At 39.7% G+C, this 144,179-nt stretch overlaps 1 protein-coding gene across 5 annotated transcripts; it reads left to right on the top strand.

Annotated features, from left to right (window-relative positions):
- The first annotated feature begins 56,338 nt into the window (after positions 1-56,338).
- Positions 56,339-139,250, top strand: SPATS2L (spermatogenesis associated serine rich 2 like). Of its 5 annotated transcripts, XM_084288919.1 has the most exons (13): positions 56,339-56,449; positions 69,283-69,411; positions 100,240-100,301; positions 110,949-111,057; positions 113,752-113,801; positions 115,788-116,028; positions 118,545-118,745; positions 120,890-121,025; positions 129,369-129,427; positions 133,746-133,855; positions 134,384-134,486; positions 136,721-136,941; positions 137,822-139,250. In XM_084288919.1, exons 3-13 carry the CDS (start codon positions 100,263-100,265, stop codon positions 138,218-138,220), a joined length of 1,668 nt encoding a protein of 555 aa, XP_084145045.1. In that variant the 5' UTR covers positions 56,339-56,449; positions 69,283-69,411; positions 100,240-100,262; the 3' UTR covers positions 138,221-139,250. The 5 variants fall into 5 exon arrangements, with proteins under 5 accessions (XP_084145045.1, XP_084145044.1, XP_084145048.1 ...); XM_084288918.1 differs by lacking the exon at positions 69,283-69,411 and having other exon boundaries at positions 56,363-56,449; XM_084288920.1 differs by lacking the exons at positions 56,339-56,449; positions 69,283-69,411 and adding an exon at positions 56,853-56,978.
- The last annotated feature ends 4,929 nt before the right edge of the window (positions 139,251-144,179 follow it).

Raw genomic sequence — 144,179 nt, 5'->3', positions numbered from 1 at the left:
ATGAAAAGTGAGAAAGACGTGAAGACTCATCTTAATAAAAAGTTTTCATGCTCCTTTTCCCTGATTCTTGATCAAATCCTTTTCAGAATGTCTATTTAGCTAAAATTCCTATTTCCTTGTAATAACGTATTATAAATTTTCTAAAATTCCTACACTAGGGAGGAGAGTAGGCTTGAATGATGACAGTTTCCTGTTCTTTCTGCTTATGTGGAAGAACTGTATCTATTGCTCCGAGTCCATATATCCGCCAACAGTGTACAAATGTTTAAGGAATCCTCTTTAGAATTGCTTGTTATGCACCACTACTGCCCTACCCTCCAAACCTCACAAGTGTAGGAAATGAAGTGTACTACATTAAATGTTAGTAAGGGTTATGATGGACTTGTACATTTCCATAGTAAGCCAGAGAGCAAGTTCAAGAGGCAGGCCCTGAGAAAAAGCTCAACATGTTTCCAGCAAGTATGGAACACATGGCACCTCTTTAAAATCCCTTCTCAGAGAAGAAAGATACTTAAAATAGACTTCTTTTCTGTAACACCATATGTAAGCTATTATCAGTCAAAACTTTTCCAAACTCATTGTTCAACATTCTATTAAGGGAACCTTCTCAAGCAGCAGGGAGCCCCTACATCATGAAATGCAGAGGAAATGTGCTTAAAACAAGGAAGAAATCCTCCATTTTAAAACCCAGAGGATTTAGATGTGCAAGTAATTTTCTTATGATTATGTATTCTATATCTCTATTAATGTCTCTTAAAATGTAAAATCGTGCAATATGAAGAAGAGCTCTCTTGTTCTGGCTTATTCTTGAAGGCTTTACTGACCCTAATAACATAGACACACATCTTATTACTAAGCCCAAAGCAACCTCTGTTCAGTATGAAGGCATCCAGTTTATGAAGCTGTAATCCTCCTGTCTGATGCTGTTTCTCTACATAGGATAAGCAAGCAGAACAGAAAAAGCTAGGCTGTCCATTGGCACTACCTCGTGGCCACTGCTGCTCAGTCTGAAGAGCAGTTCCGGCTTAGCAAGCAGTTTTGGTCATGGGACAGAGCAGGTAATGGCAGCTGCGTTGCCAGCTGCATCATGAGGAGCTGGGGATCTTCAAAGGAATCTTCAAGCCTCTATATTGCTGCTGCATTTTTTTTTTTCTTCATGGCTGTGGTAAGATTTATTTCTATCTTTTGAAGTTACCAGAAGCAGTCTATTTTGGCAAGACCATTTCCTGAAAGGGTGTTCTCATCACCTCCTTAAAATTTCTAGGACTCTGGGTGAATACTGGAATTTAGATGTATATCGCATGGCACTTCGTGCATGAATAATGCTTAATGCTTTTTGCTAGGGATGCCTTCTCTCAATAGTGTGGGTTTAATGTCCTGTATTTATTCTTCAGTATAATCTCTATCCATGTTATTATACAGAAAATCAAAAACAACAGGACAGGATTTCTCTGCACCCAAAGAGTATGTGGTCAGACCCTCAGTCTCTACAGGGCTGGAATGTGCTGGGAAATAGTGTGGCATTTCACCACACTTCTTGGGACAGGAACACTTATAAATACTGAGTTCAGCTTCTGGCTGTGAGCCCTGAAATTGGACCTTACATTTGAATGCTGAATGAGTGTGCTTAAGCAGTGTAGATGCCTAAAATCCTTTTTTTTTTTTTTTTTTTTTTTTTCTCTCTTTTCATTTAGCTTTAAGTGCCAAGCTTCCTTAAGTGCTCTTGAAAATCTAAATGGCTTTATATGTCTAAGCTGCTAGTCTTTGACTAGAGGTAGAAGGGACTTGTGCTGCTGTACTCAAGACTCCTGGGCTTGGTCGTTCAATGTTGTTATATGAGACCTCATGGTTTAGCTCCTGTGAAGTGGCAAATGGCTTTTTTCTCTTTTTTTTTTTTTTTTAAATGTTGATGTATTGAGTATTGATATGTCAGTTGTCGGTGCTTTGAAATTGTTTGGTTGGGGTGTTAGGTTCATTAGTTTGGTTTTGTAAATACTGCTTTAGCTTTAAAATTTCACACAACTTTTCAGGATGTATTTTCTATAACTGCTCAGCAGGCAATGACAAATCATTTAATCTGTGTAATAGTGAACTGAGAGCTGAAGAAAATTCCACACTGTGCTTATGGAATTTAATCAGTTGCAAATGTAGAAGTAAACTTACTGTTGTGAAGAATTGGGGCTTAAAGCCCCCACCCCCTAAGTTAATAATATTTCATTACTTTGGGAAACAACCAAAATAACAAATTTGGTCAGTGGAGAGAACCTACCTCCAGAAAGCTGAAATGGGGAAATGAATTGAGGAAGTTACATGACTGGGCAGTAGCCCAGTTAAAACTTGGATCAATTTCACAAATCAGAAAGTAGCTTTTTTTCCACAGAGCTGAGTCTCTGCAAAGAAGAGCAGTGATGTATTGGGAGAACCTGTTTTCTCTCAAATCTTGCTAGTCTTCTGAATATTCCAGGGCATATTTTATTGTGTTGCAGATTTTACTGAGTCCCTGCAGGTTTTCACTAAATTAGTATACCTTCCTGTAGGAGATTTTTTCCCTTTCTGATCTCTGTTGTAAGTACTTAAACAAAACAAAGGTTAGTAACGGAAGCTCAAGCCTGATGGCGGAGCACATGATGGAGGTGAGCTACAATGGGGAAACTACATGCACATCTTGAATACAGTTATGATCATCCTATTTGTAGGGATTGTGCTCTAGACATCAGAACATGTTAGGCTGGCTGGCATGGCTGTGGCATCTTCTGGAAGCCTGGATACCTTCTGTCATGTGTAAAGAGATGCTGTGTGGGCATGTTTTAGTGTTAGTGCTGGAACTTTTGTGCAAGGAGCAGCTGTAGCATGGATCTGTGCTAAGTAATTTGGTGAGCATATTCCCAGAGCTAATCATTTTGGTCTCAGAGATGTTCAAAACTCTGAGAAGATGCTCAGAGTCTTGAGCTGGAACTGGGAGTTGTCATCTGAATAATCACTTCTAGTTCATCATACTGCCAAAAGCTAGATCCCCCAGCCTTATAGGACTACTAGTAACGAGTTGTTTTCCTATTAATCCTAATAGGAGATTGTTCCAGACCTTTAGCAGGTGTCTAACTTGAGCCTAAATCTTGTTTGGCTGCTCTCTCTGTATCACTGCACAAACAGTGTTTTACTGCTTGCTGCACTATGACAATAGTGCACGTACGAATCTGTTGTCTTGAGATATATTTGTACGTACTCATGGGGGTACAGATGGTTGTGGGTCATGGTGTGAGTAGGTTGGGTATAATTGGGACACTCATGTTTGATGTGCACTAAAGAGTAGTTCCAAAAATCAAGCTCCTGACTTTTTTTTTGGATAACTATAGCAAAAGTAATATGTTCAGACCAATTAGCCAGTTTCAGACAAAGAAAGTATCCCAACTTTGTTGACATAGGTGACTTTTTTTCCCCGCAAAAACCACATAGTTTCCTTTGCATAGTTTCCATAGGCTGTGTATTTTGGAGCCTACAAACATTTTTGAAAGCAGGAAATAACTTGCTTGTTGAGCTTTTTTTTTTTTTTTTTTCCCCAACTAAAGCCTGTATCTTGCTGCAACACTTTATAAAGGCACAAGTGGTAATGGTGATCAGTTTTTGATGTTTCAGTCTCTGTACCTTTTTTTTTCTCATCTGAAACATTTAGGATCTCTACTAAACCTGCAGATACCAGGAAGAGGAATGAACAGAATAGGAACTGTTTCTGAAGTGGAATTGGAACTTAGGTATGAGTGGTATCTTGACCCAACAGAAGCCTCTCAGTAGCTTCCATTCCAGTTTTATCTGCATACAGTATTTTGAAAGACACTGCACGTGAACTTGGAATTATTTTAAACATTCATATTGCAAAGATAAAACAAATACCAAGGGAAAAAGAAAAAAAGTATGTTGTCTTTTTTAAAGTTGGGTTCCTTAGAAGAAGACGTGCAGTTTAATTATTTCATAGTAAGAAATCTTCAAAACCAAAGTTCAGTCAGATATCTTTGTCTTCAGTCTTTAAGAGTTACATGTTTACAAATGCCTCTGCTTTTATTACCCCCTCACCTTGCAATATTTGTGACGCTACCGTCTCTTTCTTAAGGAATTTGTGCTGTACTCGCTTTGTCTTTACGGCTGATTTTCTAATAACCTCTAATCAGGAGTAAAATTAGTTCTCAAGAGCTCCTTTCAATTTGCCATGCTGGATTGTCAAAATTCCTACAAATATACAAGAATTATAGATGAATTTTGAGTGTTTGTGTTCACTAACATGTAAACCCTTTGGTTGCTTAGCTCCTTGAATATCTTTAGATTTATGATTGACTCATCCCTGTATTCAGTCACGTGGCCAAGTGCCCAGAAGTTTGTCATTTGGCAGAATGAGCGGTTTGCAGTACTGCTCCAATACTATGTGCTTGTCTGCACGCATGTGCCTAGAAACATGTACAAAGCTAGCTGTTTGAAAACTTCTTTGTAAGATACATCGTATTTTAAGGACAGTGTCCTGTTTAATGTGCCACTTCTACTCACGACCACCTCTTGCTCTGGATTTTGGAATATTTGGATTCTGGAGCTCTGGAGTATTTGGGCTGTAACTCTAACCATCATGCAAGTGTACTCTTAGTTTGCATGGAAACCATAAATGCTTCCATAACCATAAATTTAGAAATAAAAACTATAAAAATATCATGGTTTGAGTTGCATAGCTGATGTTTGCTGTCTTATTCATCATATTTTTAATTTGCAGAAAAATGGAGATGTTCAGATTGCTTATGCTCATTCATCTCTGGTTCAACCTTTGTTATTGCTGTTATTGTTGCCCTTTTTTCTTCTAGACATTCTTTTTCCCCACAGTGTTTCAGCAAACTGTGCTCAGACAGAGTTAGGTTTCCTCTAAGGAATGAGAAAACATCCAAAACTGGACCTACATTCACACTGTCAGTGTGACATTCAATTTATAGCAATACGTGGCTATTAATGAGATGAGAGAATAGACAAGACAAAAACAATGCATTCCCTTTTTCCAATCCCTTGATAAAGGCATGAAGGCAGTACATCCCATCCATCACGGTTGTCCCATAATTTCTAGGCCAGGCCTACACGCTGTAAATGCTGAAGATTTTGTGGCAAAGGGTCACAGCTATTTTTATTCATGTAATCCTCAAGATAGTCAGGGCTTTCTCTCATCTTTACCTCTTCTACTCTAGAGTGGTTCTGAGGTTGGATTGAGGTACATTGCTGCCCAGCTACGGGCTGCACATCTGGCAATGGTTGAATGGAACACTTCTCGGGACCTGACTTTGAGCATAAGCTGCATCAGTCCAGATCTCAAAATATGCTGGTAACTTTTAAGTAGAAAATGTCCAGAGATCACTTGACTCTCTTTGCAAGAGGTGTCACCAATGAGGAATTGGTTTGCAGTTCCTGTTGATGTGAAAGCTAGAAATATCAGTATAACTCAAGAATAGCCTTCCAGATTAAAAATTTATTTCCAAGTGTACACATTTTTCTGTGCTTCAAAGGAAGCTGTTACTAGATTTTTATATGCACTAAATATTTATAGCAATTTTTCTGCTCATAAAAAAAAAAATAAGAGGCTGACAGCAATGGCCAAGAAGTGCATAATACAGACTGCTCGTCCAAACACATTCCTTTCTAGAAGTCTCTTTCTAGAGCCTATATGAATGGATAAAAGCATGTTAGAGGTTACCAGCACCCTAAGCTTTCTCCAAAAGACCTTAAACTGTGATTCTACCATCAGGACTATTCATTGGAGTTGTCCACAGTGGGAGTGGGAATGTAGATCCAACTATGTAGACATTTTTCTTGCTTCTTAGAAGAGATCTGGAGTAAGAGTGAGAGATTCTTATCTTAAAAGCAAAACAGACAAAAAAAAAAAAGTCTAAAAAAATAAAAAGTCTAAATAGCACCTACTCTGAAGTGATTGGTTTGGGATTGCTATTAAGGCTAATTCTTGTTATTAAAATCAATGTCTGAAGTCCTGTTCAGTGTGTGACAGGGAATAATCCCCTAGGTGAGGATTGAGTCAGAAGTTTGGTTGTGAGTAGACAAGATCTGTGCTGGGATGAATCTGCCCACGATGCTCTTTCTCTTGCAGAGTTATGATGAAGGTAGTGACGGCAGCTGTGCAATCAGCAAATTTGTTTCCACTTCTCATCTGTCTGAATGTATTTCCATGGATAAGCAGTAATGTCTGTACAGTACAAATGAAATGTATTACCAGTAAGCACATGGTAGGAATAATTTTAAGATAATGAGAGCAAACAAAAAGTTCTGCTCAGGCCCTTAGGAGTATGTCTTGTGTTTCTTCCTTCCCTTTCCATTCCTACCCCTCCACAATTTCAGTCTAAAGAACCATCATTCCATGATGGTTTCCTTCATAAATGGTCTTACTCATTTGTAAGAGCTTTCTCTTCATTCGTTTTCAGACATAACCCTTGGATCATCACAAGAGCTGTGTGTATTTATCACTGTGGCATCTGAAAGTATGTAAATGACTTGCAGATGCTCTACTAGTCTGTAACCAAACTTGGCTGTGTCAGTTTAACATACACATGACAAAACCACATTGGCTCTGAACAGGATTCAGCATAATAAGCTCTCCAGGTTTTCCTTCTACATAAACACTTTTATGTCTTTATTAATTAGAAACAGGAGCCTGTTCCTTTCAAAGTTCATGTGATAGCAATCAGGCCAAAGAATGAGGTATATATAGTATATTAACAGTTTTATGATAATGCAGTTATATTTTTGGGGAAATGTGCGTGTTCATGTATGTATATACATATATATGTATAAACATACATACCCAGCAAAACTTCCTGGAATACTTAATATGGTACATTTACAGGTAATGTATTTTGGTATATATTTCATGCAGCATATCATTGACCTTAAACTTAAGTAAATATTTTCTTACCCTTATGTCCTGAATATCTTTCAGCGTGAAGAGGTCTTAAAACTACATTATGAATTGGCAACAGCATTGTGGTTTACTGAAAGAAAAATATGAGGAAAAATGTTATTAATTATATAAATATCCAGGCAAAAAAAAATCCTTCAGGTTGGCTGTATGTTAGGAGTATGTATCAGTAACTTTTATTGCATAGCACTACTTCATAATATGGCAGTATTTGAACATGAAATACTTAGAATAGCTGTGTCCAATTCCAGAATTTTTAACGCTGAGCAAACGGAGAATAATGTCATTATTGATCATTTATTGACAGATAAACTGGCAGAAGTAAATGAGAACATGGTTTGGTTACCGCAGTCCAATTATTTATCAAGAATTTATTGTTTAAAATTTATTGTTTAAAAATTGTTCATCTGTTGTGACAATCAGCAAACAAATGATTTGCAAAGTTTTCTTTGATCATAAATGACCTGTAACTTTCTGTGTACTGATATCACACAGATTTTAGACTTGTAGGTGGCACAGAAGCTAGGGAAGAGAGTGGAGAGAAGGCAGGTGGTCATGAAGAAATCCCTGTTGCATAAAAGGTGGTGCTTAAAAGTTGTAGTGAAGATGGAGTAATGAACAAGCAGAGATCTCCTCATTAGCAGACCCATCTCTTGGGCCTGTAGAGTTACTGGAGAATAGTGGGAAATTCATAGTAATGTCGATAAAAGCTAATTAAAGCTAATTAAAAGCTAATTAAAGAAGCGAGAAATGATGGACACTAGTTGATTGAGAAATGATGAACACTAATAACTGCTTCATTAATAAGATTTTGGCCTGGCTTTGTAGATGTAGTTGAATGTTTCCTTTTAATAACTTATCAAGATCAGTTTCAGAGTCCTGATTACACTCCATCTCCTGTTTATACCCCTGGAATCCCAGCTCAGTGGACACAAATCCTGCTGCATTTGTCCTGCTTTGTGAATGGTGCAGTAACAATTATCCTAGTTAAACTTTTCCATTTAATTTTTGAATGACATTGTACCTGAAAGGATGGTGTGGGGTTTTTTTTAGTACCCCCCTCCCTCCCTCAGAAGATACATAAAATTCAAGCTCTTTTGTTCTTTGGGAATCTTATGTCATTCCTTGTACTTTGTAATTCACCTCCATTCTTCTTCAGGAAGATGTTAAAATAATTGTTTGAAGTAGATGCTTCAGTACACCCCTGGGAACTTCTTTCAGAATCTTAATATACCCCGCTGTGCCCATCACTGATGTGAAAACGGATGATTCTGTTAGGTACGTGCTTTTCTCTTGATTACAATCACATAAATGAAAAAGCTAGGTATAAAGACAGCAAGTTCTTAACTAGTTATTATTTGTCTGTCTTCCCTTTCCTCTTTAGAAAGTATTTCAAGTGTATTTGGAAACTAGGACCTTGATTTTCTTTCCTTTTTTGGACTGTATAATTAGGAAATGCTAGCTGTGTTATCACAACTCAATTAGGGTTTACTTAGTCTGGACTGTGGCATGTATGTAACAGAAATGCTTGAAAGTTGTGAGCAAGTTCTAAGGCCGCTGCCCTAGTTCAGTAGATTCTCAATTCAGTTTCTGTTCCTTCCCTTGAAATTGTATGGGTCCTTGGATAAAATTGTTGCAATTTTATGTCCCACCTTCGTCCAAACAGTAAGGGCTGACCACTCTGCTTTTCATCCAATGCTTTGTGTGTGTGTGTACTTAGCTCCAAGCAACAGAGCACTTCAGTATCAATAAAGCCATGTTTATGCTTAAGTGCTAAGATTATGTAACTGTGTTGGTACAGCACCTAGCAGATGAAAACCAGAGTATCATTTGCAACATCTAAGCATTGTGGTGATGCAAATAATGATGGTACAGTTTAACATATAACAGAGATTACGTGTAGTCTGGCTGTGAAGTCTGTTTGAGATAATTATTTGCATAACAGATCAGAAAGAATTTCAATTAGCTACAACATATAAATGAACAAATATGACACTTTGACAAAGAAAGGTTAATTTAGGAGATGAAATTGTGGGGTGGATGTTGGTTGTAATTTCTGGAGGAAGCAAAAAGGTCAGTACTTCCAGACTTTGTACATTAGGATATTTAGCTTGAGATACATTATTTTGCTATTAAGACTTTTTTTTTTTTTTTTTTTTTTTAATAAAAGTTTGTTCTTCAAAAGCTCTTACATTGAGGTTAAAAAAAATTAGTGATGTTAGTTCCAAAAGTCATGCTAGACAAAAATCATTTGGCAGGAAGCATTATATATTGTGTTGAGACAAATGTAACTGTTGTAAAATGTCATTTTTTTCATCTTGAAATATATCAAGTTTTTTTCCTACTCATCTTCTAGCTATCTGCTCCACTGCTGTTTAAATATACATCCATCCGTGCAAACTACAAATATAAGCATTTCTTAAAAGTCACTGGTTAAAATGGAGCAACGGCTGCATTTTTCTTTTGATGATTCTGCTTGCTATTTGTCCCTGGCACCCAGCAAGAACTGGATAGAGAAGTTTGTGTGTCTGTTTCAGTGAGCATAGTAAAGTCTGTGTGTTGAGAGACTTTTTAAAATTCTACCTTCAAAGAAGGGGCCAAAGAAATTGTGTTGTGTAAACAGAACCTGGAATAGCATGTGTCCTTTTCCATCCATACTGTTTTTCTTAAATTGAAATATTCATGGTGTTTTTTTAGTCTTGTCACTTGAACAATGGAAAATGAACCTGAATTTTCTGAACTTAAACAAAGTGTTGTTTACTACTTCCTTGACATTTACAGTGAGAGTAGTATCATCATTGCCTTGGGGCTGAAGCTGGAATACAGTTAAGGCTCAGGCACAACTGAGTCACTGTACTAGCTTAACGACTGCCGATGAAATTGGATACAGAAACCAGGTTAAAAATGTATGTCTGAAAATCAGTATAAGCAGCATTAAATGCCTTATTTTTTTGTTCGTTGAACTGCTCTTATCCAGTTTTGACTCCTACTGCCCTTCAGTGTGCTTGGTCATACCAGTTGTGGCAGTAACAGGGTTTCATTAGCTACTTCCTTGACCTGTCTCTTTGCTGGACTCTTTCTCTGTAATGCTGATACGTGGTATGTCGGAAAAAAAAGTTATACCAGAGTGTTGTAATGCAAGACTGACAGATTACTTGCTCTTGAGCTAGCAGTGCACGTTGCTAGTGTTAGGTGCTCATGATATAATCTCACTTACAGCTGTCATATGTGGGCTTCAGTCTTGGTTTGATTGCCTCTTGCTGTAAGGCTTTCAAGGAGTCTGTTCACCTCTCTCTCCTTGCTTCATTTCTTTTTGTTTAGTCAGACTGAAAGTCCTTGCTTAGGCTTTGTGTCTTCTTGATACAGGTAGCAGCTGTGTTAGCAATGCAACTCCATGGTACCATGGCACCATGGTGACACTGCTGTTTTGGATCTGACTGGCTTATTCAAAAGCATCTTTGGACAGACTCGCCAAAAAGTACTTATGGACATCCACATAACCTTGTGAATTATTCTCCCTTGGTAACTGTGGTTTGGATTCTGTGGAGAAGGTTTCTGCTATGACTTGGCCCCCCAAAGTGCTTCTCTTCTCTGATGCCAGACACCACTAAGGTAATTTAAAATGTATTTTAGTGCAGGATAGTCTTTTATATTATTTGGTGTTAATTTTGGTACCTGGAGAAAAAATCCCTGTAGTCTAACTCACTTTGCAATTTTGCATCTCCTTTCATCCCAGTTAACAAATGCTTTGAGTATGTTTTTGTTATTACAAAATATATTAGTTTACCTGAAAGCCAGTGTATGTTCCATCCCACGTATGGTGCTATAATTCGATCCTGTGGTGCTAGTAACTGAAACAGTTTGTGGAAGCATGGATATCTGGATTTACAGGTGAGGTTTTTGCATTCAAGTTTAATCAGACTGATTTTTTTTATCTGATTGCATTTGTAATGGTCTAGCCATGCATCAGATAGCAGAGAAGGTTAATGTCCTATTATTTATTTTTATAGTGATGGGCAATTTCAAAGGAAAACAGGGCTGATTTCCTGTGTTTCCCCATACAAGCTATTAAAAAAAATTAAAAAAAAAAAAAAAATTCTTATATAATTAGATACCTTAGCTCAGTTTTCAGATAAGCAATGAAAATAACAACAAAAAATCCCCCCCCCCCCTTTTTTTTTTTTCTTGAAGCTTCTCACATAACAGTATAGATAAATGAAAGGAAATTAATATTTTGGTAAAACAGCAAAGGACACTAAATATTGTTCAAGTGTCAGTTGAGCTACAGTTGTCAAGTGCATTGGCAGCTGTCTACCTGTGCTCTGTCTTCCCTACACCTGCATCAAAGCGTAGTCTCTAATTCTACAAAGCATCTGTTTCATGAGATGTTCTTACAGGAATTTAATTAGCATAGGAGTTTGCAATATATCTGAATATATCCGTTTGCAATATATCTGAATATATCCGTTTTGGACTCAGCATGTCTTTGGGAGAGGAAAGCTAACTGATGTTTGATTGAAAAGGGTCTAATGGAAACATGTCACAGCTCACATCATTTCTCAGGCTGGGTTAAATTTTGGTGAAAAAAGCCTTTTTGTTTTCTTTAGAGACCTGCATTGCTGTGTCTCCAGTTCCATCTCATTAAGTACAGAACAGATTCTGCATAAACAGTGTCATATCTGAACCTTTGCACTCACGACTGCCCTGACAAGGGGTTGCAAATTAGCAAAATAACCTTTACCAAGCTTTTCATAAAATGCAGCTGTTTTTCTCTTGCTTGCAGAACTTTTATTTTTCTAAAACACATGTTCCTCTGTTAAAATTACATACCTTTGTAAGATCCCACATTTATGGAACACAATTCTAGTTGCACTGACAATGATACCAACTGTCATGCTAGCAACAAGCTCTTCTGTTAGTGAGACACACACGTCTTAATACAGGCAAAAGCCAACATATTTAATTACTGCTGACAGCAAAGAAAATATTTTTCTCTTTGTTAAGTTAATGAATTTCCATAAAGGTGAAGGGTAAAGGTAAAGTGAAAACTGAATTAAAACAACAATTCAAGGGAGAAAAGGAACAGGTACCAAGAATGCTTAAATAACCCTTATCTGCCCCGGTGTTTGTAGTTGCCTCTCAATTTCTTATGCAAAAGGCTGTATCTGTTGCTTTACTGTTCAGTCACATAGAGAAGCATTTAGTCCCACATTTTGCATGAGCTGTGATACAGTAATAGGATTTGTGTACACTGATAAACTGATATGGAAACAGTATCTCATAAAAAAATAAAAATAAAAAATTTGAATTTCTCTCTTTCTGAAGGACAAAATGAGCAACTAAAGTAACAAAGCTGATTTTATTTACAAGACTAGCTTTCCAACTGTGTTCTCTGATGTCTAAGCTGTTCTCAGCCAGATGCTGAAGATAGTGTCCTCTACCTAGTTGCTTGTTTTCCCTTGATTGTTTCTGAATTGCATGTTCCTCTTTGTTTGAAATCTGCTAACAAATTTGTAAGTTACACAAGACATGACCTTATATGTACAAAAATTTGCTCCTACATTGTGATTGTTATAGTTCCACTTCCTTAGGCAACCAGCTGATTAACCTAATCTCAGAGAGAACTCTGAGTTTTCAGGAGATGCTCTGTAGCCCAGAGTGGGAAACTTTGTCATGCTGTTTGGCAAATTGATGTTATCTTTTACCAATTCAGTGATTGAGTGAGGTCAATCTTCTTGTTTCTCTGATGGCAGGGTTGTGTGATGGTGTGCCTGTATGCATGATGTAGAAAAAGAACTGAATCCTATAGCAGAGTCATGAGAAAACAGGTTTTCACACGACCTTCGGAGTCTGTCAGACCATCCCTCCAACCTCACTATAGGCTGATGTATGCTTATATCATTGTTTTAGTAGCTGTTTGCCTTCTTAGTCACAGATAATTCCATTATCTCCTCTAGCAGGGTATTTTCAGAACTTCCCTACTGTTACCAGAAGATTTTGCTAATAATTTGCAGACTTCTGAAAGTTGCAAGCTTTTCTGTCAGTTACGTTCAAGTGAGAGTCTGTCAGTTTGTGTCAGAGAGGAAGATGTAAAGTATTAACTTAAATACTGTGTTGAATCCACTAATATATGCCATCCTAGAAGGAACTTATCTGCCTTACTCTATTATTAGGCCTGTGAAATACCATTCAATGTCTTTTCTGCACTTGTGGTTCTATTCTTCTGAAGGGGAACAAACTCTGTTAGACCCAGGCTTTTCTGCCCACTTTTCCACTGACGTGAATCTTTTTTTCCCTCTCCTATGTCCCACTCTAACTTTCACCATCTCATTTTCCTAGCTGTACCAATGCTTTCATTCATAGAGGTGAGTTTCTGTAACAAAATAAGTGGGCTAATGACTGAGGTGGTATGACTACCCACTGTTTTAAAGATACCTGTAGTGAGCACAGACAATCATTTCCTAAAAATCAGGATCCACTAACTTGTAAAAACAGTGCAATAAAGATCTTCCTGTTTTCTCTCATGGACGAGATTGTTATGCTTGCTCTACACAAATGTCTCTTCTGTGACCTTAGGAAAGCTGAAAAAGCAGCAAAATCTGCTACAAACATTTACTACAAACTCCAAACAAATTTCTTAACCTTCTGGGCTATTCCCCATGTTAGAGATGCAAGTTCATAGCAATGCCAGCTCTCTCTGAATTTACAGACCTCTTGTATGAGAACAACCTGATTCACATAGGCAGAAACATGAGAAAAATTTTACTGCTAACCCTGGCAGAACATCCATCCTGCTGTCAGGGATGCATTGTTTTCAGTGGACAGTGATAACCTCTCCCCAGAGAGCTTCCCTAAAGCTCAGATCAAGCTATTCTGTGGAGCCGAGGAGGCCTTTGCTGTCTGCTGATGCATCTGTGAGTGCCTGCTAACTAACAGGTCTGCAAAAATTCATACAGTTGAAGATTTTTCAAAATTGTCTGCCTCCATCATGCTCTGGGAGTCTATCTGGCTGTTACTCAAAAACTTTTTCCGTATCTCTTCATGTATGGGGGGATCAGTCGGGGTTCTTACACTTGCAGCATACAGCTGCTGCATCTCTGCTCTGCTGATCACCCTTAAGGTGATAGGGGGCCTCCTTTGTTAAAAACTAGTTGGCTAAGAAAGGGACTCTTGCATACCAAACATTAATATTCCTGTGTTGTGTTATTAATCATAGTAAACTGGTTCTTGCTATCTAATGTTAAATGCCTTAAATGTTACCTGGGAAAGCCACTTTTTAGCACTGGACAGGTGCCTCTGGAAAATTTTTAAATCTCTGCCTGACTGTAGTGTAAAACTTCCAGTTCTAGTGAAAAGCATGAACTCACATGGTGGAGCAAGAACTGAAAGCCAAAATGCCTAGGTTCTGTTACAAACTCTTTAAGGTCTCTCTTATAGATAGACCATTTTGCTTCCCTGATGCTCTGTTTCCTTTCACCTGTTGCCTGTTTAGATCATCATCTCTTTGAGGAGTGTGGTCCCATATTACATGTTAGCTGGCTTGTACCTCTGTCATAATTCAGTTAAATAATACTTTTTCAGCATCTTTGCAAGTAAGCCCAGGTCTGTAAGAGCTTAGTGACATTTCTTCAGTGATATATGTATACTGGTCAAAGAAAAACAGAATTAACTTCTTCAGTTAAGAGGCTAGTCAGAAGTATTGCCTTCTTTTTCATCATTCTTGCCTACATCACTGAAAATGATGCAAAGCATTTCTACTATCTCTGCATCCCTTAGGGTCAGTAAACACATGCCTTGGAAGAATAGTTTTGGTTACTTGTAAATGGAGGCTAGCTCACCGTAAGGTCATATATTAAAAAGAGGTCTCTGATACAGGTCTTTCCTACCTTGTCACCTCAGAAAATGGGACAAGTAAGTTTGGTAGCTTCTGGGCCAAATCTAGGACTGATAGAAATGAATGCAATTCTGTTGAGACAAGTGGAGTTATAGTTACCTGTTACCATTTTTAATTAAGCAGGCAGAGTTCATTATTACAGTGCAGCAGGAAGAAATCTGGCAGTGCAGTAGGCTAATAGTTATTAACAGGTTAATGGCTTTTTAAAATAAAATTGTCATTAATTTATGTATTGTCTGAAGGTTATTGTGTTTTGATACAGATGTACTTTAGAGCAAGTTTTATCCTGTGTAGTAACCTAATTACATCACTTAGCAGTGAAAAATAAGCATGTAGTGGTATCTAGTGTACGAACAATATGCTAGAGAACAAGTGTGTAGAAAGCTGATACAAAGTGTGAAATTGTAAATCAGGTGCCTGCCAAGCCAGAACATGCGTGAAGCAAATGTTATCACAGTGGTGCTGACAGGTGTTAGCAGCAGCCAGCATGTGGATTTTCTGCTAATGCTTTCTAGCTACATCATTCCACTAAGTGAATTTTAGCTCTCTTTTTTCCAAGTCGAAAGCTTCTGTACTTTTATTTAGTAGTGTAACAGCAGATCAGGTACTATGGTGTTATGGCTGGCTCTGGACTACTCCATGCCCTGCAGCCCTTGGAAGGGGAAAAAGGCTCCTGTTGAGAGAGGGAGTTAGGAGAATCTTATCAAGCAGAGATAGAGCGCTGACAGTATTAAACTAGTGGATGCAACGTAGTGTCTTTGCTAACTATTGTGCATTGTGCAAATTAATTAAAGCAAGAAGCTTTGGGCTCCTTACCAAGGTTAGTATCTTGATAAGAGTGTTGAGCCTATCTTAAGAAACTGGTCCTGTGGATGAACAAGAGCCAAGAAGTAACTGAGTCTGCGCAAAGACGAGAGGTCAGATAGAGGTGACGAGGAAGTCACCAACCTTCATCCCCAAGACTCCCAGCGACCACCACCAGGAGACACTGTGCAAGTGCAGATGGGAGGAGCTTATGGAAATGACTTCTTGAACTAATTTTAATATGAAGTGGGGTCATGTTATGAATATGTATAGGAGCATTGTTTAACTTCATGCATATGTAACTCTTTACTGCATATAACCATGGCAAGTTGTGCGTGCATGGCTTTGGTGCCCAGCACTGAATAAGTACACCTACTTTGCAATCTTACTGATTGTGGAGTCTGTTTTCCGCAAGTCACTGCTTTCCTTCCTGCTTCCAGTTCCCTGTCTAAGCCTCGAGAGTTCACCTCTCCTCACTAACACAGACAAAGCAGTATAGGTCTGCAGCTCTTGTGTTGACCCTCTTAAGATGCACAGCTTCTACCTCAAGAAGCAAAAAGCCCCATGGTGAGGCAGATGGGAATGAATCCTCTGATACTTTGGGGACAGGATGGGAAGAGAAAAGATAGTGAGACATTTAAAACCACAGCTGTAACCCAGCACATATGTTAAAAGCTATGCAGAAGGACCCCTGGAAGCTAGTAAATACATTGGTTTGCCCTACTGTCAAACCTACCTGAAGACTTGCATTCACTCCTGACATTTATATCCCTGGAGAGGCCCATGCTGCAGAGCACAGCAGACTGTTCCCAAGAATAGGTGAGTACCTGAAGGAAATCTTTTCTTGTTTTCTATGCAGTGTGACTATGAGCTACCTGTGTGCAATTGAGAGCAGGTTTTAGGCTGTACAATCTCTAAGGATAGTATATCTGCAAACAGATCTCCTTGCTTATCTTCATGTGACTCTTACCTTCTCATCACTGACTTGGTAGCCAGTGTGAGTAGACTGTAGGTGCAATGGGGGTGTTGCAGATGATACCAGAAATCTGTGGTGCAAACACTGAAACATTTACATTTACATTAGAAGATAAAGTGAAAATCTGTCCATCTGGTTGAGCAAATAAGGAGCCGATTAACACCAGCCACTGACAAATACCCTCATGGAGACCAGAGGAGGTTGGACTGGGTGACATCAGCACAGAGGAAACAAATCCTGCTCCCGTGCTTTGTTCCACTGTGTTGGCAACACAAGAAGGATTTTACAATCAATCTAATTGGATCTACACAAAACAAAGATATGCTACACCTGTGATACAAAATCTTCAGAATTTTCCTCTGTATTAAACGGCTGTCTATTCCACTAACAATGGCTTCACAAAGCAGTGCTAGTTGTGGTTTGTGGTCTTCTGAATACTGGACTAGAGTTTTTCCATTACTAGATATACGCGTTACAGTGGAGGACTTATAAGTCATTCCTTTGTCACAAAACATACCTGTTGTAGTCAACGATGACAGTAAGAGGTTTTTGAAAAATGTTTCTCTTTTTTTTTTTTTTTTTTTTTTTTTTGTGAAGGCTTTTGTTTTGTTTGTTTGTTTTGCATTTCACAAACATCAAGATGATAATGGACAGTTACTGTCCTGTCCCATGGGGGTTACTTGGAGAAGAAGAAATCATAGAGTGACAGGAAGGGTCAAAGTTACCAGGTAGTGCTGTATGCAGTAATGCTGGCAAGGATTTAATGGCCCGAAGAGTAATTTTAATAAGTTACTGCACATGTATTCTCATATTCCCAGTGTGATTCTGCAGCTCAGTGAAGTAAAGCGATTATTTTATATAAGCAACGAACGTAATGTGCTTGTAGGAAAGAAATGTTAGTCATAAACAACATTAGCAAAGCTGTTCCATGAATAACTTGTGTGAGCCTTTGGTGTCCATGCATTCAGAACCATGTTGGACATTTGGAATAGTTCAGAAAGAAAGAAAATGGTTTGAGAGCTAGGAAGGATTTTTTTTGGTGAGAGATTTAAGACAGTTCATTTCATTCTTGGTTAAGAGAGAGCTTGTTCTCTAATAATAAATATGTAATTGGGTTAAATACTTCTTGTAGCTCTCAGTTCAGTGGAGGATGACGTGTAGGAGCTAATGGTTGGAAGCTAAAGCTAGACAAATTCAGATGAGGATCATATCTCACAGGATTTTAATGGTGAAAGTTAGACCAAATTCTTTCGTATGTGATGGTTTTCAGGCAAAAAAATCTGGCATTCCAAACTAGATTTCCCAAATACCTACTCTAGTTCATGTAAAAGGAATATAGTAGGAGAAAAGAAGTAGAGAGAAGTAGAGATGACTGAAAGAAAAAAAAAAAGGGGGGGGGGGGGAAAAGGATGCAAAAAAAATAAGCAGGAGATTCCAGCCGAGGCTTTTTCAGCATGAGAGGAATAGAGTGTCATGTAGACTGTTCTCTGTGTGTGTCCTCACTGGGTGCATCATGTATCTAACTCAGGTATCTAACTCAGCATCTCAGTAGAGAACTCTGTAGGGTTTTTTTCTGGAGCATTTGATAAGAACTTATTTCCTTTGTCTCTTTTCAACAGAACCTTTGAGTAGGTAAGTATTTTGAGTAGGATAACTACCTTGCGTGATCCGATGGACACGCACACATGCACGCACAGATCTATGTATTCAGATTTTTAACTATTGTGTTTATCACACTTTTGTCCATTTGTACCAAATGTCACTGTATTGAGCTGCAGTTTACACTGGGACTAATTCAAAAAAGGTTATTGAAATATTGAAAAAAGGTGTTGAAATAAAGTTGATTATGGAATAGTGCGAACCAGATTTTTCTTCTCATGGCAAGGCCTTTTCAGCTTCAGGTTTAAAAATCTCTAGGCCCTGATCCAGTGTTTCCAATGTTTTTGCTGACAGCTGAAATAGACCTTCAGTGTACACGTATTGGCCCACTACCTGCTAAGTCCTCGACTCCTCCGTTTTCTGCAACAGATTAGATACAAAAAAATTCTTTGGCTCCTAGTTGTGGTTTCACATATGGTAAAGTGAGCTCAGCACTTAGTTATGTTTTGTTTTTGATCCTCCCTCCTGGTGACAACTCCAAGAATGCATTTGGAAAATGGAAGTGGAAAATAGGAAAAATTGAAGCAAGAGGCAGAAATCTGAAAATGTGGAGGTCTTGATACAAGGATGATATGCCAAATAGAAAAATCTCTTCAAACTGTTTGTGCAAACTTGTAGGGGGGAAAAAACAAACAAACAAACATAAATTTTGTGCAAAAGATGAATCTGGAATGTTAATGTTCTGACAGGTAGAGATTTACTGTTTTAAAATAACAGAATGCAAAATGTTTGGGGGAAATTTTCTAGCAAGGTTAGTCCTCTCATAAAAAGCTATCATAGTTTTAGAATACATTGCATTGCCCACTACTGATACCTCAGTGAAACTGAGGCTCTGCCAAAACCGGCAGTCATTGAGCTCTGAGAAGTTTCAGATTTCCTTACCCTGTTCAGTCCAAAGTAAGTGCAAGTCAAGGTGTATGCTAGGGTTAGCTTACATGCAAAACCTTAAGACATGTATCCCACAGCAAAAAATACCATGTCAGATGCTGCCATGTAGTTCTTCACCTCGGCTGCTGAAGGTGGTGTTGCAGTGAATGCCTAAGGAGGCTTGGGGCTCAGAACAGGCCTCAGGAATGTAGCTGATAGTCTGGTGCAAGTATTTTTTTCCCAGTTAAAGAAGAAATGTAATTTGGGTGTTGCTCACCAGCAAATTGTTTTGAGAGTACCTCAGTTTGCTATCTCCTTTTGGTTTGTTCCTTCTGAAATCAAAGTTAGGGGTAATTAATTTGAAGCCCAAAAAATCCCAATTAATTTTAGATGCCTCTGACTTAATCACAAGACTTGGGCTGGCATGCTGTTTGAGGAAGTTTTTAATTTTAACTCTTTTGCTTTCTAAGTAGTTATCAACAGTACAGAATGTCTTTTTTTTTCTTCAGGTTTTGATAGGATTTTTTGAATTTGTAAGTGGGGAAAAAAAAATAAGGTTAATGTAGGGTAAAGGTATCTGAACATGAACAGAGTGGAAGTCTTCCAGGATGCATGAGTTTTGTTGCATTTGTTCCTTATGATAGATAAGATTATATAGATAATGTATCTATAGATATCTAATATATCTATATATTAACTGATATATTTAGTGTCTACAGCTGAAAACTTTATGCAAGCAAGTTCACGTGAGCAAGAAAAATGTTGTGTACTCTTACCTAAGTCAAGAGAATGCTGAGGGATCGTACAGTTTTCTGTAAGAAAGAAAGGACAAATCAAGATACAATTTGGAAGAATAAAAAATCTTTTCAGATGACAAATATCAGAGAGCCAACAAATGCTCTATAACAAGCATCTCTGCTATGAAGCTTTGTTTACGTGCTTTGTTTAATGGACAAATGCTTAACCACACCATTCTGTATCAAAAACCTCCTGTAGGTTGGCTTGCTCCTACTGGTTTTCTGATAATTTAAGAAAGTGCTCCTAGCCATTCTGCAGGGCTGACAGAATAGACCCTTGAGATTTCAGAGATAAAAGCAAGTTCCTGTTAGCTGTAAATGAGAAATGTGTTATAATGTCTTCACATTAGGTTCTGTTTAGAGTTCCAAATATAACTTGTTGCAGGATCCGTGGGAGATGTGCTTCTGCTGCATGTCTCTGCAGGGACACCAGGCTCTTCCAAGGTCACACAGTGCTTTCGGTCTTGTTCTACAAAGTTCCAGTTTCCAGATTGAGGTGCAGTGTCAGCACTCTCTTCAGAGCAGAGCTCTGCATGCACCAAGAGAGATACCTTGTTTCTGCAGTGTGCTGTATGGAGTTGAATGCTTTAAAGGATTCAACTGGGATGTTGGAATACTCTGGTCTTGACTCTGAGACCATTGCCATTGATGTCCTGTCCTTGAATGTAAAGATCAAATAGCCATGAATACCAACTAGGCAATTCTTTTGAAGAGGGAACTCATCTCCTGATAAGACTTTAAGACAGATTAATCTGTTGATACGTGTGCACATGAACAATCTTTTTTGGTGAGAAAAGTATCTGGACGCCTGTGTAGCTTTGACAGTGCTGCTGCCACAGGGTCTGCATCCATTGTGTATCTACATTGCTTGATGTGGCTGTGATGTGGATGCAGGTGCAGAAGAGCTGTGTAGTGTCCTTGTAGCATAGCCACCAAATGTCCTAGTGTATGTGCCATATACACTGACATATAAAAGCTGAGAGGAAAGGGAAAGCCTTCTCAAATCTTCTTTAGTAAGTCTGCTCCTGAGATGGAACTGTGGCTGCAGTGGATTTGTGCTTGAGTTTAAATTAACCTGTAACCTTTATGACAGAATTGAGTAAAGGAAGCAAAACCTTTTTGATCCATAAACTCACTTATTTTGAAATCAGTGTCTACCTTTCCTGGAGCCCCTCGGTGATAATGGCTGGGGATCTCTTGAAATTGAATCTCATCAGCCTCTATTTGCTTTTACTGGAATAAAATTACATAGGTTACATCCTGGGACCACGACATCCTGCTAATGCAAGAATTGAATCAGATGGATGCTTTTTGAACTAACATTTTTATCTTAATTTTCCCATTTCTCGGTATAGCATTGGCATAAATAGTATATTTATTAATTTTCATGAGAAGTATAGCTTAAAGTCCAGTGGTTAGTGAGACTTCAGCATGACTTGGGCATACAATTGTCTTAAAATACAGGAGCTGTTCTTGAAGCTTAAGATAGCTGGGACTGCCTTTAATACCCTTAAATGTTAAGTTTTTCATTCACTCCTTCAGCAGCACAATGAACTCTGAGGTCTCTGTTACCAGCAAATGTCTGAACAGGTGACATTAAGATGTGAAAAATGTTAAAGTTCTAGTAATTATTGCAGATTCAGTTGGAAAACAAAATTTTCTCTTGTTAATTGTTCTTTGAACTTAATGATATGATGTCAAAATCCTGGGATTTAGCTGAGAATTTTAAAAGAAATGCTGGCATTGATAATAGTTAGAGATGAATGATTTTTTTTTTTATGGCCCAAGTGATTCAGTTTCCCTGATGTAAGAACCATTGGTATGTTTGATACATCTCAAGCCCTGCTGAAGCCAGTAAGGAATTACTAGGGCATAGGATGTGCTGAACAGTTCACACGCTAAACTGCTGTTTTTTTACAAGGATTTGACAGGACAAAAAGTTTTCTTCCATGGCTCTATGCAACATATCTGAATTTTTGCAGTGTACAGTGGTCCAACTCTGTAAAATGAGCTGCCAGTGAAATGAGTTCTGAAGATCCATATAATTAAACTGCTAAAAGCTGTAAAACCATTATGTTAAAACATGATGTGCACTTATTGTAAAGGAGGCTTTTTTTTAAGCTTCTAGAATAGAATCTAGCAGCAAATTACCAGTAGTTTTTTTAAACTCCTGTGCAAAGTGACTATACAGTAAGTTTTTGGTACTACTGTTCAATGAAGTGTTAGTTTATAATAGGGTACATCACAAAATATTTAGAACTTTGTGTTGACTCACTTAATGTGTGGACTGTGAGTGATTTTACACAGTGCAGGTCTCTGTCATGCAAAGAATTGTAGGGAAAGGTCTTTCCTGGCCTGCCTGCTCATGGCTTGGACTGGCATACACTTTGTTACGTTAGAAACTGGCTAGGTAGCCAGGCCCAAAGAGTTGTGGTGAATGGAGTCAAAACAAGCTGGAGACCGGTCACTAGTGGCGTTCCCCAGGGCTCAGTACTGGGGCCAGTCCTCTTTAATATCTTTATTGATGATCTGGATGAGGGGATCAAGTGCGCCCTCAGTAAGTTTGCAGACGACACCAAGTTAGGTGCGTGTGTCAATCTGCTCGAGGGCAGGAAGGCTGTGCAGGAAGATCTGGATAGGCTGGACTGATGGGCTGAGGCCAAGTGTATGAAGTTCAACAAGGCCAAGTGCCGGGTCCTGCACCTGGGGCGCAACAACCCCAAGCAGAGCTACAGGCTGAGAGATGAGTGGTTGGAAATCTGCCAGGCAGAGAAGGACCTGGGAGTGATGGTGGATAGTCGGCTGAATATGAGCCAGCAGTGTGCTCAGGTGGCCAAGAAGGCCAACAGCATCCTGGCTTGCATAAGAAACAGTGTGGCCAGCAGGGCTAGGGAGGTGATCGTCCCCCTGTACTCAGCTCTGGTGAGGCCGCACCTCGAGTACTGTGTTCAGTTTTGGGCCCCTCACTACAAGAAGGACATGGAGGTGCTCGAGTGAGTCCAGAGAAGGGTGACAAAGCTGGTAAGGGGTCTGGAGAACAAGTCTTACGAGGAGCGGCTAAGGGAGCTGGGCTTGTTCAGCCTGGAGAAGAGGAGGCTCAGGGGTGACCTTATTGCTCTCTATAGGTACCTTAAAGGAGGCTGTAGCAAGGTGGGGATTGGTCTGTTCTCCCATGTGCCTGATGACAGTGAACTTTAGCCCTGGTGGGCTAAAGTTGCACCAGAGGAGTTTTAGGTTGGATGTTAGGAAGAACTTCTTTACCAAAAGGGTTGTTAAGGCATTGGAACGGGCTGCCCAGGGAAGTGGTTCAGTCACCATCCCTGGAGGTCTTTAAAAGACGTTTAGATGTAGAGCTTAGTGATATGGTTTAGTGGAGGACTGTTTAGTGTTAGGTCAGAGGTTGGACTGGGTGACCTTGGAGGTCTCTTCCAACCTGGGTGATTCTTTGATCTCTATGGAAAGCCTGTGGAGATTACTGCCCTGCTTAGCAAGTAAAGGAGGGAGGAAGAATTCCCCATTCCAGTGCCCCAATATAAACTCTGTAGGCTTATTGATGTTTTTATATAGGAAAAATAAACTGAATTATCAGCATCATTCCAACTACATTTTAATGCCTTTAGCCACCTGTTTTTGCCCCCTTTTTTTTGCACCATAGTTGTAGATCCCAGCTTTCTAGTGAGTCAGCTCATAAACCAGAACACAATCTAACACATGCTTGCATTATTCTGAATCTGGCCACTACATGTTTAATATAGGTTTTTAAATAAAAGGTGACATGTAGTTACACTGCCTGTTTTTTTTCTTGAGTCACAGAACTGGAATAGCAGGACTTCTTTGTCACCATTCTCTGAGTTGATCATTTGCATATGGAATTCATTTACGTGCCATTGACATTTTAGGGAGCGAGCTGGGAAGTGTCTGGTCTCATCTGCACTTGATGCAGAACTGGTCTCTGGTTGCAGTTAGATGGGAATTAAATGAGTTTGGCCTGTGGGAAAATTAAACTTGGCTTCATGAAAATATCCCTCAATTGTAATTTTTTTGTTTGATAATATGCAGCAGTGCCATGTGGGTAAGGCATACATGTTAGGTAATGATAGGAAGGAGAATTTCATTGCAAATCACCCTCTAGGTTGCATAGCTTTTGCTAAGTTCCTGGGGATTCACTTTTTCCATCATCAAAACATTTTCCTGGTTTACTGAAAGGCTCTGTAGAGTTCAAAGTTCTGCTCATTACTGTACCAACCTGGTTTGTCATCTTGTATGAAAGATACTTTTTCAAAGATAGCCTTTGAATGTTTTCTGCAGTTCTGAAGTACACCAGCTACACACTTGTCAACAGAATGTTCCTTTGGTTTAATAACTACAGGAGCCAGGAAAGCTTGTCTGGTGTTTACCAGAACCAAACAGTCTCGTTGAATGAGTATGCAATGTAGTGAACCGCGGCTGGAGTGAAGCAAATGTGTGTGGACACTCACAAAGCTGTTTTTTTGCTTAGGGTGAATGTTAATGACACTTCTGTGTTTCATGATGAATTTGTTCTTACATTAAATCACTGGAAAAAATGCTCTGAAAAATATCTACACATTGCTGCTAACTCAAAATCTGGTAACCGCAGCATAGTTACAAGAAAAAAAGGTTGTATGTATTTTGGGGTCCTTAAAACCAAATGTTGCCAGAAAATGTCATGGATTCTGCCTGAGCATGTAGTCATTTCAGCTTGTCCATGCCATGTAGCTGCCCTGTGCCTCAGTTAAAGATTAGGAGCTGGGGTGTCCATGAGCGAAAGAGGAGACTTCTATTGTAAGGAATCGGGGAGGATTTAGAGCAATTGGTTAAGCTGAACTAAAGAGAGGACATATGCATTAAATGACTGTACTTAGAAATCATTTTTAAAATTCTCTTTCAAATGAGATGATAAAGTGATGATGGTGATGTCATTTATTTCTTTCTTTCTATAATTGCTTTAATTTCTAGACTGGCACTGAAGCTTTACCTAATCTTAATTAGTGAAAGACTGCTGTCTGAACAAACAGAACAGCACCTTTTGGGACAGCACCTGAGGTGAATACGTTAGGGCATTTTTAACAGTCAAGCAGTAAATGTGTTTGTTTTTTTTTAACTTGTGCATTTGTGATCTGAGTGTTCTTGCCAAGGAATAACCTGTTCTGGATATAATGAGCTTTCTTAAGTGATTTTGGACTTTTTTTTTTTTTTTTTTTTTTTTTTTTTTTTTTTTTTTTACTTTATCTCTCTCTGCCTCAGCTTTATTTGTTCAAGAGGCTGGTCGTTTCATAGTTTTGTTGGTTTTGTCGTTCTATAAGGATCATAAATTCTTCCAGGCAAAGGTGCTATCTTCAAGCTTAGTATGTGTATAGCAACTGGCACAGTATGTCCTCATAGGTACTACTGTAATGCAGCTTATTTCTACTAATTGTTAAAAAGAATTCCCATTTGTGTGAGCCAGGACTGAACTGAAGTGAAAACAGGGAAGAGACTTGCCTGGGTGAGATGGAGGGTGTGTGCTGGCCTCCTGCAAGTATCACCAAGAGGAATGCTGTGTCTGCAGCGTGAAACGAGGCTGGGTGCTGTGTAAGTCTCTAGGGTGTTTTTTAATGTGAGCAGGTTTCAGGTTCAAGATGAGCTTTAAATTCCATGTTTAGCAAGCACCTGGTATGTTTTATTTACAGCATGTGTAGTAGCTGTACAATGAGGTTTTAAGGGAGTTCAATTTAAAGTGGCAGAGGAAGAAATGCATCTATTGAAAATTCCTCTGTTTCATCAAGGTTTCTGGCCATGTGATCGATGGCGGGCATGTCCTATAAAAAAGAAATATTTGAATGTATGTTTACATGTGAGCAGTGCTCTCTGCTAAGAAATGCATAACAATATAGTTAAGAAAGGAACTGATCCATCCACCACAAAGTAGTGGCTTGTCACTTTCTCCTTGTGTGTTTTTGATATATATATATATATATATATATATATATATATATATATATATGGATGTGCTTTATATGAAGGAATATGTGAACCTGCCCTCTATTTTAAGCATGTGAGCAATACACACCAGCTTACAATTCAATTCAAACCTAAGTGTTTAGGTAGTATGGAGCTTGAAGGTTAATTTGCAGCAGAAAATGCCAGTAGCTAAATGCTCAAAGAAACATTAGTTTTTGCTTTCTCCTTCAGTGGGTACTAAGGAGAAGCTTGGCAGTACATAAAATTGGTTTTAGGGTGCAGATTCCAAATTTTGTGATTTTGGGTTCCATTCTTTAGGTTGACAGGACGAGGGGGAATGGGCTAAAGTTGCGCCAGGGGAGTTTTAGGTTGGATGTTAGGAAGAACTTCTTTACCGAAAGGGTTGTGAGGCATTGGAACGGGCTGCCCAGGGAAGTGGTTGAGTCACCATCCCTGGAGGTCTTTAAAAGACGTTTAGATGTAGAGCTTAGTGATATGGTTTAGTGGAGGACTGTTTAGTGTTAGGTCAGAGGTTGGACTCGATGATCCTGAGGTCTCTTCCAACCTAGATGATTCTGTGATTCTGTGATTCATTGATTTTTAATTTAGCTTTTAATATCTGACAGATTCCTATTACCAGGAGATCTTCCCAACAGCAATCTGAACCAGAGATGGAAAGGAAAAGGAATCTGCCTTCACTGTTTCTAGAAAATCTGTATGAATGGAAATAAAAGAAATATCCCTAGATTGAGAGATTTGTGATATTTTTTTTGTGAGTATCAGCCAGCTCACACAAGTCAAAATAGTATTCAAATCTTTCTTTTCTAAAGGTCAAAAAAAATAACTTCATAAGGCAAAATCCACCCTGCTTTTCAAGTGTAGCAGCAAAGAAACCCACAGATCATAAGTCACCTGGCAAAACTGAGTTGAACTTGGGTGATTAATGAAAGTTACAGACAGGCTAATTTATTCATTTAGTGCTGGGAATAAGTAGTGGGCACAACTATTTGTCTTGCTGCAATGACACTCTGCACGAACAGGCAGAATGGCCAATTGCAGCTGACCCTGGCTGTGTGGTGAAGGAGCTCAGGTGGATTTTAGCTCTCTGGGTGAAGTTTGCTTGCTGCAGTTTGATGCCCAGAAATGCTTTGAGATGGCAAAGCTTCAGTAGGAAATGTGAAGTCTCAAACACAGCAAATAGAGGAAGACATCACCTGATTTCCTGCAAGCAGTTCTAACAGGGAAGTCCTGGAGGCCTTGAAGCACAACAGTTCTTGTGCCAGTGCTTCATCTGACCACAAGGACATCCAGGCTTTTATTATTATTGTCCTTTTGGCCTAGATTGTCATGTCTCTTCTTTTCTCTTTAATGTCTGACAAGTCTATGCTGTGAGTACTTCCTACTAAATAGCTCTGTGGAGCTGGGCTATGGCCTGTGGCTTGCTCCATCTTCCCCCTGCACCAAAACCTGTCAGATCACTGCTTTCCCTTATGTTCTCCCATCCTCCAACAGTTTGCAGGTCAGGAATTGCCTTAACCAATGGTGTTATCCTTGCGGTTAGCTCTTGATGGAATCTAATATTAATCTTATCTCTTTGAGAAGCTAAGGAATACATGTGGTAATTAAAAATATCTCATGCTGGCTTTTTCCCTGACCCTCAGTGGGCTGCCAAATTGCAGTGCTCAGGTACAGCTGGGTTTTAGGAGCTGACAGGAGCAAGCTTGAAGATGAATTGTACTATCTGTCAGAGGCTGTCAAGGACCAGAGGAGTTGATGGGAGGGAGCTGCCTCTAAAACAAAGGCTGACCTGCCAGGCCACACTGTGAAGACTGAAGTCCCAAGGACTGGTTGCAGCAGAGCTGCCAGTTTGTAAAATTACGTGTGGCATGAAGCAAGAAGTGAGCCAGTGGTACGCAAGGCTGCTACGAGTACTGGGAAGAGCGTGTGAGGATTGTGGACAAGCCAAAAGGCAAGCAGTGGAAGCTGGGCTGCCTGTTACCTGGAAAGAAAACTTGAATGGAAAAAGGAGGAAAAAAAAAAAAAAGGCATAGCTGATGGATCCCACATCAGGCAGTGTTGCTGACTGAAATGAGGGAAAGTTATTTGGCTTCAGAGATCAATAAGTCTGTATGAATACAGAAAAACAGTGCTGGAAATGGAATTTCTACCAAATTCAAAATTAGCAATTGTGAGTGACAATTGTTAACAGATGTCAGACCTCTATTTGTTTTCTAGAATATTTATAGGTTTCATTTCCATCTTTTTTTTTTTTTTTTTTTTGTATGTTCTTTCTCTTTTCTCAGGTGAGGAGAATTCGTATACCATCTCTTCATTGTGGCAACAATGTGACAATCTGTGGGAGAGATTACACATGACAAGAAAAAATTCTGTTTATTTCTGTTGTAGATTTTATTTGGTTACAGAGTGGAATGTTATTGAACAACCCAGGTGATAGGAGAATAACCCCTCTACCCTCTTTGGACTAGTGTAGACCATCATCACCCACCCAGTCTCTTTGCAGAGTCTGCTGATAAAATTACCTCCAAAAGCTAAATAACTGTCAAAAAAGTCTGGGCCCTAGCATGGCAATGGCAAAACCAGTCCCCTTTCCTGGAAGAGCTGAGGACTTTCAAGAACTTGCAACTTAAACATGTCACTGAGCTGCAGCAGCTCTGTGCTTCTGGATCCTTCCTGCACGCTGGCATCTGCAGTGCAGTTCCCAGAACTCTGCTCAGTCTCTCTACTGATTCTCCATGTTTTCAAGGAAAGCATCAAGGGAAAAGGGAGAGCTGTATAGTTTTGCATCCAAGGCAGTCCTTTCAGTCCTGGCTGTTGACACTGTACTTGGTACAAAGAACACTGCAGAAATCCATGCTAGCAGCTGTTTTCCCTGTTAAAGCATTTTCCTTCGATGAAAGTGTCAGCTGGCTGAAAACTCTCTCCAGCCATTAAACTTTCCACACGGGAAGGGAAGGTGGCGTTACTTTTATCACCAACAAAATTTGAAAGCCTTCGGATGTGGCTTTAACTGGCTTGCTGAAACATCCCACATTTCCAACAGCTTTTTTTTTTTTTTTTTTTTTTTTTTTGTGAGTGTCAGCTTAACTCTAATTTCCTAAGCTTTCTGTGCAGGGAAATAAAACAATACCGGGTGAAGGGTGGATTTTAATGTGCTTCTTCCTTAAAAGGGCAGATACTGTGTGTGCCAGGGGAGGTAGAAATGGGATGGGAAACAAGCTTACTTGTCTGTAGATTCAAAGGAAATTTGAAAACTGGTTCTCCATTTATGTGCAACTTCCTTGTGTAGGCAACTAGACTCTTGGCAAGGACATGTGCTTCACTTCAGGACTCTGGAGAATTTTACTTGACACTCTGGTTTCCTTCCTAGAAATTTCATAGATGGGGAGAAGAGTAGTATACATGGATACTGACCAGAGAGTTTTCTTTCCATTTTAGAAATATATGGCAGAGGGACAAAATGGTGGAATTAACATTTGATAAATCTCTTCTTCCATCCAAGCAAGGCAGCACAAGATCTATCAAAGACTTAACTGAGAGAGGAGCTTACCTCATGATTTAAATCTTACTGCAAAAAAAGAAATCCGGACTTGAGGCTTCAAGCCTCTGTCTGTAGCTATGGCTTATTCTGCTTAGTCAATGCTCCAGTATTTTGCGGAGACTGGAAGATAGTCATATGTTTTTCAGTGTACTGAATACTCAATACTTTTGAGATACTCAAAAGCCTGTCTTCATTTCAGTGCTGGATTTCTCTCAGCTGTGTGTAGGCAGGCGTGCTTTTGCATACTGCTGACTGCACCTGGCCACAGAACTGCATCTTCCATGTGTGCTGTCAGGCTGCTCTGCTTAGCAGGCTCTGAAGGTTTGAGAGGCCTCCCATGAGTTACAACAGAGATGGACTTTGTCCAGGGATTCAGCCTTAATTTGAATTCACCACCTCCACTCCCAGAAGCTAGACTCCGAGATTATTTTAGGAGTGTATATGAATGTGTAATAATTCCTGTGTGTTTGCCTCAGCAGGGTCTGACAGGCTCTTTTTTTTTTCCTCCCCATCTTTGGCATATTGAATTGGAGTCACGATTGCGTAAAGCTATCTACTAGCTAATTTTTTCCAATGGTGACTTTGTTTTTCCAAAAGGTCATGAACTACACTGCTGCTTGCTGCTTACTTAAAGCAAAAGAATGTAGTCGCATATGTTCACAGATGTAAACCATAACTGGTCTGATACTGTACTGTGTATGACACTTTTTAAAAAATAACTGAAAACAGACTAGCACACATCACTTCAAAAATTGAGTGTACAAGGAGGAGGAAAAAAGCTGAGATATTGGAGGAAAAAAAAAAAAAAAGAAAAAAAAAAAGAAAAAACTTTTACCAAGCATTGCGAGTAGTGTAAAGCAAATAAATGGGTAACTTGTGTGAAGGTTCTGCCCAGCCAGGGCATGGCTAATTGATAATGCTGAAACCCTGTTGTAAACATTTTGAAGGAGAAGCATACTGACATGAGGTCCCCTGATACAGTGTAACTGGAGCATATCTACAGCAAGTGCTTCTGAAAAAGGCAAGAATTACTTTATAAAGTCCTGCTTAGTTGGTGATTCTTGAAGAAAATAGGTCAGATTCTGGATGGTTGTCTTCTTTAAGCAGCCTGTAGTGGCTGAAGATAATTTCAATATGTAGCTAAATGGGGTTTGTGTCTTCCTGCCAGAGGAGGCATGGATTTCAAATTAGAGTGAATCACGCCGGTGTTTTCTGAGGTCTGGTTATACAGCTCTGTTCCAAAGGCTGAGGAGCACAAGACATTTCCAACCATCCAGCTCTCACTCCAGAACTGTCAAGTAATTTGTATAGTGTGGTTTCAGGGACCTGGATGAAATTTCTGTTTAAATAAATAAATAAATAAATAAAGTGATTGTTGCAGGTTTTAGTTTGAATTGCAGGACTGTGCAGAAAAACATCAGATTCTGGATTAGGACTCTGAGCAGACAAGGTGTGGAGGAAAATAAGCTGTGAAACATGGTAAAAGAGTAACATAGACTAAACCCGGGAAGTAATGTGGGAAGAAAATACCGTCATGATCTTTGCCTACCTTCAACAAAACCTTGGTGTTGAGATCAGAGCCTGACCACACATTTTAGCGGCAGTTTACTCCATGCGTTGTGTAATGCTCAAGGGGACATAAACCATGTAACCCCAGGATAGATGTGTTTTTTGTGAAGGCTTCTGAAATGTCTGGCTCCTCTTCTGGTAATTCACAAATTGTTTGCACATGCAGATCTTGCTACTTACATCATAATATTTTTTTGTGTGAACTCTTCTTGTGTACTATCAGAAGAACATGATTTCACCTTTGAGTATAAGAAATTATGTTTACAGGAGTAAATAGGAGGCCAGTAATTAACTTCCAATTTCTGTTTTTCCTAGGCTTATTAAAGATACTTGTATGTTGAGATAAGGTAGGTACATAGTTGTTACAAGTGAATATAACAGCATATCAATGACCACAGAAGTATGCAAAAATTCTCCGCGCACTATTGAGAATGCACGTCACTAGGACCATTTCCCATGTCAGTAACGTACATTTCCTGCTAAATTATGTCCTGCTTATGTCCTTACTTACCTAGGTGGCTTAGTGTGTGCTTTGAAGCTATGGGGTTGCATTTGCCATTGTTTCCCTGGACAAATATTATGTGTTAGACATGTGTGACAGGCAAACCAGCTCATTAACGAAGTGTACTGAAGAGAAATTGGCACATTGGTGTCCTCTGAGCACTCTTCCTCTGGATTGAAGGGCTGTGCAATAGTGAAGATGTGTAAGGAAATGATTAGTTAAAAATCAGCTTGGAGTAACTTACAAGATGTAAGAATGCTGTGCTTTGATGTTATTTAATGATAAACAGAGAGGAGTCCATTGTTGGACTAAAAACTATGCAAAGAAGCTTGCTAGGTGTGAACTGCATTTCCTCTATGACCAGACCGAACTAATACTTTTTCTTCTTCTGAAGACCTGAGAGCAGGATGCATAACTAACATAGGATTCTAAAAAATACCAGAGAAGAACATATTCTTAGATAACCCTCAAAACTTGTTGAAGGACAAAGGGCCCTTTAACCGAGCAAGGCCCAAACTAGTGAATTCAATGGAGAATAGTTTCTACCATAGCTGCTGCCACAGGTCTGTGTTGTAGGGCTCTGTAAGATACTTGTTTATTTTGTTCTTCTCCTGATTTATATGCTTTCCTCTTGAGTGTTTATTTTAAGTTGTCCATCACACAGAATTCCTTGTGACCAAATAAAATAGATTGAGGCTCCTTTGGAACTCTTGGATGTCTCTCTGACCGTAAAGGAATTAAATGAAAAATTTGGCCCATCAAGCCTCAACCTTTCTTTCTCTGGCCCCAGAACTTTTGTTCTCCTCTGGACACTGTGCTTGGCAAAAGTATTTTTGTGGTGTTTTTTTTAAGGTATTTCAAGGAGAGTTTCAAACAAAGGACCTTTCTTAAAATAAATAAATAATATTCTTACAAAACAGTTCCCTCGCTCTGCTGTGAATGCTATGTCATTGAGTGTAGCAAGAAGACTATTTGTCCATTTAGGGAAGTAAAAAAGGAAAGCATTTAGCAGGAATCCATTTGAACTTAGAAGAAAATAGAAGGAATTTCTGCTTTGAAACATGGATTATTGTGCTGACAGAGAGAGGCTGACTTACTATGCCTGACTGGCTATCATGTGATTGCATTACTCTATAAAATCTATTTCACAACTCTGTGCAGTATAATGCTGCAAATGCAATCTGTTAGTTTCTATATGCAGTGTACTTAGCAGCATCAAAAAATGCAGCAGATTTCACGTGAAATAGAGAATAAGTCAGTAGAAGACTAAACAAGGCTCACAGTGTCATCCAAAGTCTACTGAGTTTAATATCATGATTTATATCAGACCCCAAAATAAGCAACTTAAATTTATAGATGATCAGCATATTAATTTTCATTCTGGGTTTCTAATAGAGTAGTAGATTTTTCCAACAGAGCTGAAAACTGACCTCATTGTTTTACTCACAAGGGGAAGGGAAGAACCTCAGGTTACACATTAATTTCTATATCCGCGATGCCACATAGTCATTTGAAATTACTAAATATTTTCCATAGGAAAAGTGCCATTCACATGTTTAGAAAGTAAGGCATTTCTAAGGATAATTTAACTGCTGTCAATTTTAAAGAAGAAATCCACAAATGTTGTCTGTGAAAAAATAGTGGATGAAGAGCACTTTATAAGTACGTTATTTCTATTCCAAATCATGAGCTATAGTTGGAAAAGACTACTAAAATAAATGTGATTTCTGTAAATGCAAACCAGCCATCTCATGAAACATTTTTCAACTGCAGTTTGTAACCTATTCTTAGGCACAATTAAGAGACTGATTTAGTAGTAATGTAACCAAGATTACACCATATACATAGTGTATAGTAGTACATAGGCACTAGATTTGTAGTAATCCGTGCTACATACTGCAACACGAATTACTGTGAATTTAGCAGCTATGAGGAATCTAGCTTAAAACAGAAGTGCAAGCATTGTACTGGGTATGTGCATCTGTGACCTTTGCAACAGTTTTGCTGGAGGACAGTGAATTGTTCAGCTGCTGTAAATCTACCATGTTCCAAAACAGTCAGTGCATCCACGTTCTTTCGCACAAGTTGACGCTCTCAGAGGATATTGTATTCTCTTATACTACTAATAGCAAAAGCATGTAAGTTGATTTATGAAGGGGAGTAGACTCATGAAAAGAACTGCTGGATCCCATTATGTGAAATTAACTTCAGTTTAACTGGAAAAAAAATAGGTCATTTTTTGCCAAAGAGGGTGCTTAGCAATAGATTCTGATATTCATATTTGGGCACCTCTGTGAAAGAGGTACCTCTTTGAAAGAAGATCTTAATAACTAGATTGTCCTACTCATATTTGTGATCTGATTTCCAAATTTCTACCAGGCCATCCAAAAGATTGCATGACTTTCAAGAAAAGTAAGAACTGGACTCTCTCAGTCAGTGTGAATCCTTAAGTTTGATTCATTCTCCTGACATAATAGGACAACTGCTTAAGATTTCTAAGGCGTTGCAGCTTGTAGAAAAGAGGTGAAAGGAATAAAGAATTTGTGTAGGATTGAGTTTGTGGAAACACAAGTGTCCAGAACACACACGTGTCCAGAACACACACAGGAGCGATGCTGCTAATCAGCAGGCTGTCCTTGCACTGGCCTCTGCTCGTAGCAGCAGGTCAGTGGTACATTTCCTGCCATTTACCTTGGCTAGTCAGGGATCCCATGCCACTCATGTTTATGCTACAGCGATGCAGTTTAATGTTTTACGTAGCCATTTGGACCCTGGTGTGACACAAACTTTCACTCATCTCAAGAACGATAGGAAAATATTTTGCTTATTGAGGAGACCCTGCTTTTCCCTTGTGCATATGTTCTCCCTTCTCCCCCCTGCCCCACGGCAGTTTCAGTACCAAGGCATTACACTATGAATAGTTTGTTTATGCTGTGGGAAGTGTGGGGCAGCAAGTCATTCAGCTATTTGTGTTCCTGTTCTACTAGCCTTAGTCATGGTGTCATTTCACATTCACATGAAATAAAGTTCTATAAAAAATACCGAGTGTCTCATACTACTACTGTGAACTGCAGCCTGTGAATCTGAGCCTGATACCTGAAACAGGAACGCAGTAGGAATTTGAGAAGCACTGAGTAATGGGTAGTTTATTCTGCATGAAACAAGGAAAGTACTCCTGACTCTGTCGTCAAAGGGAGCTTTGTCTAAATAAGCAGCCCTGAATCCTTTTGCATGGGATTTGGTGCTCTTTCAACAGCAGACCTTGGCCAAGTCTATGACTTCCTCCAAAGCTGATCCCTTCCTTGCAATTTTTCACTGAGAAATTTCCAAGAATATTGTAGTCTTTCTTGCCCAAAGAGTACTTTGTAGTCCTATTTATTTAATAATGCAGTCCTATTTATTTAATAATAATAACTTTGGAGTTCTATTTATTTAATCACATTTTTTAATCACTTAAAAGTAATATTGAGTGGCTTCGGGGTGTTGAGCTGAAAGTAAGTTGATGCTCTTTTTCTACCCACACATTGCAAGACATGTTGCAACAGAAGTAAAACCAATGTGCCATAAAGACAAATTAAAGTACTGCAATAGAGTATAACACTTGCTGAAAAGGGGACTAAAAACATTTGCTGTTTGCATGTTTTCTGTTCTGAAATCTCATTATCCAATAGGACTTTCAGAAAATATCGCTCCGAGCTATGTTTAGTCCACGCATTGTGCCCTGCCCTAAGAACACCAGTAGTTCAATGAGCAGAGCAGTCAGCTATGAAATGCAAAACTTTTCTGTTTGAGTGTGATCTGTGTTGATAGGCAGGATGTGCATGCTGAACAGTAATGGTAAGAACTGGTAAGCAGTTCTGCTGAAGTGTTTACAAACATTATGGTGTTCTCCCATCAGCCAGGTATGAATAGACGCCATCAGTAGGAGCTCGAGCATGCAGAAGGAGTGACCCTGTGTGAGAACAAAGTTACTGTAATGGAAAATAAAGACAGTCTGGTTATGAAATGATGTGAGTTGTTGGGATATGAGAAGATTTGCATAATCATTCACAGTGACATCTATTCTATAAGTAGTAGATTGCAATTACAAAATATTCTCATTTTGATTTATGTATTTTTAATATATAAAATTCATTTGGTTTATGTCGTAAGTACCTTTCCAGGAGTATCTGCATGTTCCATTATAATTCATAGTTTTCCACTAAGATAGCCCTAAACTAATCAGAGCTTTATAAGCTAATCAGCTCATACTGTCACAAGTGGCATAATGCAAGTAATTATGCTTTAATTCACCTTCTAAACAAGGAGGAGAAAAAATCAGGTTGAACAAAACCAGGCTTATCATTAGTTCATGAATTGATAATGATGATTAACAGAGGATCTCTGGGGAAAGATGTGGTTAGATCTCTTGCCTGTCACCCTTTCTTTGGGCATGGTGGAAAAATGAGCATGCATGCTCCTGTGATTTGTTGACCCCACCAGCAGCCAAGCTGCCACACAGCTTCTTGCTCATTTGTGCACCTTCACCCCAGGGTGATATGGGGTGAAAATAAGAACAAAATCAAGAAAACTTGTGGCTTGAGATAAAAACCGCTTAGTAAGTAAAGAGGGAAAAAAAAAAAAAAAAGCTTGGCAAAGGAAATCACTCACCACCTCCCAGAGGCAGACCAATGCCCAGCAGGTCCTGCATCCTCTCCTAATCAAATCTGTTCTCATATCCATGTATTCAAAAATATTTTCTATCTGAGGCAATTTCACTATTAAATGTGTCCTGTTTTTCTATGTATTATGCACATGAGGGAACAGACAATGTTTATCTAAAAGTGTATAATAACAGTGAATTAGGATTCCCACATTATCTTTTTCACTGCTACTGGCTTATGGTAAATGTATGGACAATAGTTGTTTAATACTTAAATGGAGATATGGAAGGTGACATAAGCGCAACATAGTTTTGCTAGAGAACTACTTTTTAACAGAGATTTATTTTAGAAAAATTCTTCTGTAATTTGGCTGACAGTTCAACCAGACTGAAGGAGAAAATCTCTATAACCTTGCCAGTCAAGCCAGGTGAGAGAGGAACATTTGAAAGTAAAGGAAAGTAGTAAAAGCTCCACCGCTGTGTTATAAATTGATAATATAGTGCCTATTCTATGTCAGATATCACAAACCAAGCAGGCTTGTTTCCCTGGAAGGTACAAAAATATCAAGGCCGAAGTACCCCTTTATTTAACACAGGTATAAATGACTTCTAGGATGTGTCCGTTAGGCTACTTAAAAGGCAATCACTAATTCTGTTGAATTAAAATTTGTTTCAGGAATAGATGTATTAGGTTTCACTTGTATATTGGACTTTGCTGTTCTGCAGAAATAATGAAGGGCTTAAAAAAGGTAAATTGGGATAAGACTTGGGTGCACACAGTCTGCTCAGCTCTGCAATTTAACTTCCTTGGAAATGAAATTGAGAGCTAATATGCCAGAAGAGAGCACATCTAGGTTGCAAATGCACACACTTTCCTACTGCTTTGGACAGAGCCTATTGTAATATCAGGATTTCTGCCTATTTGAAGAAATTCTGCATGCTACAGAACTTTTAAATCTTACTATTTTTAGGTATTTACCTAGTCTGTAATTAAAAGAAAAGTACTATAGATGAGACTGAATATATCTATATGCAATATAGATATTTTAAATCAGTAAAAGTATGCTTTTGTATACTACATAGTGTCCTTTGGCAATGAGTTCCATCAGTTTAAGTCTCAGACATTAACAAGATATAAAAATCATTAAAACTGTTACAGAAGCTTTTTAAGATTAGGTTATATACTCCTGGACTCTTAGCTGGAGGATATGAGAAATATCAGGTCTCCAGTGAAACCAACTGCTAGCTAAATGTATTAGAAATGGGAGAACTTTGTTCTTCAGAGGCTTGTTCTTCAGGAGTTGGCAATTTACAATTCGAATGTGAAATGTGCTCTCTAATGTGCTGCAGAACTGAACACCAGCCTCCATTTGCTACATTAGTCAAACAGCTGTAGGCTGGTCCAGGGTGCCAAATGGATGTGACCTACATGTATATTAGCAACCTGAAAACATTTGCTGAAATGAAATCTAAGATATTGAATATTTTCACAAGGGTTTATTTGAGAGTATTATATGCTCTCTTCTTTTGAGAGTGATATATGCTCTCAAAGAAAAGTAAAATGGTAAAACATGCATTACTTCTCAGTCTCCTACTATTTAAAGGATTTATTGCTGTTTGATACCTTCCCCCCCTTCTTTAAATTTCCCACTCTGTCTTTTTTCTTCCCCTTTTTGTTGCCAAATATTTATCTGTTTAAACACTGTATTTCTTCCTTTTTGGCACTAAAAGAATCCCTGGTGGCTCTCAACCATGTCATACTGTGTTATTCTTGTTATAAATGTTATTCCTTCAATTGGGTCATTGTAAAGAAGTTTATTGATTGCATGTGAAGGACATGAGCTACATAGCTGAGATATTTTTGATATTTTATTAGTCTTTCTATATTTGTGGATTCCCTTATTTTCCTTCTATATGAGTGATGCACTCATTGAATTTATGGAGAATATGTGGAGCTAGATGCACCACTGGAGAATAATTTGATTTGCTGATTTATCTCTCGGAGTTTTATAATAGGCATATGTATAGGTGAAATGCTCCTAAAATTGTGCAGTGTGGGATGTTGAAGGATTCTTGGAAACAGGTGAAGAAAAACCCAGGCAGGTTCCCTTCTACGTATAGTGATGTTTGCAAGTCTGGGTAGTTGGAGTAAATACAGACACTATTTTATTTATTTATTTTTGAGAAAAAGCTCTGTTAACTAAAATACTAGAGAGAAAAGAAGAAGAACAAAAACATGAAAACTCATGGATCAAGATAAAAACAGTTTAACAGGTAAAGGAAAGAACGTGAAGAAAAAAAAAAAAAAATCAAAGGAAATCACTCACCACCTCACACAGGCAGATCAATGCCCAGCCAGTCTCTGAACAGCAGCCAACTTGGAAGCCCCACCCTTCTTCTGCTACTGCAGTTTTTACTGAAGAGTTTGATGGTACTTGGCATGGAACATCCCTCTGGCCAGCTTGGGTCAGCTGTTCCAACTTTGTCTCTTTGCAATTCTCTTGCTCAACTACAGTCTAGTTGCTGTGGGGGCAGAGTGGGAAAACGAGAGCACTGACAATGCAAGCAACAGCCCAAACAGTACTGTGTTATCAGCACTCTTCTAGCCATAAACCCAAAGCACAGCACCGGATGGGCTGCTATGAAGAAAGTTAACTCCATCCCAGCCAGACTAAATACAGCCCTGAATCATAGTGCTTTTTATTTTAGTTTGTGTATCTGAGTTTACAATTTCCTGTTTCATTTGGGATAATTTTCTTGCTGCAAAGGCATTGAACGCTCAGTTTTCCGTAGGTGATAACCACATCTCATTGCTGCTGTGATTTCTTGGCCTATTCACTTGCCATATTTATGTTTCTATACTGTTTTCCTCTAGCACGCTGGGGCTTCTATTTTCTTATGTTAGCAGCCAAATTAGTTTTGCTCAAACTGGCTTCCTTTCTTCTTGGTGTATGTGATAGCTCTTCATAGCTGCTTCAAAACTGTTTGTTTAGGGCCAGTAGAAAGGGTTACTAGTACTTCCCTTAGTTTTATTTAGTCCCCAAATGTCTCTTAAATCTGTCTCCTTTATGGTTGCTTATCTGTCCAGTACTACAAATGATCTCCTTTAAAACAGACGCAGGCCTGTGGCTTGGCTTGGGCTTACAGCCATAGAGAATATGCTCACGCTATGCTACTTGTAAAAATCATTATTATGAGATTCTGTGTTGATGCTGCGTCCCCATTCAAGTTTGCTACCAGACAAGGTGTGTCTGTTTTTAATCACGATGACATGCATAATGTCTAGCTCTAGACTTTGTTTTGTTGCGTGGATTGCATATCCTCATTTTTCTTGGGGCGTTTGTAAGCAACTAACTTTTGTCTGTACTTTCATATTTCCCCATGACTGGAACCCACTTAATTCCTTTAGTTTCTCAATGCCTTTATTTAAATGGACAGCCAACATCCATGGTCATCTTTGCGCAGCAGTTCTTTCAGATTACTGGTTTTAGCAGCTAGATACCAATTTCACTCTCTAATTCACAGTACCAAGAAGTATTTGTAACCTTTATTTGCCTGTGAGAACAGCCCAAGCCTCACACTGACCTACTCATACCTATTGCTCTGCCAAGTTCTCCTTTCCCAGCTTCAGATGTTCTCGTTAGCTCTCAAAGCAACGGTTGATTCCTTGTTCTCAGGTCAGTTATGAACTTCTCTGCAGCTTTTCTGCCTTTTACTTTCTTTTTATACTTTTAGGTTAGAAAGATTTGTTCCATTTTACATAAATTGAAAATAGTCATAGAATTTGCACCATTCTCCTGCATTGACTGAAAGATACTGTATTCAGGGAATTTGCAAAGAGGCAATCTGTTCTTCATTCCTCAGCATCCATGATTTTGAGCTACTCCCTGGGCTTCTCTCTGAGGAGCAAACATTTAGGTTTGTTTCAAATTTCATCACCCTTATGAGAAAATGAAATGTTCCAGTCACTTTAAAATGTTTATAATTCAAAGCTGCTATTGATCCTGTGCATAGTTTTTGTATGTTGTCTTAAGTGTGGAAGGTGCATTACAGAATAGACATCAAGAAATTTCCTATCCCAAATCTGGTTGGAAAAAAATAGTGCAGCACAGGAAAGACATTGTAGAGGGATCATGAATCTTTTGGCAACAAGGCTGTTGATTGATAAGTTTATTTATTTAATGTTGTGGTATCGTTTGTAGGTGCACTTTTATGGATATTCATATATAAAGCAAGTCACAAGTTTTTGTGAAAACTCTACAGAGAACCTGAGCCTGTGGAAACTGAGACAACAATGAAAGCTAAGAAAATAATGCTTATGAGATAAAGTGGGGGAGGGCAACTTTTTAGTCCAGGAAAGAAAAAGCTGAGTGAAGATAAACATTAAAATATTAGAATGATTCTAAGGAGAACAGTGATAAGTTGTCCTTGTCCACTGGACATAGGGAAATTAGTTTAATATACAGGAAGGAAAATGGAAGTGTGGTATGAGAAAAGATCACCTAATTTTGCAGGCTTTGAAATGCTGGAGTATCTAGAGAGGCTGAGCAACTTCCCTCAACAATGCTGGACAAAGACATGTCAGGATAGACCAGACCTGTTCCAGGAGCCAATTCTGCCTCCCATCTCTCCAAGTCTGTTACTGTTTTTTTTTCATACTGGCATGACTTGTAATGCTACAGTATAGACAACATTATTCCTGTTAGTTTTTGCTCTTACAAAAAGCTGATTCTTAATATAATTATTCTTTGAATAATAATAACAGTATAAACCTTCTGGTTTTCTATTTTGCCTAATTTTATTATTATTTATTTTTGGATGCCTAGCTTGAGATATTCATTTCTTTGTTGTTGTTCAGCTGATTTTTTCCTGAAATTTTGTCACAATTCATTCTTGCAATTGATTTTGACATTTGCAATATATTGTACTGTTATTCAAGTTCCAGCTCCTGGCAGCATCTGATCAAGTGAAAATACTGCTTCTGATTTTTCTAAACTAGCATTTTTATTTGTTGTGGTGGTACTGTGAATCACAGTGAAGTTTCAAAAAGCAAAATCAAAGGTAAACAAATTATTTTTAAAAGGTATTATGATCTGAAGGCAATCTCATAGTTTTGACTGTGCTCACATCATGATTTTGATGTAGACAGTGCTGAGCCTGTTTAGATTATGCTCAGAGTTATTTTGATGTAATTTCCCAGTGTTTCAGATAGTGCATATGCTGATGTGCATATGTGAGTTCTTGTTTCAGTTCCTATGTAGCAAATAGGAAGTTCTCTCGTTTGTGCAAGTGGCAAATGTGCCAGCTTTTGTTAAAGCAAAACAAAAGATTGTCAGGACAAGGATTTTGTAGATGGAAGGAACTTCATACTGATACAAGTTGTTTTCGTTGAAATGTGCTGAAAGTTGCTCTGCATTTGATTTACATCCTTTGGCTTTTTAAGCTGGACTGTTTGTTTGCAGCATACTGTCTCTTTTAAGGAGCATTCTCAGTAGATAAATAGCAGACCTGGATTAGAACCCCCTCTGCTATATTGGGGTTTCATTTTAGGGGGAAGAAAAATGGGAGAATACCATGTTTTATATATGTATAGCAAATTGTTATGAAATATTTCCGCTTTGCATATGAGAGAAAAAAAAAACAAAACACTCATATTCATCTCTTTCTCTGGAATTTGGATATGTAATAGTTGTATTTTTTTTTCTTTATTTTTGTCTGTCCATATTTTAGGTTGAAATAGAAAAGCATTTCTCCCATTCATTTATCTCATACTCAGAGCAACAATTTTTCTGATTCATTTTACCGGTGGTTTTAAAAACAGGTATTTTCTTGTATGCAGAATATTCTGAGCCTCAAACTTCTTGTCCTTCTAATCTGAATTCCAAAAAAAAACAATGCAACAGCTTATTATTCATTATTAAATATTTTGTGTGTTCAAGAATTAGGGATCAGCTTATCCCCTATTAGAGTCACTTGCCTTCAAAGGAGTTAGATTTGATCTAAGAAGCTGGGTTATTTCCTTTCCATGGATTGGACAGAGAATGTTTTCCCCATACATTTTATTTACCATAGACCAAATATTATAATACCTGTGTAAAACTTTGTTAAAGTTCTTCTGAGATCTTCAAAAGTTGAATGAAATAAGATCTCCAGAGTTTGGCTCAGTATTTCTCCAGAATACACCTTTGGGTAAAGATGTGTTTTGTAAACAGTGAGAATGTAACACAATCTAGGTTTGCCTTCTTTCATCCTCTGGCAACCTCAGAGCAAAATCAGCCAAGATTGAAAAACATGCCTGTCTTCTCATTGTCTCTCAACCTTTAATTTTTCAGTTCTACAAGGGGTATAGGAGTCTGGCCTTGGCCCAGGCAACTTTTTGGACTTTGTGAGTTGTCACCTGTATAAAGTTAAACGCTCAGGTATGGTTTGTCATTTCCTGTGTTCAAACTCTGAAGCATTAAGATCTTGCTCATAGTCATTTCTATCATACCAGAAAAAAAAATGTGCCTAAGCTGAAAATTTCTGGAAACTGAAAAGTTTATTTATTTATTTATTTATTTATTTATTTATTTATTTATTTTGACAAGCACCTCACTCTTGCTCTCTCATCATGTGCTTTCTTAACCATCAATTACTGACTGTGACTGAGAGATGGACCTGTGACCTGAGCTTGTACCACTGACATTAAAAACTTCAGGCACTCTTTTTCTGGCTGAAAAGTCACTTCCTCAGCTGACATGAGCAAGTCTTTGCATCTTTAAAATCTAGAAATGAGTATGTAGCATACATGTACTTTACCTTACCAAGCAAATAATTTCTGAAAACCACAAGGCTGTCAAATATACCTTTAGTCTTTGTGCAGCAAACTGCGAGGTTTCAAGCACACACAGAGTAAAATCCCGGTGGCACTAATGCCAGTGGCTCCATGAATTTATCTTTATTATTTTCATGGGATTAAATGGTTTAGAAAGGTTCAAAATTTTAGTGTCTTGCTTGTCTCTAAATTCAATCAATTCCAAATAACAAGTAGGAAACAAATACCTTGATAAACAAATTGTAAAGGAAATAGGAAATAAGAGAACTACTCATATCAATACAAAGAAATATCTCATTGCTTTAAACCACTTGAGTATATTTAATGGCAGTGCTGTATCTGATATGATGGGAAAGGATCTCAGTGACACCTTAAAAATGTTGCTGGTATACACACATATATTTATAAATATATGTGTGTATACCTCATCTCTGCTTAGTTAATGTTCTTAGGATATGTTCATTTATGGAGTGATCATGGTAATTATTGTTAAATACAGTCAAAAACTGACAGTAATTGTAACTGTAATGAAAGATTGTTTCAAGAACCCTCATAGAAACTTCCCAGTTCACTCCACTAGAGATGAGCAGTTTGGCTGGCAGTAAATCACACTTTTTAAGTAAGGGTTGAATACCTTTTATTTGTAATGATATTTAATCAGACAAGAGTAAAAAAAGTCAGAGAGCATTACATTTGATTGATACTTCAAATGATTAATAATGGATGAAATTCTGAGGTTCTTACTGTGGTTTTTGTTTGTTTGTTTTGTTTGCTTGTTTGTTTTTGATTCAGTGCTCCACTTTGGTGGAAGTTTGCCTGAATAAACATTAAGTAACAACTGATCCTGAACCTCAAAATGTGACCCAGTAATACTTAGCACTTATCTGGTGCTTTAAACTTCCAGAGCTCTTCTGTGGATCAGATCTTGAACACAAAGGGGCTATTGAAGTGAGCCTAATTTGTTCAATTAACCTGTTAAATCTGTGCATGCAAGGCAGAAGACCCACTGTGGTTTTGGAGAGGGGTTACTCAGATCCAGCAATTTACAGGATGTTGAGAATCCCATAGAGTTTATGTCCAAGCAGGGGCTTGTTGGACCCCTACTCCATATGGAATAATAAATCACATGGTGCTATTTCAACTGGAAAAATATATTAACACATCTGCTGCTCCAGCTGGAGAGAATAAAATCATAATAGCTTGTGATAAATTGCTTATATTTCCATTTGTTAAAATAGTATTTGTGAAATGTTTTTTCCTCTCAAGTTGAAACCACAATGACACTTGGGAAGGGCTCTTTATAATGCACCATCTATGCAAACTGGAGGAATATTAAAGGTCTAATTAAAAGCATAAGTCACTAAAGTTGATTAGAATGGAAACTAGGCCTAATTTCATGCAGGATCCATTAAAGGCAGCCAAGGTTGAAGCAGAGACAAAAAGGCTGAAGAGTTGCTATATTTAGATGGGGAGAAAAAAAGGTACACTAAAGCGAGAGTACCATGGAATGGAGATAAAGCGTGAAAGTGACAAAGGGAACAGGAAACAGAAACTAAAGAGGGGATTACTGTTTCTGGATTCCTGTCATACTGAAGACTTCTTTGAGGTGGGGGTAAACTGTGGGAATAAAAATGTTGTTTTTGCAGAGTTACATTGTTTAAAGGTAAGGAATGTGGTATCGAGATATGCTTGCAGTGATAAGAAAACTTAGCAGGTGACCTTGTAAAATGCAGACAACCAGACTTCTTAGAGCAATTAGGTTAAGATCATGGTGTCAAGTCAAGTCAGATGAGTGAAGAAACATTACCACTTCAAGTAGTAAAGAACTCAAAAGAAATTTGAAATTTAACAGGCCGGCAACTGAAGGCCATGCATTGTCTGTGAAGCATCAGATAGGTTGTGACTGGATTACCCACTCAGTGGGGAAATAGGGAAGGGTCCGGGTCATTGAGAAATAAAGTATATAAACTGTACTGTGTGACTAGTAGGCATGCTCCTGCTTGTGGGGTGCCCGCCATTGCAATCATGAATAAATTACTACTTCACTGAGACCCTCGCCTGAGCCTAACTTACTGGCTACAGAATGTCTCTCACAAAGCTAAGCAGGGTTTGCCCAGAGAATCATGGTGAGTGCTGCATTGATCCTGTTTTCATGGAGGCAAAAGTGCCAGATGGCTTTTGCAACGATGATTCAAGTAGTTCTCTCACACCCTGTCTAGGAGGCAAGATGGAGCCCAGGTGCTAGCAGTGGCCCCAAGCAAAATCAATTTTGCATGACACTGGTATTCTTATTGTCCACCTGCAAAGGCAGTTTCTAGTTAGTTTGAACTGCCCAGCAGGCTGATTCTTCTGCCGGGCACTCCCATCCTGAACATCACCTTGTGACTGTATCTGCCGCTGGCTAGTTCCTGTGAAAGCAGTAGGGGCAAAGCAGAGATGAGGCAATTGCTCACATTGCTCTGTATGGACTGGGAATGGAAATTTGTTGTTCTGCCCATACCAGGTGAAGAGATGTGCAGAGGTCTGCACACCTCTTGTTCAAATTGTAAGCAGCAAGCCTAAATATTTCTCCTTCAAAAATCAGTGACACAATTGGGTTTGTTTTCAATATCTGTTTTGATATGATTCCGGTATTACTGTTATTAGCCGCTATCATGCTGTTTTCCCCTTCATCCAAAGACTTCTACGCGCTGACAGCAGCTTCACATATTAATTCCTAGCAGCATCCCTGCAGCCAGCTCTGTCATCACAATTGCTCAGCCATTTGACTTGCTGTGGTTATTGGTTTGATGGATTACAATCAGGATTTTGATCTCAGAGCAGCTTTGCAATAGCAATGCTGAACATGACAAATGATTTCTTCCTGAACCCACAATCTGGAAAACTGCTAACATTTCATCTTACTTGACCACTGTGCAGCTTTCTATCTTGTTAATCACAACACTTTGATGAAGTGATTGTAGCCTATTGATGGTATTCCTGGAACAAGTACCAGAACTGCATTTTACTGTACCTCAAAGTTCTACCTTAGATTTTATTCTACATCTGGTGTTTTATCCTTTCATAGAGATATTTTTGAAGAAATATTTATAAACCTCTCTTTTTTCTCTCTCTCTCTCTTTTTTTTTTTTTCTCCTTCTCATTGCTTCTCTTGTTTGGGGTTTTGTTTCTGAAAATGCAGCTTATTCCATTACATAATTTAGTTGAAGTTAATTACTTCCTAGCCTGCTTCAGTACAGTTCAATACTTCTTGGACTTAGGGCTTGGTATCACACAAAGTTTGCAATCCATAATTTATATCTCTTGCTTACAGAAACACAAATACACAGCACGCATTTGGTGTGGTCCTCTTCATCATTTGTTAATGTACTATACACACAAACCTCTTATTTCTCGTTTGGAAGATAAAACTTCAGCAATTCTGACACAGATTTAACAAATCTCCAGAGTCCTGGAGATCTCATAGGCAACAAGGGTGAACCCTTTAAGTAATGAAGCAAGATCTACATAGGAGAAAAAGAACAGTGAAGTCCTCCCATTGTTCCCTGTGGACATTACCCATCATTTTGAGAGGTCTGTTAGACATGCCTCCTATTGTTCAATTTTCTGTTTTTAATAAAATAATAGATTATGTGGATTTGATTTGAGAAGTTGCCAAATCTATTCAGGTGTCTCAGGTATGGAATTTATGCAGACTTACTTAACTTAGAGAAAGTTATTTGCATTTCCACTTAGTCTAATTCTGTGAGGTGTAGGAGGCAGAAGAATGGTGACTGCTTTGAAACTCAGCTTGGCAGTCACAGCATTTATTTGTTGACAAAGGCATGTTCTCATCTGTAGTTCTTAAAGATCTTGTTGACAAGTGAAGTTCACAAAGGTGGTACATTATTTTTTTTCTGTAGTTAAGTCAGACTTGTTAGTTGTGGAGTTATACCACCGATCCCATGGTTTGTGGGGATCAAGATAAAGTTTCTAAACTATGCCTGCAAAACACTGTCAGCTGTTACTATAATGCTACTGCTGCCACTAATAAGTGTTGAATGCAGCATGGGAGCTGTGGGAATGTTGGGGGTCTGCACATAAATTTTCCAGTATTTTTTTTGATACTGAATATCCAGTTTAGAGTTCAAGTGGAGTCATTTTTGCAACCATGAACAATGATTCATACTGAAAAGCAGTTTATTTTAACATTAAAAAAAAACCTGTTCCACTTCAAAGAGCGTATTTAAAGCTGGGAATTGAATGACATAACTGCTGCAGCTTGCAGCTTCCTTATGTCTCCTTCTGGCTCATTTTCTCTCTTTCTCCCTGTTTCTGCTGGGTGATTAACTCTTACTTTGCTATAGACAAAACACAGATTGTCTAGTGTTGTGACATAGTGGGGAGAAATAGCTAAATACTTTGTTATTGTGTGGCAAATGCAGCAGGGTAAACTCACATGACATGATGAGTTTTACAGGAGGGATCAGGTCATTCAGGTAACTGTTTCCTCCAAGGCAAACTTGGAACAAACTACACCGACTGTTGGAGAGAAAAGACCATCCAAATCCATCCAAATCTTTCATGATGCTCCTACACCCACAAAGGCAAAGGCTTCACAGTACCACCAGGTATGGTGATACCACTAAACCTTCTGGGGTAGATTGTGGATAGGGCAAGAAGCCCTTTTCCTTCGCCTTCCAATAACTCTTTTTTTTCCTCAGATGACTTGATTTTGCTTTGGGGCAGATTTACCCTGGGTAGGGCATCTCTGTTTTGCTCTAGCCGTGTTTTACTCCTGCAAATGCTTGTTCTAAGTTTTGTCTGGTTATTTATATGCGTGTTATACTGCAAACAGTGTAATCAGCCTCTTAATGTGCAGGTAATCTTACCAAAGGACAGCCTTTTATTCCACCTTTGCTTTTTTTTATATTTCATATGAGATTCAGCATGTAAGACACAATGAAAAATCTGGCCTCAAACATTCATATCTGTTAGGATTCTGAGTTTGAAAGTTGATTGGCAGTTTTGCTGGTGGATGAAGGGGGCAGAACAAAATGGTATTTGCAGTAGTAATGGCAGTGAAGAGCTGAAGCACATCTCTGTGAGTTACCTCCTTACATATCCTTCATGGAGAAATATGTTAATAATATCTTTCTCCTAGACTTTTGAAGCCAGCCTAATCATTTTAATAAATACATTTATTCTTGTACAATGAAATGTGTCATAAATAGGGCATGTTCATTACCTTCTAGTAGATTTGTGGAGCATGACTACCGAATTGTCTGAATCCTGTTACATGGACGGCACCTGTATGAAGAATGACTCAACTTTTTTTTTTTTCGTAATGTGTAAAAATATATATACACACATATATGTCCCTTTGTCAGTTTTGTCCTCTTTGTCTTGTCTTCTTTTAATGTCAGCTCTTTCATCTCCTTAGCCCATAAGCTGTGCTTTCTGGTCTTTGAAAGCAGCAAGCAGTGTTTGTGCATTAAATCAAGTAATTGCATAGAGACAAATTTTGTTCTTGTTTTAGCCAGAGTGCTGTGCTAAGCAGATTCAATACTGCGTAACTTTCAGCAGTATTGAATACAAGGTAGGATCCTGTGTTCAGCCTTTGGTTCTCACACAGATTTTCTATGCAGATGTCTTTGAGGCACTTTCTGAGGTGGGACTCCCTCACTTTTAAATAGAGGTACTGTTTTTCTGTTGCTCAGAGGTGTGGGGACACTTTATTTTTGAGGACTCTACCTGTTCAGCTTCACTTGAGTCTCTTCAGAGACAGGCTCAAAATCTGTGTTGCCTTAAGTGACCTTGGTCGTTTCTGGATCACACTGCTGACATTTTCTGTCATGATCATTGTACTTCTGAAGAATGCTGTTTATTGATAAAACCTTGTTTCCCCTTGTCTTTTTTTAACACCTTGTAGTTCTTTCTGACATTATTACATTACTAATTTTTTACCATTTTCCTTTAATTCATTGCCCATTGTGTAGCAACACTAGTACTCTAATCCTTGCATTTGTTGTTGGTTTGTTTTCTTTTTTTTTTTACAACTTAATTATATGTTTCCACCTGTTGGTCAACCCTTCTTTAAATACTACATCAGACATATCACTGTGTCAACAATAGCCTGAACCACTAAACTCCTCAAACTCATGACTGCGGTAGTCAAATCATTATTTAAATGTGCCACTTCCATTATTAGTATTGCTTCCCAGATAAGTTTCATGTTCAATTTCCTGAGCTGAAACCACACTCCAAAGCACTGAATATCTTTGATCGTCACTTTTTCCTTCTGGCTAGGATTATCTTGTGCAGATTACTTTTTTTTTTTTTTTTTTTTTTTTTTTTTTTTTTTTTTTTTTATGTGAAAGAGACCCGATTAATATCTGTATGCAAAGCCAGTCCTCAAGTGGAGTCACTACTTTGTGTTTCCCCGTTACACACATTCATTTCCTACTAATGTGTCAGTTAAAATCCCATACATCTCCAAGCTGGCAATGGAATACTTTAGTAAAACAGCCCCTGCGGTAAAAACTTCCAACTTTTGTAAATCATGCTTGTTAGCAGAAAAGGGAGGGTAAGGGCTAATGTACCATTTTGTACACCTGCTAGAACAGAACTCTTATGTAGGAATCAGAATTGCCATACTTCTTACTTCTTGTAGAACTTGTTGTTTTGTCCAGTTGTATGGGAGGAAGGATTGTAAATAGTTTCTTCTATAGATCATCTTGCATTGAAAAATTTGGAAACATTATATCTTTTAGATGTCAAGATTTTTTCATTGGCTTCTGCCTTTAGCTCCCATGTGAGATCTGTCAGGCACCAGGCCTCAAGCCACTTCAGAGAATTAAGATAAGATTTAACAAATGTATGTATTAATTAAAAAGTCCTGATACACAAGTTAAAGATTTTCACAGAGCTACAGCATTTATATACCATGTCTTCAAAGCTGGAGTAGTTTGCTCAGTGGTCTATGATGCAATACTCACTTTGCATGTTTAGGAGTTGCAGTGATGTGAAACAGAAGGACTTTTTTTACTAAATTTTGTTTAGTCCATGCGTTTGCTTTACCATTAACACTCTTGAGTTGGCTGTGCATTTTGTCAAGCTGAAAGGGAAAGAGTCACCTCTGTGTCAAAACAGTCAGCTCCCACAGCACCTCACTTATTTGTGCCTGGACAGACTGAGCTGTTTGCTCTAAAATGGAGACTGTAATGTTCTAATGCTCTCATCTACCATATGAACAATCAGATTTTCTACTCACAGTCTCAAGTCCAGATAGAGGACAGCAATACAGTAGTGCTACTAGGAAATGGATGTCCCCTGTTCTTTTCTAGCTGGAGCTTTAGGGGTAGGCCAAGCCCTTTTGGAACAAAGCAGTAAGCTCCTGGAGTACATACAGTGGCATCTGAGTTACTGCGAGCAGTTTTCCTCGTAGTCAAGTGCTCCAGGAAAGTAACAGAAGTAACACTGAATGTTTAGGTCATCCCTGCATTGGGGTTTTTAGCAGTGTAACTTAAGGTGCCTAACCCTGGTGCTTACAGGGCTGAAGGCTCCTGTAGAGTCAGTGAGACACCGCTGCTTCCACGACAATCTAGGGTACTGAGGCTTCTCACTTAGGCACCCAAGTTTAATGCTTAAAGCTAAATAGTGAGACTGTCAGGGTCTAGCCCAACCACAGAGCAAAACTCTACCACTGCTGCTAACTAAAGGAAGTTCCTCTCCAGTTGTTCCCTTAGAGAGTGCACATCAGCACCCGGAGTGCATGGTGGAACTCATCAGAAGATGAGCATTTAAACTGACACAGCACCTGTGTCCTGGGACTGCAAGCCATTATCAGAAACTATTCCAGCAAACCCCAGCTATTTGGGGGGTCAACTAGTGTCACGGAGCTGTTTCTGTTTCTTTTCCCTCCTGTTTGGATATCCCCACAGGACCAGGAAGACTATGGTCTCAGACAATTCCATCTAGAGCTACAGAACATTTTTTTCTTTGTATGCCTTTTCTTATCAATTAAGAACTTGTGCCCAAAAAAAAAAAAAAAAAAAAAAAAAAAAAAAAAAAAGACCAAAGATACCAAGTCCAGTCTGTTCACACACTGCCAAGAATCTGCTGCTGTGCAGAGTGCCCTTGTCTGGAGTCCTGAGAACTGCAGTGAGGAACCAGGATGAGGTTGCTCGCCCTATACATGGCATGAGCAAGAATATGAGCAAAAGCGGCACCTATATATCATAGCGTATTGTTAGCTGTGTTTGCTTTGGGGGCGGGGATAGTAATTTTTCCTCTAGGTTTTTGTCTCTGTTTAATTACCTTTTCATGACTGATTTCCTGACTTAATCTGAATGTGCATAAATCTCCACCATAGATTTATCATCTCTATAGAAAGTGTTTTCAGAATGGTTGTGCAGCTTCCCAGAAAAGGGACACTGTTGGAAAATGAAGCTTTCAGATTCAACAATAAGCCTACTATTATGCTGATTTCTGCCAAGCTTTCCCTCACTTCTTTCCCATTTAATACAAGAGTGTGCTCAAGGCTCCTTTTTGTTTGTTTTTGAACTTCATTCTTAAGTGTTTACCACCCTGTTCAAGTCCACTCACTCTGAAACACTGGACACCAAAAGATACTGCTGCATTGTTTTCAGAAAATGCTCCCAATCTTTTTAAAAAAAAAAAGAAAAACTTTCTTAGAGATTATACTTTGTCACAGTCACTTGAAGACATTGTATTTTCAAATAAATGTGAGATTTCAGAGCAGCAGTTTCACTTATCTGTGATATAAATATTCTCATTGCAAAACAGATTTTTGTTTATATAGTTTATAGTCTGCATGCGCATAAGCATTTAATCAAATTCAGGCCTTGTCTGAGCAAACATAATGGCCTAACTTGTGTGTGGGTTGCAAATTATCTTTTCTAAATTTGACCCACAGCTTTGGGAGCCAAAAAAGCCAACTTCCTTGTTTGTTTGTTTTTTTTTTGTTTGTTTTTTTTTTGTTTTGTTTTTGTTTTTGTTTGTTTGTTGTTGTTGTTGGTTTTGCTTGGGATCACATGTGCAAACACAGAAGCTTTTCTATTTACAAAATTCTTCTAAATACTGAATACAGGTTTCTGCTGATAACATGTAAGAAGGCAGCTTCTAGGATTTTGGTCCAGTGTGACTGACTGTCAGAATTTGCTGTAGCTATAATGAATTTTCATTTTCCTCTTTCTGTGTCGTTATTCTATATAACACTCCTTAGGACTCCACACAGGTCCTTGAAAGGACCTTCTGCCTTTTCATTGCTTGGCATCTCTCTCCAAAGCTGAGCATGTAAACAGTTATCTCCCAAAGACTTATCTCTGGTAATCACTTCTGGTGCCTCTATTTAAACTTTTATTTTTTTTTCCATTAAGATTGCAAATTTTCACTGCAGTTAACTAAAGTCAGGATAAAATGTTATCATCAGCCCTTCTCCTGGTTTAAAAGAGCCATGTTATATTTATGCCCCAGATTAGCAACTGCTTTACAACATGAGCTATGTAATTTGCCATTTTCCACATCTTTACCCTTAGATCCTCTGCCAGACTACTGTGATTGCATCAGTTTACTTCCAAATTTCTGTGTTGAATCAATTTCTCCCTCTTACAAGCCAGAAACAGTTGTGTGCCAGGGGAATTTCAATTGATTAAATTTCTTCCCAATTAACAAACTTTTAATTAGTGATTCTGAAATTGAAAAAAAATCAAACACTTGTAGAGGCACAACTCAAATCCCTTCTAGATACTTTTCCTGCTCCCCAGTCCCTTTGCCTTTCAGTGAGGCAAAGGCAGTATGGGAGACCGGGATCGGTGTATGGTGGTTCCTCCTCTGTTTGCAGTCCCCTTCCAGTCGTACCTCACCCTCAGTTTTCTCTGTGCTCATGCTCAAGGTGGCTAGTTTTGCTCCCGCTCTTGCAGGAGCAGATAGTTGTTTTTCTATCTTTTTGTTTGTTTGTTTGTTTGTTTGTTTTTTCCCCCTAGCTTTTGTCCTGCTCTCATGTCCCTACTACCCTGGCATCTCTTGCGTCTTCTGCGTGTCTTCTCTCACTTTAATATGTTTTTGCAGAGGCAGTAGAAACTGCTCTGACTGGCTCACTTTTGGTCCACCCCTCATCTCTGTGAAGCACATACTAAAAAACATTACATGAATATACATTTTATGAATATACATTTATTACTAACTCTACTTTTAGCATAATCAGGTGATAGTTCTGTTCTTTCCTGGTGGTTTTCTCAAGGCTACCCTTAATATTGGACCCTCCATATTATCCTGGCTCTTGCTGCTAATCTCAGGTCTACTTTCTAGGACACGGCACAGTGCATATAGCTTGCCACTTGATCAACAGGACATCCCTTTGTCATACGGTATCAGGACAGTGTTAATAACTGTCCCTAGCCGTCAGAGTTTTCAGGCCACAGGATCAGTGATCACTGCCTTTTCAGTCCCTTCCCCCTTGTCTGCAAACACCCCTCAGCCATCCAAGATTGCTTGGATTGCTTGCAGCCAATTATCTCCTTCTTTCCAGTCTCTGTGTGGGGGTATCTTGTTTACAGGGTTGGAAGGATAAGGTCCTTGCTCTACATAACCCAGAAGCTCCAGCTTCCCGACTCCACCAGAGACATTGCAAGGGCACCTCAACGAGGCAGTAGCTGTAGACATTCCTCATTCCTAATAATTCCTCAGGCATGGGAACAGGTGCCCCAGGGCAGTAGTTATGGCACCATACCTGTCAAAGTTCAGTAGGCATTTGGACAACACTCTCAGACATACGGTCTGAATTTTGGGTGGTCCTTTGTGGAAGCAGGAGTTGGACTTGATGATCCTTGTGGGTCAGTTCCAGCTGAGGATTTTCTGTGATTCTAACTGAGGATTTAATGCAAAATCCCAAGTCAGAGCTCTGACCAGTAGGCCACCTCGCTTCTAACAGAGCCCAAAGGTTCCTGCTGGGATGTTTGCTACTGTCTATCATTCTACTTTTATTTGTGAATAAACTTTATGTAGGAGCCAAATGATGTAATGTGTGGACCATAATGTTCACACTGCTATTTGGCATAAACAGGAGATGAGAACTAAGTGCTGGGCAGCTGGAATCCTCTTTTAGACAATGTAGGCTCAGCATACAGCCATATATACCGCAAGTCAATGTAGATCTGCGCATTTGCTGCAAAAATTGGAAAACTAGTAAGAGTAGTGCTAAAACACCTTCAACGCAGATGTATATAATCTGTGATACTTTTGTGTGGAGATCAGCTTCTGGTGTTGGCTTTTTAGTCCCCAAAAAGCAGTTTGCAGCTGTTGCATCAGTCTCTGTTGAAGGGCTCCTGTTCCCTGAAAATTTGTTTGAGGTGGTTGTTTGTAATCCTCACTGCAGAGCATTCATGATTCCTTCTCTGTTCTCATTCTGGCCTCTACTTTCAGTTGCTGTGGGTGGTAATTTCCTTGTGCCAGCTTTGCATGCACCTGTGGACTTCCCAAAGCTTTTATTCCTTGTTTTCCTATTTGTTTTTTTCCTCACTTGTGTTTAGTACTTAGACACCCCATCCTCAGTACTGTCCAAATACACCATTTCTCACCAGCAGCGTTGGATTTCCCCGCCCAAAACCACAAAAAAAAAAACAACCAAGAATTGTTACAGGAAGTAATTTCAATGTACACGGGGTACAAAAACTTTGTTGGCAAATACAAAAAAAGTAGACCATTTGATTTTTATTTAACTTTTCTATATAAATTTACATAGTTCATTTCTAATGATTAACTTTCTTTTAGCCACTACTTTTTAAAAAGTCAAAAGTAAAGATACGTAATGAAGTTACCACTTGGGTTTTTCTGACCACTGCATTGTCATGGAAAAACCTAAACTGTTTCTGGCTGTTGTGAAGTTGTTCTTCATATACCATCTACTGGCATTGAAATTAATGAAAAAATAAAAGGAGTGACCTTTGACTGAGCACATACAATTTATGCGTGAGCTAAACAGCAGGATCCTTTTTCATTCTTCTTTTTCCCACATTCTCTTTCTCCCTCCTCTCTCCCATCCAAATATAATTTGTAAAGCCTTCAGAGCCTTTCATCCTATGTGTTTCCACTGTGTTCCTTTAGATGAGTCTCAGCTCCTTGATTCACATCTATTATTTTGTGTGGAAAGGTCAGCAGCACCCTTGTTTTATGAACATAATGCACTATTTTCTTGAACTTCAGAATCATTTCCACAACTCACAGGCAAAATTCATACAGTTCAGGGTGCTGATAAATGTCAGTGGTACTTCAGTGAGAGTATTCTGAGTGCAAATGCAAACCTGGACATTCAAAGTTAAGCTGTTTAAAATAAACAAACATTTACCGCAGATCTGAACAGTTTTGAAGATGCAATTCCAAAAGAAATGTAAATTCTGAACTTGTGGCCACACTGTATATCACTGAGCATTTAATTTGTGCCCAGCTCTCTGAAGGAGGTGGGCAAACCCATCCTCTGCATGAAGCAACTGCACCCAAGCAGAGTAGAAGGTGTCAAGGGAGTTTCCCTGGGACACCACCACCACCAAGAACTGTGTGCTGTAATTCCGAGCGAGTCCCCTGCCAGCCCACCAACCTGCCATGAGGAGGCACACTGCCTGGCTTGGAGGATGGGTTGGGCCCTTGCTTTTGACAAATCCCACCTTGCGTTATTTTCCATGCTGAGGTCTGGGAACCTTTGGCTGAAAACAGTGAGGACCCAGTGCTGCCTCCAAGCTGGGCTTGGCAGTGTAAGCAGTTAATTTTCTTGCAGAGAGTGGAAAGATAAAGTAGAGGTGTGTTAGAGCCAAGGAAGCCTCCTCTTCGTTCACAGGAAAAGAGGCAGGTAAAGGTTTTTAGAGGAAGCGCTATGATTTTCCAGCACTTGGGGCTCACATTGCTAGCAAAGATGAGAAATGGTATGTGTTTAGGTCAAGGATACCACCAGTGATGGTATGAGACACCAATACTGACAGTAAAGCCAGATTACAGTTGTTTATGGAAAATTTGCTGTAGTTTTCTTTAGTGCCAAGCATGCAGCTGTATCTGCATGTTCTAGTGTTTAAGGGAATAGTTATTTATTGCTCCTTTACCATTGGGTTAACAACCCAGACTATGCACTTGTGCTTTTAGGCAGTATTTTAAAACACCGATTCCTGAAAAAAAAAAACGGAGGTATTTTTTAATTTTTATCTCCGGGGAGCTTCAGGGGCTGGCAGCCTTTGGTGCCGCTCGCTTCGCCGTGCTGGGCGAGGGGCTCCACGGCCGCACCTCCCCACATGGCCCGCCACAGGGGAGCTGGGCCGCGGGGCGGCCGTTGCGGCCGTTGTCGGGGCGGGCCCGGGGCGGGGCGAGGGGCGTTTCCCGGCGGGCTGCCGGCCCTGCCACCGCCGCGCCCCGCTGCCGCCCTCCCGTCCTCTGCCGCGGCGGCACGGCGTCGCTGCGGCCCGGCGGCTCTGAGGTAAGGCGCCGCCCTGCCCTGCCTTCCCTTCCCTTCCCTTCCCTTCCCTTCCCTCCCCTCCCCTCCCCTCCCCTCCGCTCGGCACCTGCCCGGAATGCCAGGGAGGGTGAGGAGCCCTGCGGCGAGTTCGCTGTGGCGGCGGGGGAGGCCGGTCGCTTCTCGAACGCTTCGCGCCCCTGAGGCGGGCGGGCCCGCCCCTCCGGCGGCACGGGGAGCGCGGCCCCGGTCCCTCGGCTCCTAAGCCCTGGGCCAGGGTGCCCGGGGAGCCGCCCCGCGGTCGGTCGCCCTTGTCCGCCGGGCGCCGCTGGAGCCCTGCTGGGCTGCGCTGCTCCAGGCTGTTCAGTAACAGCGTTGGGCATAAATGATTAACGGGCTGGGAGCTGGCGCTGTGCCGGCGCAGCCCTTCATCCCCGCCTGGCTTCGCAGCCAAACGCGCTGAGACAGCGCCGCTTTTGCTCCTGAAGCGTTGCCTCACGGTGCTGTGCGGGCTGCGGGCGCCGCTGCGAGCCCCGACCTACTGTGCTGCAAGGTAGGGACGAAGGCTGCCGTGCCCCAGCTCCTGTTCCTGCACCCGTTTAAGGATTTAATTTTTCTGCGCCGCAGTAAAAGATCGCTGAGGTGATAGGGCTTTTTTTTTTTTTTTTTTTTTTAATATACATATATATATATATAATTGTTGTTTTTCTTATAGTGAATGCAAACCTTAATCATTAGGCGTGGAATCTGTTGGTAAGCAGAGAGAGCTGGCAGTGTCTTTTTATTTTCTATCATTATGCAGTGCTTCCTTTGCTGAGCTATAAATGAGTAGTGTAAGTTTCCTTCTCAGCCTTGTCATCGTGTAGTCTGAATCACTTTTACTACTAGATTTGTTTTCTTTAGGAGAGCCAAGAGGTACCTCAGAAACTCCATCATTTTAATTCCAGGTCACATTCTCCTGCATTGGTTTGGTTGATTCCGGCTTGAACACGTACAAACGCTTTACGTGCTTCAAGGCAACTAATAGTCTTCTGTGGGAATTCCTTTCTGTGAACTTCTTTATTTGAATTACCAGTGTACATTATGAAGCATCTTTCTCCTGTTTCTTTGGGTTCCTGATGCAAACATAAAATGCCATCCAAAACGTGATTTTTCAAGGAACGCCAGCTAAAGACTTTGTTATGTTGAAAGCAGAAAGGAGTGTTGCATCTAAAATGCCAGGGCTAACCAGGAACATACTTGCACTAGCCATGCAAGAAGCCCTTCTGGGAGGTAACCTGTTGAATGCCTCTAGTTAGAGTCTTTAAGCTGCTGTGAGCAGGACGTTGTGTCCTGCCACAATTGTTTCTGTGGATGCAGTTAAACTGTGTAAACATGGAATGGTTTCCAGGTTAGAATGGGCTGAGTTTTATGAGGCTCCATCAGAGCCTGCTGAAGCTGAATGCTGCTGCTGGGTTTTGAGTGTTCTGCTAATTACATTAAGGGAGTTGAAAAAATTTGGCCATTTAGGAGAACAGCAGGATCTGTTAAATGTAATGACACACCAATCAAGATAAGGATTGTACTGTGTCAGGTGCTGTATAAGCATGAGACAAGGTGAGGTCACAACTCTGAGAATTGTACTGTATAAGAAAAGTGTTATGATTAAGATGAAGGAAATTAAATGTCTTTCAAAGTGTTTACGGGACTGCCCTTAACTGAAGGGTCTGCTTCCACAGTCCTTATCCACGCGGTTGCTTCTGAACTTAATAGACCCTGAGAAGGAACATGTACTTGAGTCTGTTTTGTTTAGCATTTAGTAATAAGCCTAAAAGTTGAACACAAGCATATCCAAGTACTTTCTATGTTGAGGAAGCTTGGGGTCTGAATCTAGATCAGTTTTTTCTTACCTATGCTTTCTCAAAGAAAGGGAAACAGGACTATGTCAGGATACCTTCTCACCATTTCTGAAATTTTAAGGGCATAGTTGTCCAGAACTGAAACCTATGGTTTGGGTCTACTTTTAAGAGAAAGCACAAGATTCCAGTGGCCTGAGGAGTGTTTATGTTTTGTGTTCTCTCCTAGCAGTGGTGGAAGTACCAAAGTCATGCCTGTCAGTAGTTACAGCTAACCTGTGTTTGGTGGTAATTCCCCTACATCATTATATTTGTGTTCTGTTTCACCCATGTGTTGCCTCCGTTGTCATTCTAGGGACTGTATTTTCCAGTATGTTTTCAGGGCTCAAGTCTTAAAGGTCTTTGCACACTGTTAAGTAATGTTAGTCATGCAGAATACAAACAAAAATAAAAAAGTCCTCAAGCACTTCCTTGGAACAATACATATCCAAAGGAAAGGTCAAACTCTACTTTTCACTGTGCACTGGAGGATTTTAAAAATAAAGCTACATAACAGTTTGGAGCAGAAGATTCAGGCAGTGAGGCTTTGCACAAAGATCAAGGGAAGAGAAACAACTTGTAGGTGATTGTAAATTGTAATTTACTTGTTAATATTAAGGATTTTATTGTCTGTGCTGCTCTGGGGGAATACGACCTCATACCTATTGCTGTTACTATTTTTTCCCATGTCCTTATTAGTTTTGTGCGCTTTCCCTATCCTTCTGTTTCTATCTCCTTCCTTCTGCCCTTTCTTCTTTCCCCAGATTGTTCATGAGTTTTCTGTTCAAGTTTTCTTCTTAATGTACAAAAATGAAGGGTTGCAAAATAGTTAACTTTGATAACAAAGTGTCTATTTTAGTCTAGACTTTTGGCATCTTAGTCCATCACCTTCCCCCTGTTAAGAGTTACTTGTAAGCATCATTGTGTAGCATTACTATATCAAATAATTTGTCCCTGAACTTCAATGATTAGCAGGGGGCTGCAGAGTTCATGCCTCTTTGCTCTGTTTGTTTCTGAGCACCTTGAGCTCAGGAGCTCATGCTATCTTGTAATACGCCAAAGCCCAACTCCTTTCCTGATGTGATTTGATAGGATGGTCAGAAGAGCTAAATCCAGTTCATAGCTGGTGTCTTGGCCAGTAGTGTGCACAAAATATATTGCTTCATTTCAGAAAGGGTTGTAGAAGCACGAGGAATATGAACTCTAGGATGCTGGAGAGTGAAAACTGACATTTTTGACTGTTTAGTTTCACAGTATGTGGGTGGAACAGATGGGTGAATAGGGCAAGTCTGACAGTTGTGACTTTTGTTTCTTAATGGAAAGTGCAGTAATTTCCCTAGTTCTGGATATGGATTAGAAGAAATCAGGTTTTGCTTATTAGCCTCCACTGTCTTTCCTGCTGAAAGTTTGTCTGTGTGAAGCTTATTTAGAAACTCCATAATGAATTCCTGTGTGCAAATCCCATTTTGGGTGTGCGTGCATTTGCATGTAAAACCTCATAACTGAAAGTGTGAGTGGGGCTGGAGAGAAGTGAAACATTTTCCTACTTTTCAGAAGTCAGCAGACATAATTGACCTTTTTTGCGAGAGACTTCAGAAACAAACTTAAAAATTAGTTAAGAGTCAAATGCTTTTTTTTTTTTTTTGTGAAGAAGCCACTGTATACTTCATATGTAATAGCAAATTTGCTCAATTACTAAGTGATTATTAAGCAACAGTCACAATGCTTTCAGCTATTATCCCAGTGCAATTACACTTATACCAGATCTCTTACTGAAAAAAGTTTCCAGGGATTTTGTGTTTAGACAAGGCAAATAGTGCTGCGGACCCTAATTAGGGATTTGGAATAAAGTCAAAACTCTGCATGCATTTACAATTTATCTTCTAAAACAACTAATATAGAATGCCTGTCCATCTTTTAGTAATATGAAAGAGGCAATCCAAAAAATATGCTTGGCATATACATAGTAGGAAAGCGTTGTGGCATAATGTTTTTCAAAGCCAGTTCTTTTCTTGGTTTGCTTTTAACTGAAGCCATACAGTTTCTTCAAAAGCATGAGTTACAAATGAATCTGCGATACTTTGTGACTCCTTGTCCTTTTCCTTCAGACAAAAGGCCCTTTCAATCCATTGTGGAATAGTCACTGATTTTCATGTGGTCGTTCAAGAAAAGGATAGTGATTGGTCTTCATAATGGGCCTTTCAGTAGTCTCTCTAGTGGTTTGCTGACTGGAAAAAAAAAAAAAAAAAGAAGAGTATGGTTGTGTACTGTATCCAGTGCTAAAATTACTGGTAAATCTAATCTTTCAAGTATTGAAAAGGTAAGAGTTCAAAGAAGCTTCACGCGTTTGTGAATACCAACGTGCTGCTGCTGCTTGCAGTTGTGTGTCAACTGGTATGTTTTTTAGTTTTATGTTTGTTGGTGAAAGATCTGTTCCTTTTCTTCCCCACCCCACCCCACCCCCCCCAATGTTAGGTAAATTAAACACAATGTTTCCATGAACTGTGTTCTTTTGAGATGGTTGATGCTGTTCTGTGTCCTCAGTGGTGTGGAGCAGTCATTTGCTTGTGCTGTGTGTGGCCAAGTGGACAGTAAGTATGGTTTCTTGGAAATGTGATTATCCTGGAAAGTTGTGGGTATGTTTTGAGTTAGCGCTAAAGAAGCTCTGTTATGACTGTTGTATCAGAAGTACAGTCTCACTGAGTTGTTATCCTTTAGTGCTGATGAGGTCAACCTGCCTGGCAGCACTTCAAAATAAACACACGCCCCCATTCAGGGCAGTTAGCCTGGTATTTGTTGTCTTATCCTTGTTCAAAATCTGTGCAAGGTGTTCTGAGTCTTATCTGGAACAGCACCAAAAGATAGTGTTTGTGTTAGATTTTTCTCAAGAATGGTAGCTCTTCTGGATCTTGGTTGATTTGTGTTAGCACATGCACAGCTTGCCCTGAAGCTTCAACACCAGGATGTCTGCCTGAGTACTCTCCATGGTGCAGAGAAACCCACAGCTTTTTATTGCTGCTGAAGGCTGATGTGTGCTGGCAGCTAATGGGGTGGTAGATCAGAACTTGAGACTTCCTTATGAATTTAGATAAAACTGCTAAGAAAGTGTTTGGGCTTCAGATGACTCTTAAGCTCAAGCATGTACTGAAATGGTCATTTCAGACTGAATTACTTCATAATGTGTAAATAAGAAAAGCTTTCAGTATGTACTGGCTTACACACATGTCCAATGTGTGGCGTCCACTTTTAATGTTTAAATGAGTGTCCTGTGTGAGTATAACTAAAGGCATGAAAAACCCTACACGTGCAGTCTTGGTATGGTAGTAGTCTAAATGAACACTAAATATGTTCAGAGACCGCGGTTTATGCTAGTCATGGAAAAACTTACAAGTCTCAAAATGTCATCACTGTGAGACTCATCCTTACTGTATTGATGAGGGAATAACTATCTTATGCAGTAATACTAGCCTATACAGAATTTGATTTAGTGATCTTTCAGACTCAGTCTGAAAAAAGTGTTGCCTTTTTTTGCAGTTGTGTTTTCCAATAATAACTTAGTGCTGGCTGCAAATTGTTTTGAGCTGGCTGGTCTGTTAAGCTATTGGCATGAATTTGTGCTTTCGTGTTAGGATGACAGCTTGTGTTCCTTGCTCTGGAGCTGATGAAGAGTGCAATAGCATGGAGGAAGAGTGCTTGCACAGAGCTTGGGTGGAGAGGCTTCCACAACTCCTGAGGGTTCCCAAAGCAACTGCTTTGCTACTGCACTGGAAGAGGGAAACATATTTCTCATGAAAATCCCTGAAGAACTTGAGGGTTTTCTTCTTTGATAACAGCGAAATTACGTTGGTAACAAACATGGTGGAAGCCAGAAAGGAATGGATGATACATCTGGCCAATAGAGGCAGACAGGTTGAAAGATCAGGACAAAAACACAGAAAGGAATTGGAAGATCAGGTGGAGTATTGCATGCATGGAGCTGTAGAATGGGTAGGACAAGAGATGGATATGTCAGTGGTGCCCTGAAGAAGTCTGCAAAGTGAGGGAAGTGCATGTGAACTAGAGCAGCTGCTGTGTAAGAGGAGTGCCTGGATATCTTTGTGTGAAGAGAGCAGAAGATGGTGGTTGGAAAGAACCCTGGTGAGAGTGGAAGATCCTGGGGGCTAGAAGGAGCACTGGCATTCAGAGGACACCAGGTTTAGATACCCCAGTGGAAATGAAAGCTTGTGAGGTGAGAGGAAAGGGGGGGGGTAGGGATTACAGGGAAGATCTTTTCTGTGTAATGGTAGTACAAGATCAGGGTTTGTCTGGCTGTAATGGGAGTGAGTGACAGATAAGGATCTTCCTCAGGTGGGGCCACATGGTTAAGGATCTAATGGAAATGATAGTCTTGCACTGATTTATTTGTCTAATAGTGAGCCCAATTCTCATGGAGCTTATGCTCGCTGAAATCCACGAGGCAAGTTTGCCCCACTACCATTGCTTTCTTGTTGCTCAACAAAAAGTTTTTCACTTGTTCTCTTGCTAAAACTGCACACTTGTCTTTAATATCCATTCTCTTGTGCCTTACTGACCTACACATCCTGATTTATTACCAGATTGCTGGTGGGTCAGAAGGCTAGAGAACATGGCATAGAGTTGATTACAGTAGCCGCAATGAGATTTTACATGGTGAAAAATATTTTATCCTAAAAGAGGTAAAATAACCTTCTGAACAGTAGTGTATCGGGGAAACATTGGGCTGAACAGACAAGCAGCTCTACAGTAGAAGATCTCTGACTTGCTAATATTTGTCTTTGTGTGAAAGGGGACTGTGGATAGTGTCATAACTTGTCTGGCACGTGCTTCAGTCAGGAAATTGACACCAGTGGAGTCGCACTTTTTTGATACTGGTGTAAATTTTGTATCTTGTCTTATGATCTTTTTAGCTTTTTATTAAATCTTGCTAATTTTTTTGTTATGCAGTTACTTTTTAGTATGAGATGCTTCTAACCCTTGAAGCGTCAATGATGTAATGGGTCTGCAGCACAGCACAGCTTGTAACCTCTCAATTCTTTCCTGTCATGAGAAGCTGAAGCCCTTCTGTCTGAAATAAGTGAAATTCAGGTCCTCTGCAAGTTAGTTCCTGGGGAAACATTTCACACTAAGGCTCTGTCAGTGCTCCACATATGTTAGCAGTTCTGCAGCCCTTGTGATGTGAGGGGGAGTTGAGCACTATGTCCTTCCTCAGGAGTACTGCACAAGAGGCAGCTGTGCACAAGAGGCTGCAGCAGCATGCTGCCTCTCACTCGAGTGCTCTGGTGCTTACGCAGTGCTCGGTCCTGAAACTTCTGTCAGCTCTGTGAGTGTGTTTGCAGTCCACAGGGTGTGTTGCAATGAGAGGTGCTCTACAATGTGAAGAATAATATTTTATTTTGTAATGAAGAAGCCTACAAAAAACAAGGAAATGCTGAACAGGGCAGACAGTTTGGCATTCTGGAAAGTCACTTTGCTGTTGCCTAACATGGCAACAGATGGTCATGTATGTAAATTCATCCATTACGCTGCCATCAGCTGACAAAGAATGATGGGTTGCCTTTCTCTTTGCTAATGGGATGAGCTAAGATTCCTGTGGTGGCATTTTAACATGATTTCCTTCTCTGAAGTTACACTGTATCTGACCCTGATTATTTTTACTTACTCTGCACATAATCCAGTAGCAAAGGTGGGAAGTTTCTAATTGCCGTCCTGGTGCTGGATTTTCAGAGATGATGAGCACAAAGTTTTAATTTGAATTGTGTTTAATCAGGTCCTCCAAAAATCAGACTGCGGGTGAATGGTGTTACCTTCCAATGCATTTTAATGAATTGCCAAAGAGAAAACTAGATTAATTATGCTATTGAAAGGGACATATTAAATGGAAGAGGAATCATCTTGTAGTTGCAAGAATATTAAACTGTAAAAGGTTAGTTGTTACTATTGTTGCATCATATTAAAGGAATAAGGCAAAGTAAATGCAATTCTTAATTAAATTGATAGCACGCTTAAGATACCACTTAAATATTTTAGTTGTTCTCTCTTGAAAATAGTATCTTCGTTTTAGATAGCAGCTGAGCCTGTATTAAAGATTCTGTAAACTAAAAAAAAAAAAAAAAGTTTCAAGATTACTGGTACTTATGACAAAAAATGGGCATCTTATATCACGATATAATGCTTGTTCTAGGGTGATCTCTGCCTATCAGGCTCTGCATGGTCAGTGAGCTGCCCAAGGTTTCTTCAGTAGTGATTTAATAGAGGGAAATGGCTGAACAGCATCATAGCAAGTACCATGTTCTGTGATAACAAAAGACCTGTGTGAAGACGACTCATTTTGAAATCTTGGACTGTAAGATAGGAGTGTGGTAAAGCATCTTCATCACATGTGTATGGGAGGAAGGTTCGTGCAGAGCTGCATTTCTCCTGCAGGCCTTATGGCAAGCATGGGAAAACCACTGGAGCTGGAACCAGCTGGCAGCCTATGTGCTTTGGAATGACTGTTGATGAGGGTGTTGTTTTATTTTTGTTTTTTTAAAACAAACCTGGTATTAGACTCCTAAAAAGCTTTTTCTTTTTACAAGTTTAAGGACTTCTGCCATGGTCTTCATGGGTTTTCACTGCATTTTTCAGACAATTTCAGATTGTACTACTGACATGGAAAAAAGCTTTGGGAAAGAATTTGCTGTTAATTGAAATGGAAAACACAGAATTGCATGGGGTCTTGAACAGCAGATGGACTACATCAGTTATTAAGTGACCATATTAATGCAGATGTAGAAAGGTACTTGGTCAGGGGTGAAAGTTTTCTTTTTTTTTTTTTTTTTTTTAAAAACATGCAAAACCACACACACATACAAAAAAAACACATGTATACAAATAAACCGTGTAGTCAAAGGAAATGTTTGTTGAGCAGTCATGATAGGAACAAGGTAGAAATGTATCAGCTGCTCATTTTCAGCCCTCTCTGGAATCTGCTAGGTAAGATTTTTAGTACACCTGATAAAAGGAAGTCTAAGGAAGTGCGTGTATTATCTGTACTGTTGTACATCAAGAATGAAACAAAGATGGTGGGATTTACTCCAGTCTGACAGTATATGTTTTTTTTATATCAGTTTCAAATTTTGTGTAGTTTCTTCATTAAAAGGGTCAAGCAGATTATCATCACACAGCTTGATCCTGCATCAGGATCAACAGAAAGAAATGGGACCCAGCCCTTGCCTTTCCTAGCTGTTTCCAAAGATTGTTCAGAATGCCGTTTCCATACTTGGAGCATATGCTGAAATTTGGAGCCATCCAGGAGTCTGGCTGCTTTTGATGAAAATCCAGGATTTTTGTTGTTGCTTTTAAAACAAAGTAAGAGTAACTCAGAAGTTGGCAATTTTGACTCAAAGTGGCTAAATGAATTCAGGCTGATAATTTGTAAAAAATAAATAAATAAATAAATAAATAATAAAAAATTAAAAAAAAAAATAAGATTCTACCTGAAGTCACATGAAGTAATCAAGTTCTCATAATTCCTTGAAAGGAGAAGCCAAGAACTGCTCGTAGGGTCCTAACGAGTACATGGTAGCAGCCATATGATAACATTCATGCAATTAGTGACAGATGTGAGCATTCTTCTGTGAGAAACATAAGCAGCTTAAGTGCATTGAGCATCCAATGATTGTTCTACCAAAATGACAAGCCACCAGAGAAGAACCACTTGTACATGTATAAAGCATCTTTCAAAGCTGTTACAAAAATGTCTGTGCAACTCCATTTCATATGCAATATGTGTATATAAGTGGTAGGGCCAAAGGAACACCTAGATCTCTGCAAACTTGGGTGTGTTGCTGAAAATGTTTAGTTTCTTAATTTTTTTCTGTGATGTTAAATCTGTGTGATTCAATTTCCACTTGTGCAGGTATTGATTTGCCAGTTTCTGAGTTTGTCGCTTAGGTGAAACAAGAAGAAGGGGGGAAAAAAGACCAAGCAGCTCTCTGTTTTATTGATTTAAGTAATGCTTGTTAAGCAACCTAGCACAAGGATCTTGTCCAGCCATGGCTACATTGCCTTTCATCTGGGCTCCCTCCAGGGCTCTGCCTCGGTCAGTTTCTGAATTATCATTTAGAATCTTTTTGTTCGTGTTTTTTGTTTGTTTGTTTGTTTGTTTTTGAATTCATGGCCTATCCTTTATCCTCCCATGATGATATAGTAGTAAAATTGACGTCAATGTAGTATACTCAGGAAAGGCTGTATATCCAGAAATCTCTTCTTAAATGTCAGGTGTGTAAAGACTAGTTAATGGTATTTCTGATAATTGGTTGGACTTTACATCCTATTAGAATGTTTTGTCTTGAGGCTTTTAAGTATTTTGACTTTTTTTATATAATATATTATAGATATATTTAAGAATACCTTAAGCTTGAAGGTTTTCCTTAAATTTCTGTTACTTAACCATAAGGCATCAGTGGTGAAGGAAAACCCATCAAAGGTTTCGCATTTGTTTCTTTGAGGGCTAATGTTATGTACTGTGCTGTATTATAGTTCGTATTTCTTCTTTGCATTTGCGTTACATTTGTTTTTGCGTTGGGGAGGGACAGGTCAGTTGTGGCAGAAGACTGCACTCTGAGTTTTTCCTTTTCTTCCTTAAGCTGGAAGTTCTGACATTGATAATAGGGAATTGGTGACAAATTAATATGGCCTAATGCAATGATGAATGGCAGTCCTGTTGCTTCCATTTTTAGATATGAGATTAAAATAATTGCTTCCCTCCCACCTACATCCCACATAAAATGCCTTTTCCATACAAAGTGTTTGTAGTGCATTCAAAAAAATAGTAGAAGAAAATCATATTTCTTTTCCCTTCTTTATTTTAGAGAAAATATACACTTTAGTTACTTTAATTATAAAGTTTCAATTCTTAGAGTGCAGGACTTTAAAACAACAAAAATAAGGTTTTCCTTTTTTCTACCTTTTAAACCCATTCCTGGAAATTGTGTTACCAACAGGTTCCATAGTCCCATGCAACCATCTCTGCCCTTATATTTAGCGGAGGGATATTGTCCTGCAGCAACAGTGGCAACCACAAGATGGAAATGGCTGTAATATGTTATATTATCAGCACATGCACAAATCAAATGGAAATTTTGCACTATAAACACTCTAAAAGTGATCAAATTCTAGTGCAAAGTGAGCTACAAGGTGAAATTCAGTGGTTCAGTTTTTCTTATGCATACATAAAGCTGAATTGTTGCTGTCCTCATGTTAAAGTGTGGATGGGAATGGGGTAGAGGATTGTTTATAAAATTATTTGCAAAACTGAATAAAAATAAAAATGATTGTTTCAGTGGTTACCTAAATCATACAGTTTTGGCATTTAAGCCTGGCCTGTCCAAGGTTGTACTAAGGACCTCTTATCCCAGAACCAATGTACTCTGTCTCAGGCACTAGTCTAGTAATCCATCTCTTTTTCTCCCATCTCTACTCTTGATGCATTGCATTACCTTTTGTTCCTTCCTTGCCAACCTGCATTTCCTTTATTGTTTTTAAGTATTGCATGTCAGATATCCAAAATGCACCTAATGCAATTAATCGTAATTTAATGCAGAAAGAGTTTACTTGCCCCCTAGAGATGAATTTCTGACATGAGTTTCTAAGTCTTTAGTGTCATGATACTGCATCACTTTATTCTGAGGTTCTGGGTCTGTGAAGAACGGAGCACTCTTGCCCAATTTCTGAGTTTCTGATCAGTCTCTGATCAGCCTGTTGCTCAGTTACAGGTATTTTTGTTGTTACTTTCTCACCTGTCCCCTCTGTACTTTGTATGTGGATTTCAGCTATTTGCAGATCGGGTAGAGATTGTTTCACTCCTTTGTCAATTCCATAGCTTTAAGTGCATGTTTAATGTTGAGCACTTGCCAGTGACAGCAGGTGTATATTTTAACTAATGAAAAATACTTGTATCGCTGTATTTTAACTCAAAATCTGTTTTAATTGGATACTTGCAACAAATTCATAGCACTGTTCAGAAAATGTTGAATGAGTCCTACTGTTATAGTTTCAGCAAACAATTTATTGTACCTGAACACACAGAAGGAAAAAGCTTTTCTGAAAATGCCCCACCACAAATGGCTTCTAACCCTAAGGCCAATCATAAACTTCCAGGAGCAATACAAATCAGGGTTGTGTGAAAGCCAGGGGTATTGTTTCCCTGGATAAAATGATCTGAATCTTGTAAATAGTAAAGGTAAGAACTGAGACTCAAGACCAGATATCCTGATGCATACTTTTCTGAACATCTCATCAATATAATGAGAGATCTTGTTTTGATTAAAAGCTGATGAGGGCACCTCATTTTTTTCTCTATCCAAACTAGCACTGTATTAACACCTGTGGCCAATATAAAGCATCATACATGTTGACATGGCAGGTCTTCCTGGCCATGTGAGCAGGGATGTAGAGCCAGGAGACTCCTCCACATTGTGGAGACACGATGCAAGGGGAAATACAGGGAGGAGTTCACAAGCTGAGGGTGACAGTGTCTTTCTGCAAGTCTTACGGCTTCACTGTGAGATGGATTAGGGCTAGACATGCAACAGCTTTCCATGGCTATCAAATGCTGTTGACATGGGTTTCCTCCCACCGCAACAAGTGGTTTGGATTGTGCGGCAGCCATTGTGCCTGTACTCTTCTACTGCAAGTCACCTGGTAGCACATTGATTCACTGCTCTTAATATTCTGCGTGCATAGTAGCATGTACCTAAAACACCATTTCTTATCCAGAGGGTCTCACAGGCCTTTAGGAGCCCTGATCAGATACTGCAGAAGATAACAATGAAGAGTGGCAGCAATGGACTTTCGGTCATTGAATACTAACAGTTTGCTGTTAGTATGTTTTGTGTTAAATGAAGCATTTGATTATATACAGGATGTGAAAAGATGTAGACGTTTCACTCTTGTTTTGTACCTCGGTTAATTCTACTTTTACAGTGTGCTGCAGTCCTGAACATACACCAGGAGTTGCCTGTATGGCTCGTCAAATTCATTGGCTCTAGTAACTCACTTGGAGAACAGAAGTATACTTCAGAACTGAAGGTGAAGAACATTAATGTGGCTAAGGTAAATCTTGTTTTTTAGCATATTGGCCCATTGAGGTCAATGTATCTGAAATCTGCTTGAAATGTGAAAAGATTTACTGACATATGAAAGCCTCAGTTACTCATACTGAGAACTGTGGTTAAAAGGATTATGTTGAGTTCATTTCATCAGTGATGTGAGCAGAGAATATCCGTGCAGCTCCGTCTATGAAAGTTAAGAGACTGGAGAAACAAGAAAGGTAGCTTGTACTATTTGTTTTTATTGTGTTCCTCCCCTCCTCTACATAAATAAGCAACAATTTTAGGACTTAAAATGGAAAAACATGTAGTATCAATATACTTCGTACGTCAGTGTACTATGAGTTTTGAAATGTGAAACTGGTGTAAATGTAATACTTCTTAAAGCAAAGGTTGGGTTAGAGATCGGGTTGGGTTAGATGCTTGGCCACGTTGCATGCATATAAGTGTTTTCCAAACAACTTTGTCATTAAAAGTAGCGTGTCATTTCTTTTTATTCAGTGTACAACGAAGTATGCAGACTATGTCTTGTGGATATTGCTGTAACAAACTTCACAGTTGGTATACCAAAGACACTTAGAGCAGATGTGCCAAGTTATAAGCCAGTTGCTGAGGTAGTGTCAGCAGTAATTACGTGTTTGTTTCTAGGAAAGTAAATACAGACTGGAATTCTAAATCAGTGATCCATACAGAGGGTGCTATGCCAATAAACTCAGCCAAGCTATGATTTCCTTTAGCACAGGGTGGATCTGAGTTCACTGGAGACATTCCAGATTTGTACCAATGCTTACAGCTTTCTTTTCTGCTAATGAGCTTGGATAAAACTATTTTTGCTTTATATTAGCAAAAATCCTTCATAAGTAAAGGACTGACATAAGCATTTCAGCTGAAGCCCAGGTCAACACTTTGTAATCAAAGACACAATAAGTTCCGATACGAACATTTTGCTGCAAAACTTTAGAGGTTATTTTATTATTTGTGCATCATTCCTATGAAATGGCATAAGTTAAGTGTTTCATGGATCCTTGTGTCTCAGGGCTGTGAGAGCTCTGCATGCTTTCCTTTGTGATGCGAAATACCACACAGGAATGAGATCTCATTATACTCATGACTGAATTTGACCAAGATCCCCTGAGTAATTTTGCTCCTCCTTCCCATTAAAACTTCAAAAGAATCTAAAGCTACATTTGTAAATTGATTTTGTTATACATTTTTTCATTATGATCCCATTCTTAGAGTTTGTATGCAGCAAGAAAAGAGGGCATTTTCCCATTCTATATGGAGGGAAGTAAAGATTGGACTTCTATGTTAGGAGTGTATCTGATCCCAAGTGCTCTATGTTATAGAACCCAGGACACGTGCTTTGTGGTTCTGCTCAGCTCTTTCTTGGAAGGAAAGAGCAGTGTGAAACAGCTGAGAGGACATCTGGCTGGGAGTTCTCAGTCCTCCTCCTTTCCAGAAAACAGGATGGAGTGAGGTGGAGCAGACTGGAGGGATCCAGTTGGCTCCTGAGCAGAGTTGGTGCTCTCAGAGCAGGACGCAGTGCTTGCTGCCAGGGGTGATGCAGTGTGCATCCCTCTGCTGGGCATCCTGTCAGTAGGGGTTGCCAGGTGATAGTCTTCTTCTTCGTGCTTTGTGTCCTGTTAGGTTGTTAGAAAAGTGGATGCTCAACACTGTAGATGTGATGTGATTTAGTATCGATGAAAGGTTCTGCTCTTCCTGTTCCTTATGTGATATTTCTCACAAATACAGCAAGGGTGGTGGCAGTAAACCAAGTTTCTCGAAGCCCCCCTCTCTCTATGTCCCAGAGTAACTGGGATGGGACGTTTCTAGGCACAGTCTCTAGTTGGGTCATTTAGGTGTATTTTGGTTACTTAGTTGGTAGCAGACAGTAAAACCCAGTATCAGCTGGTGTTAGCATCAGGAAAAGTTGTAAATCTGTTCCTCAGGATTGAGCTTTCTGGTCACCCCCTGCAGATTGCACAGCATCTGCATATTCTATGTGTTAAGCACACCTGCTGTACCTATATTATGTTGCTTTTGGTGCTGATCTCACTGTTGTACCTGTGCCATTTAATTTCTGCAATGCTATCTACTAAATTGCACCATAAGCTCACCGTTCACAGCACTGATGTATTATCCACCTTGCACTGATTATATTCAGTAGGTGCCTTTTTTGTCTCTTGAAATTGTACCTCATTCTGTGAAAAGCAGGTGTTCTTGGATATATTTTCACTGCCTATTGTTTATTTAGATAAGCAATTCACCAACTTTTTAAAAGCATCTTGTATGTATTATTTTCTTTGTCAGATTATGATTGTCTTGAAATACCTATATATACCAAAACACACACACTGGTATTGTTAGTAATAAAATGTTTACTTTGGTTTTGATCCGTTGAGAAAAAAAAAAAAAAAAAGCTTCATAAAGTGCTGGGGAAAAAAAAATGTGAGACAGAGGGCATGATTTCACTTGAGTGTGCAAAATATGAAGTACTACTCCCTTCATAAGCTCCTGTTCTTCTGTTGGAAGGTTGAAGACAGATTACATGGTGGATGTGCCAATTTGAAAACAGTGTTGATAGTGCCTTAATTGAGAATGAGGTATTCCAGCTGTCATTAATCATAGAAGTTGTAAAATGCTTAATTGTTCTGGTTTAGTAGAGATGAATGGGAGGACAGTTTTTGCCCAGAAAATGACACTGGATTTTTTAAATTTAGTTGTGGTTTTTATTATCTTTTAGAATTAATTATAAGATTGTTTTGTGTAAGCAAATATACATATATTTACAGGGGTCTGCACTGAATATTCTAATAAATCTGTGGAGCTTATTTTTAACTTGTCACCACTTATGCTGTCTGAGACATTATTTTTGAATTGCTTAACCTCTATAAAAGCAAGCTTTTATGGCAGCTTGACCTTTCAGTGTGCAAAATTGGCAAGTAAAACTCACAGTGGACTCAAAGTGGCAGCAGAATTCAATTAAGAGGAGAGGCAGTTTTCACACAGAGTTGTGGGAGATGTGTAGAGTCCACAGAGTGTATGGACTCTTTCTCAGTTGTCTTAAGATCTGCGGAGGCCCCTGAAGTGTATAAAAATGGAGCTCCCAAAGCTCCTTTAGGCATATCCTGGCTCATCAGGGTATCAGTGATTGCCTTAACCAGGGCTCTCCAGCTTTGTGATGTTGCTTGGTTACCATCATTCCCACAATTCTCAAATAAAGCAAAGCAAATGCGTTTTGTTCTTCTTTTAAAAAGTTCCAGTTTATGGACTGGTCTACTGTGTAGATCCAAACAAAACAGAACTGTAAATCCTCTACAGCTTCTTTAATGATCATTTTTTTCCTCAAGTATTCCACGTGGCTACTCACAAAAGCTTTCTACTTAAAATATGTTTTTGTCAGTATATTGGACTAATTCTTGGATTCTGCACAAACTCATTAAGTTCAGAAGTTAGAATCCTGCCTAAAAGTATAGAATAACAAATAATGGTTTGTGCCATCAAGTAGACTTCTCTGACTTGCTAGCTGCAGCTGGTATACTGCCTTGTATTTATACCGTACGTGCATCCTCTGAGGGTAGGGAAAAGGCTACAGCTTAGCTTGGAATGCATTAGAGAATATTTCATTTATTAACAATGATAATGAAGAACTGTCATAAGCGTTGGCTGACAATCTCATGTCATTTTGAGTATTTCTGAATGTAGCCTCAGAAGCCCTGTCCTTAGGAGGATAACTTTGACTCATGGGCTAATGTGTTTCAGTGAAAATCCTCATCTCAAATCCAGTTAGCCAATCTTGACAAAGTATATATATGGATACTAGGAACTGAATATAGCAAAAGTGCCTGGGTAGTTGTTCTGTTGTCAAAGTTAATTCCCCAGATGAGGCTTTTCTGGAAACTTTACATGTGGATGAGTTTCTTCATAAGCAGTAAAAAGCTTTCATAAGTCCACTAGAGTCAGTAACTGCGTGCATAGAGTGAGTTCCAGAATCCCTCTTATGGTTTCTGAGAACAGAGAAGGCTAAAATAATTGGAGATACTTGAGGTCACCCAGAGATTGAGGAGGAAAAAAACATCATCTATGTAAACAAACTGTGAAAGGATCTATCAAAAGTATTGACATGGTAGGAAGCAGGCAGCAATTCTTGTAGGAAGCAGAAAAGCATTGCCTGATGCCAGCTGTCTGAGTGCTAGTGCTTTAGCAGTGCCCACAACTCAGTCCACTCTATTTTGCACTTACAGTGAGTCTGGTGGTTTAGACAGTGAACTTCTGAGAGAGGTTTCCCTTCTAGTGAGATGCAATGTGTTTAACTGCGTGGTGTTGAGTTTCTAGTGCCATGTGGCTCATGTATGTCTGTGTTACAGGTCCATTCCAGCCCCAGTTTGGTCAGTAGCAAATGGATGAAGCCCATGATGCATTGAGAAGAAAATACTGGCTGGCATTGAGATAGCAGGAATAATGGACTCAAATAATGACTGTTAGGGGAGTAAAGATACTTACAGACTTTTTAGCTGTGGACTTGTTTTAAAAAACTTGTTTGTAAAGAGTCTGAGGCCTATCTTGATGCTCTAGTTCATCCATCATAGAGCTAGGAAGAGTTTATATCAGGTAAAAGAAGTGAATTATTGATATTCAGGTCCTTTAAGACTTATAGCAAGCATAGTTTTATTTTTTAAACCATGTGATTTCATGCTGGCTGAAACTGAAGAAGCAGTGCCAGTTGTATTTCTGATTGCGTAGTATGCTCTCCGCTGTGAGAGCCTTCAAGAACAGTTTTTCTCTTTGACAAGACCACACAGCATTTATAGGTTTTCTTCCTCACTGCAGCTGTTCTTCGTTTACTGTAGTTCCCTCCTGGATTGGTGTTGAGCATGGATACTATCCTTTGCCCTACTGTGGTATTGTCCCATATGTGTCACTGGACAGAAATCTGGCATAGGAGGTGAGTTGGTCCAATCCTGAAGCTTTTATATGGTTGTTTCCCAATCCTAAAGTCAGCAGACTTCTTGCTATATAATCTTTGGCAAATACCAGATAGAAGATGGTTTTAGTCAAGAAGCTTCTGATTGTATGCTCTTTTGTTGTAGTAAGAAATGCACATTGTAAGTGTCTGAACTGCTCTCAGAAAGCTGAATCCTGCTGGCTATCCTTAACGCTGCATTCCCTGGCAGAAGCTTAACGCTGCAGCAAACAAAATGAAACATGCTGGCCAAGCAGCAGAGACAGGCAGAGTTCAGCCTTAGGAGAACATTACTAAATGGCTAGGTACTGAGGTGCAAAACAGCAATTTAGCAATTATGTTGAAGTTGAGTAGTGACAGACAAAGAGTGCTGCTTACGTTGACCACATCAGAGCTCCCGGTCAGCCTGTGTTGGGCATAAGGTTGAGGCTTAATGCCTTAAGTTTTGACTAGTTATAAAAGACACTGAAGTTTGCTTTCCATGTGCTAAATTACTGTGCACTGGCAGCTAGGGAAGTGTGATTGACTCACTAGCTTAGGCCAAAATCTGAAAACAAAAAAGGTCCAAAGAACATCTAGTACCAAAATTCTCAACCAAGTCTTGCTGTTTTTGTGTTACAGCCGATGCTAAATAGCCTCTGCATCCAGTCATGTCAACTGTAGACTGTGGTTCTCACACTGTGTTCCTTCAGTGACTCGTGGTGTCTGATTAAATTCAGAGGGTTGTTGGGTGCTGCCAGCTATGGTTTAAGTTGGGGTTTTGATATAAGACTGGAGGACTTTATTGCTTGCTTCCACAAGGTTGTGAGTTAGATACAGTCAGGTAATTTTCAGTTATTTTTAGTGCTGATTTTTGTCCCTAGGCCATACTTTAAACTCTGTTTTGGCCTATGTTTAGGATATTTCCTCAGGAATGGAGGTGTCAAAGGTTATATTTACTGTTAGGATCTGGAAGGCTCACAGGACTGCAGTGGATTTAGCAGAGTGCAGCGTTCAAGCTCTCCTGTGTGACAGGTGGATTGTGAAACCTCAGGTGAAGGTTGGGGTCAGGACTAGGCATCAGAGAGAAGTGGTCAGAGAGCTTGTTTTTCTTGTTAAAAGTGTAAAGCAAGATTTCAAAGGATAAAGACTCCTATCCAGAGTTAGAAAGTTTGGTTCTGCTCTCTAAACCCATTACAGCACACATCCCTATGGATAGCTGTTGAGATCTAGATTGCATCTTAGCTGCTGGTTCTAGTGCTCATGTGTGTCGTGTCACATTTATACCAGGATTAGGGAGCTGTTAAAAAGATCAGAGTTCAAGGTGGAGAGATTTTAAGTGCTTGGTTTATTTGTATATTCTCCAAGGCTGGAGAGCTGTGATAGACAAAAATGTAACAGGAATCACTGCTCATGTTCAGTTTTGGTGCTGTTACTTGTCACTGAGTTCTCTTTAATGGGAGGTTTGGGGATGTGATGTCTGAATATCTGCTTTTTTCTTTGTGTCCCGTTGGAAGGTACAGTGGTTGAAGGTTCTGAGAGGGTGTTTAATGGTGTCTCTTCCACACACAGTGCTTTCATCAGCCATAGATTTGCCAAAACGGGATATGGGCTGCTGTTTTTAAAGTGTTAAAATATGCAGAGTTGCAGCACAGTTTCCTACTTCAGGGTCTTTTTCTGTCTGAAAACACAAAATCACTTTGACCTGTGATTGCAAGAAGTGACTTTTCATTATGGTGGGAAATTACCTTAAATATTTGCAGACTGTAAGCTACAGTATTTCACTTTTATATTATCAAATAAATTTCCTTTTAATTGTTGTACATTCACTCTTGATTTCCTTTCTCCTCCCTTGAGTCATTATTTTCTACATAATGTTTTCTTTAACAATATGCCATGAGGACAAAATGGTGAGTCAGGAAGGTAATCAAATTATGGAGGGTTGTCCCATATGAATTCATATATTTTCTATCAAGTTTGACCAAGTAAGATGCAATACCTTGAAGAAGTGGTAACGTTTGGGAGGAAAGCAGCTTTACAACATCCAATAAAACATTCTTTTTGTAATTTTGTTGTATGGTTTATAGTTGTCTTGGTTACCTGCTTTGTCTTTTTTACTGTACAGTGGTACAAAGCAAAGGCTTCTGACTTCAATTTTGTGCTTGTGTTTTGCTCTCAAAGTACAAGAATTACAATTCAAATTTAAATCATTTTATGCCAGTGACCTTATTTCATATCAGAGCCCACATAAGAATGGGCTTCTAAGATTACACGTCCATTTGATCATCAATATTTCATGAAGTTCAAGAGAACAAAAATAGTTGAAAGAACTCATATAACAGGGGAAAAATACATTTTTTGAAGTTGTAAAGCTTTTCTGTTGTTGTTTTAGAGTTTTTGTTGTTGTTGTTGTTGTTTTTTTAACATTTTAATTTTCCTCAAGTTCAAAAGCAATCACTCTCTCAACTTGTCCTGAAGGATCAAAACTGAGGTTTAGCAGGTAGTATATTATGCTGGGGAAAACACAATCACTAGAGTGTCTCAATACAATAATGTGCATAATCTGGTCTGCTTAAATCCTAAAAATACCACCTGCAGACTACAGATAGCACTTTAAGGAGAGGGGGCCCATATTTTGGTGTAAGAAATGCAGTAACTGCTAGGCATCTTACTGTCTTGTTCAATCTAAGTTTAGGTGCCTGTTAGACAAAAGGGAAGACTTCACAGTCTTCCTTGTTCTCAGCCCTTCCTTGTATCCCTTTTGAAGGGAATAAAGAGCCAAATCTTGTCTTTGTTTGCATCAAAGACCAAAATTCTGGCAGGGCCACAGCATGGGTATTCTGCCCAAAGACATGCAAGTGAGTATGTTTACCTTACCAGGTTTCCAGCCTTCCTGTTGAGCTCTGAAATCTGCACCTCTGTGGGTTCCAACACCAAGGATTGCTCTTTAACATTGTGACATGTGTGAGTGGTTGTATTTCTTCATTCAAGTATCACATTTTAAATTGCTCCATTCATTCCTTCGATTTTGAACATGACTGAGTCTCAGCAAGCCATGTGGAAATCCATGTTCTTCAGTCTTGCAGTGAACTTTGGGACCTAAGCCGTCAGAGCCTTTGTTGTGGGAGGCTTTGCTTCAGGGAATACCTGGATGTTCCAGATGCAATTAAGAACTTTGTACTTTCCTTTTAAAAGTGCAGGCTTTACTTTAAAGCACTTATGTGCTCCAAAGCTTCACTGGAGTCTTTAGGAAAAGATACAGTTTCAATAAGCAAAAACTGGCTAACAGAGGACAGCAATCACATTTCTAATCTATTAGAGTGAATGTTTTGTAATACAGAAGGAAAAATATTCCTGCAAAGACAAACAAGTTGTACTGGCTTAGGAGAGGCTGGTTTTAACAATCGGGATGTTCAGAAATGTCAAATAATAATTCTAGGGTTAGCTGGGAGACTGCTGAATAGGTCTTATTCCCAAGCAAACAAGGATCAGTACTCACTTAAGTGGCAATCAGGAAGAAATAATTCATGTCTTGCACACATGGCTAAACTATAAGCTAGTCTGTGACTGCCTTCTCCTTGCTGCAGTATCAAAACTTACCTATTACTTCTTTTCATTATTTTTCCTCTTCCAATGAAATCAGGAAATCAGTTTCTGTCCATCTGTGTATGGATGTGGACACACAACTGTGGTTATATGTTCTTAACTTTGGGGATAATTACTCTGAAATTTCTGTGCAGATCAGCAAAGGCATTGTCACATGGCCAAAATGCTGGTGTAACTCTGGACCTCCTTTTGTTTCAACTGAATTGGTGCTCTTGAGATAATCACAGAATCACAGAATTTCTAGGTTGGAAGAGACCTCAAGATCATCGAGTCCAACCTCTGACCTAGCACTAACAGTCCCCACTAAACCATATCCCTAAATATTGCTTATTGGAGTATGGTCACACTGAAATTACATTGGTGCTGTTCAACGAGATTGAATTAGTAACTGCTGAGTTAGCGTATCTGTTGCACCTACAGCCCTCTTGTATTAATGGCTAGAACAGTTTGTATTATTGAAGGTTTATCTTTCTGTATATCCCAGTGTGCTGGATAGATTGAGTTTAAAATGAATTATTTTTTTAAAACTGGCTTGTTTTAGCTGGGAGTATTGTATGTGCGGTCAAGAATGGGTCTAATGACAAGTCTTAGGCAATTGCCCAAGCTTCTGTGGCAGTGAAAATAAGCCCTGTAAAAGCTGTTTAAGGGTATCTGTCAGCACCCCCATGTGTTGGCCAGAGCGGAAAGGGAATGAGGGATGTTTTTTCACAAAAGAGTCTCCTATAAGGAGAGAGCACCAAAGTAAATCAAATGTAAATTGACAACTTTCTTTTTAACTTCCAGCTGTCTTTGCAGCAGATACAGTCCATTGGAGAAGACAGAAAAATAAGAACAGAAACTGGAGTCATTCACAGTCATAAGATACCTTTTATATTTGTCTTTGCAAGTCATTGTGACTGGCATGTGACTAAATAAGCTCAGAAACTGAAGTCACGCTTTCAGCCTATCCTTTACAGCTGAGTTGGTCGTGTTTCTTGAGCTGTCCTGCAACAACTGATCATGGTGCCATGTGCCACTGTGATCACAACAGAAGGAAAAAAATAGCAAGAATTGGAAGAATACTTGATTCGTTCTCTGTAGCTTTGACTTCTTACTTATCCTCTAATTCTGTATCTTTGTATTCTCACTTTCACAGTGCACATTAGTGTTATAAATAACAAATGTAAAGTCTGTTTACTTAGAGCTTTTATCAGTGTAGGAACAGGAAGACAGGTACTTTAGGGAGTTCTTTTGCCATGGCAGTGCAGCCTATTTGAACGTCTTAAAAGCTGCTTTGGTTCCTGTTTTATATGTGGAGTCTATCTTTCACCTTTCCAGATGCGTTTCTTTCCTTTACCTTCTTTCTATGTGTCACTAACTTGACAATCTCTTACTATAGTGTCCTTCTGCTTCCCCTCATCCTTTTCAAATTGAACCTCTATGAAGAAATATCATGATTTGCAACTGAAGGTTCTGCTGAACTGATATTTGGAAGTCACCTCTCACTAAGTAATGTCTAAGGTAATGTCCAGAGAACGGTGGAAAGAGGCAGCTTCATAGCAATAATAATAATAATAAAAAAAAAAAAGGTAAACTTATAAAATACTGAGAAATCGGGTCTTTGCAATTGCTTCAATTCAGAGGTGGCAAGAATCCAGTATTTTTTGACACTTGTTTTGAGGGAGATAATAATTATCTAGTAATTCCTTTTACTATTGTGTTTGAAAGTAGTTGGTGTCTGTCTGTTCAGCATGTTTTTAAAAAAAAAAAAAAAAAGTATAAGCTGCAGCCTGTTCCTAGCCTAACAAGGGAATTAATGTCTTCATCTTTCTGTTTTTCAAATGTCTTCAAGGTTCTTCTGTTTACTTGCAACTTAGGATATCTGGATAGTGTTCCTTATGAATTGCTTCCTGGGAAGTCTTCAGTGAATCACGTGTTACCTCATTTTTGTATCAGTGAAATGATGTAACAATACTATTCTTCTGCACTTGAGCATGGATTTTTGGAGGATAAATAGATCGTGTATCAATGCTTATGAAATACTCAGACATTATTGTAACAGGCAAAGAGAGGACTCATTTGCACACATCCTAGATTGCACATAACCATATTTCTGTGGTATTTCACCTTTCTTAAGGATTTCAATTTTTAAGCACAGTTGCTACGTGGCAAAATGCCAAAGTGTTTGGTGATGGAAGGTTTATAGGCAGTGGCTGAATAGATTCAGTCTGTTAATCGTTTAGCACTTCAGACTCAGTAGCTGTGAGCAGTGTGACTTCCTCAAAGGAAAGAAGATAGATATGGGTGCCCAAAGTAGTTCTTACACATCTGCTGTTCTGGAGTGTGGCTAAATACATGGTGAAATATTGCTTGTCTGACTGTAAGCTCTGTCTATTACAACTAAGTGAATCACTGGGTCAGTTCCCAACCAGACCTCGAGCTGTCAGAAACAGATGGTCAGTCTAGAGAGTGGGATACCTTGGAAGCATCTTCACCCTTGTCAAAAGTGTTATACAACACAGGAATTTCTCAGAAGAGCAGAGCTGGCTTTCAATGACTTCAATTAAAAGGTGATAATTTCTCAGCAGAGTTTAGTCTTCTGCATCAGAATAATGGCCTGTGGCTCTGAAAATGGGGAAATTATTGCTGTTAAGTAACTGGAGGGCCAAATTTGTGTACCAGATCATGTACTTGGAGGGGTAGGGGTAGGGAGGGGTCAGTATAGCCCTCAGGCTGATAGAAGGCTGGTTTTCCAGCTCTGAGAAACCTTCAGGTCACTATTAGAAGATGGCAGGTGTCTGTAAATTCTAGAAATAAAGCTTATATCTTTAATCAATACTGAAAATGTTTCCCTATAGTTTCTTTCTACCTCAGTACCCATCAGTAAAATAATTTTAATAATACTTAGTAACTCCGTATAGCTCAGGTGATTGGATGTACAGTGCCATACAAATACCTACAGAAATAGTAGAATATTGCAGATACTGAATACTGGAGGCAAGTTTTACATCAAAGTCTGAGAAGAGTATAGTACACAAACGTGGCATGGGTTTTCTGTATGACTTGCTGTAGAGGGTTTGCCCTGTACAAGAGCTAAGCACCCACATAGCAGCTTGCTGACTTCCCTCACTCTACACCAATGGGATGGGGGAGAAAACAGAAGGAACAAAAGTGGCAAATTTTGTTTGACAAGCTATGGTTTGAGATAGACTGTTAATATGTGAAGGAAAAGGGGTGGGGGTGTGGGAAGGAGCAGAAATAACACAAGTAAAGGGAGTTGATTCACTACCACCTGCCATGTGCAGGCTGATGCTCTGCCAGTCTCTGAACAGCCACCTTGTAAACAACAGCAACAAAAGCCTCTCACCTAGTTTTTATTGGTGAGCTTGAAGATTCATGGCATGGAATATCCCTCTGGCTAGCTTGGGTCAGCTCTTCTAGATGTCTCCTCCTAACCTCTTGCCTACCCCCAGCCTACTCAGTGTGGGCAGGGGGGAGCCTTGACACTGTGTAAGAACTACTCAGCAACAGCCAAAACACTGGTATGTTATCAGCGTTACTGTAGCCTCAAATCTAAAACCATATGGGCTGCTGTGAAGAAAATTAACTCCATCCCAGCAACGCTCAGTACAATTTTTAATGGAATGTAGCTTTTTAACGAGTTACTCCAAGAACAAAATCCTGTTGTAATATTTTTAGAACATAATTTTCTTGATTAAAAGTGTTTTCATGTGCAGATATGAAGTTTCACATTAGTGTTCTGTAAACTTCTGAAAATTTTTTAAAAGCCCTTAAATGTGTGCTTATGTTCATCTTTCTCTGAAAAACATCTGAAAACATGTATTTAAATTCCATGAAATTCAGTAGCACCTAACTGTTTTTATGAATTGATGCTGTATATTAAAGCTGATTGTTCTGCAAGAGCAATTCTGAAGAAAGGTCTGATGTTTGCACTGGGCAAGTGGTCTCAGAAATTGCTAGTTATAAAAGTGCCTAGTCACACATCTTGTTGCAGTTTTTATATATAGATATGTAATATTCTGCCTAAAAATAATCAATGCTTCCACTTCTCTGAGTTTATCATGAGACTAGACAGATGAAATGTTTTCAGTATTAAAGCATTAAGATTGAGAATTGCATGATTTACCCTAGGAAATTGCAAAAGAAAAAATAAAATCTGATGAATGAAATCTTTGTTCAATTCTGATGAGAATTGTAGTGAATCACTGTCAGAGTACCTGTTCCTTGCTGCAGCCCTTTATTTTTGATCAGATACACTGTTGTCTGTGGAAAAAATAACTGGTAGCTGTTTGAAAACAGCTCAAGAAATATTTCAGGTTAGATTTCATTTATCTTATTAATATCAAAGTCTGAAACTGAAAGCAGGTTGAGCTTTCACAGAATTTTCATAAAGATTAAAGGAGACAAGCTCTTGAACAGGTACTTTATTTTTAGGATATGTGGAATGCTCTGTTACTGTTAGCCCTTTATTCCACTTATGCTAATATTAAGGTGGATAAGCACTTGCTTCTGGTGGTGAAAAGCATCACAAAATCTTGGACAAATGTGTAGCAGTGTGATGTGTCTGAATGGAAGAGCTCAAGGTCTCCATCTTAAGTCTTTTGCTGGACTTTTCAGCTGGTGCTAACCACTTCAAGGAGAAATGTGATGTTACGTGCTTACTGTGTCACCTTCATAGGTAGCATAGGAATTTCAGGTAAGCATGGCGAATCTTTAAAGAAAAGCATCTGTGCTCATGGATTTTCAATATTGAAACATTGATTTGAATGAAGGTTTCCATGAGTGGCTGGGAAGGGTGAACACACTCATAAAAAGACACTGTGCAGGGAAGGTAAGACAGAATTGACAGAATTGACCCCTCTCCAGTATGTTCTGAAACCATCCGTGCTTGAAAAGGTAACTTTTCTTGGGCACAGGTAGCTTGCATTTTTGTTCTGTCCTTGGAGGGTGCACTCTGAGTAGGCTGGAAGAATCCTTATCCTTTGCTGTGGAGGAACAAACACTTTCTCTGAGGGTAACAGGATGGAGTGGGTGTTCTGCTAGAAGGGAGGACCAAGGCTGTGATTTGTGCCCTGTCCAAAAGCAGGGTGTGCATGGGGATAATGTGGTGAAAGGCTTCTTGTGCTTTTCCTCCAGCTCCACAGTTCAGACAGACTAAAAGGAGCCAAAGCATTCCCTGTTTGCTGTGCTCTGAATGCAAACAAGGTGGTCAGACTGTCTGGTCTCAGTTAATGACCAGAACCTCAAGAAAAATAACCATGGATAAAATTAGAACATCTCTCCCTATGTCAACATTATTGAGAACTCTGCATACGCAAGGAAGTCATCTAGTGGAGCAGAATCTTTTCCTATGTAAGTTGCTTTTCATACATGGGTCTCATTTTCATTTTTGGAGTGGAGAGTCCGAATACTGAGTTACTGTGGAGTGAGCACACTTCAGCCAAACCCTTGGTTGTGTGGAAGCCAGCAGTAGAACTCTGTTAACCACAAATATCTAATCACAGCTCCCATAAGGGGTCTGCAGGGCCAAGCCTGCTCATTTTGGTACGTGGCTAAATCAGAGAGGAGAGTTTGTGGCAGTTCTGACTGCATGGTTTGTTTGCAGTTAGTCTTTCTGAATGACTGGCATGACTGCTCTTTGTGAATGAAGATGCTAACTTTATGTAAGGCTTTGCATAAACAGTGAAATGCTCTCCCCATCCCACCCACCCCCCCTCCACACACACGCGCACACACACACACACACACACGCACAAAGAAAGAAAGAAAAAAAAAGGCTGTTCAGGGTCACCTTTGCCATTACTTGTGGGGGGGCTCTAGTTGAATGAAGGGAAGGTATGACTGATATAGGGCTCCACAGTAACTCAGTATTTGGACTTGACAATAAGCACTGTCATCAGCTCTTCCCTGAGTACACAAACCGCAGTAACTTCCTGCTTTGTTGTGATGAACTTCGCCCATCCAGAGTTTTGCTGTGATACGGGGTCTGTGGGGAAGTATAACTGGCTCACAGGGAATTCAAATAGCTTTTTTGGAGAAGTTTTGTTCAGCAGATGTTTCTGAGAAATGTTCCAGTTGTGATGAAGTAATTCTTTTTTCCAACAAAAACCCTGTTTGATTGGAAAATTCCAAGCCAGCCCAATTTATTGTCTGCTAGTTCTTACTACTTACAGAATGGTTCAAGCAAGTTGAGAAACTGAAAATTCAGCTTGTTTAGTGTGTTAACTCTGAACTGGCACTGTTTCTTTGACAGTGCCTACATACAATATATAGGAGCTTGTAAGTGCTACTGTAACATTGCTACCTAACAGATTTAAAAGATAAGGCATGCTTTTCTGTGCACTGCTTACCTGAAAAGTGCTGGTACCAATGTTTGCCCAAGAAACGTGGGTATGGTACCCTTCAGTACATGGACGTTTGAACAGGTAGGGAGGGCATAGCTGGTAGTTGCAAATCAGAGCTTCATCTAATGCTTTTGAACACCAGTAAAGTAAATAATGTGGTTTTTAGCCTAATATCTCTTAAATATTTCATTGTAGAAGTTCTGGATAGAAGCAAAGTAAAGGTCTGTGTAATGTGCCACTCATTTTATCAATTCATGGGTTATGACATGCTAAAGGATCACCTCTGGTGAGTTGGCAAAAAAAAACAACAGGCAAATCAAGAAGTGGTCTGGAGTATGTATCCCAGAGCTGTACAGTGTAACTGATTTAGCTGTCTTTGAGAAAAGTGCCATCGAGGTAGAATATAGATTTATTTCTTTGGAAATGTTCCTCAGTGGTGAACAAAATATCTTCTTTTTTTTTTGTTGATAAAGTTGTTCCATTAGCTGTCCATGCCACGTTTGTTTCCTTGGCTAGTCAAACAGCTTTCTTCATCAGGATTGTCACTGGCCAGTTAAGAAGTCAGTGTTTTGGTTTTTTGTTTTGTTTTGTTTTAAAGCCCCTTATATGCCAGGCTAACCCAGGGCTTCAGTTCATGCATGACATGCAGTGCTTCCTATGCTACTGACCTTAAGAAGCAGAAAGATTTTCTGACATTAGCTCATCGTCTCCTTTTCGCCAGGGGCAAAACTGGTTAAGGTGCCTTTGCATCTTTTTGGCAATGTACAATCTGCATTGACTGACTGTACTTCTACATTATTTTTGATGTACCTGTGAACAGCAATACCTAGATAGTGTTTGTTTCATCTGGAAAGAAAAATTGGTTTATTTTGTTTCTCTAAAAATGTGCAGTTCAAAGTCCAGTAAACACTAACAGACACGTATTTTAATGTGCAATAACAAGTAGGTTGAAGGCCTGTTTGAACAATAAGTAATTATAGGTTAGCTTATTCAGTGTTTTTGTTGTTGTTTCCAGGAATACCTTTTGTTAACATAGGAAATCAGGGTTTTCCTTGGGGTAGGAAGGTGGGGGAGGAGAGGCAGGCCAGCATTTGTTGTAAGTCTAGGAACCACAAAACATCAGTGGCATTGCTTTCAGTGCAGTGTGTGACTTTGTGGATACTGTTAGCAGAGGAACAATGTTGGGTCTATCTGTTTATTGTGCGTCAGGTCGCTTTAATAGAGAAATTTATAGGCATTTCTTAGTGTTTGTGTGTGTTGTGTGTATTATACACGCAATTTAAAAATACTGTTCAAGGAAAAACTTGCATCTTCAAAGGGCAGCTGCTTCATACGGAGTGAAAATGAAAGGCTGCGTTTCAAGGCTTGGTTTTGCAAGGTTCAGACTGCTCTGACACATTTAGATCAAGTAATATGCATAACTCAAAGTATGTTTACATATGCTTTGAACATACTTTCATCACCTGAGACCTATCTGCATAAGACTTAAGACTTTCCTGCCCTCATTTTAGTATCTGGCTTCATCAGTATTCATCAAACATGGGAATACTTTCAGAGCTCTTTTAAAGTTCTTTCTTTCCCAGAGTTCACCATAAGCTTGCCAGCTGTTGTCATGAGTGCAGTGCTTCCTCGTGTGCTCAGCCAGGGCAGCTCCAGCAACTGCATTTAAAGCTCTCTGCCCAGATGCTTTTTCATCTCTGCAGCTATGAGGGTGGACTCTGCTGTGCTTGCCCGTGGTTCCAACAGGCAGCTGATGAAAGTTTGCGTAGCTCCTTGAGTTCAAAGGAATTGCTGCAACCTGTTTTTGCTGAGAATCAGTCCTGCACATCTAGCAATGGTAAACTGGCTCTTCAGAGATCTTTGAACTGGAGAGAAGGAAAGAGCGTGGACTTAGAGCGCTTAACAGAAAGAAGGCTGAAATGTGAGTAGCTCCATTCCTTTGAACTTAAGATTTATTCCAAAATAAGAATTTATTCTAATGATCACACTGTACCAGTCTTCTGGTTGAAACTTGATTTCTTATGGTAATTTTATTTCTTAACATCTAAAATTAGTGTGTATTTGGAGACTTCCTAATATTCATTTTTATTCTTCTGTTTGTACTGTTTAGACATGACTGACTGAGGCAAAGTATACTACTACACTAGATACTCTGATGTTAGCATTCCCATGCCATACTCTCCTGGCAGGCCACGTTTTGACAACAGAAGCAAATTAGCTTACACTGTTTCCTGGTATGCCATTCTGAGCTGAAATAGGAGCCGACATAAACGACTTAATGACTCAAGCACCTGGCAAAAATGACTTAAAAGATAATAAGCAGTCTGTAAAGACTGAAAGTCAACTTTTTTTTGTTTGTTTTGTAGGGGTTTCATGGAAAAGTTGAATTCAAACAGATCATATTTTACAACTTCACTGCTCTTTATCAGTGTGTTTGGCAAGATTCCTTCTTGCACTTGAGGAAGAGCAAGACTGTAATGTTTACTTTGGCAAGCATTGCTGTGGAAAGCGAGTTTTCTCATTCTGAAATATTTCCAGGTCCCCCATCCATCTATCCTGCATAACAGAGAGGATCACTCTACTGGCCATGTAACTGAAGCCCGCTATTCTGAACTGGACTTGGTTCTACTAGTGAGATATATGCAGTAAGCCTAGGAATTTTAGACATCTTCAGTTTATCCTGGATCAGAGTGATGCTCTTGGATGTTCCACTAGGATGCCAGTCAGCAGAACACAGCCCCTAGGCCCTCTGCAGTGCTTCCAGCCCCGAAGTAGTATAATCCATTCCCTGCTGTTGTGGAGGGGTAAGGGTACAGAGCTCCTTGACACAGTCCCCTGTAGTGGAGAGCAGCAGGAGCCTGGCAAGTTGCTACATTATCCTGAGTAGTAGTTAGCAGTGGTGCTGAGATTCTTGCCTTTGGAGCCCTGAAGTGGGGAAATGCCTTCTAGTGTGTTTTTTTAATTTATTATAGCTTCTTAATGTGTAGTAGTGTTGGCCATTGGTGAGTGTTTCCTTAGGTAACAGGGTTGTATATGAGTTGAAAAGAAAGGCAATGGGAAGCACTGCCACTTCAGTTTTGAATTGCAGCTTCATTCCACCACCCCCACGTACTTGACAGTTGGTAAAAACCTGGTGGTGGTTCAGATCAAATCAGATCGTATACCTCAGCTGGGACGTAAAACCAAATGAATATGGAGTTCGGGTATGTGATGATATGTACACCATAAAGAATCAGTGGGGAAAACCTCCTGACTTCGGGTTCCTGGCTCTCTCTGCTTCAAGTGGTCTATAGTCATACTGCTGTAGTGAGGAGCTGGCTTGGAAATAAGTGTTTGCCTGTTAATCAGTATGGTAAAGAGGATGAGAGGAATTTGCAGAGATTATGCCTAAGTTGCTTGGCTGTTCGCTAGGAAACAGCTTTTATATCATGTGAATACCCTTCCACAGAAAGGTCCAAGTACTGAATAACAAGACTCTGTTCCAAAAGTTTGGTGTTTTTAGAATTTGAACTCCATTTTTTAAAGATAGTGTTGCATGTGTTTAGTAGATGTCCTCCAGTGTTTCGAATGTTGTTTGTTAAGTAATTATGCTCATTATGTAACTTGAAGTTTTATTTTACTTTAAAATATGATTAATTCATAAAGTACTTCATTGCACTCATTGTTTCCACACACTACTGAAGAAACTAATATGGGTTCTTAGAACATTCAAATTAGCGGGCACTAGAAGTTGAGTTACTTAGCAAAGACTAAATTAGTTTTTCTATAGTAGGGTATTTTATGAGTTGGCACAGTTTGGACATCCTTTAGCTTTATCTTTGATTTTGCCAACATTATGACATAACCTTTTGTTTTTAATTCATGATATTGTTAGAAGTATCAATGGTTGAATTTGAATGCAATGTAATGCAAGTTTGTCAAATAACAGAGAAGAGGAAGTGAATTGCATGAGAACTCTGTAGGTCTCTGGACTTGTAGCCTCACCCACCATGTGAAGAGATCAGGGATGAATAACCTTGTTGCCACTCCTAGAGTATAGACAACTGTCATCCTCTGGTCTCAGTGAGTGATTGTAACAGGCCACAGAAAATTAATCTGAATATTTGTGTTGTGCACTTTTTAATGCACAGGTGTAGAATGTGAGGTAGTGAATCAACAACTAATTTTTATGGATGGAAGGCACATAGCCATCAGAGGAAGGAGCAGTGTTCATATTTCCTGGAAGCAAGCAATTTTTTACTCACTGTGTTTAGTACGGGAGGTGACCACAGGTGTAAGAATGTGTGTAGGTACAGAATATATGTATGTGCCATTAGAAGAAAAAAATTTTATTCTAATGAGAGGGTAGCTAGGCAGCAGAGGCAGATGTGTGTTTTCTGATGACAGCAGTCCTGTGATTCTGGCAGGTGTTTAAAAATAAATAAATAAATAAATAAAAACGGGTATATGTATAAACTTTGGCTAAGGAGTGAAGGTGTCCTGGAACCAACTTAGCATGAACAGTTCTAGGAACATATATGTGCCTGCCTGCCTATCTCAGCAGGTGCAGAATACCTGCTTTGTACTGGTCTGCAGCTGCTGCATCATGGACCGTACCATATACAGGGCTTGTATGTGGCCTGTGCTGTGGCCTAGTTCCTCATTCTGATAGTTTGCTATGATTAACACAGCTGGCCTTTTGTCAGTGTTGTGAAACAGGTAACTCCTGTGGCAGAGCTTTTCTTTGTTTCAGTACAAAAATGGTAAGAGCGGAGGCCAACGCTCTTTTGCAATGGCTAGAAGAGATGGCTTTAGAATTTAGCCTGAAGCATCAGTTAAACACAAAAGGAAACTTCTGATGTTTGGTATTCTAGAGCACAATAAACATATGTTAGATTAAACTTATTGAACAAATTACTCAGAACATTCAAATTAATTAAAAGTTCAGTAAATTATCAGTAAAATGTTACCACTTATTTTTTTTAGTAGTATTGCAAATGCGGGCACCTATTTTGTATTTCGCTGGATTCAGCTGTTCTCCTGAATGTTCTGGCCTTGTGAGATAGAAGCTATGAGAATCACTTCAATGACTTACTGCAGTGTAATGCTGCCTACATTGTATTTACAGGCAAACAGCATTCGCTCTGTGAAGGCTGATTCTAAAGGTACCAAAATCTATACTTTGTTAGGCTTTTTAGGAAAGAAAATTGATCTCTATAACTCATGCAGGATGGTGTTAATGACCTAAATAAAAGTGATTGTTCAGATCCTTTTCAGCACAATGTACATTCTACAAAGGTGCAGTCTGTAAGGCTGTATATCTGAGATGTCTGCTCCTTTCTCAGATTCTAACATCAGTCACTTCAGGAATCCTCAGGCAGAAGGTGATAAACAGTGGAGGAGCATAAACCTTTTTTCTGTAGGAATCCAGACTTGCATGTGGAATCAGCGAGACATCTTATTTCCTGTATCCTGTTTACAGCTCTGCAGCCAATGGATTTCAGGCAGTGTGGTGACCATCAGGGAATCAGGCTGTGGCAGCCGAGAAGAGAGAATGCAGAGGCAACTGCTGTGGTTGAGATGAGCATGACAAAGGCATGGTAATGGCACTGGGTTCTGCAAGAGGAGAGTGCTCTGCAATGTGTGTGTACCTCAGTGCATATCTTTAAAGGAGAGGATCCTAAAAGCCTTAGATATCAAAATTATCCAGAGGCACTTAACCAGCCTGAAGTGGCTAATCTCAGATTTCTGAAAACCAGGAAATAAACAATGAACATGTGTACTGTTTCTGGGTATGATCTTTAAAAAGGCTCAAAACAGTACAGGAAAAATATGAGCTCTTTGTTAATTACCTCTTGTGTGTGTATGTTGTTTTTCTTTTTTTTTTTTTTTCTCCCCTTTATGTCGTCTTTTAGAAAGATAAAGCTAAAAGGACAGCTGGGAGGATGCTTGTTAATGTCATAGATATTCCTGATCCTCATTACATTTCTGCATTTATTTTTTAATTATTCTATTTACCATTAGACTCTAGACTACAGCAAATAGACAAATCACACCTGTTGCTAATTTCAAGATAGTGAAAACAAGCATCAATCTCAGTGCCATGTCCTGTATTTTAATTTTAATTTATTTTATCTATTGTGCCACCACAATAGCACAGTTTTGTGCACAACTGACGACAAAGTAAGGTTTTGTAACTTAGTCACGTGTGTGTTAATGTTTGGCTTTTGATGTGGTAAGAGATCTTTTTTTTTCCTTCTGCTATTTAAATAGTCTGAGTGAAAACCAGAAGTCCTTTCCGAAATACTTGATTTTTGAGAGCCTTCCTTTAATTTAAAAATACACTAGAAAAGGTGTGTTTATCTCAGCATTTATCTGCTGTTCTCTGACAAATAACATCAAAGAGACTATCTCTGTGATAGTCAGAGGAAGTCAAATGTGGAACAAAGGCCATGTGTCTCTTATTCTGATGTTTTTGTCTTTACCTAGAGCATGTGGGTGTCTGCGGGCAAGACAGTAATATAATACACATGGGATAGATAGGAATCCCATTTAAAAATGAGATCTAATTCTGTAGAGGAAGTAGGTGTGCAGAAGATGAAAGCATAGCACAGGCTGCTGCAATCTCATTAGATACACTTAGAACCAACTTCCAAAAACGATGTAAATGCTAAACTTGTGATTGTTGTGTTCTGCCGGTACCTCACATCAGCTTTTTGGATTTGGGGAGTTTTGACAGAACTAATTGGAAATGAGTAAATGCTCCTTAATTAAAAATAAAATAAAAAGCCCACATTCAAGCATTGATCTACTTCATCAGCATATTTGAGTGAAAAAATTGTAAACTCTAGCTTCTCTGCTAACAGTGAAAGCTTACTCAGTGACTGAGTGTGCATAGCCATGCTTGGCAGGGCTGATAAGTTAATCACGCAATAGTGCCTTGTATCTGTCTCCCGCCTTTTGTTGCTGCACTGTGACACAAAGAATCTGTACTCATGGGATCACCTGTCTAGTATAGGGGAAAAAGGAAGAGGAGGGTTGTACCAAAAAAAAAAAAAAAAAAAAAGGCTGCGTTTGGGGTGCTGTGTAGAACTTGGAAAATGTTAGTCACAGGACATTTGCAAGAAATTAGCATTGTGGAAGGAAGGGCTGGGTTAGTACAAGATGCAGCAGATGACAGCAGAAGCAGATATGGACTTGAAAAGCGTGGAGAAGGGTCAAGTCAGTCAGACCTGGGATTCTTGTTGTATAGGGGAGACATTAAAATAGGAAATGGTTGTGGTGGCCAAATGAGGAAGTACATCATTTTAGAGGTACAGGAGACTTTATTCATCCATAAACACAGAGATAGGAAAACCTTCCCAAAATATTTTGTGGGGAATTTTCTGTTTGCTGTTGCCAGAGATAAGTTGTGTGTTCAGCTGTCAGAAGCAGTGGAACAGCTGCAACAATCTCCTCTGCTCTGATGGAACTTACTTCTGGGCTGCTTTCACAAAACACATCTGCCTGGCAACACTGGCACTTCCATAAGCTCCTTTCCCCTCTCTGTATTTGTTGGAAGATTCTTTTTTGTTTTGATGGAAAGAGGCACATTTTTTATTTTTCTGATACTGCTTTTAAGTCTGAAGTTTAAGCATACTATATGTGGTAGTAGCCAGATTTTTGCAGGAGAGGCAGGGCACAGACTCCTTCTCTGATGCTTGAGATGTTGGCAATTTCCTGCCCATACAAAACGTTTCACAAAATGAAGAGTGTGGCACCTTTACCCCAAGGCCTGCTTAGCTGGAGAAATTTTGCCTGTCAGACACCTGGTGCTAGTTGAAAGGTGGCAGGTGTTCCTTGGAGGATGAACACAGCAGCAGAGGGATATCAGAGCTGCTTGAAGACAGGAAAGAAATGGCTGTAAGTGCTGGGCAAGCAGCCACGTACTTAAGACAGTGACAGGTGAGCTCAGGCATGTTCTGCTGTGGTGGTTAAGGGCTATGCCTGCCTGTCTGCTCTGCTGGATATTGCTACTTGCAGTAAAGTCAGGGCCAGAACACGTGTGAGCACCTCAGCTTGCTCCAGTTCAGTTTAACCTTAGCTTAAACCTGTGCGGAGCAGTATGAATCGCTTAATTTGGTAGGGGAGGAAAATAAGGCTCTGCCAAACTTAATTCACTCTGCTCTGCAGCACTCCATTAAAGCGCTTCTACTGTATTTTTCTCTTTTCATTGTATTGAAAGGGAAGGCATACTCTCTCATTTGGAAGTATGTAATCGGTATAGAAATAATGTGCTTCTGTCAGTATTTGAGGTCAGGAAATAACAAGCAACTCAAAGTGATCTCCTATTCCAGTAAACACATCTGGAAATTAGTATTAGTAATTAATGACTAATTTAAATATAGGATTCTGTAGTATTTCTTTCATTTCATTCCTTTTTCACAAAAGCCCTGTTGAGGTGACATACATGTACATTAACATTTCAGGAGTACGATTGAGAGATGTGGAGAAAGACAAAGCATTTAAGCTGATACTCAAGTTGAGAATCTTTCATACGGTATGTTTTGTGTGTGCATAATACATTCAGCGCTTGTTTTAACTTACAAGTCTTAGCCCCTGCAGCAAATCTGTAAAAGACCTTTCTCCAACCATTTTCTGTGCACACATTGACATGCAAAGCACTGCTCTGTGGTGGTTTTAGGACTCAGTTGTGGGCCATATTCTGATCTTCCACAGCTCATGCAGGAAGACGCTTCTATAAAGAATTAGGAATCAAAATGGAGCTGTTCAAATTTAGATTTATGCCTCCAGCAAAAGCTCTTAAACTTCACTGGGACCATTTTCTGCATAAAATTCCTTGTGTGTTACAATCTTTCGTCATAGGATTTAGAAATGCAGCAATCTTTCAATACAGGGATTAAAAAATCATTAGAGGAAAAAATTAATAAATCAGATTGCTACAATGAGAAAACTGAATAGCACATTAAGTATAGTGATAAAGGATAATTTTAAAGATCAGCACTACTCTGACATTTTCCTTCTAATGTATATAGTTTGTATTTTATATAACAAGTATTGCTGGACTGTGAGTTACATAAATGAGGAAGTGTTTTATGCAGGTTATTTCAATTATCTGCCCTTGTAGAAGGTGAACAGAAAATAGCTCCAACTCAATTTTAGCATCATTTTGACAGCTCTAATATGCATATTAATGAAAAGTCTGAAGTGTAGAGGAATGAGCCCACTTGCAGAAGCTGGTGTTCTCTTAGTTCGTGATCTTGAGGGAGGAGGCAGGGGAAAGCAGGAAGTAAGGGGTGGGGGGTGGGGGGAGAAAAAAGAGAAACACTCTTTTTTGAGGGATGTTCTTCATGTCTTGCCAAGTCTTCCTGAAACAGCTTGGAGGCTAGCTGAATTGGCACTGCATTCATCAGTAGAAGACTCTTATCATAGTAATACCTGGACATATAGCAAAGTAGAGACAAGTAAATCTGGAGAAGTGTTGTATGACATTTTTGTCTGTTTTTAAAGCAAGTCAGAGCATTGTTACAAAGACTAAATTTGGCTAAGTGCTGTAGCATGGTTAAATCAGCAAATTTAAATTGGGTGCGTTATTTAGCTACTGTCTTTGAAGTTACATAAACAGAAGGTTGAATTTTTCACTAAATAAGGTCACTATGATTAATTTGCTTCATACAAAATGCAGTTTTACCAGTTTTTGTATAGTTCTGTTACATAATTAGGAAAATATGCTGAAAAAGCAGAACTTCGATATTTCAGATGGCAGATATTTTCCCATTATTTATTTGTTTTATGTATTAACAGATTTTAAGGTCAGAAGGCTCTGTTAGCTGTAAACCTTATTGTACTTGGTTTCTGTGGCATGTTCAGTTCTTCAAGAAAATTTTCCCAGTTTTTCTTTATTATGGTTACTACAAGGTGTGGATCAGTTTAAGTGTGTTTTAATCCCACATGCAAGAGGTCACTGTAACATTACTGGAGCTACTAGACAGTAGATATGAGGGTGAACTAGTCAGATAACCATTCCTTAAAATGCAATTATCTTAGAACAGAGAAGAATATCAATCCAGCACAGTTTTGATGTCAATATGTAAAATGCATTCTTTTCTGAAAAGTTGTAAGGGATAATGAAGAGTTAGCATAATTTTAGAGCTAGGTTTTCCAGTCTGCATGGGAAATTTGATGTACTGTATCTCATGCTCTGTGCCCATTTGGCATGAGAAATAGCTTGATGGCAAAATAAAAGTACGAGAGAAGTACAGGAAAAATGTCTTATAGGGACTACTGACTACAGCTAAGTTCACACACTAAATATTGGAGTTGCCCCACCCTCACATTTGATGTGATCTTCCTACCTGCTTTCTCCAGACACTTTATAACTCTACTGTTAGCCATTAAGTGGGTTTGACAAAGAAACTTGAGCTCTTTCATCCTTGATTTATAAGGGTTGTGGGGAGGCTTCTGATCTGAGATGCTTTCTTCAGCAGATAGTAAGGCATTCAGAGTGTCCCAGTTGCTGGAAAGAAGTCTTATGGGATACACAATGTAGACTCCATCTCTGTCTTGGTAAAGTGGCTGAGCCACTGAATAAAGGCAGCTACAAGGTATGTGAATTTTTATAGACAGATGTTATCTGTTGACAGCACAGTAAAACAAAGGTGGCAGAAGGAATCTTACTCATTTCAAGCATATTTTTTTTTAAATAACTAGTAATGGAAAGGGTTACTTTCCCCACCCCCACCCCCCCCTTTCTGGCACCTTTTTTGTGGGCTTGCATAATTTGGTGTCTGCTCTTCATCATATCAAAACTCAAAAATGTGTTCCCTTTTCTTCTTCCTGCTGTCTCTTTCCCACTTACCAAAAGTAATGTTATGTTTGAAAATGTACTTCCTTGAATCTCATCTTTTTAATTAGAAAACACATGCATACAAAACCAAATAAATATATTTGAGTGATATTACTAAATAGTGTAGTAGAAGCATTAGGTGTTTGAACTCCACCAAAGTGCAATGTTTCAAAGCTGGAGTTGAGGGAGGATTTTTCTTTAAGTGCATTAAAAGAGATTTAGAAGAATTATGGGAACTCTTATCAGTCCAGAGAGCAGAGGTATCAAATGGGAAAAAGGTGTTGCAGTTTAGGAAGTTGGAAAGAACTGAGATTTTATTCTTGTTTATGTACAGCAATACCTTCCTTCCAGTGTACAATGGAGTTAAATTTGGTGGCCAAGCCTCTATATCTTTTGACTTGAGTCTGCTATCTAATTCTTTGTGTGTGACTTAATTTTAAAATGTTTTTTTAAAATGAATTTTAAAATTCAAGTCTGTCCCTTACGGAACTCTAAGGTAATTAGTTTTGATGGAAGCTGGATTAGACACCTGGACTACTTTCTCTGTATTAACTCTTCATTGTGGGATGCAGTGTCTCTGTTACATGGCTGGGTAACAAAAAATAAAAAGCCTATAGCAGAGTTTCTTAATTACATGCAAACTCCATTCATGTGCCCAAGTTCAGGATAGACTTGGAGATTTAACCATACAGGCCTTGTTAGCTTTAAAAGAAGGTGTGTGGTTAAAAACTTTAATTCAGTTTAAAAACAAAACAAAAAAAAAACAGTTGTGCAGCACTTGTCTGCCTCATGGTACTTCTGGCTGCTTTTTACAATGGGATCTTCAGATGGGATCTTTCTTCTGGCAAAAAGTAAGATTTCTGGTGATTGAGAAAACAAGAGCTGTTGAGTTCATCTTAGGTATTCTTCCTCCTCAAATTTCAAAAGTATCAAGTAATAATGGAGTCTAATCTAAGAGACATGTCTGGGAGAAGCATGATACTCCTCCTATCATGATTCATAACTATAAGGCATTTTTGAAATGTGCTTGCAGAACTAATCCAGGGAAGGCATGAAATTTGAACTTGTTCCACTTTTTTTTCAAAATTGAGCAGTGCTGTGCAGGAAACAGGATCCGCATGGTGGCAGAACTCAAGGAGGAGGTGGAGAGGTTGAGGGCCATCAGGGAGTGCGAGCGGGAGATAGACTGGTGGAGAAACTGCCTGTGCGGCCTGAAGGGTGTCTCACTGGGGTGAGACACCCCAAATAGTGGTGGACCCCCTGCCCTATCACTGTCAGGCAGAGGGAAGGGACCTGGGAGTTGAGGAGGAATGGAAACAGGTCCCTGCTCGACCTCACAGGCAATGCCCTCCCCTTCCAGCCCCGCCTTCCCAGGTGCCCTTACACAACAGGTGTCAGGCCCTGGAGCTTGAGAGACCTGTGGGTGAGGATGAAGTAGGAAGCCTACCCAGGAGGATGCCTAGGGTGAGGAAGTCAACTCCACGCCTCAGGACTGCCTGCACCAACAAAGAAAGAAGGGTGATTGTTGTGGGAGACTCTCTTCTCAGGGGAACAGAGGGCCCTCTTTGTCGGCCTGACCCTACCCGTAGGGAAGTCTGCTGCCTCCCTGGGGCCAGGGTCAGGGATGTTGCCAGAAAGCTTCCCAACCTGGTTCGCCCCTCTATTATCCTCTTTTGATAGTCCAGGCTGGCAGTGATGACATTGAAGAAAGAAGTCTCAAGGCTATCAGACAGGACTTTAGGGGGCTGGGACGATTAGTGGAGGGAGCAGGAGTACAGGTGGTGTTTTTGTCTATTCCTACAGTGGCAGGGAGGGGTACAGACAGGACACGGAAAGTCCACCTGATAAACACGTGGCTCAGAGGCTGGTGCCAACACAGAAATTTTGTTTTTTTTTGACCATGGGGCGCTTTACTCAGCGCCCAGCCTGATGGTTGCAGACAGGTCCCACCTATCTCTAAGGGGAAAACGGATCCTAGCCCAGGAGCTGGCAGGGCTCATTGGCAGGGCTTTAAGCTAGGTAAGAAGGGGGACAGGGCTGAAACAAGGCTTGTTGGAGGTGTGCCAGGGGGAACAATGGCAAGGCCAGGGGATAAGGCAATGGCGCAATTGAAGTGCATCTACACTAACACACGCAGCGTGGGTAACAAACAGGAGGAGCTGGAAGCCATCGTGCAGCAGGCAGGCTACAACTTGATTGCCATCACGGAAATGTGGTGGGACCACTCTCATGACTAGAGTGCTGCAATGCCTGGCTATAAGCTCTTCAGAAGGGACAGGCAGCACAGCAGGGTTGGTGGTGTGTCTCTCTATATTAGAGAATCTCTTGATGTTGTGGAACTCGAGGCTGGGAATGACAAGGTTGAGTTCCTGTGGGTTAGGATCGGCGGGAAGGCCAACAAGGCTAGCGTCCTGGTCGGGGTCTGTTATAGACCACCAAACCAGGATGAGGAGACGGATGAGGAGTTCTACAGGCAGCTGACAGAAGCTGTGAAATCATCTGTGCTTGTTCTCGTGGGGGACTTCAGCTTCCCTGACATATCCTGGAAGCACAACACAGTCCAGAGAAAGCAGTCTAGGAGGTTTCTGGAGAGCGTGGAAGATAGCTTCCTGACACAGCTGGTTAATGAGCCTACCAGGGGTGGTGCCCCGCTAGACCTTCTCTTCACAGAGAAGGACTGGTGGGGAGATGTGGTGGTCGGAAGCTGTCTTGGGCAGAGTGACCACGAAATGGTGGACTTCTCTATTATTGGCGAGGCCAGGAAGGGGACCAGTAAAAACCATTGTATTGGACTTCTAGAGGGCTGACTTTGAGCTGTTCAGGATGCTGGTTGGTAGAGTCCTTTGGGAGGCGGTTCTGAATGGCAGAGGAGTCCAGGAAGGCTGGGTGCTCTTCAAGAAGGAAATCTTAATGGCACAGTAGCAGTCTGTCCCCATGTGCCCAAAGACGAGCCAGCGTGGAAGAAGACTGGCCTGGGTGAACAGAGAGTTGTGGCTTGAGCTTAGGAGAAAAAAGAGGTTTATAATCTTTGGAAAAAAGTGCGGGCCACTGAGGAGGACTATAAGGATGTTGCGAGGTTGTGCAGGGACAAAATTAGAAAGGCCAAAGCTCATCTGGAGCTCAAACTGGCTATTGCCATTAAAGGCAAAAAAATATATATTTTTACAAATACATCAATGCAAAACGGAGGACTGAGGAGAATCTCCATTCTTTACTGGATGTGGGGGGAAACCTTGTTACAAAAGATGAGGAGAAGGCTGAGGTGCTAATGCCTTCTTTGCCTCAGTCTTTAGTGGCAATACCGGTTGTTCTCTGGATACCCAGTACCCTGATCTGGTGAAAGGGGATGGGGAGCAGAATGTGGCCCTCACTATCCATGAGGAAATGGTTGGTGACCTGCTACGGCACATGGATGTGCGCAAGTCAATGGGGCCGGATGGGATCCACCCGAGGGTACTGAGGGAACTGGCAGAGGAGCTGGCCAAGCCACTATCCATCATTTATCAGCAGTCCTGGCTATCAGGGGAGGTCCCAGTTGACTGGCAGCTAGCAAACGTGATGCCCATCTACAAGAAGGGCCGGAGGGCAGACCCGGGGAACTACAGGCCTGTCAGTTTGACCTCAGTGCCAGGGAAGCTCATGGAGCAGATTATCTTGAGAGTCATCACGCGGCACTTGCAGGGCAAGCAGGCGATCAGGCCCAGTCAGCATGGGTTTATGAAAGGCAGGTCCTGCTTGACAAACCTGATCTCCTTCCTCCTCCTATGATAAAGTGACGCGCTGGGTGGATGAGGGAAAGGCTGTGGATGTGGTCTACCTTGACTTCAGCAAGGCTTTTGACACCGTCTCCCACAGCATTCTCCTCAAGAAACTGGCTGCTCTTGGCTTGGACTGGCGCACGCTTCGTTGGGTTAGAAACTGGCTGGATAGCCGGGCCCAAAGAGTTGTGGTGAATGGAGTCAAATCCAGCTGGAGGCCGGTCACTAGTGGCGTCCCCCAGGGCTCGGTGCTGGGGCCGGTCCTCTTTAATATCTTCATCGATGATCTGGATGAGGGCATCGAGTGCACCCTCAGTAAGTTTGCAGATGACACCAAGTTAGGTGCGTGTGTCGATCTGCTTGAGGGTAGGAAAGCTCTGCAGGAGGATCTGGATAGGCTGCACCGATGGGCTGAGGCCAAGTGTATGAAGTTCAACAAAGCCAAGTGCTGGGTCCTGCACTGGGGGCGCAATAACCCCAAGCAGAGCTACAGGCTGGGAGATGAGTGGTTGGAAAGCTGCCAGGCAGAGAAGGACCTGGGAGTGATGGTTGATAGTTGGCTGAATATGAGCCAGCAGTGTGCTCAGGTGGCCAAGAAGGCCAACAGCTTCCTGGCTTGCATAAGAAGCAGTGTGGCCAGCAGGGCTAGGGAAGTGATTGTCCCCCTGTACTCGACTCTGGTGAGGCCGCACCTTGAGTACTGTGCTCAGTTTTGGACCTCTCGCTACAAGAAGGACATCAAGGTGCTCGAGCGAGTCCAGAGAAGGGTGACGAAGCTGATGAGGGGTCTGGATAACAAGTCCTACGAGGAGCGGCTGAGGGAGCTGGGGTTGTTCAGCCTGGAGAAGAGGAGGCTCAGGGGTGACCTTATTGCTCTTTTTAGGTACCTTAAAGCTTATTGGTCTTTATAGGTACCTTAAAGGAGGCTGTAGCAAGATGGGGGTTGGTCTGTTCTCCCACGTGCCTGGTGACAGGATGAGGGGGAATGGGCTTTAAGTTGCGCCAGGGGAGGTTTAGGTTGGATGTTAGGAAGAACTTCTTTACTGAAACGGTTGTAAGGCATTGGAACGGGCTGCCCAGGGAAGTGGTTCAGTCACCATCCCTGGAGGTCTTTAAAAGACGTTTAGATGTAGAACTTAGTGATATGGTTTAGTGGAGGACTGTTTAATGTTAGGTCAGAGGTTGGACTCGATGATCTTGAGGTCTCTTCCAACCTAGAAATTCTGTGATTCTCTAGACTAACTGTTTTCATGTTTCTCTGGTGCTTATATGTAAGAAGATTCAATTAGTCCTTATGTACCTCTGACAGGTTGTAATTAAAACCTCCAAATGAATCTTTGTCTTCCTCTTTTCACAGACAATATTCTCACCAGGGGAAAGATGGCAGAGATCAGTTCTCCTGTAAATATCAAGGAAAAGGTAGGCTGAAGTAACAGTGCAGTGCAAACTGAAATCTTTGTAACACGTGTTTCATCCCTGCTTCTTCAAGCACTACTCACATACTTAACTTCAGTATAAGTTGACTTTATGCACAAAGTTAAGTACACTGACGGGTATTAATAGGTTTAGAATGTTAATCTTGGCTGATGAGAAACACATTTTTGCTTTTCTGCAAGGAGACAATGTTCTGTCAGACACAGATCTCTTATTTTCTATCTCTTATTTTCTTGTGGTTCCTGTGCATGCCGATGCTATGGAGAGTAGCACTTTGTGGTGGTTGCCGATGCACAAAATTCACCCTTTGAGGAAATGTACCCTTTTAGAAATCACTTTTTTCTGACCAAGAATGTTGTACTGGAATACTTGAAGGTAATTTCTAAAATTAGAGGCTAAAAAGGATATTTTTTTTTTTTGCTCCTACCGAAGCATCTCTGATGGACGCTAAGGGCCAGCATCCAGTTCTGTTAGTGGGCCCAAGTTTTTTTGAGTATCAATGAGAAAGTTGATTAGGTGTGTTCACTTCATGAAAGTTGCACAAGGAGAAAGGATCAAATCTGTTTGATCAAATATGTTATATCAAGGAAATACAGAAAAGTGAAGGCAATGTGAAACAGAAATATAGTCATCACCCACTGTATCATACAACCTGCCTGTGGCACGTAACATCCTGCGGGGCAAAAGGCACATGAAATAGTTTCTTCTCTCTAGGCCTTGCTTTATTCTTTGACGAAACAATTCTTTACAAAATGCCTTGCCCAGGTGCTGTTTTTTGAGTTGCTTTTCCTCATATTCATTGTAAACTGCTATATTGCTCATTGTCACTGAGAATTTGCATGTCAATGTGAATCCATATTTTGGTGATGAGTATCTTCCTTAGTCCCTAATAACAGCACAGGGTTTAAATACTGAGTAGCTCGATTGATTTTTGCAGTAGACAGTAACGCCATCAAATGTCATTCCCTTGAGCCAGAGTTCTGCAAGGCAAATTAGAATAATTCTCAAAATATAACTCCAGTAAATTTAATTTGTTTTACTTATTTACTGTGTATCTTAAATTCTTTCCTTAATTTAGTTAGTTTTACAAGTGCAGGGCTTTATAAACGGACTGTTTGTCTCTTTCTAGTTTAAGAACAAAGAACTGCAAGAGGCTCTTATTCACAGTGTAATATTTGTTATGTCCAACATTTATTTGAGGTATCTAAAGTTAAATGTTCATAAGCATACACATTTTAAAGAAGGAAAATAATTGGATCAATATCCACTCACTTATAATAGTTCTTTTTATTCTAGTATTTTCCACCAGTATTTAGTGCCACTAAATCTCTATGCCATGATTAAAAGCTAGGTTATCAGCAGCAAAGTTGCTGTTTTTTTTAATTCCGAAAAAATACAGGCTAATAAACTGCTGAATAAAGGCTTAGCAATAAATACATAAAATGCATAAATTTCAAAATCTGCCTATGTCTGTTGAAGAGCTAGCATGCTCAGTTTGCTGCTTCACCTGGGCTGCTTCACCTGTCTCATTTTAAAGTGAGATTGCCATGGCATGGCACAGAACATCCATTTGAAATCTGTTTGTTTTACAGTATGGTGGCTCTTTCAGAGGGTTCTAAAGGTACATTCAGAATATTGCTGTCACACACTAGAAATAGAAGAGAAGGGATGAATGGATATGCCCTGCTCAGTTGACTTTTAACTGTATTTGCCCACAGACCAGAATGCTAAAATGTAAGGACCTTGTGTACTTCTGAAAAGCAGGCATTTACTGTACCCCGGTAAGAGTGCAGATCAAATCCTTTTCACACTTAAAACTTACGTGGGTAGAGCAAGACAGTCATGTTACAAAGTCTAAAAGCAGTGAGTTCAGTGTTTAGTTTTATTCACTTTCTTTGGTTAGTATTTCTGAGAAACAAAAGTAAGTTTTATAAACTTAATTACTTTTGCTGAGCTCCACAAACCCACTGTTATCAATACAAATATGAGCAGGTCTTGTTAAATAGAACAGAATTGAATACTGTTCCTTGCCAAGTCTCCATCTTTCCTACCTCTGTACTTGCAAATCATAGTATGCTTCAGATTTTGATCCTGCTAGGACTTGAATGAAGCCAAAAGAGCCGTACATCACATCTGCACACACATACTTATTATTGTAAGGGTTTTTTTGGCAAAAATAGAACTCAATTTTCTACTTAAGTTAGACATTGCTTTGCTGTAACAAAAATGTACAGAGCCCATGAAGTTTTGGCATAATGTGTTTTTTATTGCTTTGTTTTTAAATTGTTACATCTACTCATGTTTTTCTCCATGATCAGCATCTAGTAATTCAAGGAAATAAAATTTCTGCCACCGTTTTAATGATAATGTAAGGCTGAGGCAGACATTTCAAGTGTTACTAACTAAAGTTAGGATGCTTACCCATGCAAGTTTTCTAAGACCTTACCGCTAACTTGAGTCACAAGAGAATGCTACTGTAGTACTGGTACTTGTACTGGTACTATAATGTATTCATAACATTTCAGCTGAAATAGTTCATAAAGTCAGTAGGACAAGCATTCTATTTAACATCTATTTTTTCTTTTTTTTTTTTTCCTGAGAGATTCACATAAATGTTGGCCTGCGATGTCAGAAATCTTAATGGAATTTTCCAAAGTTGGCAGAGGCTTCTGCATCTGTGATACTTGTGGGGAGCCAGGAGAGTTCTGATTACCATATTTTCATGCATATAATCCAGAGACTTTCTGGAATACCATAAGCCTACATTTCAGCAGCAGCAAGGGTTGCATGCCTGCATAAGCAGTACAAGGAGTTTACCATCAGGATCTCTCTTGAAACAATTCCCTTTCCCCTGCCTCTTGCTGTGTTCTTCATTCACTATGCTGTTGTCCTTGCCCCCTGACTCTCCTCATCTGTATCTAAAAACAATGTATATCTGAGGACTTTTCTGTTATCAAGATCTTTAAAAACTAGGAGTTATACATAGTTCAGGTCATGCACTTTCAAGTGCAAACATTCTGTGGATTAAGGGATAAAACTGGTCAAACTCATTGGCTTAAATCCCAAATAATTCCATAAAATTAATGAAACTATTCAAGCATTAACCAAGTATATGAACAGAAGAGGTGCTGAGATTCTGTACGACAGGGCCTCTAGATAAGAAGCAATTGGAGTGAGGAATGCAAACGGTTTGTCATCTTCTGCAACAATTTAAATCTCTAGTTTTGACAAGAGGTGAATGAATGTGAGGCACTTCCCAGGATATCCATTCAGCTCTGACACATGACTTTTAGTTTTGATTCAAAGAAATACCAGGAATTGTTCAAACTTCAGGACTTGCTGTTGGACCCATCTTTTTCTATTGTATGTCTGGTTGTGTTTGAAAAAGATATGATGTCAGCTGGAATAAACAAAATACTCAAATGAAAATATTCTTGGGATTATGTTGGGGGTGAAGTTTTGCTGGATTTCCCAAGAAGCATTTGCTTCTTCATTTCATTGTCACTTCAAATGTCAGGGCTATGGGAGTAGATGGGCAGGTTTGTTCTATTAACTGCAAGAAGAAAATGTTAATCAGATGTATGTTGGAGGATTTCAGTTTTGTTTACATTACATCGTAACTGCGGTTTTCATAAGTGATGGTCAGCATGCAAGGAAATAATAAGATTCATTGTGGAAGGAATGGAAACAGTATATACGTTTTAAAACTCTCAATATAAAAAGCAGATAGTTTCCAATCTATGATTTCACTAGGTCTTAGTAAGGTTGACCTTTGCAGCTGTTCCACACCCATGCATTGATGTAGATGGATTTAGTCCAAAGACCAGCAAAGTTGATCAGAATGCAATCTTGTCATTTGAAGAACCATTTAACTTTAGTTTAGGTTATTACAGATTCATGTCTCTAAATAGTGCTGCCATTATTTAAGTGAAACAAATTTTACTGAGTCAAAATCTGTTTATGTACACTTTTTAAAAATGTTCTTTCATGAATCCTGAAATGTCTGTTTTCCATTTCATTAGTTTAAAAAATTGAGCAGAGGAAGGGGGAGGAACATTGTAAATCCAAGGTGTTTGCCCAAAGTAGATTACTGTAAGAAGTAGAATTTGTTTTGTGCTTACAGGGATAAGTGATCTGAAGGTATTGGTGTGGTAAATAGGATATATAGTGAACAGAGAGGTGCAGAAATGGTCAAAGCTGTTATTTTGCTCAAAGGGTGCATTAAGAATATTTGTTCAGTGGGTCATGAACTCATTTAGTTAGTAAAGCCTTTGGAAAAATGTCTCCTACATAGGCTGTTAATGCAAAAAAAAATAAATAAATAAAAAATTGTGTTTATGGAATATATTTGTATTGGAGTTTTTTAAAACCTTGAACAATTCTGCCCTTAAGTGTTTTTGGGGGAAAAAAAAAAAAAAAAATCTTTTTAAAATAGCCAGGGGATCTACTAAAGACAAACTTACAAATTATAGAAACCAGCAGAGTTCTGTAGACAGCCCTCCTGCACTGGTCCTCTTGCAGGATTTGGGTTGACCCTAATTGGAGCTGTAATCTAGTTGAACGTGGCATATGCTGTTACCTGGCCTCAGTTGCTATGGGTGTAAACAGTATGTATGTGTACATAAAGATCTGCTACTGACATGTGGTAGAATTAAGCAGGGTGGGAAAAGGTCTGTATTTGTTGATAACCATATTTTAGAAATAAATTTAGCTCATTACTTAGAGGAAATCTGTTGAGCTTGATGTTTCATACCAAGTGAAGGTGGATGTGGGTTAGTGTTTCTAACCAAGAATACATAAGAGAAAGTACTTTTAAATGAATAAGGGACTGTAATAGTAACTTCAAGGCGATTAGAGCAGCTGTGTTCAGGGGTTTTTGAACAGCTGTGAGCTTTCAGAAAAGAAGCTTAATTTGTCACTATGTCACGAATATTTAAACAAATTCTCTGAACCCCGGATATGTTACTTATTCACCAGAAACATCCCCTTTGAGACGATGCCAAGGGGGAGCAGATGGAGTAGAGCAGCAAACAGGCAAGGACAGATTCCATGTTGTTGCAGTTGCCTGGGAACCATTTGAAACTTGACAGGAAACCTAAAGGACTCGGATGAATACACAGAAATGTTAGCTTGGTTCTGGGTGCAGAGTTAAGTGATCTGTTGTCACAACTTTCAGGCAGGCTTTAATTCTTTTTAAGCCTTACATGTCAGGGATCTCTCATGAAGTAAATGTTTGTAAGGACTTCAAGTGTGTAAGGTACCATGAGAGGTTAGAATTTCAGTGTCCTTCTCTCCTCTCTTATGCTCCTCCGAAGTAACCTATTACTAAATATTTTTTAGACAAACCAAAGATTTGTCCTAACTGAGATTATGTATATGTATAGTAGAACGTGTAAGTCTCAAAAAAATAGTCAAGTATGTCTGCCCAGACAGAACAAAGGGTTCTTCTTTTCATGTTCTTGAGCATACACAGTTGTTTTCAAGAACAAGGCTTTGTATTTTAGATCTCTGATACCTTTAATGTAGTTTTTGTAAGGTTAATTTTTGAAAAAAGTCTTAACATTAAACTAACAAAGAGAAGTGCAAATTAAAAGCTTTGATCAGGTCTGCAACTCTGTTCACTATACTCCCACTTCTGAAGGAAAATGCAGGAAGGTAACTGGTGTCTGTGACAGCATCTCAGCTAGTGATGACATTAGCAGCACAATTATCTTTGGTTCTGAAGGTACAGTACTGAATTCTCTTGATGTCCCAGAATGCTTGTCTGGCATCCAAAATGATGACACAAGTTGACTGGGAAGCTACACGGGATATAAAGACGTGATGATTCACAAAACTGTTAGAGTAGTTGACTTCCCTGTAGTCTCTGTTGTTCTTCCTAAGATCAGGTTTCACCAAGTAAGAGAAAGTTCTCTCACATACACAGGGAAATAAATTTGATGTTGTGAGTTTGTTCTTGCAAACTGTTAGGTATTGATATAGTATCATTGCATGATAGGAGATTGTTTGTATCTTGTACTTTTTTTCATGGCATTGATAAATGTTCTTAGAAAGGAATTTGTTTATTGGTGAGAAGTCATGAAATACTGGATGATTGCAGTTCTACAGTCTGTGTTGCTTACATGTTGAAAAGATGGATGTTCTTTGTAAGCTTGATTACTGTAAGTTTAGAGAACGAGAGTTGGGTTTTATCTCCAGCCCTGGGATAACAACCTATTCAACCTTTTGGAAAAATGAACTCTATACAGTTTCCTGGATTAAAAAGTGACAGATTTCTCAAGCAGCTAGAAACTTGTAAGCAGTTGAAGTGTGTAGCTGTACCGGTAAAAGGGCAGGTGTGTCACCCGAACCAGCAGGTGAGCCAGTATAGCTGTGCTGCATAGATCCAGCTTACATCCAGCACTACCCTACGTATCTCACTTGTCATCTTGTATTTGTCAAGCATTCTTGGAGCTTTGCTGCACCTCCATTCATCACAGCCTATGATGGTTTTCTTATGACTTTCAGCTGTGTAGGTGCATTTGCATTAGGCTTATGCTGTCAGGAAGGTTGTCCACCTCTCCCTTCGGTGTTTTATTGTGTTTCGTTTTCTTAGTTTTCATGCACCTTTCCAGAAGTATATGGGAAATGTTTTGCATGTATAAACAGACCTTGGCTTCAAACATAGAAAGCTACGTTTATTTTGAAGCTGAAATAAAAGGACTAAAAGATAGAATATCAGAATGTTTGCGTTTCTTGGTTAAGGCTGTCATATGGCCTTGTCTGCCTCAGCATGTCTTTGTCTTTTTCTTAGATGCACTTTCAGGTCAGAATTTGTTACTTTTAGCCATTTGTCATTTGACTTTCTCCATTGTATGTATACAACAATTCCAGTTTGGTTTTGGCTGAAAACTAGTCAATGCATATGTTGAAAACCTGATGTTTGACACACACACACATCTGCCTGTTTTTGAAATTCTGGGAAAATAAAAATAAAATAATAAAAAAAAGATATGACAACTTTATTTCATTTTGTTCTTGAAAGTTTTTAAGACAATTTAATTTCACAGCAAAACCTTTTAGGATTTCTCTGCTGTTAGAATTCTGGTTTTATGTGTTTTTGTTGTTTCTGAACAGAGCAGTGTATGTATGTATTTTTTTTCTTAATGTTGTAACTAGAATTTCCAACCTGTATTATTTCATTTATCTTATCCTCAGTAAGTCACTGCAGAAATCTGGAAAGCAGAAACGCTAGTGATTGAGTGGGGATCCTGGCTATCAGTAACATAAGTGCACAAGGGAAACAGATTAACAATGTGTTAATCAAATTCTGGTTTAGAATTTCTGAAGTTCTGAATGCTTTGCAACCTGATACTCATTTGCTGAGGAAGCTTCTCATAAGATTTAAGTTTTTCTTTTCTAAAGAAAAGATAAATGTATGTATTCTGTGACAATCAACAAAGGCTGTTGTTTTTTGGCAGTAAAACCATTGAGCTCTGCAGTACATAAACATCCCCTAAAGTGAATTTAGTCCAACTGAAACAGGACTATGTCCACAGTGTTGGTCATGTGCACAGTCTTTTTTCTCTGCATTGGTGAATGTTCTTCCCTAAGAGCATCATTTTGCCTTTTTGGGGTTATCTCCACAAATAGGACATTTCCATACCCTTTTTGTACTTAGTCATACTACTGAGATGAAGCACAGTTTAGCTTTTAACTCTATTAATCAAAAGTGTCTTAACAGTCAAAGACCATACAATGCAAACAGAAAGACTTCAGTGGATTCTGTAGTCTAAAACATAATCTGTCTGGTTGAGTTCTTGTGCCATGATGTTCTCCACCCAACAGATGTTCTTCTTAATGCCTCTAAGAAGTTTGCACTGTATGGCAAGTTGCCTGGTCCATCCTGTGGTCTTCGCCTTAGTTTGTAGTTTCCAGATGCTTCTTGAGACTTTCAGACCTTTCATAGTACAGGATGACCTAGAAGACGTGAAATTTCCATGCTTATGTTTAGACAGTTAGAATACACTAAATAATTCCTTTTACTATTTTGCATTTGAGCAGTTGCCGCAAAGATTCTACAATTCTGTGTGGGTAGAGAGAAGATCCACATGATTATGAAAAAAGAAGGGAGGTTTTTGTGAGAATAAGATACAGTCCATGTGGTGGAAATATTTGGTAACTACCAGCTTGAATATAAAGTGGACTGCAGTTTGTGGCCTGCTCCAGCCCCGTGGTGTGTTTGACAGTTTTTGTTGTCATGGAGCCAGCTCAGTTCATGCTTGTTGCAGCCTTATCATTAAATAGCACGTCTGTGCCCACAATCAGGGAATGAATAAAACTCATTTTTGGGGGATTTCTCTGCACATCCTGTTCATTTCATGTAATTTTCACCTAGAATGCCTGCAGTGTATGAGGGGCTATACTCACCCAGCCTGTCTTAACTTCCAACACAGTATTTGTTAACTAGAAGCTCCAAGGCATCTAACGCTTGGGTTGGGAGCCTGGCTTGTGGGCAAACCTTGCTCAGCCATAGGGTGGGAGCAGTAGACGTAGGATTAGATGGGCCTTTGGAAAGGATCCTTGGAAAAGGAGACAAGCAATTTGACTCCTGTACTGCATCCTAGCTGCTAATTTTGGTACTCTGTAAATAATGGCTGTGGCCTGAGTTGGCCAAGGTTAAACTTGCTACTTGAAATGTATTGTGGGAATTACAGAATCACAGAATCACAGAATTTCTAGGTTGGAAGAGACCTCAAGATCGAGTCCAACCTCTGACCTAACACTAACAGTCCCCACTAAACCATATCCCTAAGCTCTACATCTAAACGTCTTTTAAAGACTTCAAGGGATGGTGACTCCACCACTTCCCTGGGCAGCCTGTTCCAATGTCTAACAACCCTTTCAGTAAAGAAGTTCTTCCTAAGATCCAACCTAAAATTGTTCCCAATTGTAAATGGGAAGCTGCAAAGAGATGAGTTACAGGATGGTGGACAGGAGCAGAGTAAATTGTATTAAGTAGAAACATGAAATTTGTCTGCTGAAGTCAGAGATTGGCCTTCTTTACATAATGAAAGAGATTACCTGATCCCATGTGGCTTGAGCTGAAGCAAGCATCAGCCTTCTGTTGTGCTGAAGCTAAATCCGGCAGGTATCATAAGAGCCCTCAGTCACTGTGTGCTAACAGAACTTTAAATGAGTCATGGCTTACGTTGGTGTACAGGAAATACGGTGGCTGAGGAATGGACTCGACCTAAAACAGCAAAATAAGGCTTTGGTCATAAATTGGAGCACTTACATGTAAGTGGTCTGAATCCACTGCTAGAGACACGATAAAGGGCATGTAGACTGTTCTTACCTCAGGATTTAACTGGACAGCTGGGTCAAGGTAATGTGAATGCTTCTCATTGTGTAAGCCAGCGTAGTTCCATTATATGCAACAGAGCTATCTTCATGTGTTTGTTTTCACAATTAAATTTCACAGTATGGTGAATAGCCAATCAGTGTTTCATAAACAGAAATTAGCAAAATGACAATGTGATGCGCTGAACAAAGTACACAAGGATGTATTCCAAGAGGCAATGAAAGGTGCCGGTTAAACATTTGCAGTGCAACAAGGTCTTAATAGTAAATAGGTGCTGGAGAGTTTGAAGAGCTTAGAAAACTGATTGGGAGCAACTCTGCTGGTTTAGACACTAATTCTCATGTTGTTTTCAAACTACAATCAGTATTTTGTTAGTTTTGCTAGTTACATTTAATCAAGTCTTTTTTTATTTTTGTTTTTCTGGTACTACCTACTAAAACTTGTCTGGTATTAAAACAATGTAATCATTAAGTTTCATGTATCTTTATTTTCAGGTAGATTGCATGAGAAAGTAAGCCATCAACATGATTCCATCAGTAATGTTGTATTTAAAATGTGGTGGGTTGAATGACCATTTGGTGTAAAAGAGTAACAAAAACCATACAACAGTAGGAAACATTGTGAAATTGAAGTATAGTGTGTCAGAATCATCTGTGGATATAACAGATGATCAATACAGTTTTCTCAAGGAAGTGTTTGTCCTTTTTTCAGAATTCTGATGCACAAGCTTCCTGGTCACATGTACATGGAACAGCAGACCAATATTATGCTGACAAGATACTAGAACTTTTTACAAATAATGCTGCTTCCTTTTAGCCTGTGACTTTTTTCATGTATATCACTACTTTCCAAATGTTTAAAAAAAAAAAAAAAAAAAAAAAAAAAGCATGAGTCATGTTGAAATGTCAATGTAGCAAGGCCTTACAACAGCCTTAAAGTAGTTACATACCCTAAGATTTCATAGGTGATATGATTTGTTAAGTAGCATGACAGCAGAATAGAACATTTGAGAAAGAAACCTAAGGCCAAATTATGTCAGTTTAGTTAAATGATTTCTCCAGGTGTGACTGAGGGATTTAGCTTCAGGCTTACTGGGTACCAGTTGTCTGTTTGGTCTCTTAAAATTGTTTCCTTTAATTGCATGGGCTGGATATGGAGAACATATCAGTATAAAACAGTATTGTTGGATATGGTAAGCATTTATATAAGCGTGCATTTGCACGGTTACAGTGTTTTCTACATGATAGTGATAAACCTGCATATTACTGTCTTCCCTTTTTTCCTTCCAGATCAATGCAATACGATCAATTGTTCCAAACAAAAGCAACAATGAAATAGTTTTGGTGTTACAACAGTTTGATAACAATGTAGACAAGGCTGTTCAGGCTTTTATGGATGGTGAGTATAGTGTACTTTTTTCACTAAGGCATGAGACATAACTGCATGCTAAAGTGTTCATTGTCTGTAGTGGGTCAAAATCTGTTTTGTTCTGTTGAAATTCAGATGACTGTGACCTTGCCAGAAAACTTTTTTTTTTTGTAGTTGATCTCTCTGACTGCATCTTTGTTTCTTCACAATATGAGTGCGACCTGGATGTTTATCTTTCTCTCTGAAATTGCCATTTTTGGGTGCCATTCTTGTTGCCAACCTTCTTTGTTCTCTGTGAAAGCTAATGCTCTTTAAAGTGAATATGTTGGAATATGATTCACTGCTGAAGATAGACTACTAATACAAATTGGGGAGGGTTCTGAATCAGATTACTGGATCCCTAAACCTCTGAACTTGATGCATACGTTAACATTCAAACCTCAACCTGAATTTTGCAAATAGCCTCGATATTTGTAATGGCTGAACCAAGTCTCCATTGCACATTTGAGATGCTCTAAATCTGTATCTGGCTTTTGCGTTTTGCACCATAAAACTGTCTCTTGTAAAGGGTCACTTGTATTTAAATAACACTTTACTGATAAATATGTAATGGCAAGGATTTTGAACATTCCCTGCAGCCTGTAAGAAATTTTTTGCAGGAATTATAACATAACAGGAGGAAATCCTCGTGAAATTTTTGTGTCTGAGGGAGGCTTAAAAAGTACTAGAAGTTCAGTAGTCTCAGAAGCCCAGTATATCTTAAAAAGCAAGTGGACCCTGAGGCTGCACATACAGCTTGGTGATGCTGAAACTTACAGAATCATTATGGGTATTTCACCAAATTGCTTATCTATTTTAATTCAGAGTAGTTTTGATTTTGGTTTGGATTAATTTACTGAAATGTAGCAGTCAAAAACATCGTGTACTTGGAATCACAAAGATATGCAGAAATCAGGTGCAGGCAAACTGGACTATTCACAAATGCACCAGATCTATATGGTGCCTCTTGATTCAGGTAGTGCATAGACATATTCTGAAAGGTTTATTGAAATCAGAGTGTGCAGGTGGACACAAGTGCAAAGGAAAAATGTGATGCATTTAATAGTAACTTTATTTTCCTGTAATATATATCCTGAGGAAAGTAGTGGAGAGTTGCTACATGGTTAATTCATTAAGTTCCTTTCATTCAGTTAATTGTCTTACGTTACTGTTGCTTATTTGTGGTCTTTGAGTTGTTCCCAATGACTTCAAACCTTGTGTTGCCTCCCATAAGTGTGTGAGAAGTCTCATGGTGTCTGCTATTCCAATGCCCTCCTCGAATGCCAGCAGAACTTCCTTTATTTTTAGTAAGAAAAAAAAAAAAAAAAAAAAAAAAAACTTAAAGCATTACAGAATCCCAGAGTTGCATGTGTGTCCCAGAGGCTCTTGTTCCAACACTTCAGATGTTTCCCAAACTACTTGAAGTTTTCCAGCAGAGAGAGACAGTGCATTTTTGTTTCAAGACAAAAGGCACTGGTACCTCAGTGCAAATCAAAAGTGAAAAAGTATTTCTCTCATTCAGCAATATCAAATAACTTAAGGGTATTGGGGGGAAGTGCTTTTCTAGCCACATATCCTCTGCTACAAGGAAAAAATAAAAATAAAAACCAAGCCTTGCAAGAGTTTTTTTAGAAAAAAAAAAAAAAAAGTATTAAAAAAAGTGCAAGGTAGTATAACCTGAGTTCAGACAGTCTTTGTTTAAATGTAATTTAGTTGATCATCCTTGTGCCTTGAGTTTAGAAGTCTTTGCAAATGAGTATTTGACAACAGCCAATATTTGTCACCATCTGGAAACAGTGCACCCTTATTTCAAAGACAAAATCCAGAGTTGTTTAAGCACTGAGTGAAATGGCAACAGAAAAGTGTGTCCATTCAGCAGCCACTGTGAATAGACTAAATATAAATAGCACTTCAAATGTATTTTCACATGAGTGATGAAAATTGCTAAGATGAAACTATTTTACAATCACAGAGAACCTGTTGCTACGTACAGTGAAAAACATGGGGACAGCTATGCTGAGTGCAAAGGCTGAGCTACATCCATTTAATATCACTCTCAGAATTGCTGCAGGCTGAATCAAGAAATGTTCAAATTCAGTTTTCTGAGATCAGAGCTTATCTTGCTTTGAATCTGGAGTGGCATGCAGGTGCTGTTTTTGTTATGCGTTTTGTATCTTTATGTGAAATTTGAGTTTAAAAAAAAAAAAAGCAGTTAAAATGTTTTATTTGTCATGTTAGTATTTACCTAAATGGGCGTAAGCAGAAGTTCTGTTCAGCTCCTTTGTAGATGTGTTCAAGAAAATATACTGGTGTTTACCTAGTGTTATACAAGTTTACTGAGATGTCTTCCTTTTAGGCAAGAAATTTGAGCATTGGTGTGTTTGTTTTTTTTTCCCTGAAGCTTATGCTAGTGCTTCAAGTTAGGCACCCACTTAATTACTTTGTGAAATGAAGAGCATAAAAAGCAGTAGTGTTAAGTGGCCTGTCCACTATGCATAGTGTAATCAGCTAAAACTGGTAAGTAAAAAGGAGAGGCAGCAGTTCTCATTTTATTCTCCCAACGTGAGAAAACTTGCAACACATGGAAATGCTGCCCAGGAAGGAGGCTAGAAATTGTTCCTGAACATATTGATGCTTTTTCATAGCAGAGCTTTTGTTGAAATGTTTTATCTTTTCTTTCCCTAGGCAGTGCAACTCAGGTTCTAAAAGAATGGAATATGACAGGGAAAAAGAAGGTAAGATCTTGCTCTTGAGAAGCAAAACATTTGGACTACTTATCAGCCATCTGTAGCTAAATGTAGTAGTTTTATTTTGTCTGCCTTTGCTAACACAGGTGACATAGATGACTTCATCCATGCTTGTATTCGGAATACTTGAAACCAAATGTGTGCATTATTTTTAATCTTGTTCATCTGTTGCCGTCTCTCTTGCTCAGTGTTCAGAGCGAGTTTCTTGGACAGCATGTGTTTGTGGAAGCCAGGCTCTAGACAAGTACAGAATGAATCCTAAAACAGCTCATGTGCACCACAAGCACTTCTAATATGCTATTGTATCCTGCAGAGTAACAGCCACTTAATGCTAGAGGTTTTTCTGCTGGATGTAAGAATAATATATGCACAGTAGTCATCAATTAGAGGTCACATATTAGGGAAGCTCTCAAGTCAGATACTTTAAGTGTATGTTTAGGATATACATTCTGAGCTGTGCCGGGAGGCTGCCCTGTGAGTTGCAGTCCTGGAGGCACCACTTTGGAGAACCACAGTATCAGTGGCTAACCTGTCCTCTGGTCACATTATACTTCTTTATTTGGTTTACATGGCAAGGGCTTGGTAGCAGGGTGACTGCAGGGGTGGCCTCTGTGAGCAGAGCCCAGCAGCTGCCCCACATCAGATCAGAGCCAACTCCAGATGGCTCCAAAAGGAACATGGGAACATGCTGCTGGCCAGAGCTGAGCCAGTGAGCGATGCTGGTTGGGCTTCTGTGAGCAGATTTAAGAAAGGGCAGGGGAGGACTGCTGCACAACAGTAGGTAGGAGAGTGAGAAACAGCCTTGCAGACACCAAGGTCAGTGCAGAAGGAAAGCAGGAGGTGCTCCAGGTGCCAGAGCTGAAGTTCCCCTGCAGCCTGTGGAGAGGCCCCTGGTGAAGCAGGCTGTCCCCCTGCAGCCTATGGGTCCCACATGGAGCAGGGTCTCCACGCTGCAGCCTGTGGAGGAGCCCCCCGTGGAGCAGGAGGCTGCGGCCTATGGAGAGCCCCCGCAGGAGCAGGCCCCAGGCCGGAGCTGCAGCCCGTGGAGAGGAGCCTATGCAGGAGCAGGGGGCCTGGGGGGAGCTGCTGCCCGTAAGGGGCCCGTGCTGGAGCAGTTTGCTCCTGACAGATGGACCCTGTGTTACAGATCCATGTGGGAACAGCTCTTGAAGAGCTGCTGCCTGTGGTAACCTCTCACAGGATAGAATGGCATCCTGTGGGAGGGACCCCATGTGGAGCAGGGCAAGAGAGAGACTATGAAGGAACGACGGAGACGAAGCATCAGGGACTAACCACAGCCCCCATTTCCCTGCGCCACTCAGGGAGAGTGTAGAAAAGGATTGTATGGGAGAAGGTGGTTTTAGTTTGATTTTGTTTCTCACTGTTCTAATCCACTAGTGATAGGCAATAGATTGTATAAATCTCCCTGTGCTGAGTCTGTTTTGTCCATGACAATAATCGGTGAGTGATCTTGTCTTAACCCTTGAACCCTTTCCATCATATTTTCTCTCACTTTTTCTTTGAGGAGGGGAGTTAGAGAGCAGTTGTGGTGGAGCTCAGCTGCCCAGCAGGGTAAAGCCACCATAATTTGACAAGACAGATGCCTTCAGATATTGTCTGTGTTACTGAGTGGATGTGCCCTTTGTGGTTAGGAACTGTTTGTGCAAGTTGACTGTAAATATTTTGAGCATTATTTTAGCACAGGCTCTGTTACTATTTTGCATTGTAATTGTTCTGTGTGGAGGGAGGAGGAAAAACAGTTTGGGTCTTTAGTTTTTATTTGAAGCCATTCTTATTTTCAGCTAAACAGATAAAATGCATTATATAACACCAATGGGCTGTAAATAGCATTACACTGAATGCCACTTGCATGACATTTTAAGCGTATTGATGATTTTATGTTTATATTTATATGTTGAGCTTATAGGAGCTGCAGTGTGTAATGTCTGTTCTTGCAATATTTCTCAATTTTAGAACAATAGGAGAAAAAGAAGCAAATCTAAACAGCACCAGGGCAATAAGGATCCTAAAAATAAGAATGATGGGCCTGAGAAGGCATCTCAAGAGCCCCAGGGAGTATATGGCTGCCATCTGAATGGATGCTCTAAGGACAACTCTTGCAGCGATTCTGCCAATGAGAAACTGGAAGCTGCTTCTCTTGAGAACAAAGGCTCAAGATTTGTAGCATCAGTGCCGGTCTGTCCAGAAATCACAGGTTAGTTCATCTGGCACAAGACACCTTTTTAATTGGCAATAGAAAAGCCCATTTACATAAATAGCATAGTTGTTTTTTTTTTTATTGCCACAAAGTAGAACATAATGAAAGGAAATCAAAGAGATGTTTGTGTAAAATGTATTTATTAATTAAAGCCATACAAGTAGATCTGGGCACAGAAGGCCTTGCAACATGTATCCTTGCAAAAAATGTTTTGTTGTTTTTTTCTTTTTTTAAGAGAAAAGGTCCAAATTGTAATTAGAGAGGCCCAGCTGATGCAGACTATTATGATATAAATACAGAAGAATATGGGGTTAGAAAGTGTTAGATGATGACGGAAGTGATCAAGTCCCTTATCTAGGACAATAATTTTTAGGCTGTATGGGTCTGATGCACATTACAGAATTTCTTTATTGCCTTCTTCAGACTTGTTCGTTTTTTTCTTACCTTCCCTGAACTGACTAGTCACAGTGGATCTCCACTGGCTTTCCGTAGGAGGGAAAGGAAGGCCTTAGTGTTGGGGGAAGACACTCTGATAGCTTCAAAGTATGTATGTGTTTCTGTGAGGGTCTAGATACTGATTCTGAAGCTCTGGGGGACAGTAACAAAGTTCTTCCTTGTTGGGCTCCAGTAGATACAGAGTTATGATTACAGTAATACCAATGAAAACAAACCTTTTCTGAGTGAAAAACTCTGAAAGCTTTTGCTTTTAAGTGTCATTTTGTAAATCTCGTATTTTCTTTAATTGCTGTCAGTACTCAACGATGTTTCAGCTCTTCACGTTTCAAACTTCTGACACCTAGGGAGTGTCAGATTATTGCCGCTGCATTTTCTTCCTGTGTCTTAAGCAGTACATAAGACTGCATTAAAATAATTTTCCTTGAAATCCCTTTTTCCATGATAGCAATACAGCTGTTGAAACTCATCTTAAGGCAACGTCCCAAATAGAGAATTGTCCTGAAATGAATTCTCTGCTGCTTCCAGAGGACTTCAGGGGTGCCAACCTCTGTACAATTAAATAAACACTCAGTAACACAGAAAAGCCAAATTGCAGAACTACTTACCAAGAATTTTGTCCTAAGAACTGGGTGGAAGGTCAGAGATACTCCATACCCTTGCTAAAAACTCATACTTACTTTGGATAGAATATGCTGTAAGCAGGAATATTCTGCATTTCCATAATATTAAAAGTATTCTTACAACTTATTTTGCAACATGTAAAGATTTGTTTGCTCTCTTCCTCCATATTATGTGATAATTATATACAATCCATCTGCCATGTCAAATTTCTTAGAGGTGCTTTTTTAAATGACACGTGCATCAATAAAGATGCCTAGATTGATTTGTCCGTGCACATGAAGTGTTTTTTAGGGCATAACAGACCTGAATGCAAGAACTCATACCCGCGCTGTCTGTGATCTTTTCCTGTAGTATTGGGGTTGTCTTCCTTTTTTTTTCTCTTTGGTGTGACACAATCCAGATTTATACATACAAAGGGCAAGAAGAGCCTCAGATTTTTTCTCGTTTTTACAGTTGACAAAGATAATACATATTACCATAACTTTATTTTTTTTAAAAACTCTTAGGCATATGTGAAAACTAGTAATTGACCATTCTATGAACAGAGAATGAAAGATTAGGGAGGTAGAGAGAGAGAATGGAAGGGAAATTGACAGAAAGAGGTAAAATTTTAATATTTTGGAAGTTTACCTTTCAGAAGTAAAATAAATTCCTGGGAATTTGTGTAGTGTAGATACAAAAAAAAAAAAAAAAAAATTTCTACAGTGCTTTCAGTTGTGCTAGAATTCTGGTCTTGCAGCTAACTTAAGGACAAAAGCAGCCTATATATATTATGAAACATACATAGAACTAAATAGACTAGAAGGGTGAACAGGATCCCTCAGAGGCCAGAAGCAGTGTCTTCAAAGTTTTTGAGCAAATCAAACACTGCTAAAGCCATTTGAAATGCTGAAGTGAGTCCAAAGAATACCTGTCTCACATTGGTCCCTTTGGTGCTGTAATCTCCTTTGTTTTGCCATTGTCAGTCATATTTGTTTTCATTCCTTCCCTATCAAGTTAATGTTACTGTCAGCATTTCACTGTTGCTTTCAGACAGCCCACAGCATGGAAGGATCACAGCCAGGTCTCTGCTGACAGCCTGTTATGCTTTCTTCCCCATGAGGAACATGAGGCTGAAGCCTTGCTAATGCCATCTCAGTCTGTGAGATGAGGTCCTTCCAAGATATAGAATCTTGGCTGTATGGAAGGGACTTCAGGGAGCAGAAAGGAGAAATGCAGAAAAGCTGGTGTTTCCTTCTAATGTGCTAGAAAATTATAGGGGAGGATATGTGGTTTTATTACATTTAATTTAGTTCTACCTCTTGCCATTATTCCATCTTTCTCTGTCTTGAACATCTTCAGTTGCTGCTTTTTGTGTGATGTTTTTCTACAGGGAGTCAAGACCTGCTAGAGAATCTGGTTAACTCTCTTTCTTGTACCTTAATATTCTATTGCAGACAAAGAACATGAACAGCAGAAAGTATCTGTAGAATTAAGCTCGAAGACTATGAATGGAGTAGAACAGCACGAGCCTCTTCGGTCAACAGTTCAGCACCAGAGTAACCTAAGCAGGCCAAAGTCAAAATCTTCCTCAGTTAAATCACCCAATGCTACAACCCAACCTGAAACAAAGCCAGATGATTCAGTCAAAAAAAGAGGTAAAGCAAGTCCCTTTGTTCAGTCGCTGTGTACTAAGGTGATCAGAAAGCTGATGTCTCTAAGAAAAAAGCAAATGTGAGGAAGAGATGTGTTGGAAAGTGAGAGTAAAATTATTTGAATTATCATGGCTATTTTAACAGTTACATGATTTGGGTTAATGAATATGAACATACATGTTTAAGAATTGAAGAGCACAGAAGAACAACTATGGAAAATCTGGGCTGATGGACTTCTACAAATACATCAATGCAAAACGGAGGACTGAGGAGAATCTCCATTCTTTACTGGATGCGGGGGGAAACCTTGTTACAAAAGATGAGGAGAAGGCTGAGGTGCTTAATGCCTTCTTTGCCTCAGTCTTTAGCGGCAATACCGGTTGTTCTCTGGATACCCAGTACCCTGAGCTGGTGGAAGGGGATGGGGAGCAGAATGTGGCCCTCACTATCCATGAGGAAATGGTTGGTGACCTGCTACGGCACATGGATGTGCGCAAGTCAATGGGGCCGGATGGGATCCACCCGAGGGTACTGAGGGAACTGGCAGAGGAGCTGGCCAAGCCACTGTCCATCATTTATCAGCAGTCCTGGCTATCAGGGGAGGTCCCAGTTGACTGGCAGCTAGCAAACGTGATGCCCATCTACAAGAAGGGCCGGAGGGCAGACCCGGGGAACTACAGGCCTGTCAGTTTGACCTCAGTGCCAGGGAAGCTCATGGAGCAGATCCTCCTGAGAGTCATCATGCAGCACTTGCAGGGCAAGCAGGTGATCAGGCCCAGTCAGAATGGGTTTATGAAAGGCAGGTCCTGCTTGACAAACCTGATCTCCTTCCTCCTCCTATGATAAAGTGACGCGCTGGGTGGATGAGGGAAAGGCCGTGGATGTGGTCTACCTTGACTTCAGCAAGGCTTTTGACACCGTCTCCCACAGCATTCTCCTCAAGAAACTGGCTGCTCTTGGCTTGGACTGGCGCACGCTTCGTTGGGTTAGAAACTGGCTGGATAGCCGGGCCCAAAGAGTTGTGGTGAATGGAGTCAAATCCAGTTGGAGGCCAGTCACTAGTGGCGTTCTCCAGGGCTCGGTGCTGGGGCCGGTCCTCTTTAATATCTTCATCGATGATCTGGATGAGGGCATTGAGTGCACCCTCAGTAAGTTTGCAGACGACACCAAGTTAGGTGCGTGTGTCAATCTGCTCGGGGGTAGGAAAGCTCTGCAGGAGGACCTGGATAGGCTGCACCGATGGGCTGAGGTCAACTGCATGAAGTTCAAGAAGGCCAAGTGCCGGGTCCTGCACCTGGGCCGCAATAACCCCAAGCAGAGCTACAGGCTGGGAGATGAGCGGTTGGAGAGCTGCCAGGCAGAGAAGGACCTGGGAGTATTGGTTGATAGTTGGCTGAATATGAGCCAGCAGTGTGCTCAGGTGGCCAAGAAGGCCAACAGCATCCTGGCTTGCATAAGAAGCAGTGTGGCCAGCAGGGCTAGGGAAGTGATTGTCCCCCTGTACTCAGCTCTGGTGAGGCCGCACCTCGAGTACTGTGTTCAGTTTTGGGCCCCTCGCTACAAGAAGGACATCGAGGTGCTTGAGCGACTCAAGAGAAGGGCGACCAAGCTGGTGAGGGGTCTGGAGAACAAGTCTTATGAGGAACAGCTAAGGGAGCTGGGGTTGTTCAGCATGAAGAAAACGAGACTCATGGGCGACCTTATTGCTCTCTATAGGTACCTTAAAGGAGGCTGTAGTGAGATAGGGATTGGTCTATTCTCCCATGTGCCTGGTGACAGGACGAGGGGGAATGGGCTTAAGTTGCGCCAAGGAGTTTTACGTTGGATGTTAGGAAGAACTTCTTTACTGAGAGGGTTGTTAGGCATTGGAACAGGCTGCCCAGGTAAGTGGTGGAGTCACCATCCCTGGAGGTCTTTAAAAGACATTTAGATGTAGAACTTAGGGATATGGTTTAGTGGGGACTGTTATAGCGTTAGGTCAGAGGCTGGACTCGATGATCTTGAGGTCTCTTCCAACCTAGAAATTCTGTGATTCTGTGACTTCATCTTAATGTGGGCAAAAAACATGTTGAGCTATTCATTCTTCCTCATTCAGAAAAGTCAAAAACACCTTTCTGACTTTGTGCTGTTTTTGTTTTCTATTTTAGGGCCAAACATTGAGAAATCAGTAAAAGATTTGCAGCGTTGCACTGTTTCTCTAACTAGATACCGCATGATGATCAAAGAGGAAGTAGATAATTCAGTGAAGAAGATCAAAGCTGCTTTTGCAGAATTACACAGCTGGTAAGTAAATCAGCTTGAGATCCACCAGCACCACCTGAGAATAAGGGGCTCATGCAGGTCGCTGATATTGATGGTTTTAAACCCTGTTTGCAGTGTTTGTTTTCATAAAAAAAAAAAAAAAAAAAAAAAAGTGATGCCATTAAGAAACTCCTCAGCAACCAGACAGTAATACATTCATGTGTGCATGTTTACATACACAAAGGCAGACAAAACTGCAGTGCTTAGGAAGGGAAAAAAACATAGTGGGATTTTTTTCCAATGTGATCCATCTTGAGCTAATACACATTCAGTGGCAGCGTAGCTAAGCAAATTAAACTTTTCCAAAAATTCTGTCTGTGGGACTTTTTGTAGTTTTTCTCTTCTTTAAAACTCTTTTGTAGAGGTATTCTCCTGGGATTTTAGAAATCTTATATTTACTATTTATGTTGGCAGCTCTGGCATTTTGTCTGAGTATACTGATAGCTGGGTCTCTTTTTCTGTATAGTTTCCACTTGCTCTCAGTTTTTCTGTACCTGTTAAAAACATAACATGTCATATGTCTAATCTTGTTTTCAGGCAGTCACAGTTCATTAGATCTTTAAAGATAGTTACTTGGGTTGTGGAATAGGCTTGTCGTACTCTATCCTGATTTAAGAATACATGGGGAGAGGCTATATTATTGTATTCAGAACTGAAATTGTTTATTTTGTAAAAGTTCATGTTTTAGCCTGAAAAATACTGAAATATATTGCCTTGTACTAAAACATTAGTTAAAACGTTACTTAATAGGAGAGGTTAATGGCAAGGGAGGTGGGGAATGACCTCAAAAGTGTGTGTAAATCCAAATAGACTTAAAATGATGAAAAATAGCCTGAAAATTTTTTGAATATACTTCATTTAATTCTTTCTCCTACCAACTTTAGTGCCTAAATTGCTGGAGTAGAGTATACCAGAAGCTCTAGAATGTAATGGATCCGTGCTCCGAAGAGTCAGGCCTCACAAAGCCATTTTGTGCACATAGCATGACATTACATACAACAAGGAGAGAAAAATGTCAAGACACGTTTATGGAAATCTGCATCTGGGCTATGTTGCCTTCTACAGCTCTTTAGTCTAATATTGAAGTTTTTCTTTGAATTTATAAAGAAAAAATTTGGTTTGAACAGCAAAAGGTGTAACTTAACACCTTTGGTAAAATTAAAAACAGTTCTAGGATGTTTAATATGATCTGGTGACACAATCTCTGAAAAAGATGTGAAGAGCTGTCTCTGCTGCTTAATTAATAAAAAACTCTCTGCCAGCTATTGTAAATTCACTGCATTTGAGTAGTAATCACCAGAGTCAATGATACTATATCTTCAGACCTCATATGGTCAATGCATTGTATTCCTGGGCTGGAAGGTTTTGTTTGTGTTATTTACAAAGCAACTTCGTTACTTAAAAGTTGAACAAAGCATCACTAATGGTAGTGGGAGAATAAGGTAATTAAGTGACCTCTCAGTCTCTTGCATTTTTATCCCCTTCCTTGAGCATGGGAGTTTTACTGTGGCACAATCAACCTATCTGTCAACGGAAATGAAGAAATTCAGTTAACTGTTCTTCCAAGAAGGCAGTGGAGTAAACAAAGGGTTGTTAGAGGCTAGGGAGGGGTGCCAGCATGGCAATGATATCTGGTCTCTTTTGTGGTAGTGATTTTAAAGCTTCTCCCGAGTTCTTGGGGAAACCTGCAACCCCCAGTTACTGCTGAAGTGTGGGCTGGTTGGCATGTATAACAGATCAATGTACAACAGCAACTAAGCGCTTTCTGTGCTCAGAACTGCAGGGGTTACTTGAATGGGCTCAATACTGCAAACTGGATGGGAATGTAACTAGTTCCTGTTACAGCTGTCACCAACCACCTGAGGAGTTTCAGTGAAGCTGTGCAGTCAAGCTTTAGTCTTGTGTTGCAGCTGAATGCTGAAATGCACAATGCCTTTTGTTGTCGCTCTTGGGCTTGTTTTTGGTTTTCTTCATTTTGACAGTAGGATAAAAGCCCCATTTTGTGACATTTTTGCATTTAGTACTGACTCCTGTATTTCAGGAGTCAGTAATATTTTTAGATTGTCTATTGAGTTTTCATTTTTTAACATTGACATCGTTTTGCCAGTCACAGATGGTAAAGAATTGCAAAGATGACAAGTCTTCCACCTACCTTCAGGTATCACATGGAAGTATTAATATGGAGATAAATGAATACTACATGCGGCCCAAGACATCCTGAAAACTTCAGCAGAGAGCCTCAAAAAATTCTCCTTTTAGCAGCAGAAACTGTTGAGTGACAGTTGCCAGTGGAAGTTCATGTTTATGTCTCAGTATTTTGCAGTTTGACGGGACCAGTAGAAGGAAATTACTTGTGAACACACACAGTCAGTGTTGTGCTGCTGTTTAAAAAGTCACCTACTTGGCAAAACGGTGCATACTACCTTTCCGCAATCTAAAAAAGGAGTGGTATGGAGCACATGTGCTGTAACTAGTTGGAAAAAAAAAATAATGCAATGCTTGCTTCCCAATTTTTCTTTTTAAAGAAATAGAGCCAAAAAAACAATCCCAGGGAGACATTTTGTTTAAAAATACTGCAGTGGGCTCTTTCTCTTTCTTGAAGAGCCTTTCAAGAGCTGCCAACTGGAGTAATTCTCTCTGTATGCCCAGAAGTGATAATGACTTGCTTTTAATGCACTGCTTCTTGTGCCAGAAGATACCAGAACATTTTTACAGACCATGGGCTAGACTGGACAGGTGCCCCATTCTCTGAGAAATCTTCTGCAGTATCGTGTGTGTATGTGCTTCTGCTGTGACCTAGCATCCTCTTCACACCCTGTTCTTGCAGAGCCTGCTATGGCATTACTTTCCCCAAGGCTAAGAGAGAGCTGGGCAGAGCAACCTGAAGGGGCACTCTTTTCTGGACTACCGTGTGCACCTGAAAGCTATGAGGAACAGTACTAACAGTTCTGCCTGAGCCAGTGTTTCTTATTACATCCAGCTGTGGGGCATGGCTATCGGGCATACCTCTGTGTGAATGAAAACATAAACTGCTCCAGTATTGCAATATTTTGCTTGGATGCAAAATCTGTCAGAATGTAGCCATGTCACATATGTAGGGCAGGAAAAGGAGAATTCTAAACACGGTTTAAGATGCAGGGGAAGGTCAGTAAAGCTAAGTGAATTCCCTATTCACTAGTGCATTTGAGGTATTTGTTGCCAAGGTTGAAACCCATGTGCTGTAATTGTGTTCTCACTTTTCTACAGAGGCTGAGTAATGATCTTAGGGATAAAAAGAGAGCCCCATGAAATCCAAGAGAAATGTGTAAAGTACAAAAGGAGCCACAGTTCCTCATAGCATCTCTTGCCAGCAAATCATTTTCACATATTGAAAAGAAACAGCTGCTACTTGCCCATACAGTCTGCTTCCAACCACAAGCGGAAAGTACCCTGTAGTAGTAGGGGCCAGGTTTAATTAACACTGCGCAGAACTGGACAAACAAAGACTAGCCACCTCTACTCTTTGCATCTTAAACACTTTAGTATGTCGAATGCTTTATAAAGAACATGAAAACCAGCATACACAGTGAACAAAAAGCACTTGAGAGCTTCAGCATACTGGGGGCAAAACATTGACATAATGCTGGTAATGGACTTGGACAAGAGGACAACTAGGAGGCATGTAATAAATGTTTGGGGAAGATAAAGCCAACTTTCAATTGTTCTCTAATTTGAAATCAAAGTAAAGCAGTGGTTAAATGGGGGAAGGACTCATTTAAAAGAACATATTTGTACCTGTGATAACTCAGTGCTGGATGATGAGCAATACTGCCAGTGCTCATAGTTGGAGAGCTGAGTGAACATAGGCATCCCCTTACTGGGATTCCTACTTGGTAAACTGGAAAGATAATAGTTTATTTTTCCTGTAGTCCAGATTCAGTGGCACTAGATGCAGAGCTGCCTTTGTTAGTGACATGATAGTTATTGTATGGGCAGATGCCTGGAAAAGCCAGGACTGCTATTACTTTACACTACTGAGCAGAGTTCCTGTGCTGCTTCTCTCTGCATTTCCAGGCAGTCCTCATTAGCTTTCTGTCTACATGTGTACTGGGTCTGGCTGGGATGTTATCTTTCCCTGCAGCAGCCCATACAGTGCTGTGCTCTGCACTTGTAGCTAGAACAGCAGTGGTATCCCACCAGTGTTGTGTCTGCTGCTGAGCAGTGCTTGCGCAGCATCAGGACTCTCTCTAACCCTCCTAGGGGGGTGGGCAAAAAAGTGAGAAGAGAAACATCACCAGGGCAGCTGACCTAAACCAACCAAAGGGATGTTCCATACCATATGATGTCACGCTCAGCAATAAAAGGTGGAAACAGGAAGAAGGGAGGGATGGGCTCTCGTGAAAACGTTGGGCCTCCTCCCGAACACCAGCTATGTGCGTTGAGGCCCTGCTTCAATGATGTGGTCAAGCATCGCTCATTTGTGGGAAGTAGAGAGTAATTTCTTTTCTCTGCACTTCCACATAGCCGTTACTTGTTTTGTTTGTTTTCCTCCCTTATTTCCTTTTCCCCTTCCCTTTTCCCTTTCCCTTTTTTCCCTTTAGTTAAATTGTTAATAATAATCTTTTCTTAATTATTATTATTATTTCACTTTAATTAAGTTATCTTTATCTCAACCTGTGAGTTGTTCTTTACTTTACTTCTTCCCCTCCTCATCTAAGGAGGGGGAGTGAGAGAGCAGTTGTGGTGTTTAGCTGCCTGGCACGATAAAACCACCACCATGTGTCTGTTTGCCAACTGACTTTTTGTAGACCTTATGCCCCTAAAGAGCAGATTTTCAAATCTTCTTGCAGTTTGTTCTAATATTTGTTTACCTGTCAGTCACATGATCCAGTCCATAACCTTGTTTAGTGCACAGAAAAAATGTTCTGTCAAAAGTTTAGGTTTCCTGGGGCCCAGTGTTTTTTTCAGGTACCTTCAAAGAGCAGCATTTCTGCTGAGGCTACCAAGCCTTGCCCGTATTTCTAGAGGGTCTAGGAGGATCTAAGCAAGCAGCTCTGGTCTCAGGGTAGCTACTTGGCTGCATAGCTGCAGCACCAGGAGAGGAGACTGCTTGTTTGCTTCTTGCTGCCTCCAGCGGTTTGGAATTTCCACGAATACTCAGCTAGGGTAGAAGCAGGTGGATCTCATGAAAATGGAGGGAATTTCATGAAACGAGATGCGTAATTCCCCCTTCTTGCCCCTTTGTCCTTTACAGATACTTGCTTCATTCTCATATTTTTTACGAAGCTTGCAAAGGTGGATTTCAGAGCTTTCTAAAGTAGATTCTACTGTCTCAGTCTTTTTTAGTTTTGGAGGCCATGCAGATAGATCGTTGATTTTGTATGTTATTTTGAAAGAAAATCTTGACACACCTGTCCATCTTTCAAAATATACGACAGTGTCTTGAGCCTGTTTCAGGTGCAATATAAGGGAACTGCAGATCCCTGGATGCCAGGAGCAAAGATCACAGAATCATCTAGGTTGGAAGAGATCACAAGATCAGAGTCCAACCTCTGACCTAATACTAAACAGTCCACCACTAAACCATATCCCTAAGTTCTACATCTAAATGTCTTTTAAAGATCTCCAGGGATGGTGACTCCACCACTTACCTGGGCAGCCTGTTCTAATGCCTCACAACCCTTTCAGTAAAGAAGTTCTTCCTAACATCCAACGTAAAACTCCTTGGCGCAACGTAAGCCCATTCCCCCTCGTCCTGTCACCAGGCACATGGGAGAATAGACCAATCCCTATCTCACTACAGCCTCCTTTTAAGGTACCTATAGAGAGCAATAAGGTCGCCCATGAGTCTCGTTTTCTTCATGCTGAACAACCCCAGCTCCCTTAGCTGTTCCTCATAAGACTTGTTCTCCAGACCCCTCACCAGCTTGGTCGCCCTTCTTTTGAGTCTCTCAAGCACCTCGATGTCCTTCTTGTAGTGAGGGGCCCAAAACTGAGCACAGTACTCAAGGTGCGGCCTCACCAGAGCTGAGTACAGGGGGACAATCACTTCCCTAGCCGTGCTGGCCACACTGCTTCTTATGCAAGCCAGGAAGCTGTTGGCCTTCTTGGCCACCTGAGCACACTGCTGGCTCATATTCAATCAACTATCAACCATCACTCCCAGGTCCTTCTCCGCCCGGCAGCTTTCCAACCACTCATCTCCCAGCCTGTAGCTCTGCTTGGGGTTATTGTGCCCCAGGTGCAGGACCCGGCACTTGGCCTTGTTGAACTTCATGCAGTTGACCTCAGCCCATCGGTGCAGCCTATCCAGATCCTCCTGCAGAGCCTTCCTACCCTCAAGCAGATCGACACACGCACCTAAGTTGGTGTCGTCTGCAAACTTACTGAGGGTGCACTCGATCCCCTCATCTAGATCATCGATAAAGGCATTAAAGAGGACTGGCCCCAGTACTGAGCCCTGGGGAATGCCACTAGCGACCAGCCTCCAGCTGGATTTGACTCCATTCACCACAACTATTTGGGCCTGGCTACCCAGCCAGTTTTTAACTCAACGAAGCATACGCCAGTCCAAGCCAAGAGCAGCCAGTTTCTTGAGGAGAATGTTGTGGGAGACGGTGTCAAAAGCCTTGCTGAAGTCAAGGTAGACCACATCCACAGCCTTTCCCTCATCCACCCAGAGCGTCACTTTATCATAGGAGGAGGAAGGAGATCAGGTTTGTCAAGCAGGACCTGCCTTTCATAAACCCATTCTGACTGGGCCTGATCGCCTGCTTGCCCTGCAAGTGCTGCATGATGACTCTCAAGATAATCTGCTTCATGAGCTTCCCTGGCACTGAGGTCAAACTGACAGGCCTATAGTTCCCCGGGTCTGCCCTCTGGCCCTTGTAGATGGGCATCATGTTTGCTAGCTGCCAATTGACTGGGACCTCCCCTGATAGCCAGGACTGCTGAGAAGAGGCCTGTGAGCAATAAGGTTGGTGTTATAACCTGAGCATAGAGAAAGTTTCATCCTCATTCACAGCTCTTCAAAAGCCTAGAGCCTGCTTTAAAACCCATAGACTACTTAATTTTCTCTCAATCTTCCCATTCTCTCACCTACCTGAATGTGTTCAGCTCGTACCTCAACCCTCATCTCACTGATCCTCAGAAGCCCTCTGTGTTCACAAGTGCACACTGTGCCATCTTGAAGTTCAGATTAGATGCTGCAGGGTGTGTGGTATAGCAATGTTGTGTGTGATTTAGGGTGCTGAGAAATCTTGAGCCAGCTCTACTTGCCATGCTCATGTCAGATTTTGGTATGTCATGTTCTGGAGATACAGTGCAGTTTGTCTCAGAAACCAAGCCAAATTTCCTGTGGCTGTTTTTAGGTCCAGGTGTCTTCCACTGGGTACAAAAGCTTGTTGAGAACTCCACTCTTCCCTCGAGTGCGTGCCTAGATTTACTCGTGGTGTTTGACTGGCTTTTTGCAGTTTCTCCCTAGCTGCTTGAGTTCACTTACATAAAAAGCACCATTAACATTGGTGGTGTTTATTAAATGTGAATATGAGTAAGAATAATCCTGTGAGGGGAAGCTGGAGTGGTGTACCAGAGCATTGCCCACTGGAGAGCATTCTGCAGTTTTGTTATTTCACTGAATAATGTTGCTGGCTTGGTGATATGAACGTTTTACCAGACCCCCTATCTGCCCTCAGTAGATCCGCCTGATCAATTTGCACTTCGATAAAAACTTTGATCAGTTTGCTGTCAGGGATTGCACACCAGAGAGTTGTAAAAGGAGAAGCTTGTGAGATCTTCAGAAAGGTCCTGTGAAAGGGTAACTGATCCTTTCCAGACTTTGGTGGTTGAGTAAGCTGACCTCTCTCAAGGCTTATTCACTTTATTTTACCCTGACATATTTTGCAAGGATATCTCTATAGGAAGAGAAGGAGCTCTTTTTCCACATGGCTTTAATTCTGTTTTATTCTTAGTACAGCACTGAAAATGAAGTTGTATTAACTTGGGTAGCAAGCAACAGTGGTATATCTGGCTTAATTAGAAAAGAGACTGTTTAGTCATTTGAGAACTGCTGTGCCTAGGCAGTGAGGAAGAAGCATATCAGAATGACTTCCACATTTCTGCAGATAAATGGGCAGACCAGTGAAATGTTTGTTTAAATTAACACACACTGATTGTAACTAATTATATACTGAGTTTGCCTAGTTGTTTTGTAGTCTTCCATTTCTTTAAAATCTTACTAATTTCAAAACTGCCATAACTAGTATCTGAAAGCCTTTCTTTAGCTTTTGATTTTGGTGGAGATCTAGCATGGATTAAATTGCAGTTTTCTTTTTTTTCCTTTTTCAGCATCATAGACAAAGAAGTGTCATTAATGGCAGAAATTGATAAAGTTAAAGAAGAAGCCAGTAAGTACAAAGCGTGTCAGGGAACTTCTAGTATAGTCATGGAAAAAATTGTTTTGTTTGGCAGAAAATCTACATAATACGTCAATTCAGTTAGCAGTGTTCCTGTATCTTTCATTGTACACATATTCTTAGGTGTTTTGGTATAGTTTCTATCTGTAAGAATTATGCATCAAAGTTTCAGTATTATGAAATTAAGATAAACCAAAAGTTTGCATGAAGTTAGATTAAAAATATTTATTCATTCTGTTTACTTACCAGAGCTTTTGATCACATTTTCACCTCATTTCTATGGTTTGTTGAGTACTTCATTTTATTTTCTTATTTGATGTGTTTGCTTGCTTATATATATGAGTTAGAATGCTGGAAGTTACTGAGGAACAGGTTGTTCTGGCTTTGCATAGCTGTCATGAATTAGACCAAGAAAAATCAAAAAACAGATGTTTACTGGAATCTGTTTTCTTAATAATCTTTGGGAGTTTCTCTCATTTCAGTCTTTTGCGTCTCTGTTTCTTGCATAGGGTGTACATGTATGTGTGTGTATTGTGGGTTGGGAGAGGGGCAATTTGATGCATGCATCAGGATACCACAATATCTGTCATATATCCCATCAGAGATATGGTATTTGTGGACCCATAGTCAATGGAATGTGTTTCAACAGAAATAAGTAAAGAAGTACAGAATAACCCAAGTATTGTTAGAATGATTCTTTGCCTGATAGATGAAATACCACTGCCATGCATGCATATAATCTTTCATTGATTTGTGAGGTTAAGACTCTTCCAAGGGGGGGGGGGGGGGGGGGGGGGGAGGTTCCAGATGCATGCAACATTCATGAATGCTTCATTTACATTTAGAACTCTCCTTTAGTTCACAAACATATATTAGTTAGAGATTAAAAAAAAATCAATCCTCTGTTGCCAGTTAAGTCTCTTGCAGTTATATATGCATAGAGACTAAAAAGTATGAGTTGTTGCAGCAACAGTTGGCATTAGTTTGTTTTGAATTTTGTATGCTAACTTCTCTAATGCCGACATGCTGTAAATGTGGATTTGGAGTTCTGTGCTGTTCTGTGGAGGAGCTGTGAATGGAAACGTGTCAGTAGGTTTTTACCTGCGAAGGCTGACATAATTGGCTACGGGGCATGCCCAGGAAAAGCAATGGAAAAACACCCACTGATGTCAGCAAACAGAAATCCAAGCCCTAACTGCATAAACAATATTTTGAAAATTCACAGTCCAGGGGTGATGGTATATTAAGGCCAATTCATTAGTCTTGCTGGGGAGAATAGTCATTTTTTTTTGAAAGTAAAGCTTATTCTTATTTACAGTCATGCTAAGTGCTGTATTCACGCACGGCAGGTTCAACTTCCCTACTTTTGTACTAACTCCACATATGACATTAGGTGTTCTCCTTGCCTGTCTTTTAACTGTGTTATTTCTGCTGTCTCTCAACCCTGTTGTAGGCCTGTAGGCCTTCAAAACTTGAGGTAGGAAGTTGTTGTAGGACTATAACATGCTAACCAAGATTTACATTATTATTTATTTTCATATCTCTTTGCTGCAATGGAGGACTATTTTAATGTGGGTAATCTTCCTCTTACTGTTAATACTGAGAAAACTTACAAAATGATCATTTCCCTGCTCGACCTCCTGGGCAACGCCCACTCCTACTGGCCCCACCTTCCCAGGTGTCCTTAAATAACAGATTTGAGGCTCTGGATCTTGAGAGAGTTGAGGTGGAAAATGTACCCAGGAGGATGCCTAGGGTGAAGAAGTCGACTCCACGCCTCAGGACTGCCTGCACCAACAAAGAAAGAAGGGTGATTGTTGTGGGAGACTCTCTTCTCAGGGGAACAGAGGGCCCTCTTTGTCGGCCTGACCCTACCCGTAGGGAAGTCTGCTGCCTCCCTGGGGCCAGGGTCAGGGATGTTGCCAGAAAGCTTCCCAACCTGGTTCGCCCCTCTATTATCCTCTTTTGATAGTCCAGGCTGGCAGTGATGACATTGAAGAAAGAAGCCTCAAGGCTATCAGACAGGACTTTAGGGGGCTGGGACGATTAGTGGAGGGAGCAGGAGTACAGGTGGTGTTTTTGTCTATTCCTACAGTGGCAGGGAGGGGTACAGACAGGACACGGAAAGTCCACCTGATAAACACGTGGCTCAGAGGCTGGTGCCAACACAGAAATTTTGGGTTTTTTTTGACCATGGGGCGCTTTACTCGGCGCCCAGCCTGATGGTTGCAGACAGGTCCCACCTATCTCTAAGGGGAAAACGGATCCTAGCCCAGGAGCTGGCAGGGCTCATTGGCAGGGCTTTAAGCTAGGTAAGAAGGGGGACAGGGCTGAAACAAGGCTTATTGGAGGTGTGCCAAGGGGAATAATGGCTAGGCCAGAGGAGAAGGCAATGGCCCAATTGAAGTGTATCTACACTAATGCACACAGCATGGGCAACAAACAAGAGGGATCTGGAAGCCATCATGCAGCAGGCAGGCTACAACTTGGTTGCCATCACGGAAATGTGGTGGGACCACTCTCATGACTAGAGTGCTGCAATGTCTGGCTATAAGCTCTTCAGAAGGGACAGGCAGCACAGCAGGGGTGGTGGTGTGGCGCCTCACTATAAGAAAGACATAGAGGTGCTCAAGAGAGTCCAGAGAAGGGCGACAAAGCTGGTGAGGGGTGTGTAGAACAAGTCTTACAAGGAGCGGCTGAGGGAGCTGGGGTTGTTCAGCCTGGAGAAGAGTAGGCTCAGGGGCAACCTTAAGGAGGTCTTAAAAGACCTCCTCAACCCTGGAGGTCTTTAAAAGACGTTTGGATGTAGAGCTTAGTGATATGTTTTAGTGGAGGACTGTTTAGTGTTAGGTCAGAGGTTGGACTAGGTGATCTTGGAGGTCTCTTCCAACCTAGACATTTCTGTGATTCTGTGTGATTCCGTGATTTCTGGATACTTGGCTGGCATCTCATGCTGAGATTTAATCTGATAAAAGTTTCTCAGACTTGTAAACCATGTTCCACAAAAAGGAATTGAAAAGGTCAGTTAGAGAAACATAAACGCCTGTCATTAGGATAAGTAGGTAATATAGGCACAGGTTAACCAACAGGTCTGAGGAAACTCTAGCCACCCCTTCACTTTCTGTAAACCCTGCCCTGTGCAACACACACTCTTCTATTGCAGCATGGTTGCTCCCATACAGCTGTACAGACACCACTCTCCCCTGCATTTGCTGAACTATGCTGTACTTTCAAAAGAAGCTCCCATGCAATTAAATATAGTGGGTTGAGAAATAAATTCTGAAATACCATTAATTCTCTCCTTAAAAAGAAAAAAAAAAAAAAAGGCATTACAAAGTATGAGCTGGTTAAGAGACTTGTAAGGACCACTCCGGAATTCTGTGGCAAAGGAAGGAAGTCAAAGAAGCCCAAGTCTCAACATCAGTAATGAAATCAGTGGCCTTATGAAGCTTTACAGCAGCAGCCACCCCCTTACCATGATTATTCGCATAAGCTCTAGACAAAAGACTATGATTACTTATTGTTTTACATTTAGACACTGTCTTTCTTCTCTGCCATAAGTGATGATCCCACCAGACAATCAATCATTTGTTCCTTTTACATTAAATCACCATGTAGGTAGCGGTATTTGCATATAGTTAATTTTCTACCAAAACTGTAATATATCACATCATCCTGAATGTAAATGGACTGTGATTTTGTGACTCACAGTTAATCTTTTCTTTTTAAATGTAGCTATTCACCACTTCCTTATAAGAAGCATATGAGATGGGCAGTATTGAATAGTTATTTTTTAATTAGGACTGGTGGCCTTTGTAATAGTGCTTTGACCTAGAAATGGCAATTGTGTATATTCTGTACTTGAAAGTAAAATTGCAGTGCCTGTGATTTAAACATAAACCATATACGAACAGATTTTTTTCAGGGGAGCTAAAAAGCCCCTGTATTCATAAAATGCAGCATGTCTTCAGAAATAGGCTGCTGTGTCAGCAAATGTACTGCTTCTTTCTGTGTCTAAATGAAAGGCTTCCTGAATTTGTACTTAAGGCAGTGGAAAACTGAAAACAACATGTTTCTGCCCCTGTTTATCTAAACATTACCTTTTACTTTGTGATAAATATCCTATTATGAGATCATTTCAACATTAGGCAGTTTGGTTAAATAAACTGCACAAGCAGCATCATATTCTGTTTAGTTCAAATGTGGTGTGTGTGTTTGCCTCATGATGTAGTGTTAATGCCAAAAAAGAAATGAATTACAGACCAATTTAGCATCCTAGCAATAATTATTGACTATTGGTATTTGGTAGTGGAAATTCTGACTGCTCGGCAGAAGAAAGCTGAAGAGCTGAAGAGACTGACGGACCTAGCCAGTCAGATGGCTGAAGCACAACTGTCTGAACTCAGGGCCGAAATTAAGGTCAGGAATTTGCTTCTGTTTGGTTATGTTAGCTGTTTGTGCAAATGTGAAGAAAGCACTGTATTGTTAAAATGCCCAGTCTGCTCCTACCTACCTACTATGAACCAAAGGGTAACTAGCTTTCTGGGGGGAAAACATACCTTCTTGAAGCATTAAAGGACATCTGAGCAGTCTGCATATGCTGTCAGAGAAGTGTAAGCTATCCCCTTCACAAGTAGAGCTCTTTGTGTATCATTTATCAGACCCGGTTAACAAGTAAACCCGATAGCTTCAGGTTCAGTGATCAAATGAAATGACCCACTTCCCACATGCGGGACTACTCCACTCATCACTGGGCTGTGAGAATTGTCATTTGGTAAGGATGTGAAAATGTTTGGTTCTGCATAAAGATCCTGTGTACAGGACAATGTCAAGAGATTGCTGAGCCTTAATGTGATCTTAAGATGAGTATCGATTGTTTTTTTATACCATCCATATGGTCTTTTGATCAGAATGCAAATTGCTGTTAACCTGCCTGTATTTTTGCAGCACTTTGTAAGTGAACGGAAATATGATGAAGAGCTGGGTAGGTCTGCACGATTTTCCTGTGATACAGAACAACTGAAGACCCAGATTCAGCTCTGTGGAGAGAGTAAGTGCCGGTGATACATCACACCCAAGTTCTCAGAATGTCATGTCCCACATACCTATCCAGGAAATGCTGGTCAGAAATAATGGCATCTGTAATGCCAGCACACGTGTGTGTAGTAACTCTGATGGAATGGTATGCAGCAGTCTTACTGAATATACACTGGGCACTTTTACAGTATGCAATATACTAAGCTCACTGTACATGTGTTGAACAAACCATCTGCACAGTTGCCGTCTTTGTCAGAGATTTACCAATATTACTGAGGTGAGTTGGAGTTTTCCATCTAAAAAGCAATTCAGCTGTAGGGAGCTTTCAAATTTGGTAGTTACTTATGATTAACTAATAAATTGGAGGCTTCTCTGTGTGACCACAGTATTATGAGACCAATTCACATATCTCCTGCTAAGGAGCAAGTTCCCAACTTTATAGCCATATTTATTGGGTTTTCCAGGAGCCAAATATTACTCTTTGGAAACCACCTCCTGTTCTGCTTGGAAATTCATGTTCGTTTTCTGCTCCAAATATCATGTTCCTGCTGTAAAATGAGAAATAAGCTATCTCACATCTTTGCCTTTGAAGAAGACACCTATTGAGAGAAATATTTGATGTTAGCATAAGTGAGTAGGAGCCTTTAAAAAACAAACAAAAAACAAAAGCAAACAAAAAGGATGGTTCTCAGTTGCTAAAATTACTGTCCTAAAAGTAGAAAAATAGAAGTACCTATTAGATAAAAAATCAGGTGTCTCACGGAAAATGCTCTTTCTAGTTTGCGTCATCTGTGCTAGAGGGGAACAAGGAAATTCTGTAATCAGAAAAATCAAAACAGCAAATTAAAGTTGAGAGCTGTATTTACATCAATAGCCTCAGAATCCTTTTTGAGACTACCCAGGAGCCATTACACAGAAGCAGACATCTTGAATTGCTTGTGGAAATGCAGAGAGGCAGGAGTAAAGGATTTGTTTGGTGCACTTTGCATCTAGATATGGAATTGTTTAAGAAATCCTTGTGTCTCAAAATACTAAGTAGGGAGCAGAAATATGAGATGAGCAATAGTGATTTCTGATAGTGCTGACTGTACTGTGGTCTATATATTGGGGATTAGTGCATTGCATTCAGTTCATTTGATAGATAACCATGGTAAACATGTCTACCATGGTAGACAAACATTGTTAACCACTTCTTTAGAAAGAGCAACAGCCACTAGATTATTTTTTTTCTTCTTAAAAATATTTAGGCATACTAAGGAAGCTTTTATGGCTATTACCTGTGTTGCAGCTAGTATGTATGTAGCCTGCAAGCTCCAGGGTCTTCAGCTTTCCATGATCAGTGAATGATCTGGAATCAAATTAGTGCATGGTGTCTACAGGCACAACTTCCTTTGACCTCAAACAGTAGAGAGTTACTGGCATACCACTTGCTTCCTTCCAATGTTTCTTCATTTAGGAGGAATAATGATCCAATTAGGAGCATTACTGATAGAACAGCAGTGTGAGGGGCAGTCCAGCCGCATGTGGGTTCAGCCCAACTGGTTAAAATTTGCAAGCAAACCAATAGCTGCCAGGAATTTTGAAGAGTTTTCTTGGATAACCAAAGGTGTGGGTTGGCAGTCAGTGGGGCTTTCATACTCATCGTTGACAAAAAAAAATATTAAAATTGCTGAAGTACATACACCTTCATATAAAGCACATCCATAACAGTTACGTGATTTGTATTTGAGCTGAAAATACTTAGTAGGATAGGCAATGGGTCCATTTTAACTGTTGGTTTCATGGGCTTTGAGACAACTCTGATCTTTGCACAATACATTTTTAAACAGTGCTAAAATAATAGACTGTCTTCTAAGCCCTCTGGTATAGTCACAAGCTAGTCTGTTCTAACTACCAAGGTAGCTCCCGAGACCCTATTTTTTATTTGTGGTCAACCTTTAGGCAGGTGCCCTGAGGAAAATGGTTCCTCATATTTACAGTACAAACAGAATTGTTCTAGTTTTAGTGTGGTTCTACTATACCAGCTTTTTTGTCTCCATAACCCCTTAATGAGGCAGTTTCAAAGAAGTAAAACAGTATGATCTAATTCTTACCCTACTTATCTCACTTACTTCATTATCTAAAGTAAGGCTAGAATGATGCTACAAAAAGTAACTGTAAGCAGGATGAGAATACAGCATTATGTTTAGATGTTGATTATTTAACTGGTAATACAGAATACTTTTATTTTTTTTTTAATTTTTACAGTTTCTCACCCAAAGAACAACTATTCCTCAAGAACACCATGTAGTTCAGTGCTGTCTTCAGTGACCTCACATGCAACAACGGGCAAGCAAAATACACACACTCGAAAGTCCTCTAGTAATGCCAAGAACTCTGATAACAAAACACCCAACACTAAAGTACAAAGTCATCATTCTTCCAATCCTACAGAATCTTCTTCCCAAGGAATACCAACAAATAAGCAGGTAAGAAACCAGTTATGAACTAAGCTAGACGATGTCAAAAAAAATCAGATTAACAACTATTACTGGAAGTCGTTAGTACAAAATCAAATACTGGTTTGTAGATCATGTATTTAATTCATAATTTTCAAAAATATGCAAACGTGAGTATGTCTTTTCCGGATTCATTTTCAAGGTAGTATGAAGGTAGTTCATACAGTTCTTGTGCTGTTGTGCTTACTCAGGTAAAGCTACCACTAAAGCTGGTCTGAATTTTGTCTCATTTTTTTGGAGGCTTAAAAAGGTGCGTGAAGGGAAGTATAAGAGCAACACACAATGTCAGTGCACGTATGGAATCAACTGTCCTAGTAGCTATGCGAATAAAGTAATATATCCAGTTCCTACTACTGATCAAAACTTTCTCTGAGCAAGATATCACAATGGATATCTCTCCCAACATGTGGTTTCTTAACTTGACTGATTTACATGTTAATTTCTGTTTGTCTTGCAGTAATTAGACAGTACTTCTCACTAGACAAGGTATTTTAGAAAAAAAAAAAAAAAAAAAGGAAAACAGTCAGTGACAATTTCTTTGATACCTCTTAGTTGCTGCTGTTGAGAAGTCAAGTACTTCATCTCTCTTTTCCATTTTTTCTTGAATCATGGCTGATTTTAATTTGGCATCTCTGGTGAACCTTCCACATATGTTTCCAGGCTACTCAGATGTAGTATGTTACTCGTAGTTCGGTCATTGTGTTGTTTCAAAATTGTTTTCCCTCTCTAGTTATACTGAGAATTTTATTCTGCAATTTCTGTTAATTCTGATTGCTGTATTTCTTGTCCTGTAGAAGATTGCAGATGATCTAACAGTTATTTTCAATAATTTCAATTTCTTTCTGGGTAGAATGGGCCTTCTAGTCAGAGACGAAGATTCAACACACAGCACCAAAATATCCGTCTCAATGGATCTCTTAAGTCACAAGGTGCCTGTAACGAGGCAGATCAAAATAATATAAAAAGTGGTTCCAGGTCTGAACACAGAAGACAGCAGCATAACAGCTTCAGACCTAAAAATAAAGGAGCTATGAAAAATCAAGAGCAGTCCGCAACTGCAAAGACCACAGAGAATCTGACACATTTGGAAAAGACACGACGGAAGCATCATACAGCAGACACCACAGATCACAGGCCTTTCCGAGGCAGCGTTGGCAGGATGTCACAATGCAATTTATGCCCAGCAAGGATGGAGGTTTCTGCTGATGCCACTGTTCTTTCGGTGCCAGCTGTGACTTTGGTGGCTTAAAATGTCACAGTGAAGGCAGGCAGAAAAATTTTAATCTCTTCAATTTAGTTTCTTGCTCAAGATGCTTGTTGGTGAAGAAAATAAGTCAGAACATAGTCATTTTAAATCTGTTGCTGCTTAAAACTTGTTGGTATCTTTACTACTTACTAATTATTAAAATTATACTTCAAAGACTTTGCCCAATATGTTCACCGTTACTTTGTCATGACAGTACAGAATCTTACCAAAGCAGCATTTACTTCTTAGAAGAATAAAGTCCAGATTGGGAAAATAAATTGATGTCACAACAGCAAAAGACCTGTTGTAGATACGTGGTTATACCAGTCAACATTGTTTGGTTGGTTTTTTTTGAGCAGCCTGTGTTAGAAGGATGCCAGGATGGCTGTGTGCTGCGGTCTGCAATGAAATCAAATAATCTTACAGAATTTTTCTACAATCTCTATACACCTTTTTCTTTCTGTGCATGCATCTGTGTGCATGTATACACACACATACATGCACACTGTATACACACAGTATTGCTATATATGAAAAAATTTGAAAAAGCAGTACATTGGATTCTAGCTTATTATTCCATAAACTGACATCTTTAAATGTAGCTATAAATTGTATTAAATGTATTACATATTGGTATTTTCATTGACAAACTATTTTTATGAAAATGCTAATTTCATTCAAGTTTGGATTGTATATAGTCATGGCTATTCACATGCACAGCCCTTTTCTCCATACGTATCAGCCACTTTTCTATGACTAGTTGGATTTATTTTTTTGCACATGAAAAGTCACAGGTGTTCTAGACTTGAATCCAAATTATTTTTCTATATTTTTGCTGTAGGAACCATCTGTCCATAATGAGCTATGACTAATAAATTTGTTACAGCAATGTGCAGCAGAATCTGGAGGTACGTATTTAAGCAGATATTACATCTTTCTGAGTTTTCTATTAAAATAAAAATCTTAGTGTTAATGTTATGATTCTGTATTTCAGAAAACTTGTTTCTTCAAAAAAATTAAAATAAAATCTCCTTTCTAAAATATTCTGGTGTTTCCTGCCTTGCACTACCTAACCACTTATCATCTTATTCAAATTATGTTTGATTAATTCAACTGATAGCAGTTGTGGGAGGCTTTCAGTTTGAATTTGGATTGGAACAGGCTTTTGCTGTTAGCTAGATTCCAGTGCCACAAGTGCACAGAACAGCACCTTCCCGTAAGAATAGAGTTGATCCTGGACAATTCTACATTAGAAGTTATTTAACATAGCAAGGTGTCGGAGTCGAGACCCAGCATCAAGTGAACTAGAGGATCAGAATCAGAAAGGTGTAAAAGAGTCTATTTTCCTCTGAGGTCAGTAAGAGCAGGACACTTAAGCATCTTTAAAAGTTTATTCCTATGTTACTGTTTGTTATTGCTTTATGCCAGTTTCCTCTGCCTAATTTCTGTTAGCTGACTGCACACTTCCTTACTACTTTCACTTTTCCTGTGTAGCCCTCAAAAATAATCACAAAACAGAAAGCAAGCTGCATTGCTTATGGATAATTTTATTATTTCTCTTTATATCTGTATACTGTTTTTTCCATGTGAATACTGGTAAAACCTTGTTCTACAAAGAAAACAGCTCATCTTCATTTGGAATAGTCATAAGAGAAAAATAAATATTTGTAGGTAAACTCTGCCTTGCAAAAGAAAACTTCTTTTAATTACCTATCATGTTTTCAGTCTGAATGCTTTGAGTAAATGAAACTGAAATTCCAGAATCTGTGCTGTGCACACCCATCAGAAAAGTAACTTTATAATTTGTCTGCTGCTGTACAGCTTGATCTGTAACCTCACAGTGAGAGATGTAACGACAATTTCTGTACAGCTCTTAAACAGGAATCTTACTATATTGTGCTTACATCATTTGTGAAATGTATTTGTATCTCTTCTTGTACTCTATCCTAAAAGGAATCTGACATATCTATAATTACTTTTACTGCTTCCTCCATAACTTCTCCACTTAACAGGATTACTGAAAGTTACTTTATTCCATAAGTCAACATCCTTACAGGCAGCCTTCCACAAAATAATTGAAATTTGTGACATAAATAATCATACAACAGGATAACCTTGCACTCTTCAGCACCTCTAATCTTTGATGTGCTGGAGACTCAGTATATGACAGATCCAGGACTAACAGGTGAGAGACAGCATTTTTCATCAGACTATGAGGCAGGGGAAATTTAGGCTTGACATCAGGAGGGGGTTCTTCACAGAGAGGGTGGTTGCACACTGGAACAGGCTCCCCAGGGAAGTGGTCACTGCACCGAGCCTGTCTGAATTTAAGAAGAGATTGGACTGTGCACTTAGTCACATGGTCTGAACTTTTGGGTAGACCTGTGCGGTGTCAAGAGTTGGACTTGATGATCCTTAAGGGTCCTTTCCAACTCAGGATATTCTATGATTCTATGATGCAAACATTTACTTGTTGATGAGAGAGAAAAGTATGTAGTTGGTTAGGGTGGAGAGTGGGCTGGTTCTGGGAACTCTGCAGTCTTGATGCATCAAATATGCTTTAGTTTTACAGTACACATTTTAACTATGTTGCATGGCTGGGCTCTGAAACAGCTCTGTCAATGTTATTGCATTGTCTTCCAGTTCTTATGTCTCCGTGGCTGCAACTCTATTTGCCAGTTTTGAGGAGTGTCTTGCTGCTCGCCATACTCATAAGTAATTAATAAGTGGGTTTATCTTCCACAAAACTCTTGTAATCTTCAAAGTTTGTCTTAGTTATGTGTAGTCAAAGCCAATTATGTGATACTCCTTTTAATGTAATGGATTTTTACAGGGGTCAGTGAGAGAAGCAAGAGATGGATGACACTTGACCTTCAGACTTCTAGGCCAGCAAGCCTTTTTTAAATAAAAACAAATAAATAGATCCCCTACTTTGCAAAGTAAACGAAGTTTGTCATCAGGGAAATCATGGAATTCCAATTGCATTTTGTGTGCTCTTTTGAAATTGGAAACGTGTCCAAAAAGGCAGTATTTAAAAAAAGGCAGTATTTAAAAGCAGGTTTGATCTTTTTGTCTTTCATGTATGATTAAATTGAGACTAACACTGGAACTCAGCAAAATAAAAGACCAAATATGCACTTGAAAAACTAAAAAGAGAATGTAATTCAACATAGCCAGGTTAAACTAAGCCAAACTTAAACATTTTGTTTTGTTTTTTTGTTTTTTGTTTTTAATAACTTAATGTCATTGAAAAAGTCACTCTAAAACTGAAACTAATAATTCTGGAAAGGAAAAATTAATCCTCCACTTTCTTGGACCCTGCTGTTACAAGAGACCACCTCATCTGAGTTTGTATGGATGGCAGTTCCTATAGTGGGTCTGTTTCACGGTGTAGAGACTGGGATGCATCAGGGTTTGATAAATAAACTTTACACTTCACTTTCATACACTTGTGACTCCAGCAGAAGCACCATGGGCCATAGAGGTCCCATGCTTCAGTACCACTGCCAGTTACCCACCTCAACATGTAATAGAAATTTGCCAGAAACTTGAGATAATACAGCTATTTTAGTATGGCAAACAACTAAAACAAGCTGTAACAAAACATTCATGGATGTTGTACCAGAAATTAGAATGATTTAAAAGGTACGTACAGGAAAGGGGCAACTTAGAAAATGGCCAAGTTCTTGATGTAAACTGTGGGCATGCTATGCAGCTGATGACATGGCCTAGTGAATTTGCAAAGCAATTTCCAGCCAAGAGTGGTAAATTCTGGTATAAGCAGACAGATTTGGGGGGGGGGGGGGGAGGGGGCAAAATAAAATACTGTAAGAAGAAATACCCCAAAAGCTCAGAAAAGAGCAAAGATCTGTAACATCAGCTGTGTTTCTACTTATGAACCTTTTGTTAAAAGCTGTTAGCCAAATTGAATCTAGATTTTTGTGGGGCTTTGCCATCGCAAAGTATTTACAGAGTTTTATTTCTAACCACACTTTGGCTCTTTAGCTCTAGCTAAGGAACAGGCAGCTTGACACTCAAGTTTCTGATAGCACAACTGCCTTCCTGTTTTTATCAGGTGAGAACTTCTTCATAGATTTAGAAGAATTAAGTAGATGAAGTCTTCTTACTCCTGGGTAGTATTGGTATGTCTTAGCCATAGTAAGATTTGTGCCATGTAATGTTTGTTATCTAAGCAATTTAATTAAAGTAGGTTTAGAAGAGTATTTTCTGCTCTGGAAGAGCTGGCAGGCTAAATAAGTTTGAAAGAAAAAAAAGAGGTAGCTGCATTAGGAGCAGTACTGTTTGTGAAGTCAACACTGTCTTGAGAGAAATGTGAATTATTATTTACTAGTATTTATATATTTGAACTGTATTTTGTAGACAAGCATCTCTGAATTAACACTGAGTTCACAGAGGCTCATTTAATTGTATTGTATTTAAATGGCCCTTTACCTGTGTACAAGCCTGATGAAAACTCTCCCTGAGCATGTGTTAACATGGGCCTAACACATGAAATATCTGCTTCCTTACTTCCAGTACAAATGAGTTCTTGGTACTCTGAGACACACAGAACTACATCTATTTGAAACACATCTTGGTGGTAATAGACCTTTTGCATCACAGTCTTACTCCCAGAGGAGTAATTTTCTAGAAATTAATTTGGAATGTGCTTTTTTTTTTTCTTTTTCTTTTTAATCTCCTTCACTTATATCACAGATAATTTGGAAAGACAACGTGAAAGCGCGGACTAAACTGGAAGTTTAGACAGTGTTCATGAGAAAAAAAAAAAAAAGCATCAAAATACACTGGTGATGGAAATATCAGCCTTTAGAGCACAGCTAGTTGATTACTAGTTGAAAACTAACTTTATGCATGTGGCCTCTTCAATAACGAGTGATAATTTCACAAAGATGCAAAGTAAGCCGTTGTCACACCAGTTAACAGTGTCTAATCCCAACTGTTAAAAAAAAAAAAAAAAAAAAAAAAAAGTAGCTGTGTTAGTTTCCCCAGTCAAACTGTCTGATACGTCAGATCACAGATGCAGTACCAGATGGTACCTCTTTGGTTGAGTTGGACAAGTGAAACATTACCAAAACTGCAGACTTCCAATAAACTTGGGAATGTTTAAAAAAAAACATTTTTGAGGAATGTTTAACCTGCAGGAAACTCTCAGACTTGCAGAATTTCTGCTCTTTGTTCCAGGCCTCAAGAAACAGTCTGTTAGCCCATTTAAGGGATGACTAATCCTAAAACTGGCAAATTTCATTTATTTTGAGCTAATCCCCAGAGAGATTAAATGTGATTTAATTTATACAATTTAAAAGGCTTGGGATGTATATAGACAAAGCTATTTTTATAGAGAAAGTCACCTTGAAGCGTAATTCTATTCAACTGTCATAAAACTGTTTAACATCAGTTACAATAAACTATTAGCAAACTTCATAGCGATTAAAAAAAGAAATAAAAATGAAAGTACTCGGGTGAGTTTAAATAAACCTATTTAAAAAATCAAGTCCCCAAAAAAGTAAAAATATCTTGCTCTACCTCCTCACCACAGCCACTTTCATTCAGTGTTTCATCTACTCAAATTAAAGGGAGTGGTTTTTACTTTTTTCTAACCACAAGCCAGCATGTGTACAAAGATGACACTCACTGAAGCCCCTGTAATGCAAATAACATGAATGCTACATAAAAAATACTGTGCTACCAGAATGATTACACAAACACTGAGCTAGCGTAGACTCAGGAAGTCTGACAGGATTATTATTAAAAATTCCTTTTACACATGTAAAAGCCAGTACTTTTTGTGAGCTTTTGCACGATATTTACAGAAGCCTACAAATTCATCAGAAGTTGAAAAGGAAGGAAATCTTCTTTAGGAAGCATTGTAAAAAGACAAAGTTATATGGTAAAGGGCTCAGCTATTCAGTAAATAGTGACACGTGCAAGACAGGTATTTAAA

The sequence above is a fragment of the Netta rufina genome (assembly GCF_964035555.1).
Source record: "Netta rufina genome assembly, chromosome: 6".
NCBI lineage: Eukaryota > Metazoa > Chordata > Aves > Anseriformes > Anatidae > Netta > Netta rufina.
The sequence above is the reverse complement of the archived record's forward strand: the minus strand, read 5'-3'. Positions and strand labels throughout refer to the sequence as shown.

Coding starts and splice junctions, on each gene's coding strand:
- SPATS2L (XM_084288919.1), top strand. CDS start 100,263: ATGGCAGAGATCAGTTCTCCTGTAAATATCAAGGAAAAG. Junction 111,058..113,751: donor TGTTCAGGCTTTTATGGATG/GTGAGTATAGTG, acceptor TTCTTTCCCTAG/GCAGTGCAACTCAGGTTCTA. Junction 133,856..134,383: donor AACTCAGGGCCGAAATTAAG/GTCAGGAATTTG, acceptor GTATTTTTGCAG/CACTTTGTAAGTGAACGGAA.